The following is a 144,179-nucleotide window of genomic DNA, read 5'->3' on the forward strand; positions in this document are numbered from 1 at the left end:
TTTGTTTTTTTGCCAACATAGAACTTGATAATTTAACAAATAAAAATTCCTTTGAGTCTGATTTTTATCAATCAAATTTTCTTTAAATTTGACAATATTTTATTTATAAATTATTATTTAAATAAAATTTTAAAAATATTTTTCAAAACTTAAATAAAATAGCTTTAAGAATATATCAGTTTTAATAAATCAAATATGTTAAATGATTAAAATTAGAAGTGAAAAAAAAAACATAAAAATCATTCAATTTTAATTTTTTTAATTATCAATAAAATAAGTAATTTGTTTTTTTTTTTCCGTCAAACCCTCGTGGTGGCAAGGGAGGAGGAATGCATTCCATGCTCAAGACAGTAAGCAACTTTCGGTGAAGAGGTTCGATTTTTATTTGTTTATATTTGTATATTAAATTAAATAAATAATTAAAAATAATTTTTTTTAATTAATTAATTAAATTAATAGTTTATCAACATAATAAAATTTATTTATATTTAATTCTTTTGTGTTTGAAAGTGTGAACGAACAAAGCATTTGAGGAATAATTTATGAATAAACTCAATTTTTATTCATTGATATAATTTAATAAATGATCATAAATAATATTTTAAAATTTATTATTTAAATAAATAAATCACAAAATTTATTTATATTATATTTGTTTACTTTCTTACTCCTTTGGTTGACATCTAAGGATTGAAGATCTACTCGAAATTGTTGGGTTCTAATCCGACCTAATAATATTATTTTTTAAAATTAAGTTTTAGGTTAGGTTGATTTTTCTTTTTTCTTTTAAATTCAAATCAGGTTAAAATTATGTTTTAGGTAAATCCACTTCAACCCCACTGAATATATATAAATATAAAATATTTGTATTATTTACTCAATTTTATATTTATGTATATTATATTAATTTTAATATTTTAATTTAATATATTAATTTAATAAAAATATTATATTTATGTATAATTAAAATATAATTTATATTAAAAATAATATTTTTTGAATATTATGCTAAATTAAAATTATTAAATTAATTTCAAGTCAATTATAATTTTATATATATGCAAGTCATAATTAAATATAAAAATCAATATTTTAATATCAAATAAAACTGAAATTAAATATATATTTTATAAAATTAGATCGAAGTTGAAACGAGTAAAAATTAATCTGGATCTGATGATATCCCTTTAACGACATCTTTAGAAACTACAATATATATATATATATATATTATAGTATTTTCAGAAAAAAAATTGCAAAGGTAATAATTTCCCTCAATTCTTTTTTTAATAAATCTAATTCACATTTTTGTTATATTAAAATGCTTATGGCACTTATAATAAATAATAGAAATGGAGAAAATGATGGATAAGAAGAAAGTTGTGGCATGTAATTATATGTAGCAACTAGCAAGACAAACATTGCTATTGGTAATTAAGACAATCATGGATGGTAGTAGGATAAGAATGAACTTAATGATAATAGAAAATGTCATGTGAATTAGATTTATTAATTTGTTTAATATGATTGGGAAAAAAAACAAGCTGAGACAAGAACATAATTTTTTATTTCAATTCCTTCAAATTTAAAAAGATAATGATAAAAAGTTATAGATAAAACATTTGACATTAGTTTGTCTTTTTTTTTTTTTTTTACTTTTGTAATATGGATGTCCTAGATTTCTTGTTTTAGGAAGCAAAGGTCCTAAACCTTTTCTCTTTATTTTTATGCAAATTTTCATAATTAATTTAATTCAAAAAAAAATTATTTCACTTTAAAAATTTTTACCCCAAAAGGCTCTAAAGATTAGTTATTAATGATGAACATTTAATAGGCTAATTGATTTCTTATGTGGCATAAATAAATTTCATATCTTATTTTAAATATGCTTTCATTTTCTATTATTCAAACAACCAATCATATTAACAATATTCTTATTCTAAAAAATAAATATTTCTAATCCTATTCTCACTCAATTAATATTTATACAAATAGTTATTTCATATCCATCTCAATGCTTACCTATTTTCAAATTGCATTTGATATATTTCTCTTATTTTGATAAATAATTTATATAAATTTAGTATTTTCAACTCCTATTTTGAGTAAATAAGGGTAGTTTAAATATTTTTTTTGAAGTTAATTAAGTTATATTATATAGATATGAAGTATATAATAGTGGGTAGCCTTTAATCATTCTTTGGAATAGGGTAAATTATTTTTAATGAAATTGTTATAATCAATTTGATTATTATAAAAAAATCACCAAGTTAATTTGATTATTAGTGATTTTAGATTATTATATTTGATATAATATTATAAATCACTATATTTGGTATTTTATGAAAAAACAAATCATATAGTAAAAAAAAAATCCAAAATAACCTTACAAAAAAGTAAAATATTTAATTATTATTGAATCAATAATTTATAAAAATAATTAAACTTTATTCTATAGAAAACTATAAAATATAAATCAATTTTAATAAAAATGATTTCTAAAAATTTATTAAATAAATTCATATATTTTTTCTAATCATTATAAATTTATAACATAAAATCTTTTTAGAATAAGTAATTAAAAAAATCTGTTTTTTTAAGTTTTTAGTAGCTAGCTTCTTGGGATAATATTAATTATATTTTTCATAAGTGTAAATTGATCAAAAAATAATATTTAAAATTATTTTCTCGTGATGATAAAATTTTTCTATAATTTAATTAGGAATCAGATAACTTCCCAATACAATAATTTATCACTCTAGTAATTTAAAATAATTGCTACGTAGAATTTTTAAATTGTTATTTAAAAAGATGATTAATTATTAAATACAAATTATCATTATTTTTAAACAGATCATCCCATAATAAAATACACTCTAAATGTTACGTAAATGTCAAAAGTAATCCAAAACTTATGATTAAAATCCTTAATTAGCCCTAACAACATCAATTCTCCAACAACATCACCTAAATCAAAACATAGTGTTCAATTCTTGGATAACTCAAAAAAAAGTGTCAAATGTAGAATTTTTTTTTGAATTAATATATATGTAGATATAAATTGACAATATAATCGATTTTATGTTAATTAAAAAAATTATTAAATATATTTACAGTAAAAATTTTTAATTCTATTAGTAGAATTAATAATATAAACATACCTTATGGTATATATTTAAAAATATAAAATAATAGGACACGTGTCACTTTATTAGTTTTGTTTATAAAGTAAAAAAATTCTATTGATAATATATTAAATAATTTCTCTAACTAAAAACCCATTTTTCAAGGAGCAAATTCATTATCACTAATTTTCATACCTTACCATCCAAAAAATGAGAAATATTCTAATCAATAACTTAACTTTTCAAATACATTTTCAATCTTCCTTTCCAAACGAGAGAAGCCAATGGCCCCTCACCCCTTTGCACAATTCCTAAAAATTTCCCCATAAAATAATGGAGTTGGTAACTAAGATATAAATCGGAAAGGCCTTAATCATGGGAAGCTTTAACGAATGTTGAATTGAATGGGGACATGGTCAACACAGAAGGCGAAATTGTGGTCCAATATCAAACAATCTTTGAGTTTTAAAATGGGCCCCAAGTGTTTGTTCAATTGTCTCGTCGAAAGAGGACATAGCCATAAATTTCACATGCGCATAATCATATGGATAAAACTATTTGTAATTTAATATATTTGGACAGGGCAAGCTTCTTCTATTTTTTTTTTTTTAAATAATTGTTGGTAGGTGTTTTTGAGCAAAACACAACATTGTAGAAGCACGTGATTTGCATTGGATCCATGTGAGTTGGTTCCTCGGCTATTTTTGTTCTAGCATCTTGTTTTTGTCTTTTATTGAATCTTGAATTCCAATGTTTAAACAAAAATAGTCAACAAATTAGAAATACCAATGATATCATGTTAATAAATTTTATTTCGATAATTTTTGAAATATAAAATTTCTATTCGTTTTTTTTTTTTAAAGTAATCTACGGATATGAAAAGAGATTATAATATAGATGGATCCATGCTTTGAAGTAAGGTATCCATTATTGAAAAATAAAAAAATTTGATTTTTTTTTCTTAAACACTCAAAAATTTTCTATGGACACCTAAAAAATGTTTTATGGACATTATTTTCTTTGACAAAATTAATAAATTTATTGATAATTTTATATATTATAAACAAATATTTTTGAAAAAAAATCATGAATTCATCTATGAATTATAGGTATTAAAATTTAATATTTAGATATGTTAAATGTTACTTTTTAAAAAAGATTGTATAAATAAAAAAAACTAAATTTTGAATTCAATATTTATTAGAATTTGAACTATCCAAAGAAGTTTTCCTAATCCCACAAGCTTACATATAAGTTTTCTCCTAAGCATATTCTATCCATATGATAAAATAAACTTTACCATCATTTCCTAATACATTTCAATGTGAGATTCTTAAGTTGAAAACTATAAAGTTTTAAGCATTATATAAGGACATTTTGAGAACTATAGAGACTCAAATTCAATCTACGAGATATTATCCATTTTGATTTTAAGGTCTCATTGTTTTATTTCATAAAAAGTACCTCACAGATTTGAGTTTAGATTTCTCTATGTATATTATATCATATTCGCACATTACATTATTTCAACATGGAATTAGAGGTATTATAATCTCCTTACTTTTAAAATTTAACGTCCATGTCAAATCGAATTTAACAACAAAATTAAGATCACACCAAACGTTAAGATTCTAAAGGTGGTTTCTCATTGTGTGACACTTAGTAACTCTCACGGCTCTATCGTGTAGCACTTAGTGACTCCCATCATGTAGCACTTAATTCTCGTTGACTGGTGACCACTTTGATATCATTTGTGAATACACATACCCAACCTACGAGATACTGTCTATTTTGACTTGAAAGTTTTACGATTTTGTTTCACAAAAAAGCATTTTATAAATTTAGTTTAGATCTCTACATATATATCATATCATATCCACACATTCTTTCAATATGAGATTGAGAGTGTTATAATAATTTATGTAAAATATCAATGATTTAGAGACTTAAGATGTTAAGGTTATATTTGGTGTATAAGATAATTGACAAAATAAGATAATAATTATTTTATATTATATTTGATTTGTATATAAAAAAAATGATAGAATTATAAGGACGATTATTATTCTCTTGGTATAAGATTATTTAATAATTTCAAACTGGAGATAATTATTTTTAATCTATGAAATTAAATTTACATATCCTATGATATTATTAAAAATTATATCAATAATTTAAATTATATAAACTTTGAAAAAAATATTTTTGATTAATAGATAAACTATCTTATCCTAATCCCTTACACACATCAAATATATGATAAAATAATATTATTTAATTTAATTTTATTCATAATATTATTTTATCCTATCTTATTATAATATTCTATTCCAAACATAACATAAATACTTAAGTTGACCCTTTTTTTTATTTTTTTTTTAATTTGTGATATTCAATACCCAACAATTCCAACTCCATCTAACAAATATGATGATTAAAGTTACGATAAGCCTTTTTATTTAGTTCCCAATTTGTTACTATTTTTTTCCAAAAATCAACAACGGTAATACTACAAAATTGATTATTCAATTGAACTTAAAATTTATTTTAATTGATTTATATAATTATTTAAAAAAATATTATCTAATAAATTTAAAATTTAAATTTAAATACCTATAATTTTTTAATTTATTTTTAGATTATAACCTTATTTGTGTCAAATTTTAATATTCAATTTGAATCATCAGTTTTAATATATAGCGTACATTTAGTTAGGATTATGCAATAAAAAATATAAAATTAATCTTAACAACATAAAAATAAAGTTGATCATGATAATTTATAAATTTGGTGATTCGTATATTTATGTTAAATAAAATATTAAAATTTTTTATATTCATATTATGTTTTACATAAAAATTACATGTTATAATTAATATTAATTCTAAAATATAAAATATAAATTTTTTATTTTATTAAACATATATAAAATTATTATTATAATTTTAAGTCCTGTCACTTTTATATTTTATTTTTATATCATATTTATATATATTATATTTTAAATTATTAAATTTATAATTTAATCCATAAAAAATGTACTTTTTTTATTCTTAAGCTAAGATTTCGACAAACTGATATCTCAAAGTTACTTAAAATAGGTCAAAATTAGAAAATGATACACCAATGTCAATTCTTGATTATGATAAAATTGTTTATATGTTCGGAAAATGCAGAGTGTACTAGTAAAAATGATTTGATTAGTGATACGCAAATTTGACCACCTGATGAAGAATGGACGATGATGATATCATTGAAAATTGATTTGGAAAGTGGGACCCAACAAAATGGGACAAAAAAGTTCTAATTTAGTATAGTGTGAGTGAAGTGGATGGTAATTCTGTCACCTAACAAGTCTTTATGATGTAAACTGATAAAAGCTATGGAAAAGCTCATGACCTTGTCTCAACTTTTTCTTACTGTCTTAATCCAAAGTAGTTTGAACAATTCCACGCGCTGCTCTCAGCGAGTGAAAATATGCAAACTTTGTTATAACTAAAAACTATATTTGTATATTTATCTCAAATATATATAAAATATAAATATTATTATATTAAAATTTATGTTACAAATAATTTTTAAATTATAATAAGATATTTAATATAATATTTAAATTTTAAAAATTTTGATGTGATATTTAAAATATAAATTTATTAATTATATTCACCCTTATCACAATTAATTTTAAATGATAATATATGATAAATATAAATATTACTTAAGTTAATAAATTTATTATTCAAGTATCATATTAAAAATTTTTTAAATTTAAATATTATATTAATTATTTTATTATAATTCAAAAATTATTCATGATATTAATTTTTTTAAATTGATTGTACATGAAAATATATAATTTTTTGTCATCTATTTGCATTCAATTATATATAGCAATATTACATCCATTGCAAAAATTTTTTAAAATTTTTAATAAATGAAAAAGAAAAAATGTTGCTCTTTGATGTTTTTATCTTTAGGTTTTTTAAATGGTTTATTATTTTAAGAGTTATTTTATTTTTTTGGTTTGAAATTTTATAGTATCTGATAATCATTTTAAGTTTTGATTAATTCAAAATCAAATTGGATTGGACTCCATAAAAATAACAAGCTCTCTTAATTTTTTTTATTCACAAGATTCAAAATCAAAACTTTACTTAAGAGAAATCGAACTCTTTATCACTTGAATCAATAAGCATTGATAAAGTTATTTTATTTTTTTATTTATATAAAAGTTTTAGGTAAGCATTTAAAATTTAAAAATTTATTGCTTTTTTTATCATTAATTACTTAATTCAATGACAACCTTTTAAGCATTCATTAGGATACCGAAATATTAAAAATATTACTATTTTCTTTTCACAACTAATTATTAATTTATATCATTCATTTAAAACAATCATAAAATCCAAAAAGCAGATCATTATTAGATAGAAAAAGAAAATAAGTAAAAAGTTATCATTGCTTTTGGTTTGCTTCTTACCCTAAAAAAATTTATTCCCTCAATAATAAATAAATAAAATAAAAAAGGTTGCAAGTGTTTAATAATATCGGTTAAAGTGATATTTAAGAAAAAAATATAATTAATGCAGTAGCTTTTAAATTTCAATAATATATAATGTATTAAATATAAATATTTTTTTGATAAAAAATTTAAAAATAGATAAATTATTTAGTTTTTTAAATTAAAATAAGATATATAATATATAATAATTTAAGATAAGTATTACAAATCATATATTTAATATGATCTTAATATGTATATATCTTATTTGTCAACTTAAAATAAATGATTACAGATCGTATATTTGATATGATCTCAATAAATGATTATCAATAAAATTTAAATTTAATATTTTTTATTAAAAAAATAAATTTTAATTGATTGAATCAATTATTTGATAAATATAAATATTTTTTAAATAATATTTGAAGTATCTCCGACCAAAATTTATAAATAAAAATTGCCCATTAATAAGGTTCTGCATGATCAGAAACTCTTCCATTTATAAAGCGCGTGGGATAATCAAACACATGAAGAATGTCTTTTTTCACATTGGTTTTCACAAACCCTAAATCCAATATTAAATACACACCGTTAAATATTATTATCAATAAATTATTGCCTCCCACCCCCACCCCAAATATCATTAATTTCACACAACCTAAAAAATTCTCTGTGAAAAAAAGAAAAAAACCTCTCAAAATACCAAAATTTTTTTTTTTCTTGTTTTGCCTCTTTAGATCCATTCTCTTTCTCTTCCCATTTTGACCGTCAAACCCTAGATCACCTAATCCTCTCTAGGGTTGTCAGAGTTGCAGACTTTTTTTTTTACTGCAAAGGAACAAGCTTTTCCTTATACTTGAAAAAACAAAAGAAGATTTTCAGTGTTTTTTTTTTTTTTTCGTTTTTGAAGCTTTTAGGTTGTTTAAAATTGTGGGTCTTGAATAATTTGATTGGATAAGGAGAGTAGAAGAAAATTTGAGTGTATAAAGAACTATCATTTTCAAGGGTGGTATTGAATTTGAATTAGTTTGCTTATCTTGGAAGGTTGCTTTTGGAAGTGATTCTTTTTTAGTTTTTGTAAAGGTTGTAGTTTTGTTGAGTTTTCAGGAGCAATGGGCCCTTACATATGTTCATTTCGCTTAAATGTTGTTGAAGAAATGGGATTTTGAATAGATTGGTTAATTGCATTGAATATTTGGGTTTTAGTAAAGTCTGTAGCTTTATTGTGTGTGTGTGTGTGTGTGTGTTTTTTTTTTTTTTTAAGCAAAATGGGTTCTTGGTTATATTCGTTTGGTTGACGACTGGTGAGGAAATGGGATTTTTTATTATGTTTGAATTTGGATGGAATATTGGGATTTTAGTTTTTAGTTGAGTTTTTAAGCTTTTTGAGTATGATGGGAATGGATGAGGAGGATAATGTTGGAAAAATAGAATTTCTGAAGGAACGAAGGGTAGTTAGTCTCTTTAGAAGAACTTAAGAAGGTTTTGTTGAGGGGTAGTTTTGGTGTATGATGGGTTGCATTTGTTGTAAGCCTTCTGCTATTGAAGATAGTAAAGATAGTCCTAGAGAGAGGCCTTCGATTAAAGCCTCATCAGATGTGAGGGTATCAAGGGCTACTTCTTCGAGGAGGGAGGAAGCATATAGAGCAAAGGATCGGTATGATAAAAATGAAGGGAGGATAATGTTGATTGATAAACAAGTGAATGGTTCGGTTCAGTTGCATGATGAGAATTTGGATAGGAAGAGGGAGAAGATGGAGTATGTTGTTAGTCAACAACCAGGGATGGGTAGTGTTCCGAAAGCTGCGGAAGGAGAGCAGGTGGCTGCAGGATGGCCTGCTTGGTTAGCTGCAGTAGCAGGAGAAGCAATCAGGGGATGGGTACCACGGCGTGCAGACTCATTTGAGAAGCTGGATAAAGTAATTATGCTTGTACTTAATTTAGTTCTTTGGTTACAATGTTGCTTGTATATGCTTGATCCTCATGTTGCCAATAGCATTTGTAATTTCTTTATTTGACTTATCTGTTCATTTTTAGTAGTTCCCTGTTGGTTTCTGGATTGATCGTTGGGATTCACCTTTGTGCTACTATATTGGAATCTTAGTTCCTTGTAATCCATTTTGACATCTGTTAACAATTCTAAAATATGATGTCATAATTCATAATTCCTAAGCCACTAGCCAATAGTTTTAGTAGTTTACATTACAAAGTTATCTTCATTCTCAGGTGTGACAATGCTATACTGGGAGCTCTGTCGTTGGGTCTCTATTCTTGGACACAAAAGTTTCTCCACCTTGTCGAGTATTAATGCAGTGGTTTGATTGTAAAGTGTATCCATCTTGACTTTTCTATTTGTTTTCTACCTTAAATGACCCCGAACCATGCTCATCTAGCCCTAAATCTATCTCAATAAAATCAAAACAGTACCAAATTACAGTTAAAAAGTAAAATTCTCTCTAAATCCAGTGACATACCTTTATTCAACATTATGGCATCTTAACATTTTATTTTATTTATCCTCCAATCTCCTGCCTTGTTCCTTTGGTCCTTCACTCTCCTGCCCTGTTCGTTTTGGCCTTCAATCACCATACTTTTACTGACTTCTAGATGTCTAATTGTGATAGAAATTTAAGAGGGTAGACTTTTAGAATTCAATATGTTTTGTTGATTCTATACTACCGGCGTTTAATGTGGTTTCTCTTATATTATAACCCATCCCTATGCTTTAAATTGACAGTTTCTTGCAGCTAGTAATCACATCTGTTACCTGAACTTATATTTCTATGCAGATTGGCCAGGGAACTTATAGTAATGTCTATAGGGCTCGTGACATGGATCAGAAAAAAGTTGTTGCTCTGAAGAAAGTAAGATTTGATAACCTTGAGCCAGAGAGTGTTCGATTTATGGCAAGGGAAATTCACATTCTACGTAGACTTGATCATCCGAATGTTATAAAGCTGGAAGGTCTGGTTACCTCAAGGATGTCTTGCAGCTTGTACCTTGTGTTTGAGTACATGGAGCATGATTTGGCTGGTCTGGCTTCTCACCCTGGTCTGAAGTTTTCAGAATCGCAGGTGCTCCTGATTGTTTTGCCTTTTTCTTTTTTTTCTTAGCTGCAATTTAATCTTTCCAAAGTTTACTTGTTAGTGAGTAGTAGTCCAGAATGGTGTTTACCATAAAAGGTCTTCCAAACATGGGAATTACATGATGTTTCATTTTTTAAAAATTGCGATCTTAATAAGTTAAAAAAATTCTGCAAAAACAGAAATTTATGTTTTGCATTGAAGGGCTATCCTGAATTTATTGCACTTTTCGGCAGGTTAAGTGCTACATGCAGCAACTTTTGTGTGGTCTTGACCATTGTCACAGCCGTGGTGTCCTACATCGTGACATAAAGGGTTCCAACCTTCTAATTGACAATAATGGCATCTTGAAGATTGCTGACTTTGGTCTGGCTAGTTTTTATGATCCCCATCAAAGTCAGCCCTTGACAAGCCGTGTTGTAACTCTTTGGTATAGACCACCGGAGCTTTTACTTGGAGCCACTTACTATGGTACTGCTGTAGATTTATGGAGTACTGGTTGCATACTTGCTGAGTTATATGCTGGCAAGCCTATTATGCCTGGAAGAACTGAGGTGTGCTTTTTTTTTTTTTTTTTAATCAAATGAAAGGTTTCCTGCTACGCATTTAGAGTTCTAAGCAGAAACTTTATTGTGTAACGCGAGATTAGGGATGGGAATTCAACCTGACCCCGGCGGGTTCCGACCCGACCCGACCCTATGAGGTCGGGTTTTTTTTTTTTTTTGAATTTCGGGTTTGGGGTCGGGTCGGGTAATGTTAGGAAATAATCGGGGTCGGGTTTTAGGCATACCCGACCCGACCCGACCCGATATTATTTAAAAAATTATTTTTTAATTATTTATTTATATATATATATATTTATATAATAATATTTTTAAATATTTATATTTAAAAAATAATATTTTTATTAATTTCGGGTCAGGTCGGATCGGGTACGGATTATATAATATCGGGTTCGGGTCGGGGTCGGGTATGAAAAAATAAAAAAATTTCGGGTCGGGTCGGGGTCGGGTATGAAAAAATAAAAAAAATTCGGGTCGGGTCGGGGGGGTCGGGTTTATTGATGATAAAGTCGGGTCGGGTTCGGGGTGAGCAAAACCCGCCCCGAACCCAACCCGATGCCAACCCTATGCGAGATGCATAACATTATTTTATTGACATAATTGTAATATGTGGTTGTTAGAGCTTCAAATTGTATATCTGTCTAGCATTTATCATACAAATGAAACTAATTTTACCGAGGTACCGATTGAGGCCAAAACATCTGTCCCCCAATTGGGGTTTTTCACGAAGATTTAGGCTTAAATCAGCCCAAAGCAAGCTGTTGCTATTTAAATAGGCAAGAGTGTTCAGTGAGTATAGACTCTATTATCTTGAAAGCTAACTTAATTGAGCTGACTTATATGTTTGAAATTTATTTTGGGATCTTTTTGGGCAGGTCCAGGGTCAATGATGGGATAGCCAAAAGCAAATTGTTGGAATATGCAAAAATCTTTGGTGAAATATAACATCTGAATGAAATCTTGAGGGGCATGGTGAAGTATGTGTGTGTGTGTGAGAGGGAGAAGACTATTGCAGAAAGTGCAATTGATATGCGATACTTAATAGCGGAGGAACACTTTTTCCACTACCTTTTTGTACATTCTGACTGCTGACCAGAAGAGTGTGCTTAATAGTGAGAGGACTTTTTAATTTGCTTTTAGATCTGTCACCAGCACCACTGGTTAAAAGTTCTCAGAGATTTCTTGATTGGTTCAAAAATTTATGTTGGTCCCTCAAAGTGCCAAACTACTGCATATCTAATCCAGTTGTGCTACTAATGGGATTATTAGGGAGTTGAGGGTTCTTATAGGTGTAGTTTGTTTGACATGTCCCTAAAATAGCGTGTTTCTAAGCTGGGAAGCTGGTTTTGGAGATAGCTTTGGTGTGGCATTGACTTTTATTTTTTAGGCAGACCCTTTATTTATACTTCTTAGCACTTTAATTCCTTTTACTGTTTTTCGAGATTTTGTTTTGTTTTAATTCTTTTGAAGGTGCCTCTGATCTAATTGCTCATGAGAATTGATTTCAATGAGAGATATAATGTAACATATGATAGAATGCACTGAAGTGATTTTTTAAGCAGCTGTATTTGTTAATACACTGTGTGTTATATGCGCTTCTCTCTTCCTGTAATACTAATAACTTTTATGCATATTTGTTCCAATAAATTTGACTGCTGGTATACCCTGCCTGTATGACCATCAGACCATTAAAATACTGTTAATGTTAACTTTGAAAGCAAGACCCAGTTGATGGTTGTTGGATCTCAACTTTAGCATTATCTCATTTTTAATTTGGAATTTGTTTGTGGCTACCTGAGATAGTTATTAAGTTATATTGAATTACGCTTCTTATATTAAGTTATCTTGAATTATGCTTCGTCTATTAAGTTATCTTGAATTATGCTTTGTCTCCTTTGTCTTGTTTGTGGCAATCTGACATGGTTTGGTGACACTGTCAAAATAGAAAGGTTTGGTTGCGAAATTAAATGATTGAGGTCTGTGTCTTTCTGCTTTGCAGGTGGAACAGTTGCATAAAATTTTCAAACTTTGTGGCTCACCTTCTGAAGACTATTGGAGAAAATCGAAGTTGCCTCATGCAACCATTTTTAAGCCCCAACAGCCTTATAGACGCTGTGTTGCAGAAACATTTAAGGAATTCCCTGCGCCAGCTTTAGCACTCATGGAGACCTTACTTTCCATTAACCCTGCTGATCGTGGATCTGCAGCGTCTGCTCTCAATAGTGAGGTATGATGTTTTTAAGAAATTATGTTTTATTAAAATTTTAGGCTATTATAATCCATGCATGTCTGCAAGCATGTCTATTCTTTCTATATCCTTCAGAGGGGTGGTGCCCCTGGGTGAATGTTGGTAATGAAGGTTTTTTTGTTTTTTTTTTGCAAAATAACTTGGTTATTTTAGCAAGATGACATGAAACCAATGCTTATATTTAGCTCTTTTGCTTTTTCAATTATATTCTTTTTTAGGAATTTTGTCATTGTTGCTAAAAGTATTTTAAGGGAACATGAGTTTCATTCAGAGGGGACACATTCTAGTATCTAAAGACTAGTTGCAGATATAATTTGTATGACAATTGGATAGAACTTTGTTCTAGTATATTTCATTCATTCAAGATAAATTCCAATGGTATTTGTCAGCATTATTGCTGTGTGTTTAGCAGTCTGTTGTCATGGTTAAGCATCATGTACTAACATGAGCCTCCATGTCTGGCTGTTAGATTGTGTTTGGTATGGGGTTATCTTTCCAAAAACCATGGTGATCTGTACATGGTGATTAAATCATCATATTTGGTAAACACTTGGGGATTCTACGTGGCAGTGATCTTGGATATCATTGAGAGTGATTAGATCACTATCTTGAAGGATAATCTAATTCCCATCCAAAAAGGTGGGAAACTTTTATCACCGAGGTAAATTGATTTATAAAATTAGTAATAGTCAATATTTCCCATTTAATATGTGAATTAAAAATTTGATTCCTCTTAAAATTGTAATTATTTTATATTATAAAATTTTATTTTCAAACTAATATTCATTAATAACAAGTTCAAAAATAATTTGTATATTTTTTTACTTCTTCTAGTGTTTTATATATAATATAATGTCTTTATTTTTTTATTATGATTTTAATAGATTAGTTTTATTTTCTAATTCAATGTATTTTTACATAATTTATAGTTAAAAATTAGTTTACTTAATAAATAAATATATTTAATAAGTTAATTATATTTATTATAAAATAAATAAAATATTGCTATGTTTTATGAATTATTATTTTTAAACAACATTTAAATTATTAACTTGTGTAATTATTATAACAAGAATGTTATTCTTATACTTTTAAATAAAATAATATTTGATTTTTAGTAATATCAAACACAATGATCTTTAGTTCGTATTAATTAGTAATTGTTAACCAAACAAATTGATTTCATATCACGAGTGATAAGATCACCTTGGTGATTACATTACCATAGTAATGTTGAAAATGATACCAAACGCTACCTTAAAGAGTTTGTGCCAAAGTTTAAATATGAAACTTGAATGCCAAAACTCTTGGCTTGTGTTCAATCCCGTGGTATCTTGGGGTGCTAGAACAGCAGGGCTTTATTCCCATCTCATATAAGCCACTATGACTTCAGAATTAGTATGCTGTATGCAATTTTCTAAATTGTAGGATGTACTTCTTTAAGTCTTAAATCATTTCATTATACTTTTCTGTTGTAATTATTTATCAATATTGTCTAGTGTCCTTGACATATTTTTATGTGTTTTACAGTTCTTCACAACTAAACCTCTTCCCTGTGATCCATCAAGCTTGCCAAAGTATCCTCCAAGCAAAGAGTTTGATGCAAAAATAAGGGATGACGAAGCTCGAAGGTGCATATTGTATATTTAATCACAATCAAATATTAATCTTCTTTAGTTTGTTTTTTGGGGGTACTTATACTAAATGAAAAATCTCATGCTTCTTAAGGAATATCTTCTTTGGACTCTTCGGATACTTGTGAGGGATTTACTTCCAAAGAAAATTAATTGCTTCAAAAGGATCATCCAAAAACTTGTAATTTCATGTCAGTCCAGCAATCAAGCTATTTGATCTCTTTGGTCTTCAGCCTATGCTGGACTGCTGTAAATGTAGCGTTTGCTTTTACTAGATGAGCTATTATCATCTTCTTTTTATGTTCTGCCACTGCTTCCATAATGGCTTGAAATCTTGAGTGGTTGGTATAGGTGCTAATAAACTATGTTTGTTCGTATTGGCAGACAAGGAGGAGCAGGAACGAAAGGCCAGAGACCTGATCATGACAGGAGAGCAACAAGAGAGTCTCGAGCCATCCCTGTGCCTGATGCTAACGCTGAACTAGCATTGTCAATGCAGGTAACTTATGATTTGGTTAATAATTTCCCATTTCATTTCTTTTTGCTCTACATGTTTGGTGATGGGCATCCTTAACTAGCGAATGCATCATGATATTGGTTTGTTCACGAATGTCACAACCTGCTATATCATTAAGGTTAATGAGATACAAAAACAGAAAATTAAGCTTTCTTTGCTACATAGGATTGGTTTTTAAGCTTAATGATATGGTATTGTAGTTTGTTCTTAAGTGCTTAGTCCCATTCTAGACATGTTATTAAATTATCTCACTCTTTTTAAACATAACTGAGATGTATATTCTTTTCCCTTTTTCTTCTTTGATCAATGGCAGGCTGTTATAAACTTATAATAAACAAATTGAACCCTGAATCGTACCAAAAAAATTGAACCCTGAAAGGAATTGAAGATGACAATAACATAGGAAGCAGAATCTAACATCTGATTCTAAAAATATCATGAGTAAAATCAAGGTGGGAGGGGAGGGAGGAAATGATAACTAACTACTTGTAGGAACCTCAGTGATTGAAGTCAAAGATGAATTCCTTGTTCTCCTCTCAATTTGAGGGACTGCTAATGCTGCAGTAATGACCAATCGAGCTGATGCTTTGCCATATAATGCAATTAATATTGTTTGTCTTCTCTTTTTTTTTTATCATTTTTTCCTCTTTTAGAACAGTTACATTAATTCGACATTACTAACGTTGCTTTCACATTCCAGAAAAGGCAAGGTCAATCCAATTCAAAGAGCCGGAGTGAGAAGTTTAATCCTTATCCTGAAGAAGTTGCCTCAGGCTTTCCTATAGATCCACCTAGGCCATCGCAGGGAGTAGAATCAAATGCAGATGTACAGGGGAATCATCACAAGCGAGCATCCCATTCAGGGCCACTGGCTCACCGAGCTGCATGGGCAAAGTCTGGGAAAAACCTGGATGATGCTCCAAAACTTTCTACTGGGGCTGACTTGTCAATGATGTCAAGTTTAGTGGCAGCAAGGAGAAGTAATCTTATATCTGAAGATCGCAGAGAAAGATCTGGTTCTTCACAATCAGAAGCTCCAGGAATGACTGCAAGATTTCCGGGGTCAATTAAGGAGGCCTCAGAATCCTTCATCCAACAGGATCCGAAACATAATGTGCAGCAGAAAGAAGATGGAAGAAGTAGCAACAAAGATCCTGTTCTGGTAAGTATTGAACCTGTTTTTTTCTGCCTTGATGATTGGTTGTCCTGATCAAACTTGTGCAGAGGAAGGCGTTAGTGTATTAAACTGGGGTATTTGTGATAATTTGTTGATTCTTCTATTTTGTTTTTTTCTGGTTTTTTCCAGTTTAACATGCTTTTAGGTTTTTGGTTGCCTGCTATTAACCTTTATCCATTTCAAGTATCTGATACATGCTTCTCAATGATGGTTTCCAGCTTGGTTATGGGTCAAAGGGGCACAAAATTCACTATTCTGGTCCCTTAATAGTTCCATCAGGCAACATGGATCAGATTCTTAAGGATCATGATCGCCAAATCCAAGAAGCTGTTCGGCGAGCACGCCTTGATAAGGCAAAGATGAGAAAAGTTCAGTTAGAAGGGAACCAAATATCAACCAATTCATTATTTGTTTCTGGTCGTTGAGCTAAATTTTGTGAACAGCAAATCAAGATGAGCATTGTCAAGACTCAAGATGATCACTGCAAATAATTTGGCTGCTGATTCTCTTGCTAAATATGATCCAGAGTTGTTGGGTGGATTTTTTTTTTGTATAGATTGGTGTTTTTAGGAATATGGCTAGTGGGCATATTTGGCTTAGCTTATAGGTTATTGAGAAATCTCTCTGTGATTAATCATGTGTATTTCTTTCCACTCGGCAACTATAATTTGCTAAGATATGACCCATTCTTGTAGACCTTATTATTAGCCATAAGTTAAAAGCAGAGAGATCTGAGATTATTTAATGTGATGAATGAAGCAAAATCTAGCATGTTTATCATTGCCCCTTGACAAGTAAATAGCATTAATGTTAACCGAAGAAGAAATTTTGCTTCAAGAGTAACTAGAAGCTTAAATCGGTTTATAGTCAATTTTTAAAAGATGATATTTGATCTGTTTCTTTTTTTTTTTTTTTTTTTCAAGCTACGATTTCTTTTGAAAAGAAAAAAAATCAAGAATGGACTGATATTTGTACCACATGCGAACTCTTGTCAGCAGCCATGTATTAAGCATGATAACGTTCAAGCTCCATTGTCTATGTATTTATATGTGTATATTTCATATGATATGATAATTCACGGTAGTCAAACTTGAATGCAGTTCCTGCTTCCCCTTGATAGAAAATTATGTACTTTTATTTTTGTGTTCTAAAATCGTCAAGTCTTTAGCAGCATTGAAAATGAATTGTTCATGCAGTTGAATTCTAAGCTGTGGTTCGTGGCTAAGGCATATTGTTGGAGAGCTGCTTTCTCATCAAGATTGTCTTTTGGCCTCCTCCGCCTACCGGTTTTGACCATCCATTCCTTTGAACTCCCCATTGAACAGTTTCCCTAGCAACCATGTGCTTGGCATTGACTTTGTATTGTCAAAGATCAACAATCTGTCAGTTCTTTCATTTCCTACAATGCTGGACACTGGTTTGATTTGAAGTAGATAAAAAAAAAATCACTTGACTGGTTGGTTTTTTCCATTACTTGAAGTTGCATGGATGGAACAAAGTCATCAACAACTCTAAAAGTATATGAATTGTGGACACTCAGCTTACTGTCGCAATGGTTCCTTCAGACATGAAGAAGCCTAAAAGGGCTAAACTGATGAACTGTATCAGCCACCACTGCCCCATTTGCTGCAAATCATCCATGGCTTATTTGGTTCATTAATTTCCTATCATAATCCTAGGTCATCATCATGTGCCCATCTATGTGATTTTCAAGACAGCCATAATGGTCACATGTCCAGGGTCAAAATGCTAAAATGATAGTTCACCATTTATGTTGCTTCAGCATCAAGGACCATTGAATCTACTTTCATCATATACCTTGCATCAAAATCATTTGTGAATCTTGTAAAGTCTTAAAGAAAAATATGCTGGATCCTGACTCAAGCAAAGAAATTGCATGATTTTGATTGAATAAGAAGCTTTGAATATGTAAAAAATCTAAACATTAGAGCTTAATTTAAGGAGAAATTATTATATATATCTAAGAAAATCTTAAATGCAACTTCAACCACATCATTCATACATGTTATACATCAAAAACATGACATCTTCGGCTAAAATAATTCTTTCCATTTCTTAGGTCTAGTCAAGATTATTTAAAAATGTGACAAATTTTTACTTATCTTTGGTTTTAATACGAGCTACTTCGTCAAAATAGCAACTTGTATGTTAGCATTTAAAACCTATACTTGCTTTGAGAAAGTCACAAGAAAATAAAAGATGATCTCTAATCTCTTCCTCTACATCACAAAAGTAGTAAGTGATTTTTGGCAATTTGAGTACAGGATCTTCAAATATTAACTCGTGTGCTCAATCTATTAATAATTACGAAAAAAAAATTATATTTTAAGAGTGATGAAGAATTCCAGACGAATTTTTGCCGAGCCATGCCCGGTTTTCTATCCCTCAGCCAATCCCATGTATTTGAAATTATGAATTTATCAAACTTTCATGCTTAATAAGTTAAGAGTGTAATCGATTGAGTTCAAGTCGATACAATATTAAATTCGAGTTCGATCTCAACTTTAAATTCAAGATTTAAAATTTAACTCGAATTAAATTAAATTTTTTTTTTAATTCAAACTCAACTCAAGATAAAATTTGAATTACTCGAACTCGTTTGATTAAATTTAATTAATAAATAAAATAAATTTAATTTTATATTTAATAAAAATTTAACTTTTTATATTCGAATTTAAAATATTTTATTAATTAAAATAATTAAAATATAAATTTTGATTAGACTCACAAATAATTTAAATTAAATATAAAAATATTCAAACTCGATTCGATATAAATAAATTAAATTTAAATTTTATTTAAATTAAATCAAAAAATTTACGAATATTAATATATAATTAACACATTTATAACAAATAACAATAACATCCTAAGGTGAGGCCAGCCACCCTTGCTACTTTAGGGTTGTTTGTGTACACAATATTTTATGTACCTAGAACTACCAAATTAATGGTACATTGAATGTAGCCAATAATGAGAAAATGTACATTGCATTTGTTACTGGAAAGGCCTTGCTCAAATTGAAGAAATATTCGCGGTTGGATTTTCTTAATAATACTTGACAATTAAACTAAAAAAAGACAAAAAAAAAAACTCAAAATTAAATTAAAATTTAATTCAATTGATAAATTGTGATCCAAAGTTGATTGTTGACCAGACGAAGAAAACTATGGGGACAGGGCGTGGCAGAAGCCACACCTGAAAGTTTTCATCACCTGAAAGTTTTCATTATCCCTTTGGGCCGAAGTTAGATTGACGCATTAAATGCTAGGGCCGTCCTCATTACAATGTGTCCCATCCACCAAAGTTTTTGTCTTTTTCTTGAAATATCAAAATTTTTGTATTAAAAATTTTTTTTGTTTGAAATAAAATTTAAAATAAATAAATAATTTTATTTTTAAATTAAAATAATATATATTATATTTGATAATTTAAAATAAATAATTATTTATAAAATTTAAATTTAAATTTTTTTTATTAAAATAAATAAATTTTAATTAATTGAATCGATTAATTTATATTAAAAAAATTACAAATATATTTTTTAACATAGGACACTCTGATTTATGACAAATTTATTTCTTGTTTTTTATTTTTTATTTTTTTTGGGTTTTACCCATTTGGATAATTATGATATGAAACGTCACAGGGGCCAATGAACTTTGGGTAGGGTAAGAGTTTAGTAATATTGGTCTTGGGGTAGTTTTCTTTTTCCTCCAATTTGCAAATAACAAAAATTGAAGTTAATTATTTTGAACAATTTGGATTCAAATTGTGTATTTTGATAAAATGTTATTTCTTTTATAAAGAAAATCATTATTTAAAAATAAAAAATTTTAAATAAAAACATATTAAATGCGGTATTTTAATATTAATTATATAAATCAATTAAATTATTTTGAATAAGAAATGGGAATGCAACCAATGATTCATCTCTTTAAATTTATGATTCTATTTGTGCATGTTTGTTGTTTCAATTAGTTGAAAAATCATTCTTTGAAAAAAAAAAAGAAGAATAGGTACAATAACGATAAAATTGGAAACCAAGAGGAAAAAAACGATTAATCAGGAAACTATCTGGGTTGCCAAACAATTATTATATTTGCCTTTGGATTAGATATGAAATAACTATTCATTTACAGTTCAAAAGGCCCTCCTTGTTGGATTTTTTTTTTATAAAATCAACATGCTTTGTGAATAAAATGGCCAAAAGGGTATCTTAAATTTTCATCCTTTACAAACTATACCAAATTTCCTTGCTTTAAATCAGTCTCAGACTCTCAAGTTTTCAGGGGTTTAAAGAAAAACCAAAGCTTTGCTGTCACTAACTATCAACTCTTTTTATTCTTCTGCTCTTAGGGATTTTAAATTTAATCATTGGTTAGAATCAAAGCTTAATTCTTTAGCATGAGAAGTTTACATAATTTAGTTTTTTTAAGATTAAAAATTAACAAAAAATGAAAATTTTGGGTTAGTTGTATGTTTCAGTAATCTAAATAGGTTTCCTCTTTGGGAAACTAAGATAGCCGAGATTCTCTTTTTCAACATCAAGATAGTAGGTTTCTAAAAGCATGACCATTGGGGCATTCTTCACTTGGCCAAGGTCCCGGAGTGAGACACTAGGGGTAGTTTCTTTGTAAAATTTTTAATTTCAATTGGACCCACAAGATATTAAAATTTTACTTTCTGGCTTGCTGCATGAGGGAAAAAAGGCTTTGAGGTCATGGTAATGCCACGTAGTCGAAATGGAATAAAGCGGGAAGATAATGCAATTGCTCAAAAGAGTGGCCTATGTTTCGAAAAGGAGACATTAAATAAAGTTACAAGTTTGGTAGCTTACTATATTAAACAAAAAGAATTGTCTTTTTTAATGTTGATATTCAAATGGTCTGTGTTTTTTATTGAGAAAAATTGTTTTGTTTTGTTATTTCCTTTCTTTTTGCTTATGCGTAACTTGTGGGAATTTTATGAGGTAGGTCTAGCAGAACAGAAGATTTTTTTGTGATGTTAACTGGTACCTCTCTTTCTTTCTCTCTTAGAAACATGCAGTAAATATATATAGATATTGGTAGTTTTTGCTTTTTGTTTGGTATGATATAATGGTGATTATATGTTGAGTACTGGGTATTTTTTGTGTTTTGGCTGTGTGTTGAGGTTTTGTGAACTTTTTTCTTTTCTGATTGGTAGTGTTAATGATGGTGGGGTTTCTGATATCTTCTATGATGAGAATTTTGGTGTGTAAAGGTTATTGATTTTGGTTCCTTGTGTTTATAGGGAATTGAGTTTGCGGTTTTCTTGATGGGAAGCTCGGGTTCTTTTCATTTTGTGACAATGAAATGAGTTTATTATTCAAAATGATAATGGTAGAAGTCAGAGAGTGGATAAGAAGGCAGAGATTTTTTCCATTTCTTGAATATGTAAGTGGCGACCTTCATGCAATTCTTGGAGGATAACAATGGAGGGTTCATCTGAGTCTGCTTGGCAGAAGTCTGATAGTTCTAGGGCACTGAAGTCTTCTCGTGTCTCAGACAGGGATCGAAGTCTGTTTCCTGCTGAACGAATCGATATTTCAGGTGATGCTTCGCATGATTTTGGGTTTAGAAAGGAGGATGGTAGGGATGTGCTGGCTCACAATGATCACCTTAGAAGCCAGGTTGGTGCTTCTGGGGTTTGTGAGGATGAGACGGCTGTAAACCCTTTTGTCCATGCCATTGAATGGGGTGATGTTAGCTTGAGGGAGTGGTTGGATAAACCAGAACGGTCTGTAGATGTCTTTGAATGTTTGCACATATTTAAGCAAATAGTTGAGATTGTAAATATAGCACATGCACAAGGAATTGTTGTCCATAATGTTCGACCTTCATGCTTTGCCATGTCCTCGTTTAATCATGTTTCCTTCATCGAATCTGCATCTTCGGGTTCTGGATCTGATTCTGCTGAGGATGCATTAAATAGAAAAAATATGGAGGTTAAGGATTTATCCTCTACTTTGCCCCTTGACATGCATCAGCAGCGTAGACTGATGAATGAAGATGTGCAAATTCCAACAAATGCTTTATCAGAAGCTAGCTGCATGCAGTCAGGCTCAGTATGTGCAAGGAATGCACTTTTAGAAGAGAGTGAAGAAAATAAAATCTTGGACAGAAATCTTGAACAAGTAAAAGAGAGAAAGCAACCATTTCCTATGAAACAGAAATTGCTTTTGGAGACCAATTGGTACACTAGTCCTGAAGAGGTTGCTGGCTCTCCCAGTACCTGTGCTTCTGACATCTATAGATTGGGAGTTCTCCTTTTTGAGGTTAGTTTTGAAACTGCTTGATACTTTCCATTATTTTTAAACTTTTGAAATAGTTTGTTGTTGTTAGTTTATGGTCTCTGCTATTAGCTATGGCTAGATTAAACTCTTAGATGCCTTGTCTTGTTTTATTTGATTATTTGATTAATTATTATTCAATCATTGGATTGAATCTTAAAACTCTTTTTGTTATATTTTTATACTTAGTACTTTTATGTATCTCCAGTTATTCTGCCCCTTCAGCTCAAGAGAAGAAATGACTAGAACTATGTCTAGTTTAAAACATCGAGTTCTTCCTCCACAGTTGCTACAAAAGTGGCCAAAGGAAGCTTCATTTTGTTTACGGTTATTGCATCCTGAGCCAAGTAGTCGTCCAAAAATGGGGTAATTTCTCCTCGTTTTTTTATATATTCCACCATTATTTATATAATTTCTGTATCGCTGCCCGTTATACCTTTCTATTTGAATTTGTTTTTCATTTCATTAACATTATCAAGCATTTTTTTTATTAATATGATTGAACTATATAATCAGATTAATGTTGTTTTTATTGTGCCGGACAACATTGTGCTCATGCAGATCTTATGAATGGCCTGGCTTTACAGAATTAGGTGATCGCGTGCATATTAAAGTAGTCCATTATAATATTGATAGCGATCTCTATTAGTGCATAGAATGTCTAATATAAAGGTTTTAGGGCAAATGTGGGCTCAAATTCTTTCAATCTGTTATAGATCATCATATGGTTTCTTTTGGAGTTATTTCCTTAATGGGAAACATTTATGCTTTCAGCAATGTATTTTTTAGGAAAAGTGAATTGAGGTATAGTTATAAACGAACATGATGCCTTGAAGATTTAGTCGGTCACATGGACAATTTTGCATGGCATTTTCTCGATAAGTTTCATTTGATACTGGAATAAAGAATGCGGTCAAAGATCTTGCAGTAGATACACAATGTTAGAATCACTCATCTAATAGATCTAAGTGTTTATGTCTGTAGTATTGTGGTAGATTTCTTCATTGCATTTCCTGTTAGTGTTTATGATGGATAATGGTTTGTTCCTTTTTTGTTTCCCTCTGTGAAGTAATAGTAAAGACATATCTCATTCATACCACCTTCAATTACTTTTTTGTCATCATTGCTGTTCTGCATGTATTCCATGTGTGATCTGCTTCCATCACTGGCACATGATGCAATTATTGTTTTAGGTATGGAGTTCCAACATTTGTTCATAGTAGATTTGATGTATTAATCTTGTTTCATCTATGTAACAGTGACTTGTTACAGAGCGAGCTTCTTCAGGAACCAAGAGAAAATTTGGTAGAACGTGAAGCGGCCATAGAGCTCCGGGAGAGAATAGAGGAGCAGGAGTTATTGCTGGAATTTCTTTTGCTGATACAACAAAGGAAACAGGAAGTCGCTGATAGGTTGCAAGATAATGTTTCTTTTCTGTGTTCTGACATTGCGGAAGTCGCAAAGCAGCAAAAAATCTTACAGAAAAAGGGAAGCTCATATACAGACCTGGAGAAAGATGACAATTCAACATCGAATCTCCCCTTAGTAAATATTGTTGATACTGATGATTCTTCTAGCTTGGGGTCTAGAAAACGATTTAGACCGGTACTTCAGATTCAAAATGTAGAAGAGTGTGGTGATAATCCAGACACTCGTCAAAAGTCTGATACCCCTGAAAATCAAGAAAGTATTATTCAAAAAAGTTTGCAGTTGATGAAAAATTTTAAGAAACTTGAGTCAGCATATTTTTTGTCAAGATGCAGGCCTGTGAATCAATCAGGGAAGCCTTTGAGTAGACAAACACCATTGAATAGTGATGGTAGAGGATCTATTGTTCTGACAGAAAGAAGTAATGTCAATAATTTAACATCAAAAGAGAGGCATAGCCAGAGCTTGGAAAGTGGATGGATAAATCCATTCCTTGAGGGCTTGTGCAAGTATCTATCTTACACCAAGTTAAAAGTCAAGGCAGACTTGAAGCAAGGAGATTTGTTAAATTCTTCCAATCTGGTATGCTCTCTTGGTTTTGATCGTGATGCAGAATATTTTGCTACAGCTGGTGTAAATAAGAAGATTAAAGTATTTGAATGTGATGCAATCATAAATGAAAATCGTGACATCCACTATCCTGTGGTTGAAATGGTTAGTCGGTCAAAGTTAAGCAGTATATGTTGGAATAGTTATATTAAAAGCCAGATTGCATCAAGTAACTTTGAAGGAGTGGTGCAGGTAGGTAAAAGCATTCACTTAGCATTCAGCATGTAGTTGTCTATAGCTCTATTTAAATCAGTTTCTCGACCATTTCAGGTGTGGGATGTTACAAGAAGTCAAGTACTCACTGAAATGAGAGAACATGAGAAACGTGTATGGTCTGTCGACTTTTCATCAGCAGATCCAACAATTTTGGCTAGTGGGAGTGACGATGGCTCTGTAAAGCTATGGAGTATCAATCAGGCAATTCTATTTTTGCACTTGGTGGATGTCAGCTTTGAAACTAAACGTACTGCAGTCATCTAATTTTTTGATGTGTATATATAATTCTGAATGTATGATAAGTTTTTCTCTTAACTGGATTGCTACTGCAGGGAGTAAGTATTTGTACTATCAAAACAAAGGCCAATGTTTGCTGCGTCCAGTTTTCCTTGGATTCTGTTCGTTATCTTGCATTTGGATCAGCAGATCATAAAATTTATTATTATGATCTCCGAAACTCTAGGATTCCTCTATGCACGTTAGCTGGACACAATAAAACTGTGAGTTATACCAAGTTTGTTGATACAAGTACTCTTGTGTCTGCTTCCACGGATAATACTCTGAAGCTTTGGGATTTGTCAATGTGCACTTCTCGGGTTATTGATACTCCCCTTCAGTCCTTTACCGGCCACACAAATGTAAAGGTATATTAACTCATGCAACATATGAGCTTTTTTGCTTAAATTATGATTCAAATTTTGTTTGGACTTGCTTACTATACTAAATATATTTGTGCTTGTTACACTTGCATGGTTAATCTTCTTTTGTTTGAGAAATTCATAAATTTAAGGAAGGAATTGAAATAGATAATTGGTTTTAAGTTAGTTAAACGTTAATAACTAAAAATCTGCTTTATTGCATGGAGAAGAAAGCTCACTCTAACATTTTCCTAGGCACAACAGCTGGTGGAAAGGATTCCAGAATATGAACATTATTTGTCTATTTCTGAACATTTTTTGTTGAGTTTGGAATCTGTCCTAATAGTGTTAAGTCCAAACTATGAACCAAAATAACACCGAAATTCATTGTATGTATTTATTCAAAATAATTATGATAATATATTTTTGCCTCAAAGCTTCTATTGTTATGTGCTAAAAGGGAACCACTTTGCTAGTTGGCAATGTTAACAAAAGAGGCTGCCTTAAAGTCATATATCTTTCTTGCACATGCTTCCTTTTGGTAGCTGCATATGTTACAATTAACGTATGAAATAGTGACAAATTTACATGGCCAATGACTAGCCATCAACATAAATGCTCATGGAAAATTATTCCCTTTGGCTGATGTACTTCATATTGTGGATGCATATTCTACTTGCTGCAGAACTTTGTCGGCTTGTCAGTATCTGATGGTTACATTGCTACTGGCTCAGAAACTAATGAGGTAATCCATATATTCTCTCGTTATATAGTTAGACAAACATGCATTAGTAGCTGTAGTTTGTTGGGCTTCTCATTACCTCCATAATTTGGTGCATGATGGAATCATTTTCTTGTTTGAAAAATTAGCTTTGAAAAAGCTGTCATCCTGCACTTGCTACCTTTCACTGAAGTGACATAAAAAAGCTAAGGCTGTCCTTAGGCAAATTTTCGAACAAGAGCTTCCTGTAATTAATCTGCTTGAAGATTGTGCTATGACCTTGCTCTATTACACGAAAGAACATCAATCTCCTGATTTTTGGTGAAACTTGTGGTTTATAAGTGATGAACATGTAATAAACCGCAACTTCAAATTCAATGTCAATCTTCTGTAGTATGTTTTCCACCATGTGTTTTGAACGTGATATTGTACATATTTATTGTATTTAGCACTCACTAGATACTCTATTGTATAGGTATTCATATACCATAAGGCTTTTCCAATGCCGGCATTGACATTCAAGTTCAACATGGATCCACTTTCGGGACATGAAATGGATGATGCTATGCAGTCTATCTCTTCGGTTTGTTGGCGTGGCCAGTCCTCTACCCTAGTTGCTGCAAATTCTACTGGGAATATCAAAATTTTGGAGATGATTTAGTTTGGTCTCTTTTTTTGAAATCATCCATGATTTAAGCAAAGACACAAGCAAATCGGTGCTCCATGCAGACGTTGAAGGAATAAATGCCGGTATCTTTCATTGGAGAAGATTAAAGGATTTAACATTTGAGCAAAAAAATTTTGGCTGTAGATGATAGCGGATGCAATTGAATGGAGAGTGAGAATGATTTGAACAAATATATACGTAGATAAAATTCAGAGAACAAAGGGATAAAAATCAGTCCTGTTGTATATTTTGTAATGCTTATAGTTCATAGTCATTTTTTTAAAGTATAATTAATTTTCTGATGCGTCACAGTTTGCCATTTCTTGGTGGAGTCATTTATAAATGTTTTTGTGCTTCTGCAACTGTTTAGCAAAATGGCAGAACATTATTACCAAAGGTACTTTTATCTTTTTTTTTTCATGGCATCGAACATCTGTGGAGCAGCATGCAAAGATGGTAACTCAAGTTTGAACTCAACTCAATCTGATTCTGTTAAAAAAATAAAAAAGTTTGATCCATCGGAACCAAATCTGAACTGAAATGAATCAATGGAATTCGAATAATTCAAAGTGTTAAACTTGAAATGATCCGTATCCATAACCAAAATGATCTGACGCCACTCATCCAATTGCCACCTATAATGCGGAGAGATAATTAGCAGAATATCGAATCTCGGGATCAAACCATAATAAGAAGGAACTTCAACATCAAGAGTTTCCCAGTTTATGAACAACAATATATAAAAAAATTATTGCTCTGTGAAAGAAAAATATTGAATAATTCCAAGATATGGAGGTATATAGCTATTTTTTGGTTGAATTAGAATCTACCAAAGTAGGGTATTGAGTACCATTTTTTATCCTGAACATGGCTATAATTTTGAATTCCTGTGGCTGCAGCAAAACTAAGATTTACCTTCAATTATAATCCAGATTAGGCCGGATGAGCAATTCCATAGATACAATTTTTTCAGAATTTGTCTGCCTCATTGACTGAACTTCCTCGTCATGAAACCTATTTACACTGATCTTGACCAAGATTAGCTTTCATAATTAACCTGGCTATGAGTTAGCGAAACCTTTGAGCTCCTGAACCTGGCTTGATCTTGTTCAAGTCCCCAACTTCTGAACATTTTGGTTTGCCAGAGTACCAAGCACCAGGGGTGAGGCTTCCTTTTGCCCGGACAAGCAAATCCTTATCAATCTTATCCAAGACAGGATCGTTTTCCTTGAATTTCCTAGCAAAAGCAGCATTACTACTAATTATCTTGTTCGTGTCATTAAGGGTAAGGACGTGTGGGTGCTGTCTTGGGGAAGTGTCCCACGAAATATAATGCAAATCATGATTGACAACAGTCTTGGCAAATTCTGGAACTGTATATGACAGTCTGAAAGTAGAGATTATCCCTACCCCAAACACAGAACTCTACAAATGAAAGTGAGAAAACTGTTCATGCTGAATGTCACGGATTTAAGGGAAAGTTTTGAATTTCACATCGAACATAATAAAAGAGGCATTGAGATATAAAAGGGTTCACACTATCTCTGCCTTGTAAGATAATTTTTGCAAGATAAAATCATGAGATCAGATTGGCCAGAGCGGATAATACCTCACAAGGGTGTGAACTGTGGCAGGAAGGCTGATCTGGGACGACGGAAAGATGAATGCTCAGGTCCTGGAGCCGCGCGGGTTCGGAGCTTGAGTCTCGACCCGTGACAAGTGGTATCAGAGCCAGCGCTAAACCGTTCGATCCACGCCAAGCACCTCGAGGGAGGTAGACAGGGTGGCCAACCTCCGTGACGAGAGCGTCACGAGGTTGGGTGCGGAAAAATGTCACGGACCTAAGGAAGAGTCCTGAATCTCACATCGAACATAATAGAAGGGTCACTGGGGTATAAAAGGGTTCACACCACCTCTGCCTTGTGAGGTACTTTTTGTAAGATAAAACCGTGAGGCCAGAGGGATCAGAGCGGACAATACCTCACAAGGGTGTGAACCGTAACAAGAAAACTGATCTGAGATGCCGAAAAGATAAATGTCCAGGTCCTGAAATCACGCGAGTTCGGAGCTTAAGTCTCGACCTATGAAACTGAACTAGAACAAAAGATTATGTTATTAAACAGTTAACCACCAATTTTGTAAAGCAAAACAAATTTACCATTTCAATTTCTAACACACGAATAGGGCTGCAATATATGCTGTAGGTAATGTTCTTCTAGTTGTGGCCCAAAATACATCAGACTTGGTTAACATGTAGAGTCCAGGATCTATAATCAATGGCATTGCTCTTTTATCTCTGCACAAAAACAGGCAAAATATTATGGCATTTGACATATATAAAGATTTTAGATTGAGAGGGAAAGAGGGTGAGAGCTTACGCTTTCCAACCAAGCTGGCATGTGTGCTCAACAAAATTAAGGTTCCTGTTTAAAGCCGATAATGCATATAGAAGATCTGCAAATTACAAACCAATTGATCCATGGCGGTTTGTGCAGAATCGAATAACTGAATACCTGAAAAGATTTAGCACCCCAGAGAAGAAATAAAGCATATGACAGTGACAGACTAACCATCTTGAGTCACAAGAGGATAATCTGACGCACTGAGATTGATAAACCAATCCCAATCTTTATATCTCTTGAGAAGAATGGCACAAGCATGGACAGTATTAGCAACCATGGTGGGACCTTTATAAGTAACCATATTAGCCTTGGTGATCATATAAACATTCCCAACTTCGGAGAAAACTGTATGGTTTTTTATTCGGATAGCAAGTGCCAATCTTTCCTCAGCAGGTGCCTCAAGGTCCAAATGGACCACATGTTGGTTCCTGGGATGATACAGTACATGAAGCGTTCTCCAAAGCTTTTTCCAGGTCACCTTTTGATCCAGAAACCAAATAAGCAAAACGAGGTATCATCGGACCAGGAGGAGGTGATGGTGGTTGACCTTGGTCAATCTTCGATTAAGCATAGCCCGGCTTTCTTTAATTCATTGAAATATGAGCAGGTGAAATGGAGAAGATTAAATTTATTTTGCAGACTGACGGGGTCGTTTGTTTTTGTTTCACATTTTTGTTTTTTATTTTCGTTTTTAGTTTTTTTAAAAATGAAAATAAAAACATGTTTAGTAGGTTGTGTTTGTTTTCTGTTTTTGAAAAAAAAAAATAAAACTGATTTAATTTCATCTTTAAATATATTAAAATCAATAATTAAAAAAAATTATAATTTTATAATAATATAAAAAAGTCTTTTAATTTTTACTATTTTTGGCCTTGATCGAGGGTTTCATTGCTTTATTTTTGTTAAGCAATTAGGCCTTCACATTTTTTTAAAATTTAGTTAAGGTGCAAAACAACATCGATTGGATATGATATAAAATGTTAATAAAATATAATACTTTTTTAATTATTAAAAACATAATAATAAATTTTATTTAAAATATTAATAATTTCAAACGATTAAAAAAACTAAGAGAATATGGATATTTTACAAACAAGTTTAATTTTTATTAAAAAAATTTGAAAATGAGATAGACATATCCACTTAAAGATCATTTTAAATAATTTAATAATTAAATCTATTAATTGAAAATAAATTTTAAAAAATTTCTCTCCACTCAATTTTCGTAGCATAGGAAGGGATAACTTACAAGTGTGATTTAAAATAGATTCATGTGTTTTTAATAATTGGACTTAGTGTTGGAATCAATCAAGACATTTGGATTTGTTAAAAATTTTCTTATAGGCTTAAAAATGTTAAAGGTCAAAGATTGGGCATTTAAGCATTTGGATTTATTTGGTAAATAGATTTATATTTTTATTAATTTATTAATTATTTTTTGGAATATTATAAATTAATAATATTTATTTATATTTTCAATAAATTTTTTGAACAAAAATAATTATTATATTATAAATAGTTATAACCATTTGAATACAAAAAAATGATTATTTATATAAGTTATGATTATATAAATAATTATGACTATTTGAATAAAAATTTATATTTATTTATTTATTATAAATAGATTTTTCAATATAATAATTTTTTTAATTCTAATTTGAAAGTGAGTATTTATTGTATATTTAAAATATAATTACTTTTTTAAAAAATATTTTTACATCTAAAAGCCGGTCCTATAAATAAAGAGAATATTCAAGAAACAGTTTCATAAATAAGCTTAATTTTTATTTATTTATATTTGTTAATTAAACTTAACAAATGATTATAAATAATATTTTAAAATTTATTAATTAAATAAATAAATTATAAATATAACAAAATTTATTCATTTCGAACGATGAGCAATTTATTGCCACATCATCCAACCGGTTATTTCCATGGATTTACCTTAAAGATTTTGATAAGTTTGATAATGTGCCTTTACCTTGGTTTATCATTGATGATTTCAATCAAATATCATTGATCATATATTTTAGGAAATGAAAATTTTTTTATATATTGGGTTTGAAAGATTTAACCAGTTATTTGATAAGAAAAAGAAGCATAAATCAATTATTAAATTAAATGTATTGATGTTTTAAGAAATGAAACTTTAGAGAAAAGAAAAGCTTTGAAAATTGGAATTTAATCTATCTCTTCAAAAAATAGAAGTAATTAGATCTAACATGATTAGCTAATATCATTTTCTTTATATTAATTTTTCTATTTAGCTATATTGAAAGGATGTTATACAAGCTTATCATTAGTTATATGCATTATCTTTAATAAAACCTTAAAATAAATTGTAAATTTTTTTATTACATATGAAGGATTTAGAAAAAATGCGAGATTTAAACTTTGAACTTATAATGATTTGAATAAAAGATAACAACTATAAAGTTTTTAAACTAAATTTTGATTGTTAAATTAATAAATGATAAATTACATAAAATCATTTTATGGTTTGAGATGAATTTAAAGTAGCCTCTAAAATTTAAAATGTGATATTTAACTACTCTATAATTAGTTTTATTTATTTTTTGTCTAAAATCATGACTTTTTTCGTTATTTCCATTTTTTAAAATTTTTTTCTTTATTCTTCTCCAATAACTCACTCTTTTTTTGTTATCTAATTCTCTCCATTAGCCTTCAAGCCATTGATTCAAAGCATCCAAAAAATTTAAAAAGAACCCTTTTTATTTTTTATGTGTTGTCTATTTGATTAGGTGTTTGAATTATGGGTTTGTTGGATTTCGATTTTATAATTTTTTCTTATTTAGGCTTTGGTTCAATTTTTGGTTTTGGATTTATTAAGTATTGTGTATGAATTTTTTGACTGTGTAAAGGATTTGGGTTCATGTGTGCTAAATTGTTTATATGTTGGTTTGATTTGTTGAAAATTATTTGTTGTCTTTGTTGACTACTTGATTATAAAAATTAAGCTATTCGGATTTTAATTTTTGAGTTTGTATTTATTAAATATTGTGTATGAATTTTTTGATTATGGGCTAAAATTTGGGTTTGGATGTGCTAAATTTTCATTTGATTTTAAAATTTAAGAGTCACTTTTAATCCGTCTCAAATTTCAAAATAATTTTGTATAATTTACCCATTGAAAAAATCTTAGAAAGGATGGGAAAAGCAAATCCATCTACATAGCCCAGCGGTTTCATTGATTATACAACCATGATAAAGACGAATTCAGTTAAAGCTCATAAATTATGACGACACAAGCTCATTCAATGCGTTTGTACAAGCATCTACTTAAAGCAGTTCAAGCATTGATGACCCATAATGTATGGTTATTTTAAAGACTTATATTAAGGATTCCCAACTCATCAAATTGTTTCTCTTAATTACCTCATCAGAAAACCTAAATTTCAAAAAAAAATAAAATAAAATAAAAAATTAAAATGTATATATTGTATATGGTAAATGATATTTACTATGAAAAACAATTGGTTTTGAGGGTTAAACATTTATATCTCTATTTAGATTCATTTGGATTGTTTAACATTTTTGTGTGTATATTTACGTGATTTTTTTACTGTAAAATTTAAACTTATAATAACTCGAGACTTCACTTAATTAATTTATGAAATAATTTTTAAAAGATGATATTTAATAGATTTGTAGTTTAAATCTCATAGCTCATAATCTCTTTTTTTGTCCTTAAACTATAACCTCCTTTATAAAAAAAAAATTACATATTGGTAAATATTTCATGAATTTTATACAATTTTATAATAAAATCACAAAAAATTTTGGATAACAAAGTTAAATCACCAAAAGTTTGGTGTAACAAGAGAGATGGTAGAAGGTAAAATAAAAAAGATAGAACTTCAAGTGATAAAATATATATGTTTTTTTTTTTTTTTTATAAAAGAGATCATGAAGATAAAAATATAGATAGTATATAATTATTTAATGTCAACTTATAAGAATAATTGCATGAACCTATTAAACTAAATCCTAATTTCAAGATACATATGTGCATATAATATAATTTCACTTTTCATATGATGAATACATACACTATACAACAATTATTAACTACATTTTGTTTGATTTTTGGCCATCATTGACTAAATATTAATTTTAGTTAATCTTTTATTCATTAAATTTTATTAAATTTGATTTCTAATTTTAAGTTTTTTATCAAATTGTTTTCAATAAATAACTTTATGAATTTTCCAAAAAAAAAATTGATATATTTAAAAATTTATTTTCCAAATACTTTCCATAGAAATAAATTATTCTAATATAGTAAATATAGAATCTTACTTTTAACAACAAAAGAATAATAATCTTTGGCAATATTTGAGCTCAAAGAGCCCAAGCCTTCTTTTAGGGCAAGATAATTATAGAGAAATTATAATTAAATATATTCCTTAAAAAAACCTCCCAAATTTAGAAAGAAAGATTTCATTCCCAAAATAAAACTTACCACTTTTCAAGGGTGATTTTGCAGACAACGAACTTACCAAAAATTTCAGGGTTGATTTCGGAGACAAAATAGGGGTATTTTTGTACTTTAATTCCCCACGGGTTGACTTGGCTCTCGTAACCATTGACGCCACATGTGGTGAGATTTGGATTCATGGAAATAACACGTGTTCTGAAAAATTGATATTGCCATGGCAAAATCTACTAAAATGAAGGCTAACAAGAACAAGTCAAAGCCATCACTTATTCATTTTACGGATCCAAATTGTTATTTGTTTCTTTTTGTTTTTTATTTTATTTATTTTTTATTGATAAATTTGTCCTCATCAATACTTTAAAATATAATATAATGATATAATATAAACACAAATAAATATGAAATATAAAAATTATATAATTTATAATTTTATATTTTTATGTAAATACAAATTATAACACGTAATTTTTTTTATAAAATATGATTTAAGTACATAAATTTTAATATATTACATGATATGAATATACTAATTCTCAAATCTAGACGTAATCACAAAAATTTTTAATTTTTAGTGCCAATCATATATGAAGTACTTTTATTTTTTAAATATTAAATAAATTTTATATTAAATTAAAAAGTTTAAATAAATAATAAAATGAAATATATTATCTCATGCTTAAGATATAATCATACTTAAATTTATAAGTTAAATATATGTAATTTGGTTATCTTCTGCTTTTGAAAACAAAAATAAACATAAAAAATACTTTTGAATAAAAAGAAATTTAAAAAACAATCTTTATGATAATTAACACATAAAAATATATTAAAATAATTGAAATAATTATATTTAAATGTATGCCATAGGTTTCATTTTAAAGCTTATTAATGTATGACTATATTTATATTAACATTAATATAAAGATTTTTAAATATTTTTTTTACATATATACTACTCATTAAACATAGTTAAAAAAAATTATTTAACCTCTCATTTTAAGTTTTTGTTAGATTTTAATGGGATCAAATAAAAAAAATACAAAAATTTTACTACTATTTATACTTATAAACACGATTTTTTTAGATTCGAGTGGGATCATCTAGTAAATTGACTCCACTTGTATCAATGTGGCTAAGTCTTTGATAATATCATTTTATTAGAACTAACATATCATTTTTTTTGTTTAAAACTTTTCAATGTCTAATAATTACTTTTAGTTTCGATTAATCTAAAATCGAGTTGGATTGAATCTCATAAAGAGAATAAGCTCTCACAGTGTCTATCTTTTTCATTAATAATATTGACAATTAAAACTTTACTTAAAGAAAATCGAACTCCTCAACTATTTGGTTGAATAGACATTGGTGAACTACATATCATTTTTCAAAGGTAAAAGATGATAAATTTAAGTATCTCACACACATTTCTTAAACTTACGTAGTCAATAATATTTTTAAATTTTATAGTAGAATTAAAAAATTCTTACTTGATTTTATTTAAGGTGTATTTAAAAAAATAACAAATTAATATAAAAACAACAAGATATATGATAATATTTTGGTCAACTTATAGAATAATAATCCTATCATAAATTACATAATCTTATAATATATTTGGTACACAAATTATAATAGGATATAATAAAATAATATTATGAATAAAATAAAATAAAATAATATCATCTTATTTTGTATTTGATGCTTACAAAAATTAGGATATAATAATTTATTTATTGGTCAAAATTATTTTTTATCAAAATTTATACAATTTAAATTATTTATATAATTTTTAAAAAATATAATAGGACATGCAAGTTTAATCTCATAGATTAAAAATAATTTTTTTCACATTGAAAAGATTAAATCATTCTATGCCAAGATGATGATCAATACAATCATATCACTTCTTTTAAATATAAATCAAACATAGTATATGATGTTTTATCCATAATTTTATGTACCAAATATGATCTAATCATCTTTTTTTTTTTTTTTTTTATAAAACGGGATGACTATTTTCTATTAAATATATTTATTAGTAGAAAATAAAATTAAAATATTTAAAAGGAAATGAAATTATCATTTTTCCATTGATTTTAAAAATTTAACTTAAAATCAAAAGAAAAATAGTATCTTGTTTTCTTTCAAAATAATTATAAAAATTTTATTTTTTTAATATATATATATTTTGTTATGGTAGCAAAGGATAATAATTTTGAATCCATTACATGATCCTATTTTTTTAGTTTATTTTATTATATATTTTTTAAATATTTACAAATTTGATAAAAAAACTATAAAATTTAATCCAATTAAAAACAAAATTAGAAATTATTTTTAACAAAAAAGAAATAAATGAAACATACCTAAATAATTTCGACTCTTGATTGACTGGCATTTATTATTTAAAAAAAAAACTTGTATATACTAAAGGTCTTAATTAATAAAGTTTACATTATAGTTATAATTTTAAACTTAAATGGTAAGGGAATCATGCTCATTTGTTAAGTGATCTTAAATGAATTACCTATAATAAAATATTTTCTCAATAAATTATAGTAGTAAAATAAGTTTGTTGTGTTAGGTTGAAATAATTTTAGAGAGTTTTAAATTAAACAAATAATAATTTACAAAAGTACTTCTTAAAATTATTAATTATTATTAACTTCTGTTTAATTAAGTGTTAAAATATTATTTGGGTATGCTTTATTTCTTTTTTTTTTTAATTAAATTCTAGCTTTATTCATAATAATTTTTTTATCAAAATTTATAAATATAGAGAAAATAAATTTTGATAAAATAAGAATAAAGAAAGAAAATAAAATTATGATGGACTCAAAATTATTACTTTTTGCTCTCATACTAAAATATATTTATTAGAAAAAATAAAAATTTTAAAATTATTAAGAAGGAAACTAAAATACCATTTTTCTCTAAATTACAACTAAAATTTGAAAACCAAAGGAAAAATGATAGTTTTATTTCATTCTTAAAAATTTTATTTATTTTTTAATAAATATATTGTAGTATGATAATAAAAGTAATAATTTTAAATCTATTACCTTAAATTATAATTTTCTCTTATTTTTACATAAAATTTAATTAAAAGACCACATTAACATAATTAAAAAGGTTTGACATTGTCATGAAATAATTTAAAAATTAGAGGTCAAAGGAGAATCTAAATAAAAGATATGAAACTACAAAAGCACTTTTACTTATAAAAAAATATTAAATTAAAAATCCTAATTCTTTCTAAAATATGTATTAAATTAATAAAAAAAATACATTGGAATCCCTCCAAACATGAAAATATTTTCCATTTTAAATTTAAAAAAATTTTAAATTAAAGTTTCAAGTTTTAATAGCTTTGTCAAATTGAGACAAAATTTATTTTGTTGATGAATGTGAAAGAAAAATAAAATAAAATTCCTTGGATGATAAAAAGAAAATGACATTTTCCACTAAAAAAAAAAAAAAAGACATTTTAAGTTGAAAACTCCATTAACAGCAAAACAAACAGAAATGCTTTGTAAATTGTCTCTAGTTTCTCATTTCGTTTTATTTCTCTCTTCTAGACAAGCATTAATAATTCAATATATATAAAATAAAGCTACAATCGCTCTCTTTCCTTCCTTCCTTCACCCCTCTGTCTCTCTTGAAAAGGAGCAGCAGAGAAAGAGACTGAGATCTGACCCCATCTGTTTTTCCTTTACCAAAACTCTCTCTCAAAGAGCCTTCTCCTCTCTTAATCTCTCTAAAAGGGTAATCAGATAATCTTTCTTTCATTTCTTATGTTTTTCTTTCTGGGTTTTTGTTTTTCATTTCATCTGTTGACTTTTTCATTTCATGTTTTGAAAATTCTGCTTTTTTTTTTTTTTAATTTCATAATATTTTGCACGTTAGTTTTCCTGATAGATAAAGGCTTGATCTTGTGTTATAACATACTTTTATTGATCTGGATTTTGTCTTATTAATTTTTCGATTATAGTTAATCAATCATGTATTTTTGTTGTTCAATTTATCTAATTTTATCTTGGTTGTAAAGATCTCATGTAGAACACATAAAAAAGTTGAATCATTTGTGTGAAATTCTTCTGTTGTTTTATCTCTTTTGATTTGAGTAATACGAAAACTAGCTAAAGAAATCGGTTTTAGATTGGTCTATTTCAACTTTTATTGGTAGCCTGTTTTTAAAATTTTGTTGATTTAATGTGTTATTTTATTTATGTCAATCAGGTGTCTGGTTTTGCCAGTTTGTTAACTCCTTTAATCCAATTGGAAAAAGATCAAAAAACAAATTGCCTTGGATTGATTTTTTTTTTGTTTTATGTTTCATAAATGAAATGGTTTTTTTTTTTTTTTTGGCTTATAATGTGGTATCTTTGTTTTTGGATTTTGTAGGTTCATTTTTGTGATTAATGGGTGTTGAGGTTGTGGGATCAGACATGGCACAAGTAACTGTTGACAAAGTAACTGAAGTAGACAAATCAATGCCGCATGATAAGGAAGATGGGAAACTGGACAATGATCCAGTTCATAATGAGCCCATTAAAGTCGGTTCCCATGGTGAGGGACCAGATAAGGGAGAAGAGAATAATGCATCCGATGCCAACTTTCCAAAGGATGCGGTTGATGAGTGGCCTGCACCTAAGCAGATCCACTCTTTTTATTTTGTCAGGTATCGCCCTTATGACGATCCAAAGATAAAAGCCAAAATTGATCAGGCTGATAGAGAGATGCAAAAGTGGAATAAGGCCAGGTTTCAGCTTACTGATGAATTAAAAGCAAAGAGGGTGAGTGAAAACCTATTAATTTCGATTAGATGTATAGCATTATTGATGTTGTGTAACTAGCTCAATAAAGGCGTCATGTCATCTAGTACTTGTCATATATGATATCCTGTTTATTAACCATTAGTTCTCGTACTTTGAAGATGTTTGTTTGCCCTATTCTCTTTTGCTTTTCATTGGTTCCTATAGATTAAGTGACATTAATTTTGTGACAAGTCTTTAGAACTTGTTTGAATGCAATTGGACGTGCTTATGGTAATATGGTGAATGTAGAGGCATTAAACCTGGATGCATTTATCTTAATGTTGGAAAGTTAAGTCCTCCTGAGCATGTAATAACAATTACAAATATTTACATAAGGTGTAGAATATTATGGTATGTTGTTTCCTTATTGTTGTATATGCCTCAAAATGCTAAGCCAAATTGTGGAAGAAGTTTAAAAATTACTATGCTGCCAGCTAGCCCTAATCTCAATTAATTTTGAAGTATTATCTTTATGTTATTGCAGTCAGATCGATCAGAGTTGCTTTCTCAAGTGAAATCCCTTAACATTGATTTTGAGCAATTTAAGGCGATTTTAGATGAGAAAAAGAAGGAAATGGAACCACTGCAACAGGCTTTAGGCAAGCTTCGCAATAATAACACTGCTGGTGGTCGTGGTGGTATATGTTCATCTGAGGAAGAGCTTAATGATATTGTATGATACTACTGTAAACTTTGACTGCATTGAGATTTGTCAATTGTTTCTGCTGCAGTTAATCCTTTGCTTTTATCTTTTAGTCACTTCTTGGAAATTGATGAATTGTAGATCCGTAGCTTGCAATACCGCATTCAGCATGAAAGCATCCCATTGACTGAGGAGAAGCAACTCCTTAGAGAAATCAAACAATTAGAGGGAACCAGGGAAAAAGTTATTGCTAATGCTGCAATGAGAGCAAAGATTCAGGATTCATTGGGTCAGAAAGAAGCCATTCAAGATCAGGTTAAAGTAAGAAAATTCTATTTTGCTCCTTTTATCTATCAGAATTTGCGTTTCTCTTCCCTGTATTCATATAGATTGTCATCATACTACACTAATAAAGTTGCTATATTGGTTTTATTGTAGCTTATGGGTGTTGATTTGGATGGAGTAAGGAAGGAACAGCAAGCAGTCTGGTCCAATAAAAATCAAATTAAAGAGAAAGTGAAGGCAATAGAGAGTAAAATTGACTCTTTACAGGAGGAGCTGACAGCTGTGACCCAGAAAAGGGACAAAGCTTATGAAACCATTCAGGAACTGAGGAAGCAACGGGATGAGGGGGTGCGTCTTTTCTTTGCTTCAAACTTTAAGATTTCTGTTTCATATACATACATGACCACATCCAAACATTCATTTCTGCATGAAGATACTCTGACAAGATGTCTACTTTTTATTCAGTTTCCTTGCCACTTTTTTATACCATTTCTCTTTTTTTCTCTCTGCACGGATGTGCATATATAGATGCATGTATAAATGCATTTCTCTTGCATTGAGATTTGGTAGTTCTTCTTGGCCTTGCCTATGAATGTATTGACTAACTTTAATATTTCTTTTTTGTCTCCTTTTTGAGGCTGTTGTGATCATGATTGTGATAATATTTATTTTTTTTTATGCAAAATGCACCAGAAGAGATTGCAAGCATATGCACACTGACACGCATACACACATGCACATAAATGTCTTACAGTGTATATGAACATTTGTTGCCTTTATGTTTTGAAAACAGCTTGCTGGTGTCACTGGTGTAGATATTTTGCAGTGTACAAGTTACATAAGGAAAAGCAATGTGAATTTTTGTGTGATTGAGTTGGTTTTAACAAAGTTACAGTTTGTGATTTTGAGGCTTGAGTTTGAATATTTGGGGTAAGGTTATGAAGAGGGGATTTTAGTATCATAAATTTATTGGCACGTTATTCATCAGTGCAATAAGCTATTGTTTTATACTATGATGGAACTCTTAGGTTCATAAGGATATGAACCTATTCTATATCCATATTTGTGTTCGCTATGTGAATAAGTCAAAGATTACTATAAAACTCCATTTTTATGGGATTGCTACCCGTAATGAGTAATGACCCCTTATGTTGGTCCAATGCACAAGGACAAGGGAGGGCTCTGGGAAACAGTGGTTGAGGAAGCATAGTAACAAAATAACCTTATTATAATGCTTATGTATATAGAAGTAGAAATCCTTTTCAAATGCTTCTTTGATCTCATGTTTCATTGTAGATTGATGAAATTTTTTGAGCAAAATCCTTGGATTAGTTAGCTTTTATGTGGTTTTGCCATTGTACTTTTCATTGTGTTTAGGACCATTTCAACGTCAAGTAACACATGTTATCTCAGTTAATTTCTGAACTTTTAGCAGGCTAATACTAATGACTCATTTTAATTACTATTATTTTTCAAACTTTCAGAATGCTCACTTTTACCAGAGCCGTTCACTCATAAACAAAGCCAAAGAGCTTGCTGCAAAGAAAGATATAAAGGCTCTTGAGGAGCTTTCAGCTGCAGAGGTTTGTTGAAACTGCAGATTAATGTTACATCCAGTGTATCTCACGTCATGTGTTTTAGTATTTGGCTGCTTTCTCATCTTTTACATTGTTTTTAGGTTGAGAAGTTTATGGCTCTCTGGAGTGGCAAGAAAGCCTTCAGGGACGATTATGAGAAAAGAATTCTCTCATCCCTGGACAGCCGGCAATTGAGTAGGGATGGCCGGATAAGGAATCCTGATGAGAAACCACTGGTTGTACCAGAGGCACCGGTGCCTTCTGAAACTGAAACGATTCAGAAACCTAGTGTAAGACAGCCAAAGGAAGAAGCCAAATCCTCTCCCCAACCAGATATTAAACCAACCAAAAAGGTCCAGAAAGATGGTGAGACCAAAGTAGTGGAGTCAAAATCCTCTCCAGAGAATGGTGTTGTAGCAGAGAAAGAGATCTCTGGATTAAGCAAGTTGCAAAAGGACACTTCTGCAGACAAGGAAGTTGATGAAGCAAAACTGAAAGAAATGAAGAGGGAAGAGGAAATAGCAAAACAAAAGCAAGCCATGGAAAGGAAGAAGAAGTTGGCTGAGAAAGCAGCAGCCAAAGCAGCTATAAGAGCTCAAAAGGATGCCGAAAAGAAGCTCAAGGAAATTATTTCCTTCTTTATCTTGTTTTGCTTCTTGATAATTAGGTTTTGGGTTGAAACTGAAAATCTTTTGCTTTTTCATTTTTCAGGAGCGTGAAAAGAAAGCAAAGAAGAAGGCTGCTGCAAATCCTGACGAGCCAACTCAAGCTGAGGCAGATGCTTCTGAACCAGAAAAGGTTGATGTTAATGCTGATGAACCTGTTCCTGCTCCTGTTTCAGTGAAGGATAAGGTACAAAAGGAGAATACCGTTAGGTATAGAAATCGAACTAAAGGACCTGAGTCGCTTCCAAGGGCGATCCTGAAACGTAAGAAGTCGACCAACTACTGGATATGGGCTGCTCCTGCTGCATTGGTGCTGCTGATACTTCTAGCGTTGGGTTACTATTATCTTGTCTGAAGAAGTTAACCCGAGTGGAACTGAGAGTCATGGACAACTTTTTTGGTTGATCAACATGCGAGTAGCTAGTTCCATAGTTGGAAAATTTAGTTAATTTTGTTCTTTGCATCCCATGAGGCCAAACCTATGTACTTATTATTTGGTTGGTTGTATTTTTAAAATTTTGACTTCCATCAATTTCAGAATGTCATGAGAAGCCTTATACAGAATTAATGACCTTGTAGCATTTCAGTAATTGAGATAGATCCTAGATGAATAAAGTGGATGAAGCTGAACTTGGTTGGAGGGATTTTTTGGCCTGGGAGATTGCAGTAGATAGAAATCTAAGTGTTCAATGAGAAGGTTGTTAATTGTCTTCATTTGGTCTATCCTTAAGGTTGTTAAGAAGCCGAGTATCAGTATAGTGATCAAAGCTTTGCCACACTATGATTGAAGTGTTTGAACTATTTCTCAAAACAAGATTTCCACTATTCTCAAGAACTGCAACAGTGAAATTCGAGGAGTTTGATGATGATTCAATTGACCAAAGTGGGATTTTAGATTGATTGAAGAGAACACGGTTACCCATTTAGTCAGAAAGTTGAAGGATCAAGAAATGGCTCATCTCTGTTAGCCACCCAGACCACAGTTTGAACTGGTAGTTCCTGTACCAGCTGCCTACGCAGTGTTAGGTGGAGTTACCTGACCTAAAGAAACCAAGTTCAAACCTTCCATGTCCGGGGTCATCCTTAAGTTGCAACTCAAGAACAGTGCTTTTCTCCGAGAACTTTCCAACCTCTTTTTCAAAGCTCTAATAGAATTTGGATTGTGTGGACGTGTTAAACAGGATTATCCCGACAAAATTTTAATTTGGTTAAATTAATCGAGTTGAATTAAATTTTAATTGAGTTTTTGAATCGAATTAAATTTTAAATTAATAAAATTTTTTTTCATTGTATCATAATATCATTTTTGATTAAATATTTAAAAATTTAATCATAAAATGTAACTATGACATGACGTTAAAGATCCTTAAATCTTATATATTTATATGTATTTAATATAATTTCTGTCCAATGCATTGTTTAAAATATTGTTTTAATTAATTATATAATTTAAACAATTTAATTAGTATAATATAGTACTTTAATTTTTGGCCGAAAGTTACAGTTGTTTAGAGTTCAGACTAATATTTTATACTTCTTTTCTGAACGCAAAACGAGCAAATCGACTATGTCCGCCGCCAGCGTCACAGCACCATGGCTTCTCCGAAGAGCATTTCAAGCTTTGGCTTTCTCTCAGCCTCTTTACCCCATCAACAAAAGGCTTTCTTTCTATGGAAATCCTTGCTCTTTCCCCGTTCAAAATCCTCTGAGAAGTTTAGGTTTTCAAATGAATTCATATATATATATATTTGGCTCTAGTTTCCTCGCTGATTATGTTATGAGTTTGCTTCATTTGGATTGGTTTTGTTGTAATATTTGTATAAATAGAGATATCCATTGAGCTAAAGTAGAAGAAATTACTGCTTTTTGTTTATTTTGAAGTAATCTTGTTTAATTAGAGATGCCCTTTATGCAAAAGGAGAAGAATTTGAAAATTTTTTTGTTAGTTTTGAGGTAATAGAGATTCCCATTAAGCCAAAGTAGAAGACTTTGCCTTTTTTAGGGTTAGTTTTGAGGTAATAGGAATTCCCATTAAGCCAAAGTAAGCTTGTGTAATTTAAGATAACCGTTAAGCTAAAAGAGAAGAATTTGAAAAACCCTTTTTGTTAGTTTTGTAGTAATCTTGGTGTAATTAGAGATTCCCATTAAGCTGCATTAGAAGAATCTGATGAGCACATTTGTGAAAAGAAAAGTGGGGAAGTAACTGAAGCTAGGAAGGATAACAATATTCTTGTACAAATAAACTTATAAGTCAGTGATTTCAATCTTATCAGAAAATTTGTTTCTTTTTTCTTGATAGGTTTATTTAGAAATTTTATAGGTTTATGTTAAGGATTCAGTCTGGCAATGAAGTATGCGTTTCTATTTGTTCCTCTATGTACACATTGGCGTGAAATTTTCCAATTATTGCTGAAATACCATTCATAGTTTTGAAGTAAGAATACCTGGCTGTGAGCCTCATCCAAAGACCATAATATTTTGCCTCTTGTACCATCGAGCTTGGGGATTGCTAATGGAGGCACACCTATGTGGTTAGGAGTGCTTTGGTCAAAAGCCTTATTATTATTCCTAGAACTACATTGTATAGAAGGCAACTTATAGTAGTTGCTTGCTTAGAATTTACCACTTTATCAGGAAGTCATTGCATATTAATTTGCAATATCCAATATTGACGATGGCTGCTGCAACTTTTCCTTTAGCATTGGTAGTCAGCCATTGGATTAAATCGTGCAGGACCTGCCTTCATTACTTTTTCTGTTGTTTCTGCAGTTACTTTTTTCAATAAGTGGAATGAATAGCATACATGATGTGAAATTTGAATTTTTGTTATTTTAACATCCTATTTAAAATTTTAATGAACGCATATTCAGGGTTATGTCACATTGCCCAAGTTATAAAGGGGGATAATGATGTTTTACTTAGAGGAGTCGGAGATAAAAGTGCTATTGAAGAAGTGAAACATATTCTTGAAATGGTATTCTCATTACCCTTTCGTCAATCTTTCTATAGTACCCTACTCTTTTGTGTTTGGTCCTTGTCTTTAGTACCTAGTCAAATCCATTTCTCTAATCAATTTTCTTTGCTTAGGGAGGACAGAAGTTTAATAATTTTGTGGCAATTGAAATATAAGGTCTATCTATCTTTAACTAGTAAAAATGCTAATAATTTCTATCTGTTTAACCTCTCATCTATTTGGATTTCATTTATGTTCTTCTAGGCTAGACGAGCAGCAACAAGAAGAGAGGTCCTCCATACAGATTTTCTAACCCCACCAGTATTAAAGGAGTCAATGCAAGTTTTGGAAAAACTGTCAGATGTTAAAGTGGTTGCTCAGGGTGGATATGCTCAGGTTGAACTAAATGAGATTCAGTTTACATCTCCTTGGTTGATTTCTTTGGTTATACAAGTTGATGAATCTTTCTGATCCTTTAGGCTGAGCGTTGCCGTATTTCTATCGGACATTCAGAATCAGAAGTATTGACCAGTGATCCTGATGTAGTTGCAGCATTAAAGTAATATTCTTCCTTGTCAAAAGCTGGTCGATGCTGGACAGTATTTGAAACCTGAATGAAAATTTCTGAATATTTGCTTTTTTTCTTTCTCAGTATCACAGGAAACTTCAGCTTTCGACCTTGTTCTCATGGTGATTTCCTTGGTGCAATTCTTGGTAAGGGTATTGCTAGAGAGAAGCTTGGAGATATTATCTTGCAGGTATCTTCTTTTTTTATTTACATGTTCAGCTACTGACTGGGCCATTTGAAATTTGGTTTTACTATGAAGAACCACCAGTTTAGTTTCTTTCATTAAGATCCTTTATAACCTGATTTAAAAGACATGCTTGGCTACTTAACCACAATATTAAAAAGAAGCTTTCTCTGCATCTAATGTTGAACCAGGCTAACCTATGTGTTTTTTTTCTTTTCCATTTAAGTCAGGATAACCTATGTTAATTGTTATCTAGGGAGAAAACGGAGCTCATATTCTGATTGTTCCAGAACTTGTTGACTTTCTTATGTCGACACTGGACAAGGTGATTTTTTGCCCTCAAATACATTAAATGTCTGTTGATATGACCTTTGTCAATGATCACAATCATTTTACAGTCTTTTTGACTTTATAGGGTACCGGTAATGAGCAATATTTATGGCATTCTTTTATTACATTAGCTTTGTATTGGAATTTTTATTTCGGAACACTGATAGTATCACATTAAAAATAATAGACCTTCTGTCACCATGGTGTGATACTTTTGTGGTAACTAATTCTGTTATTCTCTTAACTGTTTTAATATCATGGTTATGAAGTCCCTAAAGGTATGAGAAAATCTTGCATGAAAAAATTCTGACAGTCTGATCTGTTTTATGGAAAGCTAAGTGGACAGGAAACTATATTACAATGAACGTGATTGATGTGCTGTCATTATCATTCTCCTTAACACTCTTGATATATTTCTATATCAGCACTTTTTCTAATGTATGTATCTTTTGCAGGTGGCTAATGTATCAGTATCATGCACACAGATACCTCTGCATGCGCTTGAATATGAGCCACCAAGGTTGCAATCACTCGTGGTGTTCATCCGTTTTCATTTCAATCTTGTGGCACTTATCATGAGGTATCTGTCAATGACTTCTTGTTGTTTTTGCAGGACACAGTCATTCAAAACCACAGAAGCATCGCTACGGGTTGATGCTCTAGCTAGTGCAGGGTTTAAGATTTCAAGATCTAAACTAGTTAATTTGATCAGGTATACTTTTGTGCTTCCCATACGAAAACTATCTACTGCTATGTTTGTTTTCTTCATTTCTTTGCTACATGTTCTAATGACCTCCTGCGCTTTCAATTCCCAATTCCATTGCATGGTGTTAAAATCCTTTTCGCATTCTCCTCTTGGTCCAATGGGTCTATCTTTGTGGAATCATCTTACCCATCTTCTATGGTTGCACCTATCCTTAAAATGCTTACTCCTTGTTGGAAAAATGACATTCTCTGTGGTTCGTATCACATGACTATAATACTTTCATAAGCCCTTCCCGGTGGTGACACCTGATAATCATCTTTGAGGTGAAATCTCTGCTGAGCTCTACTGGCTAATTTGGTTATATTGACTCAGCCACTGGTTGTAAATTTATTTTGTCCTTTTTTTTTTCGATTGACTACATTATTTTGAAGAGGCAAATTTTATCATCTATTGCCTCTAAAATACTGTACTTTGTAAATTATTCAAATAGGAATGGCCATTTGAATTGAATTGTGGCATTTTTGCACAATGAACAAAAGATTACTCGTGAGTTATCCGTTTTTCTGTTTTTTTTCTTCTTGTAGTAGTGGAGATCTACGCATAAATTGGAAAACTGTTACAAAAAGTGGAACAATTCTCAGGACTGGAGATATTGTCTCTGTTAGTGGGAAAGGAAGACTAAAGGTGAATTATCAGTTTAATGAAATCCTGCTGTCCAGTAAAAGTTCCTCTATTTTTTAGTTTAGCATTCTGATAATTATTGTTTTCTGACCAGATTGGAGAAATAAACACTACAAGGAAGGGAAGGTTTGCTGTTGAACTCATGCGGTATTTGTAGGCTTCGGCACAAGGAATTGTCTAATGATCGTTTGAGTTATACCAGTTGCCGACGTATTGTTCCCATTAAACCGGGGGAATTTTCAGATATCGGAAGCCAAACGAGGATATTTGTGTGATGATGGAAGAAGGAATCTTACTTGCAAGCTTCCATTTCAACATTCGGGGAATGAAAAAGGTCTGTTCAATCAATTCTTATACTGAATATTACATTAACTTTTGATTATTACATAGGGGAGTGCGGATTTGCATTTGAGACTTTGTGCTTTGTTTTTTGGTATTTGAGGTAAGATGTGGCTACCATTATTTGAATAGTGAAAAGGGGAAAAGACAACTAAATCATGGTTGATAATTAAGTTATGAGGAAAAGACAACATATAAGCAAATGCTTAGGGTTTTGGTCTGGGTTTGAGTCCAGCAATTTTTCTTTTGCAGAAGAAACATTGCCATAATAATCACCCGTGTAATTGTATTGCAATTATTTTTTGGGTACAAAGTAGGCAGTAACCTGGGTATAAGGAAAGTATGGGTGATAACGGTTTGGATCGGATTCGGTTTGGTGTTTTAGATAGTGTAATATTATGAAAATTTAAAATCTGATATGAATAACCGAATTTTATAGGTTCGATTCGGTTTAGTTTATCAATTTTTAATTTTTAATTTTTATATATTATTTTAATATATTTAAGTAGATTTAGATATAAAATTATTATTTTTATTTTATAAAAAATTAAAATATATATAAAAATTAAAAAAAAAATAATTCGATTCGATTTTTTTTTTATTTTTTACCTTTCGGTTCAAAATCTGATTTGAATTTAATTTATACATTTAATATCTGAATTTGATTTAAATCGAATGAGAAAAAAATTAATATGAACCGAATTGAACATTACGGTTTTGAATTGATTTTTAAATTTTTCGATATTTTTTTTCATCCTTGTGAAAGGGATTGCAGGTTTCCGAATGCATAATTGAATGCGTAAATCGATATGATGTGTGTTTGCATTTAGAAAAATCTCAAATGTAAACGAATGAAACTGGCAGGTTTTGAATCTTGATCTTTGAACTCAATCATTTATCACTTTACCAACAGATCATGTGATTCGTAGGCAACAATGCATGTATAGTTATTGTTTTAACAAAAACACGCATGGTTCTTTTTCCTCCTTTTTCCCACCTAAACAGTTCCTGAGCCAGTGGCTCACTGTTACTACACATGTAGAGTTCCTGCATAAGGGAAGGTACATAACCATGGATCATGGCCCAAGGAACATATTAACCGAATAAAATGAGGATTTATTACAGGAAAAATCCATGATCTGAAACAACTTTTCATAACTCTTTGGATTTATGTATCATAAAAAAGTGTAAAAAATAAAAGTTAGAAAATGAAACAGAAAAATATTGCAAAGTAGGGCCCGCTTAAATGGAAGTTTCAAACAGTGTGATGTCTTAGATGATACTCATGACGATTATGATTAGGTTTCTTGACTTTACAAGAAACACATAAGGAACATTAAAATAAATAAAGACAGCTATAATGTCTGCATTGTATGATACTATTCATGAACCTTGTAACATGAATTATGTGTGGTCCCCTTCCTCTTTTGTCTCCAATGTCCCTAATGGAAGAGACCTGTTCTAATTGGATTAAATTATATATTAGACCATCTTTTAAGGTTAGTCTTTTAAATTTTTGATATTTTATTATAATCAATCAAATTTTAAAAATTTATTTCGAATTAATTAAATTTTAAACATTTATTTTTATTCAATTGAATCTTTAAATATTTATTTTCACTTCAAAAACAATAACAATAAATTTAGTGTCTCTTTTGAACTTTTCTGAAAATATAGATTTTCATCTTGAAAGATGTTTATACTTGGCTTTCGAGGAGGAAAGTGTATATTTTGAAAAAAAAATGGTGAAACTAGAAATTTACTTTATTTCCATGGGCTTTTTGCATTTAACCCAAGATTTTTAGCATAAAGTTTCTTAGAACTAGCTGGATACCATTTAGGGTGTCTTTTTTTATACAAAAGAATTTTTATAAGGGTTGAAATTTAAATTTTAAATTTAATAAATGTTAATTTTTAAGGATAATTGTATCAATCAATTAAATTAATTTTAAATTCAAGAGTTGTCCTTTTCTTTTTTTTTTTTTTGCGGACTTTGTGCATTGATGCAGTCATCTAAACAAAAACATTTGGTTAGTGCTTCTATCAAGTGAATTTGTTTAACAATATTTTAAAAAGGAAGTTTGGTCCAAAATTTGACTTGAAAATTATATGATTGAAAACCAACCTTCCTATTTCATTAAACAAGAAAGAATAAAAACGAAAATTTCCCTTAATCTTGTTTCCTAAGTGAAAGTAACTCATGTCATTGTTGAAAGAAACTATCCAACAAAGATATTTCTGTGGCAAATATCATTGCTCTAACAACTCATTGATGATAAATAAATTTGATAATTCATGTATTATATTTGTTTTTTTTTCGTATTTAATATAAAAATTATTATATGATAATTTATGTTGACATAAAATAGATTTTTTTTTTATTTTTGTCAAATTCATTTATAATTTTAGTTAAAATTTTAAATTATATATATTTTATTATTTTTATATCACGTCACCTTATCGTGTTTAAGATTACAATTTGCATGAAATAAAACTATTCGATTAGAACAGAAAATGGAGTTGACGTCATAATAATACAATTGAAAATTTAATCTCTTGGTAACAACAGGTGGAAAATTATGAAATACGACATCATTGAGCAAGTGGAAATTTACTAGAAGAAAAAAAAAATGCTTTTTTGTTGGTTTTTTTTTTTTTTTTTTTGTTTCTCTTTCTCAAGAGCTATTGATGATAAACCTGTTATTGAGTGATTCAAAGAAAGCAAAAATGGTGTAGGGCCATGCAGCTTTGACTTACAACAATATAAGTCTTAAATGGACAAATTCTCTCAATTTTTTTATCCTTTTGTAATCAACCAATGGAAAGGACACAAAAGTCAAGGTCCCCCCACCTTCACTTTCTCAATCGAAATGTTTGTATTTTGTAGATCTAACCAAAGCACTCACCAACCACGAAATTTTCTTCCCTTTGTTCTCTTCAAAGTTCAAACCCTATTTTTTTTTTTTTTTTGCTATCAAAATTGAAATTGTCTTTCCTTTAATCTTGTATCATAATCATCAACATATTCTTTGTAATTTTCACATATGAATATTTAATATTATCCTCTATTTTTTTTTTTTTTTGCTATCAAAATTAAAATTGTCTTTCTTTTAATCTTATATCATCATCATCAACATGTTCTTTGTAATTTTCACATATGAATATTTAATATTATCATTTTGTTCAATGATTTGCATTGAACTCTAACCCTTTACTTAGATTATATAAATAGCATATCACTTTCTAGATTAAAAAAAAATGCTCAATTCAATAAGTGGTTTTGAGAGTGGTAATATACAAATTTCTACTTCAAAAATTTGAATGAATATTATATATGTGCCTTTAGTTTTATTTTTGAAATGCCTTCGTTCCTTCCATTAGCATTTCAAACACCTATATTGCTCCAACATATTTGAATTTTTTTTAAATAAAAGAAACCTAAATTCTAAGAGAGAATTATAAGTATTGAGATTTGAATATTAAATTTATTGAATATCATCTTTTAAGGATAGTTGCATAAAGTAATTAAACTAAGATTTAAAGGTTTTTTGGTCAATTAAGTTTCGGATTCAACATATTGAACTTTAACATAATTTTATATTAGTTTTTTAAAAAATAACATGTGTCAATCTCTTAAGTACTCCATACGTGTAATTAAAAAAATATATTGACAATGTATTAAATATTAAATCTTATTAAAAATCATTAAAACTTAATTATATATATTAAAGTCAAAATTTTTTTTTCATAAAACTACATTTAAATAAAATTAAAATATCTAATTTTGGACAAAACATAATAATATTTTTGTAATATTAAAAGTAGAATCATTGGACATTTTTCGCAAATCTAAAATAGTCATAATCTTTCATCACATGTGCGAGCATACACACACATATATATATATATATATACATATATATATATAAACTTTACCAGTATTTCTCTAAAATTGAAAATTATTTTTTTTTCTTTTTATTATTAAGATAAGAATGCAGCAAAACAAGACAAGAAAGTAAAACATTTTTCCCAAACTCACAAACATATAGTATTTAATTGCTAGGCAAAACCATTTCTTTATGTCATAATAATCAAGTCAATTGATTAATGAATCGGAATAGTTAATTTATATAATTATTTTAAAAAATGATATTTAATAAATTTAAAATTTAAAATTTCAATATCTATAATTTTTTTTTATTATTAGGTTGTAGATTATGAAAAAATCGATTAAATAATAAAATTATACTACGAAATACATTGTGATTTGTCATTTTTTTTTACTATTTTTTTTATAAAAAATTGGTTTGGAATTTAAATGGCCGGCTTCTTAGCTCAAAGATGAAGCTAAAAACATTGGCTTGACTTTGAGTCTGACGGTGAGAGACAAGAAGACAGAGTTTGGCGATCCCAACAAAGTTTAAGCCAAAAATTAAATCAAAAGTAGGATTCTCAATAAAAATAAAATAAAATAAAATAAAGTTGTCACTATTCCAACATGAGAAAGAACCACCAAACTCACACCTAATTCTTAACATTTTTTAAGGATTTAGTCAAGCCGGCCATACCCTAACATTTAAAAAATTTTTTTTTTTAAGTTTCCTATGCTTAATTTATGATCCACATATGATTTGTAATTGTCCATAATTAATAACCGATTTATGATAATCAATCTTTTAAATCAATTTGATACATAATTTTCGTGAAAATTTAAAAAAAAATTAATTCAACAACTTATTACGAATGTCGGTAATAAATTATTTTCTTTATATCTAATTAAATGTTATGATACGGATATATGATTTGACTCAAAAAAATTGTACATCGACCTGACTACGAAATAGGGTAAACAAGATTTAAATTTTGTTTGTACTTTTTTTTTTCTTCCTTTAGTTTGCTTCCTGTGTGAATATAATGGCTTATATTTGATGGTGGAGTCAACGATTTGGGACAGCTTAATAATTGCCAGCTTCTGAGAATTTTCTTTGTTTGAATGTTGGATGAGTTGTGCGTATAGAGATGTTTTGTAATTACCTTGGTTGTGCCTTAAAACAATGAATTAGACATATATATATTTTTGAAGTTGTTTTTGTCAGTTTGTGGTAATAACAAAGCAAGCTCATCATGAATTTGGATCCTCTTTGGATCAAGGCAACTATGTTATTGGAAAAATGAATAGTAATAAAAATGAAAATTTCTAAATTGGAAGTTAATGATTTACTTCACAAAAACTTAAGTGGAGGTTTTTTTGATAATATTTGTAAAAATTATAATTAAAATAATTAAATAAAAAATATCAAATTAAGAATAAAAACTAAAAACCGAGTTGATTGAGATTGTTTAAGCAACTAGCGTAAATAGAATTTGATAGATAAATCATTAATATAATCTAATCTATGGTACATTGAGATAATTGATACGATAATGTATAGTTTATAAACGAATTAAATGTCGTAAATAAATTTTTTTTTTGTGCCTACGTCAATTTAAACTTGCACGTTCTGTTAAATTACGATTTTATAATGTAGTCGCATTCTTTAATCTAATTGCTGTTTTTGTTTCTGTATTCTTGATTTATTTACAAGAGATCGGTTAATAATTAATAAATGTCGACCACTTTAAAATTTTTAAGAAAAACAATTAAAGAAAAAGAGAGATGAAGAAAAATGAAGTGTGGCTAACTGCCCAGAAGATGACAAGTATTTGTAACCCAACATATACTTCAACTGCATTGACAAGCATTGGACACTGAGAGAGACACTTTCTCAAGACTTGGAATAACCAAAAAAGAAAACCAATCAATCTCATGCAATAGTAACTTTGTGCTGAGATGAATGAAAGATCTCCCAACTTAAAACAATTTTGCTTGGTGCTCATTGAAATCCTTGTCCTTTCATAGACCTAATACGAAGAGGCCTTCGTTATCTCCCTTTTTAACTTATATTTCCTCTCTTGTTTATAAGAGAGGTTGCAATTGGCGGATCCATCTTTTGTAGGAGAGTGTTCATGGACATCCTTTAGAATTGACAAATAATAAAATTTAAAGAAAAAAGTTTCCTTAGACACCCTTAAATTTTTTTTAGACAACCTTAAAGATTGAAAAACAAAAAAAAAAAATTTTGAAGGAAAAATTTGTTCTGGACACCTTTTCCATTGATAATATTAATAAATTTATCGATAATTATATATATATATATATTATAAGTGAATACCTAAAAAATTCTTGAATCGGAATCATACTTAAAATTTTAAGAGTTGAAAATCTAACCCTAACCTTCGTGAATTTATCTTCTAAAAGAGAATTTGGTCTAAACTCCAAGTTCAATTATGAGATAATCATAATCATAATTAAAATTACATCATGTATAAAAAATCAATGAATTAAATCAAATAATAAATCAATTAACGAATCAAAATGTCGAGGATTATACGATTTTAAGCTAATTAATCCAATGCTTTCTTTGCATAATTGGAGGCTGTTCTGTTAGGCACTCCATAATCGCCAGACAATAATGATTTTGGTTGTGAAAGAAAGAAAAAAAGAAAGAATGTGATCCCATTTCAAGAAGAAGCACCGGTGTGTTGCATTGGAACTTTGGTCCCCCACCTTTACTTTCCCCCCTCCATATATATATATATATATATATAATTTTTTTTTTCATTATCTTTCTCATTATACATGAGAATTTGATTCTCTCTTTTTTTAAGGGTAATTGTTTACTAGGTATAACGTCAGAAATTATTCTTGAATTATAACGAAATATTTAAAATTGTATTTAAATTTTAAAAATTTTTAATGTGATACATCAATTATAAATTTATTAATTAATATAATAATTGAAACGTTGTTTATCAAACACATATTATCATTTGGATTTGACGATGTTAGGAGTAAATATTATAGTAGTTAATAAATTTATAATTTAAATATTATATTAACGATTTTTAAAATTCAAATACCAAATTAAATATTAATTATAACTCAAATGCCATTTATGATATTAATTTTTATTTTATACACCCATCATAAAAAATTTTAAATTTCAAGAATATATATAACAACATTTTTTTTTCTAATTCAACCAAGAAACTCAGGCTTTATATGAATGCAACAATTTGAAAATTAGGATTCCATCAAGAAAATGAGAGTCCGAACAGATTCATTTAGAAAAAGTTGAGTATTTTAAGCCAGAAAGTTCTAATTATTATTATTATTTTTGGTTTTATATATCAAAAGACAAGTGATAGAAGTCATGAAGTGATGTCATGAAGAATTTTTAGTTTTAGTCCAACTTGTTAGATGTCCCATCTGTTGGTTCTCTTCATAAATTATATATTTCATCTTCCAAAAAATAAAAATGGTAGGATGTTATATTAATTTGTGCTCAAGCCAATGATCAAGTGATACATCAAGCTAAAAATTTCTGTGCATTAATTCAAGAAAATTTTTTTGAGAATTGCTCATTGCATGTTGTTATGAAAAATTGTAATAAAAATTTATAACTAAATAGTATCAAAGAGGATTGTGATAGAAAGAATGAATCCTATTCCCTTTCCCACTATACAAAATTCATGTCTTTGTTTCCTATGATGTTGATTTGTAGCTCAATCTCTCTTTGACATTGTTTAATAAATTTTTTGTTTTGAAAAAAAAATCGAACTTGATTCCTTAAAAAAAATATGTATAAATCTTTAAGTCAAATGTTTGTATTAGAGGTGTTCGTTTGATTAATTTAGTTAATTTTAAACTATTTTGTTTAAAATCTAATTAATCAAATTATATATGTTATTTTATTTTTATTAACTTAACTGAATTTATTTGAAAATCTACCTGACCAAATTTTATTAAGTTAATTTTTAAATTAATCAAATAATAAAATATATTTAAGTTACTTTTAATTTTTTATACTTGAAACAAATTAAATAAAATCATTTAATAAAATATTTAAATAATAAAATATTAAATTAAAAACTTATAAAGTAAAATTATCCATTTTACATATTTTTAGTTTTATCTTTGAGTTTTTTATATTTTGATTAAAATTTTAGTTAATATAATTATTGAACTGAACTAATCAAAAATTAAAATTTTTCTAAAATAATTTTAAATAAATAATTAAAATTAATTTAATAATTGATTAATTAATCAAATTATATTAATTTAATCAATTAATTCAATTAAAGTAAAAATATAAACACTCCTAATTTGCATCTGTAATCTTAAATAATTTAAACCTTAAGCCTAAACTTACAACACAAAGGGTAAAGCTTTTACTTTGTGAAATACAAAATATCCTTCTTTTGCCCTCTTGTTTAACCTTCCCATGTTGAAATTTCATAGATTTTTTTTGTCTGAAATTTTTTGATATTCAGTAGTCATTTTAAATCTCGATTATTCTAGAATCGGGTCGAATCGAATTCCATAAGGGAACAAGTTCTCTTTAAGCTTATTTTCTCCATTCATAAGACTCGAAATAAAAACCTTAAGGGGAACCGAGTTCTTTGTCACTCGGACTAACAAGTATTGGTGAAATTTCATGGATTTGTTAAAGCTAGGGATGAAAAAAAATTGATAAATCTAAAAATTGATTCAAAATCATAATGTTTGATTTAATTCAAATCAATTTTTTTATTTGATTTAGATTAAATATTAAATATTAAATATATATATAAAGTTTAGATCGAATTTTCAATCGAAATATGAAAAAAAATAAATCGAATTGAATTATATATTTTTTAAATTTTTATATATATTTTTAAATTTTTATAAAATAAAATAATAGTTTTATATCAAAATTTACTTAAATATATTAAAATTTTATATCAAAATAATATATAAAAATTAAAAAAAATTTAAAATTTAAAATTAACAAATCAAATCGAATCAAATAAATAAATTTTAACTTGATTTAATTTAAATCAAATTACAATTTGATTTAAATTTAAATTAAATTTAAATTTTTATAATATTATATAATATTTAAAAAAATCGAATCAATATCATCCTATCTAGAGGGCACAAGCTTAGTAAACTAACTTGACGAAACTAATGAACCCTGCGCTAAATAAAAGATAACTTAATGAAAGAGCCACGTCCGCTAAATATGCATCTTTAATATGTATGGGAGAGTGTAATACACGACAGTCACAAATTTGTCGTTAGTTTTGGTGGTGGTGGTGTGGGTGCATTGTTGTATTAAAAAAATGTTCCCATCAGCACCAATCCCATCAACGTCTCTGAACACAAGAGTCTATGTAGTCAGGGCTCTGAAGTCAATGCCAAATGCCACATATATTTCATTATTTTTATATAAAAAATATTAATTATTTTTATCATTTCTAACACTTTGTAAATAAGTTAACATGAAAGTGATATAATATTAAAATGATAAAAAATAAAATTATAAAATTTAAAATTATAATAAAAATTAAAAAATATATTATATATATTTATTTATTATGTATTTTTTATATAAAATAAATATAATATACATGAATTACTTAATTTACTAATAGATGTCATGGTTGATAATGGCAAAAAAAAAAAAAAAAAATCCATAACCAAGACCATTTCATCTTTTTAATAGTCTCAAGCCAAATTAATTGTTTTATTATTTTTTCTTTAATAAACTAATCCTAAATTCTCTAACCCCCAAAAGAAGCATTGAAGTTCAACAGAGAGAGAAAGCAGTTAAAAAAAACCTTAAAAAAAAAAAAAAAGAGAGAGAGAGAGAGAACTCACTAACATTAATCCCTTGTTCTTGCTACAACACAAGAAAACAAAACAAATAAGCAACCTTCTTCTCCCCTCATCAAACAAGCCTTGTTTTTCATTCATCATCTCTTCTTTCTCCTCCAACCAAATTAACCACAAAATTTTTGCTATTTTCTCTCCTTTCTCTTTCTCTTAGAGGGTGGGGGTTTGCTAAAGAAATCAGTCACCCATCAATGGAGAATTCAACAAGGTTAGTACAAGAGAACAGGAGCTTCCCATCATCTCCTTTAAACTCCCCACATGGCAATGGAAACAATAGCAGCAGCAGCAGCAATGGGGTTGTCCAAATTCACACCCCACCTCCAACTCCAATTCCCATCTCCAGATCTGAAACCAACCCTTACCCAACAACCTTTGTCCAAGCTGACACAACTACTTTCAAACAGGTTGTCCAAATGCTCACTGGCTCATCAGAAACTGCTAAACAAGCTTCCTCAAAACCTCCAACACAACAACAAAACCAACTTCATCATCATCATCATCAGCAGCAGCAACAGCGGCAACAGCAGCAACAGGATCCACCATTACCATCAAAAACTTCCTTTCCTATACCTCCCATCAAAACCAACTCTCCAAAAAAACAGAGTTCCAAACTTTATGAGAGAAGAAACAGTAACCTCAAAAGCGGCTTCATGATCAACACTTTTCTTCCTTCTAGTGTTACAAACAACAACACTTCTTTTTCTTCACCAAGGAATACAGAGATCTTGTCTCCAAGCTTGCTTGCCTTCCCAAAGCTAGCTCTTAGCCCAGTTACACCATTAAATGAAGACCCCTTCAACAAATCTTCACCTTCTTTAGGAAATTCATTAGTGGAAGAGAAAGCTATAGCTGGGAAAGGTTTTTACTTGCATCCATCACCTATGTCAACTCCTAGAGACACTGAGCCTCAGCTTTTGCCACTGTTTCCAGTTACTTCACCAAGAGTTTCAGGTTCTTCTTAAGAAGAAGAAGAAGAAGAAGAAGAAGAAGGAGAAGGAGAAGGAGAAGGAGAAGAAGAAGAAGAAAGTGATTATGTAATTTGAGAGTGATTTGTCAAGAGGGTTAATGGGTTTTGGCTGAATTTGAGTGAAAAAAAAGGTAGAAGATCTTTCTTCAATTATGTGATTTGATCTCCTTTTAATTATGGTAAAACTCTTCTTTTCAGCATCTTCTTTCTTCATTTTTCTTGGATTATGGCTTGGCACTTAAATTAAAACTATAAAAACTAGATTAATTCTCCATAGATTATATGAGATAAATTACTACTAATTTTTCTTTAGTTCTTTTCTGTTTTGCAAAATGAACAAGTCAATTTCTTTTCTAGTTTTTTGTCAGGTTGTGTTGGCCAGGAAAGCAAGTCATTCACTTTTATCTTTCCTTTGCATAATTTGACTTTCATGAACTAATCTTTTACTTGTCATTCCTTTTGTTTTTGTGTAAATATAATTCTGATTCCGTTCTATGTACAATCAAAACTATGTCAGCTTGGTAGCTCTTTCTGCTAAAAGGGTATCAGAAATATAAAAAATTCTTGTCTCTTGGTACAACCATTACAGTTGTTGTAATAATGTTTATTTCCTCATAATTGAGTTTGTATATATAGCAAAAGAGAAAGGGGAAGACTTTTTTTTTCCCCCAGAAAAGTGAGGGAGAGGCAGTTGCACAATGAAGACTTTGTGGCTGCATTTAATAATGAACCACCATAGTGTGTTGGAAGGATATCCATTTGAGTCCAATTTACAGGAAATTTTTTGGTGCATTTTAATTTTTTAATAAAAATTTAGAAATTTTGGTTAGTTGTTTTACCATGTATAGAGTGTTTTGTCTTTGTAGCTTGATTCATTTCCTGTAGCCAAACTTAGCAGTTGTTAATAGTAGTTTGACAAACTAGCTTTTCTATCATAAAAATGGCCCATAAAAAAAAAAAAATCAAACAGGATGTGACAATATTGGATCTCCTAATATTTTCACTTTTCTATACCAAAATGTTAAGCATAAGGCAAGTTAAAGAAATATCTTAAAAGAATTAGCGAATTAATTCGAGTGGATCGTATAATTAATTTTAAAAAATAACATTAAGTAAGTTTAAATTTTATTAAAAGAATTAGCGGATTAATTCAAGTGGCTCATATATTGCTATTCAGCTTTATTTTTTGTTTCTTTTTCATGGTTTTTTATTAATTGCTGTCTTCTAAACTAATTTCCTTGACTGAAACCCTTTCTTCTTTCATTGCTTTTCATAACTACCTCCACCAGATTTAGTCTGGTTGATCTGTCTTAGCAATAGTGAAAGTGCGGTTGAGGTATACTATTGTTTTTAGTTATCAAAGGCTAGGCAAGGTTGGTAAGAAACTGTGCAGAAAAGAGATTAGTGACCCACATCTGTTCCTTCTTTCAAGATGGAAGAGCTGTCTTTTGTCATTTAAATTTGATTTAGTATGCAATCATGCAACTTTGGTTATTATTATTTTTTTCGATATTAAAATTTAAAATTTAAATTTGTTTTATATTTTTTTAAAGTTGATTGTGTGAATAATTTTTTTAATGCAGTGTTTTTCTTATTTTAGAGACATTGCTCATCAGAGTTCTTAAGAAATGGGAACACACAAAGCAGCTAAAGTGGAAAAGGAGGTCTTTTTGTTGTGATTGTTATTGAAAATGATGTCAAAAGAAAAACAAACTAAAAAAGATGCTGAGAAAATATGGACTTTTTTTTTCCTTCAAAAGTTTTTAACTTTGTCATTGCTTGAATCCCATCAGCTTTTGCATTACCCAAGTGTTAAGCATTCAATTTAAAGTTGACAATAAAGGAAGGGATCAAATTTGAATATAAAATTATAAAATATTAGATATTTATTAAATATAAAATAATTTATTTTAATAAACCTTCATCACATGTAACGGAGATGAAAAAAGCTTATTATGTGACATATAAAATCATAAGATATTGAATATTTATTAGATATGTGATTATCTATTTTAACAACAAGAAACAGTGATGCAAGTGGGAATAACTTTTGTTTAGCTGTTTCACTTGCTTGGCAAAGGCTAGGCTAGTTTCTGTATTTAGAACTTCTATGTTCTGAAGCTAATTTTTCTTTAAAAAGATACATACTTTTCTTATAAAGGAAGTCGTCGTTTAGAAATAAGAGAAAAAAATGATAGATATTAAAATTTAAATTTCGGATTTATTAAATAATAATTTTTAAAAATAATTACATGAATAAAATAAGTTAAATTTCGGATTTTCTTTAAAATAAACTTTGAATATGGGAAAAGTATGCAAAATCAAGCAAATTTTTATGGGATTAATACAGTTTGGAAACTAAGAAACTAAGTCCATCATTGCCAAAATAGAAAAAAATTAAGATCTTTCCTGTTTAAGTTTGTAATGAAAAGAACATTTGTATTGTAATTAAGTAATTAATCAAAAGCTGTTTATCCACTGTAGTTCTTTGTATATATAGTATCTGCATGCATGCAATTTCAACTTCCTCATTAGTCATTGGTAGCCCAGCATTTACTGCTTTTTATTTGCAAAGCTGAATCAAATGCTCATAGAAATTTATACCATTTAAAGCTGTATTAGATGTTAGTTGACCTATTGAAGATTTTGAAATTACTCCATCTTTCTAATCCTCTTTGACTCTCAAGATTTGTTATTGCACTTTTGGTAATTGTTAACAAATTGGTTGAAAGAGAAACAAGAAGGGATGAAATAGTTTCCTTTGATAGGGAGAAAATAAGAGAAAAGATATGGAACGTTTGGCTCAATTGGTTGGCGCATGATCTCTTGCTTAAAGAGCATAACTCGAATCTCTTGTTGAAAAAAAAAAGAAGGAAAATTCAGCAATTTTCGTACTTTCACTCTAGTTAAATCCCATCATTGCATAAATGAGGGATAAGTTTTTCATTTTCCTCTCGTTTTCCTCCCCAATGAACAATAGTTTTCCTCTTCCTAGCTCCCCATTTTCCTTTTTCCATTTCTCTCACTCGGTCACTCGTGCAAAACATGAGGTTTGGCATCAGACATCTAGGGTTCATCTTTTTTGCATATTAGCACCAACAACCATTATTCTTTGAGATGTTAAACATCAACTTCATCGCCCATTGCAAGGTTTAACTCGAATACAATGTTTGGTAGACATCAACCCAGATCCTTTATGGTGTGCCACAGGTGACCTGCACTTGGTTTTGGTTGCTACAGAATATGTATCCATACTTGTATCGATAATGGAATGTTTCAGAACTTTTCACGGCGGATATCTGGGATTCATTCTCCGGACCTCTGCAAGTGAACACCAGCCCTCATTCTTTGAAGCATTACACAACCACAGCCTTGTCCCCTGCAAGTTTTAAATGCTATACAATGTTTGGTAGACATCTCCTTAGATTCTTTATGGGGTAACAAATGTGCCCACACTTGAATGCCAATCTACCCGCAAGATAGAAACTAATCTCATTGCCTAATTACTCGAGCAAGCAATGAATTTGCTTAGAATGAAACATAAAACAAAATCGGCAACAACAGATTGATAAAAGGGTTGTAACAAAACCAAGATTTATTGCATCCAAAAGTGATTTATTTTGTGTATAAACTGTTACAGTTGATCTTATTACAGAAGCACAAAACATCTATTAGATATCCAAGAAGGAGTTGATAGTCTTGAATCCATGGTTCTCTGGAAGAGGACCATTTCCTGGCCGGACAGAGATTACCACCTCCAAACCTAAGACATGGATAAAGATGAAAGATATTAATAAACAAAGGATATTTATTTTTTCTAACAGACAGTATGTATCGCCTTAATTTTCTAGTTGGAGTAACACTGAAATCAGAAGCTGATCTACAACTCCACTGAACATTATAGGTACATAATCAATTTACTATTTTTCTTATGGTAACTTGTTGCACATGGAAATGGGGTGATTTTGATTTTCTTTTTTAATAGTATAGCATGTCTAAGGGAGGAAAACAAACAAACAAACCAACAGAAGAGAAAAAGGAAGAAAGAATATGGGAAACGGTATTCACTTATTTAACAAAATAAGTTTATGACACAAGCCAGGAATCAATGGGTTAGAATATGGACACAGGAGTAGTAAAAGGTAGAACCAATGATTTATGCTATCTTGCAGTCACCGTTAAAATAAAAACTGAGCAGTACAATACCTGCAGCTTTTGCAGCTGTGGCTTCTTGATACAAATCAGTCACAAACAGTATCTCAGATGGCTTATTAACTCCCAATGACTCAGTGATTTCAACATAACTGTGAGTTTCTCTTTTGTTCCTGCAAGCAATGAAGGAAAACATAGTGTCAACTTGAATTAAAGTGTCAAGTACAGAATCAATTGTGAAAGTAATAAACTTACCCCACTGTGGCGTCGAAAAATCCTGACAAATACTTTCTCAAATCGCCAAAGTTTGAATTTCCAAATAAAAGCCTCTGAGCCAACCTGCTACCACTAGAATATATGTATACCTGTGGTGATATGAGGAAGGCGGTGATTAACATTGAAAATTGACCTTTCTGTAAATAAAAATAAGAGAGTACTGATCCTTTTGGAATGGAAGGGTGAGGGAGATAGAGAGAGAGATTTAAAAGGTTAAACACTCTTTAAACGCAAGCCAATGATATGCTTCAGTTTTTCCTTGTGGATATGTATCTCCTCTGAGAAATAGGAGAAAATATCAAGTGCTATGCTAATAAATGATACAACTTTAAGACCATTCAGTAGGATATAAACAAACATGAACTTGAGCTTAGGTCTAGATCAGGTGCAAGTGGACACCTATCTACTAAGAAAATTGGCTTTAGTTTGGCAGGATGATTAAAATAGCTTATGACTATACAGCATTCTGGATCAAATGCATTAAAACATACTCAAAACATAGGCAAATGTAATATCCAGAACCACATTCAGAAAGAAAAAATGTAGAAGAATAAAGTGAAGAATAAAAGGAAAAATGAAAGATACCTTTATACACAAAGCATGCCACTTTTCAAGAGCTTCTGGTACATCATCAAAAACTACTCCTTCCAGCTCATTGTTCTCAAATCCAGTTCGCCATATATGACCCTATTTAGCTTCATATATTAGACCTACCCTCAAGGTAAGCTCCACAAATTTGTTTCTTTGAATTCATATTTGCTTACTTGCAATTGCTTTAAGGCAGTGATTTTTCGATCAGCTTTTATCATTGCTTCCACATTAGCAACCAAAGCTGCAATCACCTCCTCTTTTCCCGCATCCTTGGAGGGGATAGGTACAGTGCCAATAACTCCTTGCTTCAAGTCGTCTTGAACCTGCGGAAAACATGTTATGGATTCAATATAGACATATCATTTAGGAGTCAATTTGGACTTGGTTGCTAATTAGTAAGAACAATATCCCACTGCCTTAACTACAGAAAAAGAGGTGAAGTATTCTTTGATTGCCTATCTCTATTTTTACTGCTCTAATTTTAATCAAGAATATGTAAAGTAAGACAAAAGCAACTTTCGTTCTAACTTATTCTAACACATATGCTATATCAAGGACTTGAGTAAAGGTGCTAAGTGCACGTCCATCCACATGTTAGAGTTACCCATTATTGAACATTTTCTTAAGGTATCCAATATGCATGCCTCAATCCATGTCAAGTGAAAACAGATATTCCAGAAAAAGCCAAGGCTTCACAGTTCAAATATTATGAAAACAGTATGTGGATGTGCTCAAGAGCATCAGTACGAGGTTCACAAGTGCGGAGTAATCAATTACAGTTCAATCCTAGAGCTTAACCAAGCAAGCATATCAGTAAGAAGCATGTATCAAAAGTGGTGATTCCAGTGAATCATTCATGCAAGTCTCAATTCCCTAACTTCCAGTGCTCAACAAAAGGAGTAAATTTTCTCATTTGGCAATCAATTATGGCCTCACTCTTAAAATTAATTCTTTCCTCTAAAATATTTAAAAGTAATTGCCTCAAGAAAGCAAAGCAAAAAGTTTGTAATATGATGCCAGCAGAGCACGATAAAAGGTTCAAAGGTCCAAAAAAATCTTACTTGAGAACGTAACAACTTAATATCATCTTGGGTTTCAGCACTAGCATATGTTGCAGACAAATGCCTCCCAACATTGTTTCGGGTATAGGGAAAGAGTACATCTGCTACAAATGAAATAGGAGTTGTAGTCCCTTCAATGTCAAGCACAATGCAACGCTGCAACATAATAAATTGTAAAGTGAGAGTGAATTTCTTACAATGGAATGTACCAATCTTGTTTAGAAATAAAACAGTCAGAGCCTACCAAAATGTCATTTGCCTATTCATATTAAAGACACAGTACATGCATATGAAGATTGTTGTTCGAAGGGAAATGCTATCGTGTCCAAACCCTGAACTTATACAATTGAAGGGAAAACATGTAAATTTCTTACTGGAAATGGCTGGATTTTATAATTTGAATCCACTGTACTGGCCTTCGCAGACACATTGATCCTGCCATTGACACCTGAAACTCCTTTAACATTCTGAATGGGGCCATGATCTGGTGTAGACCAGTCTAAGCCCAGCTGCTGAAGTTTAATAGCAGCATCAAAGAGGTAATGGTAGCATTCAGCCTGAAATAGTATGTCACTGCCGATGTAAGAAACACAATATGAACACACAACATGTAAGAGCCTCTTATCATACTAGGGAGGTGCATCAACTTATAATAAAGTTTTTTATTATTATTCTTTTCATGTTCTGATTCACAACTATAAGAAATTTATACTGTACAATGAATCATGATAAGTTAACAATAGCAAACTTTTGGCATCTGCAAGCAACAGTAAAGCCATGAGATAGAGAAACTCGAGATACACATTCTGAAAATTTCACCAGTTTGAATTCAAAAATTTACTTAAGTTTCATAAACCTGAGTTTTAGCACTGATCCATGAGTCTCCCCATACATATATGCCATGATTCCGAACAAGCACAGCAGTTGTTTTCGGATAGGCTTCAATCTGAAAAACATTAAAGTGAAGTTCAATTGAGTGAAGGCAATACCATACATTGATAAATTCAACTGCAATGAATGGCTTAACAAAAACAGAATGAATTTCTACTGAACTTCAATGGAGTGAAGACAATATGTTCCCATCACCCAGAACATGGAGTGATTTGTTTAGCCTTTCAGAGTCATTTAGGGTTGTCTAACCATAGAAGGGGATTCTTAGTGATAGGTACTTGACATACTTCTGATCAATAATAGATATGCTCATATTTCCCCTCAATAGGTCTCATCAATAATAAAGTATCCTTTTTTTACCCCAGAAGGTCTTGTCAATAAGTAAAGTTACATAAGAATTTAAGAGTCAAGAAAGGTTGTGGGTAAAGGTCATAGCTACTTATTCATCAAGAGACTGGTTAAGCAAAGTGGCACCAGGAAATAGAGACATATACTCATTGTTGATATAGAATTAATATTCATTAATCTTATTCAGCTATATGAACATTTTATGATCATCATGAAAGCCAATCTCATAATCTCTATTGATGAGACGAACACAAAAGACACATACAGCTTTGGCAAGAGAATCTGTGAGCTCGCTTTCATAGGCAGTGTTCTCGATTATTGGGATCACAAGTTCATCATAGTAACCATGTCCTTGAATACCTTTTATCATTTCCATATGAGTTATCTGCAAATGTCCAAAAGAAAAAAAAGTAAATCAGTCACTGACAGACAGAGAACACAGATATGTAGCAGTGAAGAAAGAAATTAAAAGCGAGAGAAAGAGAGAGAAGCATACTTTAGAATGATATATCACAGTCAACAAGAACTTACCCGAAACTCTTTTGAAAGTGGATTGATCATTGTTACAAGACAACATTCCATTCCATGAGTGTGGATAACAGCTCCAGCATTACGCATATGATATGCCTGAATTACAAGAGAAAAAGAACATTTATAGATAAATACAGAACCCAAAACATATAAAGGGAAAAGGGGGCATTGTGGTAAGGACTGATTCAGTTACAACTTTCTTAGATAATTTATCAACAAAATCCTCACAGATTAAACATTTACAACAAGAAGGCAAATAGCAGTACTAATTTGATTGTTTAACTAAACCAAGTAATCTGCAACTAAACCTTTGGGTAAATGAATTAATAAGAGCCTAAGTAGTTAATAAGTTGTATTCCAGGTGGGTAAAACAAGATTATGCCACAAGTTTTAAGAATGTAATAGTTGAAGTAACAATTAGGATCTACTTTCACCAATGTAATTTTTGACAATTTAGCTGCAAACAATTGTAAGAATATACATCATTCTTGGGTTTCCATTTTGCATGCATAACTTAACTTCAAACCCTCCAATAATAGTGCAAGTTCAGATGGGATCAAGAGCACCTAAACCAGATGAGAACCAAATCTGCTGGTTATCGATTCATAACTGGGATCTTTAATCTACTTTTAAACCAAAGAAAACAACACTTGACTATGCTCTGATTCCAGTCAAATAGTCAGCAATCAGATATCCTAAGGGTGCATGCTTTACTCAGCATCAAATGTAGGAAAACACCATTAAAATCATAGTTTTTGATCTTACATTCACTACCTTTGGGAACTGTTAAGAAGTTTCTCAACTATTCTTTTTTGGTTTCTCTCTCTATCTGGCTTGATGGGTGGGAGAAGACGTGGTTTACAAGTCAAACCAATAATAGGAAACATTTTTAATTTGAGGTCGTCCTTCTTTCTTTTGCTTTGTTTTCTCAGCAATCAATGGAAGCAACTAAAGTTACAGTAGAAGAAGCACCAAGTTATCAACACCATAAGTGCTCATTTTCTCATAAAAACTTATTAGATAAAAGATCAAGCTAAAACCAAATATGATGCTTAAAAGTAAAACATATTGAAAAAGCCTGCTATCCTAACAAATATTACAATATCAACAAATAGGATCAAAATCAACCTCGTAAACTATATCATGGAATTACCAAAGTTTAATAAAAAACACTCAGTAAAATAAACTGTTAGATTGATTAAACAATGTGAAACAATAGTTATTTAAATGCAAATATAATAGTTACCTTCATGAAAAGAGGAGCACAATCAGAGCACTTTGGAGGCTTATGAGGGTATGGCTTTGGAGAAGGTGAAGATATTATAGACCCATCTCCTGATAATATATACATGTCTTCTGGTTCCATTCTCTCCTTTTGAACACCTATCAAAGTACCAAGTCACAAGCCCATAATTAAGCTATACCAGAAGAGATATAAACAGTAACTCTTAAACAATATCTTCGTGTAATCAGAACAATGCAAACAAATAAGCAAACATGCAATTGAAGATGAATGACAATATACAGAATGTAACAATAGGCAAGTTCTATCCATAGCCCACATATCAAACATCCTAGAATAATAAAAAAAGTAATTCATGCTTGAATAACTAAAACCCAAAAGCCAAAGTCTATAGGAAAACAAATATGTGATCTAAAACAGCAACAACTAAGATATCAAACACCCTAGATTAATACGAAAAAACACAAATTTGTACACAGCCTATACATCAAACATTCCGGATTACTACACAAAGACCGGCTTGAGACTGAATATGAAATGCTCATAAGCCAAAATAACCGTGAAAAAAACAAATATTTAGTTGAAACAATAAGAACCTATATTATCAAACATCCCAAATTAGTCATAAGAAAACACAACTTTGAGCATGAATAACAAAACCGAGAAACCAAAAAGTTAAAAATAAATAAATCAGATAAAATAACAGCAACCCAAGATCAACATCCTAAATTGATCATTAAAGAAAACAGAACTTTGATCTTCAATAAGAAATAGCCAGGAGACAAAAAGTAAAGGAAAACCAATAATTGAGCTATAATAACAATGATCCAGATATTCAATAACAAACACCCCAAATTAATCATAAAAAAGATTAAAAAGCATAGCTTTGAGCTTCAATACCAATATTCAAAAGCCAAACAAACCCCATAAGATGATTGATTGAGAAATAGTTACCAGAAGGGGACATGAGGATGAGCTGCTGAGGTTTAGGGATAGAACTATCATGGACCTTCACGGTGATGCTGCCACCTGTTCCAGAGACCCATCCAAGGTTATAGAACTGGCGGCAAAGCTCAGATATCAAAGACTTTGTCTCCTTCACTGCTTTGCTCTCTAAATAAGCTTGTGATACACTCCCCATGTTCAAGCCCTCGTTTACTGCCACTGCTGTTGGTACAGCCACTGCGAAAACAAAGGCTCTCTTTATATACAGCTAGAGCCTCGGAGAAAAAGGAGAATCTTTGGTAAAAAAAAGAAAAAAAGAAAAGCAGAGTTTTGCGAGAGCTTTACAGAGTAAAGCTTTGGTCATTTAGTTTTGTTTTATTATCTTCAATCTCTGTTCAGAGGTGGGACAAGACAATTTTCTGCTGAACATTGTTTTGATTTGATTTGTTTAAGGTAGCGTAAATGTACCAAGGGGCTAGGCCCAGAACCGTAGATCTGATTTTACTTTATCAAATTGGTTTGCTGCATGGACATTCGCTGTACTTTATACATACCAAACAAAATTTATTCCTTCGACCAAAAAAACAACTAAATTTATTTGTTTATATAGTAAAAATATATGTTTTTAATACAGTTAAGGGTGTTTTCTAATTCCGTTCATCGAAATCTTCGAGTTTTAAGAGTCTTGATTCTCTTTCCCGAAATTCTAAAGATGCAACTGATCGAACTATTTTACCTTATTTCATGATGCAAGCATTTCACTCCTTGACAGCAGGAACTTAAGACTCGGCTAACGTTTTACGTGATGATGCCTCTATTTAAGCATCAAAACAAGAGTTACAGGAGACGAAGTAAGAGAACAGATTGAATTAAAAATATTTATCAAGTTTCTTTTCTTATTTATACCTTCGAGGGTGACTAATGGCGGCCCTTGAGCTTTCACTTGACCAAATGGGGAAGTGAGTTAAGATTTGAGCATGTTTTCTTGGGAGAAAGGGGGATGTGGTTGGCTTGCAGGTCAAATTAAATGAATGTTTGAGTTGTATCGGGAATTAATGAGTACTTTGCAAAAGGCATGTTTCATGAGGATTAATTTTGTTGCCTTATTAAACAAATGAAAAACCCAACCCACACTCATTTGGTCCAAAAGTAGTAGCTATAGTGGGTTTTACTCCTAAAACCCAAATCAAATAGACATCTTTTTCTTATATCAAAACCTAAGATCTTTATTATTAATTTTACAAGAATTGCTAAGTTGTTTTATCCATGTTATTCAATCTTTTTTTTCTCGATTTATATTTCTACTTTGCGTTTTGGTCCACGTTATTCATCTTTTTATTTCTTTTCATTTTATTTCTCACTTTGACAGTTACCACGTCATTAGCTCTTTTTTTTTTTCGTTTTGTTTTTCACTAGTATGACAAATTATAATAGATTTAAGAGATTTTTATCTTTCTCTTACCTCATTTGAAAAAACCGAAAAGATTGAGCAAGTGAAACCCTGTAAAATAGGTAAGAAAGAACATTTGATTGAAGAAAATGTCAAAGGAAAAAGAGAAAGAAGGATCAAGAAGCAAGAAAAAAATTCATCCATAAAATAAATTTTTACAAATGTACAAACAATAAAACTTTTCATTAGGAGTGTCATAGTGGTTGTTTCATGATTTTTCTTTCTTTTTTGGTTTTAGGTTTTTTTTTTTTCTTTCTAAAAATATCTGAGAAAAAAAGAAGGGTAATTATTCATTGATTTAAGAATGAGAGAGGGATAAGTGAAAAGTTTCTGACATAAAAAATTAACAAAAAAAATCATGTTTTGACCTAAACAAAACATAGTTGAAAAACTAACAAAATTATAGTCTTTCTTTCGATACATAATTTTTGAATACAATCAAATGTATAAAAAACATGACTCTTCATTAGGTGTTACGTAACTATTCCATAGTTCTCCTTTCTTTGTTGGTTTTTTTTTTTTAATATCTGAGAAAAATAGAGGGTAGCTGTTCTTGATTTATGAGAGAGAGGTAGGTGAAAGCTTTTTGACATAAATAGTTAAAAAAACTATATTTTAACATAGAAAAACGTAATTGAAAAGCTAATAAAAAATATTATTTTTTTTTAATATGTAGTTTTTGAATACAATAAAAAAAATCCTAAAACCATGTAGTGATCTTTAAAAGTCAAAGCATATAGTCAGCCCCACTATAGTTTTTTTTTTATACGTAATTTTTGAATACAATACAAAAAATTCAAAAACCACATTTCTTATATAAAAACATGATTTTTGAAAAGTCAAAGCTTTTTTTTTGTCAGCTCCACTTTAAAATTTATGTTACGTAGGATACCTAGTTTTTGAATATAATCTAAAAAAATTCCAAAAACCATGTTTTTTATATTGAAACATAATTTTTGAAAAGTAAAAGCTAGTATTTGTCAGCCCCACTTTGAACATTATATTAATGTCATGAGCTTTGATATTACCTAAGTTCAAAACAAATAAAAAGTAAAAGAATTAAATACTAAAATAAGGAAAAAAATATTAAGCTAGGTAGCTGTTTCATGGTTATCCCTTCTGTTTTGCTTTTTGGTTTTTTTTTTTTTTTAAATTTGAGAAAAAGAGAGAGGTAGATATTACTTGATTTAACCAAGTTAAGAATGAAACAAGGGTAGGTGAAAGGTTTCTGACATGAAAAATTAACAAATATCACGTTTTGACATAAAAATAAAGTAGTTGAAAAGCTAACAAAGACTATAGTCTTTCTTTGGATACTTAGTTTTTGAATATAATCCACAAAATTAAAAAACCACGTTTCTTTAGAAATGTGATATTTTGAAAAGCCAAAACTGTATTTGTTAGGGCCCATTTTAAATGTTATATTGCTTCCATAAGTGAGATGACACAGGGTTCAAAACAAACCAAAAAAATAAGAAAATTAAATACCAAAATAAGGGAAAAAAGATTATGGGGCTCAAAAAAAAAAAGAAGAGAGAATTAAATTCCAAAATAAGGAAAAAAAGATTAAGCAATAATGTCATGGAAGAAAATCTTAATTTCTTGGAATTTTGGTCCATTTATTATTTTATGGTTCATTTATTATTATATTATAATTTAATACTAAATTTAACCTATTGTTTTTTTTATTAAATTTTTTTCTTTATATTTAATTTTGTTTATTTTTTAAAAAATAGTAAAATTTAAGTATTTTAGTAAAGTAACTGTTTTAAGTATGTGGGAAAGGTTTTTGAAATGAAAAGTTAACAAAAGCCATGTTTTGACCTAAAAAAAACTTAGTTGAAAAGCTAATAAAGACTATAATATTTCTTTGGATACTTAGTTTTTAAATATAGTTTAAAAAATTCAAAAACCATGTTTCTTATATAGAAAGGTAATTTTTGAAAAGTCAAATTATGTATTTGTTAGCCTTACTTTGAATGTTATATTATTCATATTATTAATTTTACTAATTATGATTTATCGTTGACTTCACCTTAGCCTATCCACTTGTCATCCAAAGTTTTTTTTTTTCCTTTTTTCCCTTTTCTTTTTTACTTGAATTTGCTTTTCTTCACCTCACCCATATCTTTACATAACATAGGACAAAATAAATCATATTTTCTTCATATAACAAAGGACAAAAGAAAAGCTAGGGAGAAAGGGCATGTGTGATTCATTTTTTTATTTGAAAAAAATTAATAAATCTTCTCTTGGTTTGAAAAAAAAAAAATAATGGGATGGGTATGTGAGAGCTCTTTTATTTTTCTTTGTTTTGATCCATCGCTGTTTTGCTTTTTGTTTCTATTTTATGTTCTTTGTTTTCTTTATGAATTTTTTCTAAAGTGCAACAATTTAGTTTTCTTTTAATTTTTTAAAGTTTTATTTGTTATTGGGTAATTTGTTTCCATATTTTCTTTCTTTAATATTCCTAATAATTTTCTTATTTTATAAGTGGATCGATCAAGGATTTGGAAAAGAATTTGGATCCTTTTTTAAGAACTGCTGCTTTGCCTATTCATTTCCTTTTTCGATGAATCCTTTAATGGTACAAACAATTCGCTTCTCACGTTAGGAATATTTTATTCGTTTCTTTTCCTTCACTTTCATGCTATTATTATTATATTAATTTGTCAATTTCAAAAGGTGATGAACTAAGCTTTTTCATATTGATATTCTCAGTTTTATTTGAAATGAAAAAAGTTTTTTTTTTTAAATTAAAAAATAAATTATGGTTTTTTTTATTCTATTTGCAAATTGCAATGCAAGTATAGTCTTAAAATGGAACAATGTTTTTTAAGCAATAAAAATTGACCCAAAATGAAATGAAAAATATTTTGGTTTGCAAATTTTAAAATAAGTTTGCATCTTGGATTTTGATTTTGATTTTGCAGTAATAGTAGTAAAATTAAGAATGTTATGTTATCATTTGGATCAACAAAAGTGAAAGTGGGAAATAGAGGCATTGATGATTCATTTTGTTTCATTGATGGAGGAAAGCATGACTATGACTGGCAGAAAATCATTACTGTTATAAGTAATTTTAATAATTATTACTATTTCAATATATAAAATTCTAAGTATTTTATTTTTTTACCTTAAATACAAGATATTAAACTCAATTTTTTTGTTTTAATTATTTTACTTCTTAAACAGCTTTTTAACTTTTTGTTAAAGGATTAAATGTGAAATTTTCTTATTAAATTAATAGGGTTAAGTAAAGATTTTACTTTAGTTCTATTTCAGTTTGAATTTGTTAATGTAAGCTTGATGGTAAAGTTTTAATTAGATTCATTTATGATTCATTTCATGTTTTTAATAGCATCCAAATAGATGTATTTCTTGATTGAAATATTAATTTTTTATTTTTGCTTGAATTTAAGTTTGTAGCCACTTCACTTGTTGATTATTTTTCTTGCGATATGTTATCCTTTCTTTGTTTTCTTTCTTTTAAATTCTTATATTTTGTTTATTACATTTATTTGATTGTTAATTTGAAGTTAAAAATTAATTTTTTTTGTGAACCCATGAAAATGGTGATAACGTTACTTGGTTGTTTGGTTTGATCTTTATATTTTTTTGATACAAGGAATTGATTTTTGTCTGTCATGTGTTTTTTCTTAAGTTATTTATTTAGTATTTTTTTTGTTTAGTAAACTAATTCTTTGTTTGTTTACTTTTTCAAGTTATTCTCAATTTGGTAAATTATTTTGGGTGTGGGTAATTTTTTTTTTCTTTATGTATATCTTGGAATTTTTTTATTAAGGTTTTATTGATTTTTCAAAACACTTTAAATGCACCTAAAGCTATTTTGGTTTTTAAAATTTTTTCTTTTACACTTTGAGGGTTGGATTTGTTTGAATTTATAGTGTTGCATTTTAAGATAGTTAAATTTTTTTTTACGTTATGAAAATTCAATCTATATTCATATGGTAGTTATGGATTAATCTTTTATTATATTGATAGTGAAAATTTTTTTACTAATATATATATATTGACTTTATTAAATTTTATTCTTTTTTTCACTAGCAAGTTTGCTATGCATTGTTGACTTTTAAAGCTCTTTAAATGTAGCTGAAGCTATTTTGATTTTTATATTTTCTTTATGCTTTGAAAGTTGGATTTGTTTAAATCTTACAGTGTTGCTTTTTTTTTTTTTAAATATTTAAAAATATTTTATCTTATGTAATTCAATCAATATTTATATGATAGGTATGATTAATCTTTTACGATGTTAATAGTGTAGAATTTGTTTCTAATATATATTGATTTCATTAAATTTTGTTTTCTTCTCATTAGCAGATCTGCTATACATATTGCAATTATTCTAATATAGGTAATTATAAGAAATTTATATTTTATTTTTGTTATTACTTAATTGATGTTTGTGGATGTTTATTCTAAACTATAAATTTATTAATGTTACTACTTTTAAGACATGGATAATCAAGTGGCCTTAATTAAATTTTTTAGTTTTAATTTTGTCGATTATTATCATGTAGCTTCTTTTGCAGGGATATTTGTTTGAGTTTGAAGATCCATTGAATTTTTTTTGTGAGCCATTTTTTTTGTGACAATTAGTTGTCTTCGAAATTGTTGATAATAATGGATTTCTAGTTTCATTTTGATCATTTACTTTAATCATGTTTAGGTTTATATTATTGTAGATCCAACACTTTTCTATCACCAGCTGTTTCTATTTTTATATTGATAATTGTTTATGTTTGATTTTGTTTAATTTTATTTTATATTTTCTATTGATGCTCAATTTCTATTATTACATTTGTTACAATTAATTTTAATTTTAAAGGTAAGGTATTGCCAAAGTTTCTTGTATATGTATCTATCAAATTATGTGGCTTTATTAGGAAATCAGTGATAGTAGTGGATTTTGTGTCATTTCCTAATTTTTAGAATTTTGGTTATGGGTATATACTAGTTGGGTAGTTTCCTATTTTGTAGAGATTTTGTTACTGTTTTTAGGCTATGATATTGTGTATATAATTATCTGTTGTAACCTATTGATTAACTAAGAAAATATTCTTTCTCCCAATTACGTTTCTCAACTTGGAATAAGAGCTTTTGGTTATTTCTTGAGAATTCCTGAAATTTCTTTTTCTTCTCTTCTATTTTATTTTGGCCAAATTCCTTTATTTTTGTTCATCCCAATATTTTTTGTTTCTTCATTCATATTCTCATGTTCCGTGGTTTTCTTTTTCTTTTCAAGCAAATATGTCAGAGTCTACCAAAACTAACCTTATCTCGGATGGCCCTATGACTGAGAATACTATTATTGTATCAACCAAGGATTTACAAAACATTCAAGTGGCATATCGATTGAACGAAAAAAATTATTTGAAGTGGTTATAACTGGTCCTCACATTCTTGAAAGGTAGAGGAAAATTGAGCCATTTAGTGGGCATGGGTCATTCAAATGATGATTCTAAATTTACAACATGGAACAACAAGATTCAATGGTGATGTCGTGGTTATGAAATTCGATGCTACTAGACATTAGTGATACATGTATGTTTCTTGGAACTGCCAAAGAGATTTGGGATGCTATTCGATAAACATACTCCAAGGTTTATGACGTTGCCCAAATCTATGAAATTAAGATAAAAATTTTAGCAACCAAATAAGAGACTTGAACTATCATGGAATATTTGAGTTTTTTTACGAGGATTGTGGCAGGAGATGGACCATTATCAATGTATTCAAATGCGCTGTAGTGAGGATGTCGTTATTTTGAAACCATTTATGGAGAATGATCGTATTTATGACTTTCTTACCGATTTAAATGCCAAGTTCAATGTCATTAGAGTGTAAATTTTAGGAAAAGAAAACTTGCCTTCCTTAAATGAGACAATTTCAATCGTATGAGCAGAAGAAGGACAACAAAATGTTATGCTTAAGACCCACAAAAGAGATAGTTATGCTTTTATGACCAAAACAATTGGTTTGAAAGAATCTAGGTCGTTGTAATCTGTCATATAAATAAATCAATCTAAGCCCATTAATTGGGAGTTTTTATTTTGCACGTACTACAAGAAGCATCACCACACCAAGGAACAATGTTGGAAACTCCATGGTAGGTCCAATCGAAATGCAAATGACAAAGGTTAAGCATATGTGGCAAGCACTTAATCGAGTAATGAAAGAAGTTTCCAAAGTTTGATCTTTGATTTCAATAAGAAAGAGATTGAAATACTAAAAAAATTTTTGGGATCCTTGAGAAACCTTTCTTGGTAAGTATATGTTTTCTGGCATTTTCAGGTATCTTTTATTCTTATTGTGTTGCTAATGTCTAAGAAAAATTTTTTTCCAAAGATGTAGGTGATAGATTCTAAAGCCACTGATCATATGACCTATTCTTTCAAGCTTTTTTTCTTCTTATACTCTTTATTCTAGTCATAGGAAAATAACTATAGCTGATGGATCCATTGCCACTATAGCCAGTTAAAGGGATATTTATATAAGTGATTATCTCAAGCTAAAATAATATTTTTCATTTTCCAAAATTGTTTGCGAATTTGTTTCCATTCAAAAGCTTACCAAAGATTTAAATTGCAGTGTAATGTTTTTTCCTTCACATTATGTGTTTTAGGAGCAAGACACGAAAAAGACGATTGGACATGCTAGTGACAGGGATGGTCTTTAATGCCTAGAAGATCAAAATGAAAGAATAGAGTTAAGAATCTTCTATTTATATAATTTCTTTTTGAGTCTGTCATGTTAAATAAAAATTAAATTTGGCTTTATTATTGTTGTTTAGGTCATCCATCATTAAATGTCCTTAAGTTGATGTTTCCTTCATTATTTAAAGGGTCTACTTTTGAGTCATTTCATTGTAATAATTATGAACTTGCCAAGCGTAAATGTGCTTCATTTTCAATAAGCAATACAAAACCCTTAATCTTTTTTCTCTCATTCATAGTGATATTTAGGGACCCTCTAAGGTTTCAAATATTTTTGGTGCTAAGTGGTTTGTTTTGTTTATTGATGATTGTATATGAGTAACATGGATTTATCTTTTGAAAAATAAATATGATGTTGGCATTGTTTTTCCTAATTTTTACAACATGATCAAAGTATAGTTTGATGTGTAAATTAAGTGGTTTCATTTTGATAATGTTAGAGACTATTTCAATCAAAATTTTTTTCTTTTTTTTTTTAAAAAAAAGAATCATTCATGAGTCATCTTATGTTAATACCCCATAACAAAATGGAGTAGTTGAACGTAAAAATGGTGATCTTTTAGATATCATAAGAGCTTTATTGTTGCATAAAAATGTTTCTAAAACATATTGGCACTGTTTTTTCTAATTTTTATAACATGATCAAAGCACAGTGTGATGTGAGAATTAAGCGGTTTTGTTTTGATAACGCTAGGGACTATTTTAGTCAAAATTTTTTTCTTTTTTTTAAAAGAAAAAATTACTCATAAGTCCTCTTGTGTTAGTATCCCACAACAAAATGGAGTGGCTAAGTGTAAAAATGGCCATTTTTTATATTTCACAAGAGCTTTATTGTTTCACAAAAATGCTCTTAAAACATATTGGGGAGAAGCCATTTTAACTATTGCCCATCTAATTAAAAGACTTCCAACTTAGGTCCTTGCCTTCAAAAGTCCAATTGAATTTCTCACATAATTTTTTTTCAATTTCAATGTTTCAAACAATTTTATGCCTTGAATTTTTGGAAGTGTTACCTTTGTTCATGCCCATTCTCAAAATAGGAGAAAACTCGATCCACGTGCTTTTTGGTATATTTTCATTGGGTATTCTTTTACATAAAATGAGTACACGTGTTACCATCTACCTACTAAAGAACTTTTTGTCTCTTCTAATATTACTTTTGTCGAAAATGAGTCATTTTTCCAACATTCCTACCTTAAGAGAGAGAAGTTGAATGAAGATAGAGTGAATGACCTATATTTCCTTGATTTTTCTAATTTGCTTGTTGAGTCTCCATTTGAATCCATTTCAAAGCCTGTTTGGTCTGCATCTATTGAGTCATCTATTAAGTCACTTGTTCAACCAACTATTCCATTTGTTAAGTCACCTATTGAGTTCGTACTATTTGTTAAGTCATCTAAGTCATATAAGGTGATGAAAGATAAGAGGAAAACAAGACAATATTCAACTACTATAGGTCTATTCTAGGAAGAAAATTCTAGTATTTCGATCGATATATGTATAATTTTTTATTAGTGCTACTGTTTAGATTTTCGAAACCATTTTTATACTTATCGAAAATATCATACCATCAGCTGAGCCCATTGAACCAGTAGATAAACCAAAAAAATCAAGTGATGTCGATCTACCAATTGCACTTAGAAAAGGAACCATAACTTATACTAAACATCTTTTGTACCTATTATTGACCTAGCAAAACCTATCCCAAAATCATAAAGCATTCTTAAGCAACCTTCATACAATACACATTCCAAGAAATCTATCTGAGGCATTAGGGGATAAAAAGTGGAAGGATGATAAGAAAGTGGAGATGAAAGCTCTTACAAAGAATAAGACATGTGAGTTAGGCAAATTCTCGAGAGGAAAGAAATCGATTAGATATAGATGGGTTTTCATCATAAAGTACAAGTCTTATGGTTTCATAAAAAGATATAAAGTGAGGTTGGTTGCCAAAGGGTACATTTAAACCTATGGCATTGATTATCTTGAGACATTTGCCCTATTATGAAGAGGAATACAGTGTGGGTTCTTTTGTCATTGCTTGCCAATTTCAAGTGAAATCTATAATAGTTTGATGTTAAAATGTGTTTATCTACAGTGACCTAAAGAAAAAGATTTACATGGAAGTTTTTCCTGGATTTGAATCTAAAGAGAAAACAGTGTGCAAGTTGAAGAAAGCTTTTTTCAGACTTAAACAATCATTGAGAGCTTGGTTTGGAAGATTCACTAAGGCGATGACTAACTTGGGATATAAACAGAGCCAATGTGATCATTCTTTATTTGTGAGACACTCTATTTCAAGAGGAGTGACAACCTTATTGGTATATTTAGACAATATTATCATAACAGCCAATGATGCATGAGAGATGGATAATTTAAAATGATGCATTTTGAAAGAATTTGACATCAAGGTACTTGGGAAATTGAAATACTTCCTAGGAATTGAAATGGTATATTTAAATCAAGGGATTTTTATTTTTTAGTAGAAGTACGTGCTTGATTTACTAAAAAAGACGAGAAAATTGGGTTGTAAGCCAGTTGACATACCCATTGAGTTGAATCATGGACTATGTGATTCTTCAGAGGTTTCCGTGGTTGATAAAGGCTCTTATCAGAGGTTACTTGAGAGGTTGATTTATTTGGCACATACGAGACCAGATATTACATTTTTTATGAGTGTTGTTAGTAGATTTATGCCTAATCTTAAAGAAATGCATCTCAAGGTAGTTCATAAAATATTGCAATACTTGAAGGGCAACCTCGAAAGAGGTATTTTATTTATGAAATGAGAAAGCAAGACGTTAGGGGCCTATGCCGATGTTGATTATGCAAGGTCTTTGGTGGACAGGAGGTCAACCTCATGTTATTGTACCCTCTTGAGAGGGAATCTTATAATGTGAAGGAGTGAGAACAAAACGTGGTGGCAAGATCAAGTGCAGATTTTGAGTTTAGGTTAATGGCAATAGGAATATGCGAACTAATGTGGTTGAAAATAATTCTTAATGATTTGAAGATAAAATGGGAATAACTAATGAGATTTTACTATGACAATAAATTTGCCATTAGTATTGCTCATAATCCCTTACAACACAATCGAATGAAACATATAGAGGTTGGCAGACATTTTATTGAGGAGAAACTTGATAGCGGCCTAAGATGTACTCCATTTGTTTCGCCAAAAGATCAATTAGCAGATGTACTTATAAAAGGGCTACCAAGCACTGTGTTTCAAGATATTGTTAGCAAGCTTGGAATAGAAGATATCTTTTCACCAGCTTAAAGGGGAATGTCAAATTATGTGGCTTTATTAGGAAAGTCGTGTGATTGTATAAGATTTTGTGTGATTTCTTAATTTTTAGGATTTTGGTTAGGTGTATATACCGGTTGGGTGGTTTCTTATTTTGTAGAGATTTTGTTACTATTTTTAGGCTACGATATTATGTATATAATTATATGTTGTAATCTATTCGATTAATTAAGAAAACATTCTTTCTCCCAGTGACGTTTCTCAACAATATCTATTCTTTAGAGTTTTTAGACTATTGATTTCAAAATCATGATTAAATTTTATATTTAAATTGATAATTTGTGTTCATTTTAGGCAACTACTAGAACTATTAAAGATAGTCTTACAAGAATAAGTATTAAAACTCATATAACAATCTTGTTAGCTCTTCTATTGAGCTGTTAGTTCTAATCTAGAATTTGTTGGTCAGTTTTTTAAGTAATTTTCTTAATTCTTCAAAACTTATTCATTAAATGAATGTTTTCTAGAGATAGAATTATAACAAAAATAAAACCTCAGTTATTTTTTTAATTCTTCAAAACCAAATACTCCTATGCATATTTTTGGAAGTTATAGAGTTTCTTATGCTAATAAGTTCCTTTTATTAATGTTTATGGGATATTTTTTAATTTGAGTGTTGATATTTTTTTGTTGTTGCAAATAACTTTTTTATTATGTGACTTCCAATTAAAGACTTATAATTTTTATTATCATTGCTAAGGAAATGAAAATGAAATTCCTTTAGTATCCCTATATTAACCCTTTTATGTGGTAGACATTATGAAGCTATAAAGATTGAGAAATGAATCTAAATTATTATATTTGATCTTTTCATATGCTAAACATTGTTTATACATGACACCTCGAAAAGGTATCAAAACAAAATAGTTAAGTGCTTTGCATTTTTTAAATTTGAAAATTGAGTGTACAAAATATAATGATATGTAGATTTATGTTTTGAATTTCATGTTATAACCAGCCTTTGCAGTTGTTTGTGTATATGGGTAGTTGTTGCCTTTTTTTTATGATTATTTTATTAGTTTCTGTTTTCCCTTTCAAATGTTGAGAAAATTACTGTGACAATAAAATAATGCATAACAAGGTCTTAAATTTATGAAACAATGTGACTGTCAAATTAAAATAAGTTAATTTTGGTAAAGAGAAATATTTTGGTTTGCAAGATGCATATGATTTACTATTATTAAAAATGATTATTAAGGATATTAAAATAAAAATTATATGTAATAAAAAATTTATATGATTTAACATTTATAAAATTAATAAATAATTAAAAAATTATTTTTATGTTTATTGATAAATAATTAAAAATTAATAAAAAATAATCTATCAAATAATATTTTTGTTATATTAAGTTAATAAAATTATTTATTATTTCTAAATAAAAAATGAAATTGGAAAAACAATGAAAAAGGAAAAATTATTAATAAAAGATATTTTAGTAATAATAATATTACTTAAAGGGTAAAAATGGAATAAAAAAAGTGATCGGTTGGCCACCGGAGGTTTACTCATCAGTGGCTAAAAGTCACAAAACACACTAGATGTTTGACATTCAGACGTGTGCGTGGCTCAGTTGACAATAATTTTTATAGCAATTGGCCTCGGACTGAAGGTTTAGTTGATTCCAAACGAAGCCCAAGTTGGCAATAAATATAAATGTTGAATCTTGTTATGTTTTTATTTTTGTTTTTCATTTGTTTAGGATAATCACGATTTATAATAATGAAAAATATACTTTTTTTTTTTTGGTATTTATGTGTTTGAATGTTACGTAGGGTATGCATGTTAAATGTTATGTTATTTCGTTCTTATGAATTGCTTTCATTAATTTTTTTTTTTGTAGATTATATTTTTTTTATAAAATTATTATTGTAGAGTCGATAAAAAGATATATTTTTAATTAATTAGTTTAAATATAGTTTTATGATTTACATTATGATATTATTGAAAATATTGATTGTAATTGGTAGTATTGATTTTTTTTTTATTTTTATTAAAAAACGTGAATTATAGAATGTTATTGATGGTGTTAAAAAGAAAAAACAAATTGTATGAATGAGATCCATAGATTAGCAAATATATTCTATTGAAAGTAGTAGATAGAATGATCCATAGAGTAGCATTTATGTTGAAAATTTTGATGTCTTTCTTTTAGTAGCTTACTTTCTCAATTGATGTTTTATTCTGATTTTTTTTTTTAATTTAAAAGTAAATTGTATTTTCCGTTGAGCTTAGGTTCGAATCCAGCTATCCCTCTCTATTTTCATGTAATACAACGTTGCTTTTTTTTTTTTTAAAATAGAGTTTGAGTTATGACCAATTATGTGATTGAAGATAAATTTCTGATTCTCTTTTTCTATTAAAGAATTTTATGATTTGTAAAAGCGAATTAAATTGAAAGATATAACATAAAAACATCTTTGTGTATATTATTGGTGGACTTTTTTTTTTATATTAAATTTAAATGCAATTCAAATTGTTTGTCTCCTCTAATTGGTTTGAGAGTTTTTTTGTTAAATTATCTATTTTATTTAATTTTGCATATTTTTATTGATCAATATGTGATTGTTTTAATTACATTCTATTCGTTTTATGAGCCGCAGTGAAGCGCTGGAACCCATTATCCAACCCCTCTTTCCCGCTTAGCTTTCTCTTTGACAGCCATGTATGTCCAGAGGAAGAGAGAAGCTGATAAAGAGTGTGAAAAAATTTGCAGATAACCAATACAAGTTCTTCACAACTAGATATGGGCAAAAAGTAACTGACATTTTGGAGTTGCCAATCAAGTAGTGCTCTCTCCTTTCACTCTTGCCTTTGACATTGCTGGCTCTGCTCCTCGTGGCTTTGGCATCCCTGAGTTTATCTCCAAGCTCTCCCACGCTTCTGTCTTTGTAAGTTATCCTTTCCCAGGTTTAAGTCTTTTGGTCCAATGGGTTGCAATCTTTTCTTCCTTTTCTTGGTTGGTTTGTTCTTGTTTGTTAAAATTATAATTTGCTGTAATGGGTAATTTGTAATCTGTTAAAGTTTTGAGCTTTTGTTGAAAGTTGGGTTTTTTTTTTTGTGCTCATAACTCGATGAGTAATTGGATGTTTGCTACTTTGTTTGTTGGTTCATTGTTGACTGATATTCTATTGAAACTTGCATTTGAGATAAAATTGGTGCTTACAAATTTCATTTTATTATTGGTTTTGAGTGGTATTAATCACTTGATGAATGAGTGGCTTGGTCGTGTATATCTGCTTGTTCATTTAGCTTTGAAGTTTTTGACATTATATTAGTTAAACTTTTGTACGCCTAAAGAACTTTTCAGTTTTTACATTTCAAAGATTAAGCATTTCACTTTTACAATTAAAAGTATAAGTCTCTATTTGCCTTATGTTCCTTACAAGTGCCAAATTCCGAAAGGAGATAGAAACAATTGCTGCTTGCTCCATTTACTGTGTACATCTATCATACTGAATATGATTTTGTCCCTCAAAGTGCCAAATATCAGTTGTTCTTTTAATGTTTTACCCTTCTAAAAGTTAGAGAAGGGTAGACTGAATTCATTGGTTTTAGTTCTTTTTCTCATGGGTTGATCGCAGGCTATTGCTGCTTTGGAAACCTATGATATTGTATTAGAGCTGGGAAAGAAGGTGATATGTCAAAGGTGCTTTTGAATATCCCTTCAAAGTTTTGTTCTTGATTCTGCTCATCACTAATTAAATTCTGATTTTGTAGAACTTGTGACATTATAACATGCTGCCCTGATTTTACTGTTATGTAAGTTCGATTATGCTTCAGCTTCTAATTTCTTCTAAAAAGGAAAGGAAGAAAGTAAATGTTTTACGCTTAAGATTCATTATCTTGTGTAGAGAATATGATGCTGATATTTTGGTTAAACCAAAGACTCATTCAACTTTTTGGCGTATGTTTAATGGTGACTGTTACTAAAGAAACACTAAACTTTTGGCACACACATCAACTGTATCATTTATCAGTTTGATGAAGTAGATCTGAAAGAAAAAGGTAAGCCAACTTTTGTTGAAAGGATTAGCATCCCATGATCTATATCTTTACCATTTTTTAGCCAACTCCCTTGAAGTTTCATAAATGATTGTTACTAGCTTGTTTTGTTATCAATAACTTGAAATTTAAAATGCAACTTTTATACGAAATGCCTTCTTACACGAGATTGGTCTGTCAAGTTCAGGAACTGTCATACCTGCAATGGATGGCAGGCTTTGCGGTGTACTATGTGCAAAGGATCAGGGAAGGTGCGCTATCAAGTGAAAACTTACTCCTTGAGAAGGTAGATCAAGCTCTGGTCATTATTTTCTAACCTTTAAGTATTAACTATATAGTCTACTTATTTCTTCCCCATTTCCTACATGACATAGGCCAAACAAAAGAAAAGCTTAATGGGCTTGGGTACAAAAGTGATTCTTAAAGATGGTCAGGCTGCAAGATAATAATGACTTAGGCTTGTCTGGTTGTATCATGTGTGATTAATGTTTAGAGTTTGAAATTTGAATTGCTTTATGATCTTTTAACCAACTTTGTTGAGGTATCCAATTCTCAGTCCAGCACAATCTATGTGAATGATGATTGTTTTAATGTTTAATTTTGAATGTCTGCTCTGAATCTCCTACTTGAGAAAAATTAGGGGTACCCCGAATTGAAGAGAAGATGCGAGAGGGCTGTTTGCAATGGTTTGGACGTGAAATGTAGGCCTAGCTGTGCACTAGTTAGGAGAATTGACTCTCTAGATCTAGAAAAGATCAAAACATCCAGAGGTTGATCATGAAAGATATGAATGCAAGTAATAAAAAATGATATGATGGTTAAGGAATTGGATGAAAAGGTGGTTGTTGATAGAAATGAGCGGTGCAAGAAGATTCAAACTATAACCTAACTTGATTCTCTTATTTGGTTTTTCATATGGCCGACCCCAGAGTATGGGATATAAGGCTTAGTGTGTTGTTGTTGTTGCTCTGAATCTCCTGCAGTGGGGAGAAGGCAACTGCAGAATGTGTTGCAGATGCTATTGCTGATAATTGAGCATAGTTGGTGCACCTCCCATCCATCATTGATATTAATACACCACTGCCATCTAAGGAATGCCCAACTTGTGATGGAACAGTGAGTCTTACTGTTCTTGGCATATTGCATTTACTTGCCCAAAGCTTTTCCTGTTCAATTCTACTATCATCCTTTGTTAGAGAATTTTCTTAACTGGACAATTTTCTGTTTTGATCCTTGGGTGAAACACGTGTTGTTTTCAGGGCGTAATGCACTGCCCTGAATGCAAGCACAAATTACAAAGTCAGGATCTCTGCGGATAATGTGAGTTGCTCTGTCACTCTTTAGTGTAGGGGGCATTGGTGTTTTAGATTATGTTCTATAAAAAGCTTTTATAAATTTGATTGTGATCAGAAGAAGGCTGTTAATGCTGTAATGAACTTTATGTTATAGTCTTATTATAGACATTAGATTTGTGCTTGGGATGCCATAAAATGCATATTTAGATGTGATACTTTTTTAAATAGTTTAAAGGTATAAATTAATCAATAAATAAATTAAAATACATCAGAAATACAAAATATCTAAATGAAGGGTGTAGCTCAACGTATATCAGAAATATTCTAAAAAATAGCAGCCGCTTAGGGCCAAGTGTTTTTTCCTTTTGGCCAGTTTATAGCAAAGAGTTTAAACCATGGAAAAACTGTATTACAGAGATGGATGAAGAAAGTACGGAGGATACAGAGCTTATGCAATGGACTATAAACTTTAGTTTCTTTCTTCTCTTTCTCTCTCTCTCTCTCTCTCTCTCTCTCTCTCTTTTTCTTTTTTTTTTTTTTTTGCTTTTGCCCCTTCTACTTTTGTAATTGATTGTATATATTCGAAACATTCAACGACACTTGTTTTAATTGTGCTTCCCTTCTGCTAGTGTTGTATTGTTTTCTTGTTTGTTTCACGCTAAAGTTGCCCATCCTTAAATTATGCATTCTTTCTGTAGATAATGGAACCTCCATGGAAAGCCTACATCTTAAGGAAGATGGACCATCCATATGAGGCAAGTATCATAACTTATCCCTCCCTATATGTTCTTTTCAAGTTAAACCTTTTGGAGAACATTTCCGTATCATTAAATAACTGAATTGCTGAGGGAAGAAAATGGATTTATCATATCTATATTCACTACAATTCCTACAGGTTAATTTCTGTGTTTCCACTCTTGCCATATCTTTGATCTATCGAAAGGCTCAAGATCCTAGAATTAGTGTCCATAGATGATTACTTGTCATATAGTTTACTTCTTTTTCTTATTTAATTTGATATTTGTCAATTTACTGTTTCAGCACATAGTTTGCAGCATGAAAGACCCTGGCATTGCTGCATTTTGGTTACTTACCCTGCCTCAGATTGTGGGTGGGTTTGACTATGATGATGATGTGAAGCAGAAAATTTTGTGGCAATACAAGGTATAGATGTTTATGATCTCACTACTTTTATCTTCATATTAAATTTATGGAGATCCTAAGAATCTGTGATAATGAATGGATAGCATTTAGGAGATTAATAGTGAATAAAATTTGTTAGAAGTAAAGTTTAAATAATAAATTAGAGATATAGATATGTATGATCTCATTACTCATCTTATTACATGACATTTACTATTAGCTAATCCAAGCATTCCTGTAATTGCTTGATTTTCTTTTGGATTTAGGAATCTATGTGGTATGATCAACTTCGAGATGTGGTGGCAAACCAAAATCCTGGCTGGGAAAACTTGCAGGAAGTAAGATTATGTTCCTGTTCAATGTAGGCATTGAATTTTTAGGTAACATGTCTGTGGTAACTTTTATGTGCTAGACATGTGCTCTATTTACATGCATGATATAGTTTATTAGGTAAATAACGCATAAGCAAACAGAAAATCTTTGATTCTTTCTGTTTTTCAAAGGGCTTTTTTGGGTGTGAAAATGCTTTTGTATGTTAAATTTCCATGAAAAGGTGGGCTGATATTTTTGTTTTCACTTCTAGCGTCTTTGCCACGTCATCCTGTGAAAGATGTTCTAAGTTAATCATGTTTTATTTTTGTTTTCCATTTTCACTAGAATTGGAGCAGAACAGTATTGAATTATTCAATGACCTCTGACCTTAGACGTTGTGGTTATTTAGAAATAGAATAAACATGTGCTATTTTTTGCATTTATTTTAATGTATAACCTAGATTGTTGGTTTACTGATGAATTGGTTGTATTTGGGGGATCATACCTAGTGGAATTCTTATCTTATCTCTCCACCAGGTTGATGCTCTATGTAATGCAGTATGATTCATACTTATGAAGCACATATGATTACTTTTGCCTGGAAAGTTCATGATATGATCTAATTTAACATTCACAGGCCATGACTACCCTAGATCCTGTTCGTGCAAGGGATGACCCTGCTGTAGCGAAGAATATTCCTTATTACAAGGCCAAGAAGGCATTGGAGGCAGAAGTCATGAAACTCGATCCTCCTCCACAGCCACATAATTGCGGTGTTTGTATCCTCTGCTGTCGTATTATATAATTTGTATATTTCATAGAAATAAATCGCAATGGCAATAATAGGACTAACTGCTGAGGTGTTTGCAGAACCTGGAACTTCCCCTAAATGCATCTTCGTGCAGTGAAGACGACCTTAAAGATCCAGCAAAACCATATGAAATGACTGTTCTTCTTAATGCTCAAAGAGAAATTGCTGATAAACTTTTAGATGCTCGCTGGGAAACCAAATGGCGTCAAGAGAAGGTTGGTAACTTCTTATTCATGCATTTCAGGGGGAAAACACAACTGTGGTATTTCAGCAATCCATTAAAACCATTTATGACTTTAAGGTTGTTAATATTTCTAAGATAATGGTTCTTCACGGCCTCTTTACCACTTAAGGACTTGAAACGATAAAAAGAACCCTTACAGTTTTAGTGATTTGTTCATTGAAAAGTGGGATGTAGGATTTAAATTGCTTCAGTTGTGACCTTTAAGGCTTTTACCCAAGGGTAAGATGTTCTCCGGCACTGCACTTCTGCACCCCTCCATTTGTAATCTTGCAAACATCCTTGTGCCTTTGCACACAACACAAACATATACACACACACACACACACACACACAGGAATGTTGCATGCTCAAATGTGAAATTTTCTGCAAGTGGACACGGGAATTAATATATATGTTACCCCGGTGTCATTTGTGTCTACTTTTCCTTCATAATTTTGGTTGAACTCTACTCATATATGGATGTCATTTTCTGCTTTTATCTTCAACCAACCTATAAGAGAATATTTTCGGCTTATGTTATATGCCCATTTGCCAGACCAGTTGTAGTGATGAAGAATTATTCCAGCCATTTTGTTTTCTACAGTAGTAATAGTCTAAAGGAATTAATATTTTGTGCTACTACATTTAGACTTGATGTTGATACTTGAATGCTGGGTGATACAAATGTCAAGATATGGCATTCTTAACCCTTTCAAGTATGTAAAAGGACCATGAATCCGGAAGAAAGAAATAGGCAGTGAGAGGTAAGAATCCATAAAGTTGGCAGAAGCGTGTTATGTAAAATATGCATCTTCAAGGAGCATGTGGTTAATGGAAAAAACAAATACATTTAACTTGTGTTTCTCAAATGCTTTTCCTCATTTTCTCTTAAAACTGCTTTCCCTATTTCTATAATTGATTCAATCTATCTTATTTATGGGCATGTTTACTGTCATAACCAATATTTGATTTTTTTTGTTCATGGACTTTTAAATATTTGGTTTTCAGTTAAATGAGATGTTGGAGGATAAGATGCGCCCATACATTCAGAACATTGATAATGGTGTCGCTCCTCAGCCAATTGTAATGCAATCACAAAATGGAAATCAAAAGGTTTGAACTTATTTTCTTTCTTCACTTACAAATGCTGGAAACAGTGCTAGATTGAATAAAATTATAATCTGCTATTTATTGACATCAGGACCTCATTTTTATGCTCCTTAATGGCCTGTTTTACATTCTTTTACAATTATATTATATATATAGCTCTGTTTGTTGGTCCTCAAAATATGATATATTAGTCTGGTTCTGTTCTGTTAGTAATTAAAAGCTGCAATGCATTGCTACTTGCACCATAGCACTGTTTATGTTCTTTAATTTTTCCATGTCTATTTTTTTTTCATTGAACTGCATGGTAGTTCTAAATGTTGCTTTCTGTATTAGTGGTTTTATTTTTATGTTGATTTGTTCTCTTCAAGGATGAAGCTTTCTGAAATAAGACATCTCCATGGAGCCATGTAACCTACATGATCTGATCTTTATTATGGCAAATATTATATATATATATATATATATATATATATATTCTATGTCATGCTGTAACTGCTAATTAATATGCTAGAAGACCATGAAGCCTGTGGACCAATAATGAAGGCCTCCTTCTTTTTAGACATACCATATGAAAGCAACGAGGATATATTTTTGGTACAAAGGAGGCCATAGTCTGGGGATAGGAGAAGGGATTGCAGGTGCTGAGATTTGATCTCCAGACCTGTACGAACTAATTGAGCTAAGTTCTTGGATCAAAGCAAGGAGGATATTAATGATTTAATTGGTTTATGTTTTGACTAGCCCCAAAATTTGGACCTCCGTGATCTCAGATTCTTTGTTTATGTTGGATATTGACCTAAAACCATTTTTCTGTAAGCTGTTGAATATGGGCCTAGGAACAATTTTGTCTTAAGCTATGGATATATATTCAATGGTAGTGCATCATGATTCAAGAATAGTTCACTCTTTGTTGCTTATTATTGAACATGGCTTCTTTGAAGTTTTGCACAGCCTATCAAGCCTGTAAAAGATAGGATCGTTGAAACCTTATTTCGGTGATAGTAAGCCAGTTTGATAGAGACTGTTTTGCTTCATTGCGGTGTCATTTCAATTGCAAGGTATTAATGTTGGTAACTTTTGTTTATGCTGTAGAGGGCTAGAAGAAGGAGATGGCTGTTTTTCTAAATCATTTCATCCATTTTTGTATCTGGTCACAGAGAGCAATTGCTATACTTCTCCATTTATACACCCTATTATTGCCTTCTCAATCTCCCTGGATTCTCCAATTTCTTGCATTTTCTTTTGGGTAAACTATGGATGATTGATTTTTATATAAATATTTTCTTGCCCCTTTGGAATATGTAGAGTAAAAACATTATTGCAGGAAAATGGCCCTCATGGTAACATTATTTATCTGTGCAAGTTATTGATGCATAAGAAGGGACATTGTGACGTTAAGGGTGCATTTTGGATGAAGAATTTGGAAATAAAAAAAATTAAAATGTATCAATTTAAAATGCTTAGTAATTATAATTGTATTGTTTTGATAAATAATTTTTAGAAAGAAATGTTTAATGTTAGAATTTGTTGAGATAAAAAATTAAATTATAATTGAGAAATAATGATATTAGAGATGTAATAAGAAGAATATCGAAAAAATTTGTAATATTATTATCATTAGATTGATAAAAATGAATAAATATTACTAATTACATGAAAAAAAATGAATTTTGAAATAAATTTTTTAGTTAGAGTAGTAAAAAAATAAAAGTTGCCTAAAAATTAAACATAATAAATATTGTTATTAAAAATCAAGGAATTTTGCGAATTTCATCTCATTAAATGAAATTTGGAAAGAAAATTTGAGCATTTTAAATATTTTATCTTAAATTTCGAAAAATTTAAAATTTATTTTGCTAAATAAAGTAATTTTATTTAAAAATTTTAAAAGATTTTTTTAATATAAGCAGGAATATCCTAAGTTTTATTTGGATATAATCCCTTATTCGATCAATTTGATATATTTAAGATTTTATTTTTTGAGTGTTTTTTACGAGATTGATAAGGAAAGAAAATTTTTTCTGAGCTAACTTTTATGAATAATTTTAAAAATTTTTCTACAAATAAATATTTTTCTTGAAATGTCTCGTACGCATCCTAAACATATTTTCCGTGGAGCTAACGTACGGATTGGTTTGTTTTGAATGCAAATTACCTTCATTTTGGTTTATCGAAGTTTGAATCCTTACTAAGAAAATTTTTTTCAATAGGGGTCAGTGGAGACATATAGGTCAAGTCTTTCGTTAGTTTTTTGGGACTTGACTCAACCTTCAACAACACCCATTCTTGAGTCAGAGTTGAGTGATTCATGGGTCAGTTGGGCGACTTGATTTTGGAGATGCAACAAGAAGTTCAATTTGAAAATTATTGATATTGAAAGGCCATGTAGAAGTGATCAAATTATATGGAAGTTCCAAGAAATGATCATCTATTGGCTATAAAAACTTTGAGCTTTTGGCCTAATAGTGCACCCATCTCCTGGTTTCCTAAAAAATTAAGGTTTCTTACATTACTTGAAGTCTTTTTGTAGAAACCCTTTATGCTGTCGAAATGCCATTTTAAGTCGATTCTAAAACGAAAGCAAACGTCATGGGAAAAAGCCACCATCAAAGAATTTTCATATTAGGGCTTAATGGCATATTTGCTTTGTCTTCTACGAAAATTTTTCAACATGATATCACAATTTTAAAAATATATAATACGATACAAATATTATTCTTTTATATATATATATATATATATACATGATATTTACTGATCAAAATTTCGTTGAAAAAAATTTTTAGCGAACATTGATATAGCATATATTATTATTTTATATATAGATAGATGAAGGTTTTGGTATATGAATTTTGCTAATTAGTATTTTAAAAACACCTTTTAAGATTACAAAGTATTCTTTATCCAATGCATTGAAACAATCATATTATATAATTATCAATTACTACATTTAATACAAAGAGTTGCTATATATATATTAAGTAAAACTTAAAGAGTGGTCGAAAAGTACTTGTTACCAAAACTCTTCATATGTAACAAGTTTATATGATAAGTACGTGTATGTTCATTTAATTAATTAGATTAACTTAATATTTTAAGTAATATTCACTTTTCTAGTAATAAACTGCTTAATAAAATTTTAATTCCATTAATTATTATTATTGATGTACACAATAGAAATCCTTCTTAGGTTCATTATTTGATCTTCGAGTTTAAAAATAAAACAGTAAAATTTTTTTTTCAAAGTAATCTATGATGTTCTATGTCACTTGTAATACAATGGAAATTGCTAGGCTTACTAATGGCCGAGGGGCAAGCCACCATGTTAATAGACACTCGGTCCCTTACAAATTAAGCCATCAAGCAATCATCACATTCGATGAATAACATGTTTCTCTTATTGTCATATCTTTTCATGATCTATAACAAAAAAGTAGACCTGTTTTGGTGTAAAAGGTTCATGAAAGTAGTAAACAAACAAATCAATCCAAGCTCACTTGTTGAGGCGATTTTTTGTCTTCCCATTTCCCAAATCATTGCTTTCAGTCAAATTCTATAAGGTCTAGGTTGTCAGGGAACACAAGTTCAGATATGGCTGCGGTACTCTTGGCAGAGGCTAACCATGATGAAGAAGAAGAAGAAGAAAGTTGCTGTTGGAGTAAAGTTTTGGACATGGAAGAAAGCAAGAACCAAATTTACTTTTCGCTTCCTATGATCTTAACTAATGTTTTCTACTTCTCCATCACTTTGGTTTCTGTCATGTTTGCTGGTCACCTTGGAGACCTTGAGCTTGCCGGCGCCACCCTTGCTAATTCTTGGGCCACCGTTACCGGCTTCGCTTTCATGGTAACTTGATTAATTTTTCCTCTTCTTTATCTCTTTGTGGCTATTATTATTCAATCCAGGATTAGATTTTGTTTCAATGTGTGTTCATTTTCAATAAGGTGTGCCGTTCTAATCTTGTCTTCGTTTTTGTTTCCTTTTAACTTTTTATCTTTATTAGCTATACATCACTGTTTCACTGTACGTCTAAATTTTTAATAATATGCAAGATAAATTTAATAAATTAGTAAGTATAATTTAATTTTTAATTTTTAATAGAATTATTAAAAATTTATCAACTAATTTATGGATAATATATTCATTTCATTGGCATAACTTGTATAAGAAATCAAATACAAATTTATTCTTTTAAATTTATTTTTTCAAACATAGCTAAAAATATTAAAACAGGCATAAAGGAAAAAAAAACTAAAAAAAAAAAAAAAACTGAAAGGTCCAAAAAAAAAAAGAAAAAACAAATGAAGATGCCATGTAAACACCTTTATTTAGGGGTGGTAATGGGTTGAGTAAAGACGGGTTTTAATTTACTCTTCTCAATTTTAACACAACATTAGATTATTTTTTTTATACTAGACCCAACATATATATATATATATATGTATGTATGTATGTATGTATGTATAACTTGCATCTAACCTAACTTGACCCAAAATCAATCACATAGCATAATATTCATAAAAATATTATTTTTATTATAAATGACATTTTAATTATATATAATATAGATAAGGTATGTTATTAAATTAAAATATTAAATAATAATTTTATTAATATAATAAATATATACATATAAAATTAAATAAATAATAAAAAATATATTCTTATATATATCTTAGGAGAGGGTGGGTGGAGCATCCTTAACCTAGCTCCGATTCAATTTCGAATTTTGAAGAAGAAAACCATCCTGCCCCGACATGATATCAATTAAAAAAATCCTCTTTATTAAAAAAAAAATGCTAACATGTTGATCGAAACTTATAAGATATGAATTGTTTTATCATTTTTATCTTTATTAACTTTTCTTTACAAAACTTATTTAATATAAAATAATAAAAAATAAAAAATAAAAGAAATGAAAAAAAGCCAAATGACATGCTACATGTTTTTATTAAATTAAGATATTAAATAATAATTTTATTAATAAAATAAATATATAAATATAATAAATAGTAAAATATATTTTTATATATACTAGAGGCAAGGCGGAATATTTTAAATCCACTTTTGACATGATCCCGATTTAAAAAAAAAAAAATTGACTTGATATTGAATTAAAAAATACACCTATTAGATTGAGACAAATTAAAACCCATCAAGCACTGGTTGTTTTATTATCCCTACCTTTATTTATATATTTTTTTACAAAATTTATCAAATAAAAAAATTAAAATATAAAAAAAAAGAAAAAAATTAAATAAAAAAATAAAAACTTAAATTTCTCTAAAAAATTTAAAACTTTTATTGCATGTTCATTGTTATCATTATATTTGCATTCAAATATATATTTTCATCATTGATTGTAATTTAACTATTACATTATTCAATTTTGTTGTTATGATAACTAATTTCATTGTTATTTGTTGTTTTAAATCTTACCATCAATCTAAATTAACACTAAATAAAAAATATAAAATTTTTGTCTTTCAAGTTTGTACTTTGTTTTGCTTTTATTTTATTTCAGTCCATTTAGAACCACCATTGATTAAAGTGTACTAGTACTATTATTCTTTTTTTGCTTTATCAATTCAAGGCTCGATTCAACGCTAGAGGTAGCTGAATCGTTTAAAGTAAATAATATACATTCATACATATATGAAGTAATGCAATGTGATTAATATGAATGACTTATACCAAATAAAAACATTTTTAATTTAGATGATCCATCTTGTCTCATCCTATTTTTGTCTTCATAATTGGAATCACTTTCAAGATTATAAGGGGAAACCATTAGTGCATGTTGGCAATAAATTCTGAATATATATGATCTTTATTCATGAGTCTTTACCAATATATATAGATGATATAAAATAATTTCCATATGACACTTCCTTTTTGTTCCAAGTGAAGACAGAAAGTCTTTCACTTACCTCAAGTACTTCCAAAACACTTTAATTTCCTAACAAATGCTCATAAAAAAATGTAAATCTCTAAGTTGTTGGTTCAAAAGTTCATTACCCATAATTTGTTTTAACCTTTTGGTTGAGAAAATGTATTGGATAAAGTTCAAAAAACATTTTACCACTAAAAAAAAGTTCGCAACCGTTTCATAAGTTTTTAGGCTACTGACTACAATTTCGTTGATATAATTTCAGTAGCTTGACACTTTGCGTTAATAAGATTTGCCTTTTGGCCCAATTGGTCGATTGACCTTCATTTTGACAATTAGAGTGTGCAATGGGTTAGTCATTTTGGTTTCCTTGACAATTAGAGTGTGCAATGGGACAAAAAATTATAAAATGTAATGAACAACCATTCATATCCGGTGGAAAGAGTGTAGGATTTCAAACTACAATAATGGAAAGTAGTTTGAACGTAGAGGTTGGTGATGGCTGTAGAGAAGGAACCAAGGGAAGGTGGTGGGGAAATGTTTTGGATTTTGGAGAGGCTAAGAAGCAAGTATCGTTTGCAGTGCCAATGGTGTTATCTTATGTTTTCTACTTATCCATTACTATGGTTTCTGTCATGTTTGCTGGCCACCTTGGTGAGCTTGAGCTTGCTGGTTCAACTCTTGCCAATTCATGGGCCACTGTGACTGGTTTTGCTTTCATGGTAACTCCCAATATTATCTCTTAATTTCTCACTTTTATGTTATTATTAAATTAATCTAAGAAGCATCTAAGATATATATAATAACTTCAAGGTGATTTTGAGTTTTAAAGTCCAAAAAAATATGTTGATTCTTGTCTTTTACTCCTCGAAAATCGAGAGGAATGAGATAAAAGAAATGTTTTGGATAGCAGCAATTCATCAATCTAGGTAAAATTTTTTTTACTTGAGGCTATTATGACTTGAAAATGATTTGAATCTTAATCATTACAACTAAGATTTATCAACAGGTTATGCGGCTGTCAGCATCCTTTTGTTTGAATCTTGCAATATTCATTTATCTAATCTGTTTCCAATTCATCTTTCCTGAATTAATTTATTTTTTTCTTGCAGACGGGAATTTTGCCATCTGATTTTGTAGTCTTTCTTCTCTGTTGTTTTAGACAGGACTAAGTGGAGCACTGGAGACCCTCTGTGGTCAAGGATTTGGTGCAAAAATGTACAGAATGTTGGGGATTTATCTACAAGCATCCTGCATCATTTCTTTCATATTTTCTGTCATCATATCAATCTTATGGTTCTATACCGAGCCGATCCTTGTCTTACTTCATCAAGATCCTGAAATTTCAAGAACTGCTGCCCTTTACATGAAGTATCTCATTCCAGGTTTATTTGCATATGGCTTTGTGCAAAACATTTTGAGGTTTCTTCAAACACAAAGTGTTGTTATACCCTTGGTCCTGTTCTCTGTCATTCCATTGGCCATTCATTTTGGGATTGTGTACTCTTTGGTAAATCGGACAAGTCTTGGTTTCAAAGGAGCTCCCTTGGCGGCTTCAATCTCAATATGGATATCATTTCTTCTCTTAGCAATCTATGTCATTTTCGCGAAGAAATTTGAGAACACATGGAAAGGATTGTCTTTTGAATCATTTCACTACATCCTCAAAAACTTGAAATTAGCCCTTCCCTCTGCGGCAATGGTTTGGTGAGTTTCCATTTTTGATTTGTTGTTTCCTTTAGCCTGAAGAGCAAGGCTTATCATCATCTTTCTTAAGCTCAATTAATGTGCTGCTAGTTTGGAATTCTGGGCTTTTGAGATTCTGGTGTTCTTGGCTGGATTGATGCCAAATTCAGAAATAACTACTTCATTGATTGCAATATGGTAGGCTGCTCTCTTTTCCTTTTTTTCCATCATAAAATTCCCTATACATTTTTTTGGTGTTTGAGGTTACCAAAGATTGAACTCTGATTGCTGGAACTAAAAGTTTAGCACTCAGACCACACTATTGTTGACAAATTTTTTACCAAGTCTGATTGTGGTGGATTTTGTTTTAACCCTGGTATGATCTTCAGTGTCAATACAGAAAACATTGCCTACATGATCACATATGGCCTAAGTGCTGCAGCAAGGTTAGTTTTCTTGTATGGGGTATCAACCTCTTAATTCCCCTGCCTTCAATATTGTTCTAAAATATATTGAGATAAGAGAGAAAACAAAACTTTTTCCACAGCACAAGAGTGTCAAATGAATTGGGAGCTGGAAATCCAAACCGCGCTAAGCATGCCATGGGAGTGACTCTCAAGCTCTCTATCCTTCTTGCTCTTCCAGTTGTCCTAACTTTAGCCTTCGGACATGATGTTTGGGCTGGTTTCTTCAGTGATAGCCCTTCAATAATCAAGAAATTTTCAGAAATGACACCCTTGCTCGCAGTCTCAATAGCGATTGATGCCATACAAGGCGTCTTATCAGGTTTCAAAACCATCAGAATTTTTTGTTTTGATTCTGTTGTGATAGCAATATTGATGAATATGTAGAGGTGGCAAATAAGCTTTTGGTTATTTTGAGTTTTAAATCATTTTAAATTTGTATTTTTTATATTTGAACTTTTGACTTTAACTTTTAAGTCAAATAAGGAACTTTTTTACAGCGGATTTTTGAGTTCGGGGTTCATTTTGTCACATCTATAACAATATATAAGAATACAATATTTAGAGATTAGTGAATTTGATGTTGCAGCGGTGGCCAGGGGATGTGGTTGGCAACACTTGGCTGTGTGGGCTAATTTGGTGACTTTCTACTTCATTGGCATGCCAATTGCAGGTGTTCTTGGATTCAAGTTTAAACTATATGCTAAGGTGAGGAAAATAGCTGAATCAGTAGAATATACATATCCGCAAGTTTTATTTTATTTTTTTATTTTAAATTTTGTCAACGTTTCGTCCCACTAATTATCCCTTATTACCATATTTTCAGGGTTTATGGATAGGCTTAATATGTGGTCTTTCCTGTCAAGCCGCCACCCTTACGTTCATTACATTGCACCGAAAATGGATCAAAATTGATCTTTCAGGAGAAAACAAGAATACCCCAATTTCTGTTTAACTTAATATAGTTATTTAAGCAGAGAAAAAAACCAAAGCGAGCAGAGGAATATTTTTTTTATTTGGGGAAGTTGAGTTTCGAACTCATTTAAAAAAATATAAGATCATATATTAATCATTAAATCAAATATTCGAATGTAATTATAATTTTAGTTTATGATATATAATCATAAGGTTTATCATTTTTTTTCATTTTTTTGTTTAATTTAGAGACATTGATGCAATTATACAATATCAAAGATAATGTTTTTTTTTAATGGTTATTAAGATTTGAATTTGATAATAATATTATCTGAATGATCTTTTTACTTTTTTTTTGGTATGAAAGGTATCTTGGACAATCTGGCATAAACGCAATAGTGAAAAATGAAAAATGGCAATTGGAATTTTACTGAATTATTTTGCTTGCAAGGTAATAGAATATTTTTCAGATTTTTAAAATGAGAAATGAATTTTTTTTTGATTACATCAAGAGGATAAAATCTTAGTATAAGTAAAAAGGAAAGAAGAGGCCTCGTTCGAAACCAGGTCTTTGATGTCCTTTTAAACGCCTTTAACTACTATACTAAAAGCTTGAGAATATAAAAAAAAGTTACTTCCAATTAAATAATTCAATATCACGTGTCAAAAAAAATTTTGATAGTTAGAAATAATGAGCTGATTTTTTTTTAATTGAAATGAGCTGGTAATTATTAAAAAAAAAAAAAAAGAGCTAGTGTTAAAATGATGGTCAAATAAAAGATATGAAATTATGTCAATTTAATGGCATAAAATAAAAATAATCTTTCATTTAACCTTGAATCTCTTATTTTATTCATGAAATCATGAATTAAATATCTGATTTTTCAATTGAGTCCATAAAAGGAGAGAAAATCAGGCTGGACATTATTCATCTTTAATAAGTCACTTAATAGTTGTTAGTTGTTACCATATTTAGAGTCAAACAATAAAACTCAATAGTACATGACTGTCATTAATCCTTTAAATTTTGGAAGGCCAAGCTGAGCATTTCATATTACCCATTAGGAATGCTAACCAATAATTTGCTTTAAAAACAGGGTTAATAGAAGGATGCAGAAATTAAGCATACTTATATTAAACATTTATTAGCTAATTGAAACCTATTTTTCCTTAACAATTTTGTCTGATTTGGTGTCAAAATACCAAAAAATCTAAATAATAATAAAATTTTATTATCCCTTACAAACTCTTAAATGTGTTCAATAATTTAAATAATTTTAAATATGTCATTTATTGATAGAATGCTAAATTTTTAGTTTCAATGATCATTGTTTAAATTTTGGTTATTTTTAAGTATAAAAAATTAATTTATTTATAATAATAGCTACCAATTAATGATAATTTTTTTGTAAACCCAAAATAAGTAAGACAAAAAGAAGTATTTTGCCAATGAAAAAATAATGAACCGAGAGTGGCAAATATGATGGATATAAGTTTTTCAACAAGAAATGTAGAGAATTTAATTCTTTTTTTTTTCAAAAGAGAAATGAATGATGAGTATGAACTAATTAATTGCATTTCCATTTACCAATCACAACCCCCTTAACCAATGCTATAGTTTTTTATTTAAAAAAAAAATATTCATATATCAAGTCAAATGTCAATGGTATGATTAATTTTATAAGTCACAAATTATGAAAAAGTAAAAGAAAAAAAATCATAGAACTTTTTAAGAATAAACCAAAACTATAAAAGGACAAGCAAAATTATAACATAATAAAAGGCAAATATAAAACTTCAATCTCAAATATATTCATTAAACATAAAAAATAGAAAAAAAAAAAAAACAAAGTGAATAATCTAAATATAATGCAATAATATAAATAATTAAAATTTTTAAAAAAATCAAGTTGAAAAATTCTCATATCAAAAGATAAATTTCTAAACCTCCACTAAATTATTCAATATTTCTAAAAACCACCCAAAAAAAAGTTTCTTATTTATCCAAAAAAAAAAAAAAATCCTCCCACAAAGCTATCAATTACCATGTACCAAACAACACCATACTCAACAAGACGCTAGCTGCTAACACCATTACACTTGAATAAGTTGCAGTGTTAGATGACTTGGAAGGCGCCGGAGCAGGCGAGTACTCGTCGGCCGGAGTGCCTGTTTGGCTTCCAGATGGTGTCTGAGAACCTGTTGGTGATGGAGAACCAGATGGAGAAGAAGTAGACTGTGGTGGAGCTAGTGGGGTTGAAGTTGGTACCTGAACAGGGACATTGGCAGGAAATGGAGTTGAAGCTTGGGGTGATGTCGAATATGGAGATGGAGAAATGTGTGGGGATGAAGATGGTGTTGTGGAATTGGGACACAAAGCTGGAGATGGAGATGACGTTTTAGGAGGATGTGCAATGGGGTTATGAGCCATTGGAGAGTGTGATGGTCCTGAAGATGGAGAATGATGTGTAGATGGTGCTGGTGCTTGTTTCGGAGTTGATACTTGAGGAGGATTTGCAACAGGGCCATGAGGCGTGGGTGAGAGTGTTGGCCCTGAAGATGGTGCTGGCGATTGAGATGATTCTTTAGGAGGTTCAACAATAGGGATTGGAGATGTAGGAGCCAGAACTGGCACTGGAGATGATGCTTTGGGAGGATTTACAACAGGGCCATGATGCCTGGGAGAGTTTGCTGGCCCTGGAGATGAGGCTTTGGGAGGATTTGCAACAGGACCATGATGCTTGGGAGACTGTGCTGGCCCTGGAGATGACGCTTTGGGAGGATTTGCAACAGGGCCGTGATGCTTGGGAGAGTGAGCTGGCCCTGGAGAAGATGCCTTGGGCGGTTCTGCAACGGGGCCGTGATGCTTGGGAGAGTATGCTGGCCCTGGCCCTGGAGACGATGCTTTGGGTGGTTCTGCAACGGGGCCATGATGCTTGGGAGAGTGTGCTGGCCCTGGCCCTGGAGACGATGGAGACGATACTTTGGGTGGTTCTGCAACAGGGCCATGATGCTTGTGTGAGTGTGCTGGCCCTGGAGACGATACTTTGGGTGGTTCAGCAACAGGGCCATGATATTTGGGAGAGTGTGCTGGCCTTGGAGATGGAAATGGTGATTTTGCTGGAGGCTCGATTACTGGAAAATGGGACTGAGGAGGAGCTGCTTTGGGGGGATGAGTTGATGGGGACCATGGGGTTCCATTCCTCTCAGCCATAACAACAGCGATCAGTTTCTGCCCCTTTTGGCAATGACCCTCGTTGCCACTGATGAAAAAGAAGGGACCAGAGTGATGAAAATGAAGCATAGAACTTCCACTTGTCATTTTCTTTATAGGGTTCTTTATGTTGCAATTGAAGTAATCATATTTATGTACCAACAAAACCGAGTCTGATCCTTTCTCATATTTGAAAACTGCCCATACCAGAAACATAATCCATATACCAAAATCAAATCAAGAAACAATTGAACATAAAAATAGTTATGAAAACTACATTGTCAAAATATTGAATCAAAGCAATCAGAAAACGAAAGACTTACAAAGGGTGTCATTGACTTGAAACCTTTGTCTACCAGCCCATTCATTGTAAGTGACTTCAGGCTGCAAAACCCAGCCATCTTTACCACCAACAAAGAAGATTCTGACCGCATCAGAGAAAGAAAGAAGACAAGCAAGGAAGACTAAGAAAAGGCAGAGAGATTTCTGAGGTTTCATATTGAGAGATTACAGACAAATATGATTTGTGTTATGAATATGCCTTCATATATAGGCAAAGAAACAATATGCGAAGAAGCTCCCAAGACAGCTCTCTCAAACAAAAAATTCTCGATTATGGAAGTAAAAGATTCTCGGGATTTCGATTGATGCGAAAAAGTAGTGAAAAACTAAGACTAAATTGCTAATAATCTGCTGAAGAAAGGAAGAGTAATTTAGGTAGGAATAGTATATGGTACGTGTTTTTATGAACTCTGTTAAAATCAAAGTTTAAAATTTTGTCGTTGCAAAACAATAGTTGGAATCGAACTGTACTTTTAGAATTTAATGCAGGAGGGCGAAGTATGGTATGATTTGGAATCTAACAAAATTAAGGTGTTATATTTCAATTTAGAACTAGAATTTGATATATTATCAATACAATTTTTTAATTTTATCAAAAAAATTAAGAAATTAACACGTGTTTTATTTTTTAATTAATTTTTTAAACATACATGGAGAATATATGTAACCCTAGTAATCCATAAAATATAAAGACTACAATATAGTATATGAAATAATTTTCCTTTAATTTAATTATTTTTTATCATCCAAAATCAATTTATGAGCCTTACCAGTGGCCAACTCAGCAGTCGCAAGTTTAGCTTGACTGCACGCAGATGATGCATGAGTGGGCCACGGATACACTGGGATGGATTAATTGTTACTGAAGCATGAGCAGGCTTTGGCCCCTCTAAAAGTTTTGACAACACTCAGCATATATATAAATATATATTAAATAAGTTTAATTTGAATTGTTGATCTTTTCTAAATTAAAATTATTAATTTTATTTATTAATTTTTATTTTATAATTTAATTTCATATAAATTTTTATTAAGTAATAAAGAATTTCATAATTTAATTTTATACATTGCAACTTAGGAGAGGTTAAAATCATATTGTTATTTCTTTATTTGTTATACTCACTAATTATTATTTATAAATCTTCAAATTAAGAGATTTATTAGAAATTTTAAATCATAAATATGTGAACTTAACAAAACTTAAATTAATTTTTTAACTTTTTAATCAAGAATTCAAATTTTCAACAAAGTGCCAAAAATGTTTTTTTTTCTCCTTTCTTTATAAATTACTACAATTTCTCCTCTTTATTTCTTGTTGTTCTACAATTTTTGTCAACAAAAAAAATTAATACCACTTAATAGAAGATTTGATTGTAACTTTGAAACTCAAAGTTTCCACTTTATTATTTAAAAAGTACATTTATTTTTCTTGTTTTGATAAAAAATATTATTTAATAATTGATTTATTTATATTTTTAATTTTACTTTTAAATTATCAAAAGTATAAAAAATTTTAATAATTCATTGAAAGATTGTGTAATTAGCAATTCTACTATTAATTTGAAAGTATTTATACTCTTTAAAATTGACATAATAATATTGTTATTTTATAATTTTATGAGCTTGTTTTTTTTTTTTTTATTATTAGTATATTGCTTATCTCTCTCTCTCTCTCTCTCTCTCTATATATATATATATATATATATATATGATATGTCTTATGAAAAATAAAATAAAATATAGTATTAATTGATCCCAAAATCAAATATTTAGATATGCTACTCCCTAAAAAAAGGACTGGGTCAATAAAAGAAAAGTTAAGAGTCCGACAGGCTTTAATGCTGAAATCAACCCTTAAAATTATATTATTTTGCTCTAAAATCGGAATTGAGGAGCATTGCTATAGAAAGTAGGATGTTCATAATTTAATTTTAATAAAATTAATTAATTGAATTTATTTAATTCAATTAATCGATCTATTATTGAATCAGTTTTGATTTATTATCAAAAATAATTTTGAAACAATTTTAATTTTTGATTAATTCAATTATTAAATTGAATTAATCAAGATTTTAATAAAAATATAAAAAATTTAAGCATAAAATCAAAATATTAAAAAAACAAATCATTTCATTTTATAAGTTATTAGAATTTTAACTTAAAACTTTGATATTTGAATATTTTGTTAGATAATTTTATTTAGTTTGTTTCAAATATGAAAAATTAGGAATTTAAAATATAATATAACTTAAATATATTTTATTATTTAGTTAATTTGAAATTAACTGAAATAAATTTAGTTGATTAAATTTTTAAAATTGATAAATTTAATTCGATTAATTAAAATAAAATAACATAATTTAATTAATTTAATTTGAAATTAACGAATGAATATCTCTAGTAAGAACTGGTTCCATAATAATATCTTCTACTTCTTGTGGATATAAGCCTGAAAATAGAAAACGAAAACCCTTTTACATGCTTTGTGTATAGAAATGTTCATCACATAATTATCTCTTACATCGTTCGTCACATAATATGTCTTTTATTGATTTTTAGGATCATACAAAAGGAATTATTTTTAATTATGTGAAATTAGAGCCTACAAAAAAGACTGTTGTTTAATTTCTTTCTTTTCTTTTCACATTTGTTTTCTGAAATTTCCTTTTAAATTTTTTTATTTCTCAATGTTTGTTTTCTGCCCTCTTGAATATTTTTTTAATACGAAAATCAAACTCCAAAAGGAAATCTCTTTATACAAAAACCAAACTGCAAGACTCTCCTAGGTCTCTACGAGTTTCTCTCTAGGGGTCTGGTGAGAGTGTCAATCTCGTCGGAAGTTTGGTACAAGGTTGTCTGTTCTAGATTTGCGCAGAGAGCTTAGGGGTGAGTCTCGTTATCGTTTCTGTAGGGAAAGGGTGTAGTGTTACTGATAGCTGATGGCGGAGGAACTAGAGGACTTATGGGCAACGTTTTCATTGACGGAAGGGAGAGAAAAGCGAAGTTGTAATGAGATAGGGTGGATTGAGTCCACTGAAGCTGAGGAGAAGGCTTGCCCCATGGGGAAGATTATGACCGGAAAAGGGGTGAACATGGAGGCTATGAAAATAGTTCTTCATAGAGTGTGGAAACTGTCTAAAGGATTGCAGATAAGGGAGGCTGGGGACAAACTGTTCCTTTTTCATTTCGTAGATAAGTTAGAGAAAAATAGGGTGTTGATGACGCAGCCTTGGACGTTTAACAAATCGTTACTTGTGATATAAGAGTTTGAAGGTTCAGTGCCAGCCGAGGCTATAGACATGAAATGGTGCCCCTTTTGGATCCAAGTGTACGGATTGCCCCTGAATATGATGAATAAACAGGTTGGTATGGTTTTAGGTGAATCAATGGGAGATGTAGAAGAAGTGGAGGCAGGCAGAAGGGGATGATATTGCATGGGGAAAATTTTTGAGGATTAGGGTTAATTTAAATGTTAATACTCCTTTGAAGAGAGGGACACGGGTTGCAGTGACAGATGATGGAAAGGATCTAGTTATGTTCAAATATGAACAACTACCAAATTTTTGCTTTGTGTGTGGTAAATTTGACCATCAAGAAAAGGAATGCAACACTGCGGGATGATGAAAAGCAGGAGGGGGCCAGTGAGGAAAGAATATGGAAGGTGGTTATGTGCAGAGACTCCGAGGATATGAAAGGATCAGAAACAAGTGATGGCAGTGCAAATTCTTCTTCTGGTTCACAAAGGCATGATCATGCCCATGAAACTGCTAAGCCAACAGTAGAAGCAGTCAAGGGTGGTACAACTGGAAACAGCCCCTGTCGGGTTAGGGTTCCTGCATAAAAAAAAAAAAAACACGTGGCAGAAATGAGAGAAGTGAACCGAATGTTGGAGAGAGGAACCAGTGTCCTGCCGAGATTGAAGCCACTAATGGGGTATTGGATTGTGACGGAACAGTGAATGGGGAAGCTAAATTTTCGCCAAAATTAAATTTGTCAGCGGGGTAGAAAACGGTGGAGAATATTGGAGGACCATAGTGCTTATTCAAGGGGTGAACAATGATGGGCTAAATGGGAGCAGAGATAGCAGTGGGCTAGAGGGAAAGCCAAACCTCACGAGAGTCCATAAAAAATGGAAAAGGGCCGCAAGGGACATTAGAAAGGGAACTAACACATAGTCTATGCTGGAAACTATATGTCTAAATGGAAATAGGAAACGGGGTTCTACCAGCTATGTTAGAGAGGGCGATGAGACTAAAACAGCCACAAAGAAGATTTTCTGTAATATGGAGATCGAGGGAAGTAGTGACATTGAAGAAACAACGGCGGAGGATGGCTTGGGTGACCAGTCTTATCGACAATAATGAATCTCTTAGTATGGAACTGCCGAGGGTTGGGGGTTCAAAAAAAAAAATGAAAGTTGGATATGGTACAGAAGATTAAGACATGCAAACATGCATGTGATTTCAAAATTTTCTCAAAATGATTTAGTAGTTAGTTTACCAAAATTGAAATTTGAAAATGTTAATGTTTGTGATGCATGTGCTCAAGGACAATATAAAAAAAAAGTTTCTTTTAAACCTAAAAATTATGTTTCAACTACTAGATTAGTTCAATTGCTTTGCATTAACCTTTTTGATCCTATTAAGACAATAAGCCTTGCAGGTAAACAATATGAGTTTGTTATTATTAATAATTTCACTAGATATACATGAGTTTTTTTTCTTGCATTTTAAGAATGAAACTTTAGAAAAATTCATCACTTTTGACAAATAAATACAAAATGAAAAAGAATATTCAAATTTTAGTATTAGAAGTAATCATGGAAGAGAGTTTGAAAATCTTCGTTTTAATGAATTTTGTAGTAAAAATGGTATTAACCATAATTTTTTCGCTTTTAGAAATCTTTAACAAAATGGGATAGTAAAAAGGAAAAATAAAACTTTAGAAGAAATGGCTACAACCATTGTTTTGTGAAAATAATTTATCTAAATATTTTTTAGCAGAAGTCATAAATACTTCTAGTTATATCATAAATAGAATTATGATTAGACCAATTTTGAAAAAAATCCCATATGAACCTTTTAAAGGCAAAAGGCCTAATATAAGTTATTTTCACCTGTTTGGTTGTAAATACTTGTTTTGAAAAATGAAAAAGACAATATTGGAAAATTTAATGTGAAAAGTGATGAAGGCATTTCTTACAGTATTATCTAAATTCAAAAGTTTTTAGGATTTTTAATAAAAGAACATTGATTGTTGAAGGATCTATACATGTCATATTTAATGAATCTAACCCTTATTCAAGAAAGGTTTCTCTTGATGATAATGATGCAGATATATTTCAAGAAAATATTGATGATACATCTCATGACATTAAGAAGAATAATCGAAAGAAAGATGATGAGTTCCTAGAGAAACAACAAATTGAATAAAAACCCAATCTCCTTAGAGAAAAGAAGTATGTAAAAAATAATAAGATTATCGGTGATCTATCTCAAAGGATGAGAACTAGATTTTCTTATAATGTATGTAATTGTATAGTTTTTCTCTCACAAATTGAACCCAAAAACATAGATATAGTCTTAGGAGATGATCATTAGATATTGACTATGCAAGAGAAATTGAATCAATTTGAAAAAAACAAAGTATGAAACCTAATACCTAGATCTAGTGATCATCCCACTATAGTTGCTAAATGGGTTTTTAGGAACAAAATGGATGAAAATGGCAATGTTGTTAGAAATAAAGCTAGATTAGTAGATCAAGGATACAACAAAGATAAAGGAATAGATTATGATGAGATTTATGCTCCGATTACAAGATTAGAAGCCATTACGATGCTATTGACATTTGCATGTTTCAAAATTTTCAAACTTTTTCAAATAAATGTCAAAGATGCCTTTCTAAATGGTTTCATAAATGAAAATGTATATGTAGAACAACCTTTCGATTTTGAAAATCTACATTTTCCAAATCATGTGTTTAAATTGACAAAAGTTTTATATGATATAAAACAAGCTCTTAGAGCTTGGTTTGAAAAATTGTCAAAATTTTTTATTAAGAATGGTTTCAATAGGGGGAAAGTTGATATTATTATCTTTTTTAAAATAAAAGATAAAAATATTCTCATAGTACAAATGTATGTTGATGATATCACTTTGAGTGCAAATAATGAATTTTTTTGTCAAGAATTTGCTAAGATCATGTAAGGTGATATTGAAATGAGCATGATAGGAGAACTCACATTTTTTTTTTGGGTTACAAGTGAAACAAACAAAAGATTGCACCTTCATCAATCAAATCAAATATATAAAAAACTTGTTCAAAAGGTTTGGAGTGGAAAACTCAAAGCCATATTTAACTCCTATGAGCACTTCAACAAAGCTTGACAATGATGAGTGAGGTAAATGTATTGATTCTAAATTATATAGTTCTGTGATAAGTTCATTACTTTATATTACTACAAGTAAACCCGATATAATGTTTAGTGTGTGTTTGTACGCTAGATTTCAATCATTTCTTAAAGAATCACACTTGTCGTTAAACGTATATTTAGATACTTTAAGGACACCTCTAATTTAGGTTTATGGTATCCAAGAGATTTATCTTTTGTTTTGCATGCTTATTCCAATGCATATTTTGGTGGTTATAAAATATATAGAAAAAGCACTTCTGGTACTTGTCAATTATTTAGGAATACACTCAAATCATAGTTTTTTAAAAAATAAAATAGTGTTAATCTACAATCGAAGCTGATTATGTAATCACTGGTAGTTGTTGTGCTCAGGTATTATGGATTAAACAACAATTTGAGGATTTTGGAATGACTATAGATCAGATTCCCATTAAATGTGATAATATTGATGCCATAAATCTAATCAAAATTCAATTGAACACTTTAGAACCAAACATATTGAAATAAGGCATCATTTTATTATAGATCATGTTAAAAAAGGTGACATTGTGTTTGAATATGTTGATATCTTGAATCAATTAGTTGTTATTTTTACCAAGCTTCTTGATAGAGATAGATTTTGCACAATAAGAGGTGAATTAAGCTTGATAATTGCTCCTTAAAATGCATGTATGATGATTTTCTTGATTGTTGATGGTATGCTTGTGACTTGAACAAGTTTGTTTATACTTGAATATACTTATTAGCTTGTTTAAATAACGATAGAATGAAAATAAATTCATAAGTATTTGATGAAGTCATGCATTGTGATCATATTTGTGTAGTCATATGAAACTTATTGGAAGTGGTCATATTGCATATATTTGTTAGAAAAAAATGTTCAAAAGTTGTTTCTCTCTCTTTCTATATAAATATATATGGTTTTATTTAAAATATATATGATTCTATTTATTTTAAAAAATTATGGTTTCAATGAAAAGTAGCTAAATTGATCAATTTGTTGCCTTATTCAATTGATCGGTTTTGTAACTAAAACCAAAAAAAAAAAAAAAATCCAAAACCGATCGATCCCTTAAGGGACCTAATCTTGGTTCTTATTGGGCAATAGATCATGAGCCCTTTTAATTGTGAAAGCTCCTATTCCTCTTCTTCAACCTTAGTCAAGCCTCTTATTCTTCTTTTTTCTTTCTCAAACCCTAAAAATTCAACCCTTCAATTCTTTTAAAATTCATCCTCTTTTAACTCAAAAATTTCTTGCAAATTTCCTCTTACCTATTTGATTTCTTGCAATTTCATTTTTAAATTTCTACAAAACACCATAAAATCTATCATTTTCTCTTCTCATTTAACAAATTGATCCTTTTTGTGCCATCACTTAAATATCTTATTTTAATCATTAGTTTTGGCTTTTTCAATATATATTCTCCATTATTACTTATTTCAATCAATTTTCTCATCAATTTCACAAAATCCTACATCTATCTATTTACCCATATTCTTAAAGGTTATCTAATGAAACCTAAAACTAGACCACTCACTATTTTATTAGCTATACATGAACATCCTCATAGGAAATGTTTTAGTATGCCTTCAAAACCCTCATTCAATTAAAATTTTAAAAACCCTATGATTAAATATAAATATGAGGTGAATTTTACTCATTGAGATATTAAGACAGAAAGGGTAACCAATGTTGACTTTTTACGTTCAATTGGATTTCCATATATCATTGCTTTTGAAGAATTTGGCCGGATTGATTATTTGAGCATGGAAGGAAGTGTTTTTAATAACCTAGTTAAGAATTTTATAGTAATGCTACGTTTATTGAGATTGATGATTAGGGAAGTCGATATTATGCTAATAGATTTAGAACCTATAGAATGGGTAAAGAAATTATTGTGAGCAAACAACTTTTGGCTAAAGCTTTTGTGCTAGAGGATAAGGGAGATACAAACACTAGATGCAATGCAGTTGGTGTAGCATAAGATATCTTTGAAGATGATTTTATGATGGCTACCCCCATTCAAGCCTTTAGGTTATCTATGCAAAATAGGTTGTTACACTTTATTGTTACTCATGTGTTAGCACCCTATGGAACCCAATACTCCATCATTAGAAAATAAGATTATTGGTGGATCGATAAAATCAAACATAGAAAATTACCTAAACTTGTGCATTTTATATTCAATGATATGATAAAGGTTGTTTAAAATAGAAAATACACATTGGTTTATAGGATAACAATTAGAAACCTACTTAAAAACTTGGATATCAATACTAAAAATGATCGCAAGATTGTATTTAATGATCCTTGTAATGTTCTAAAGATATATACACTTTATTCTATGGGTTACATACAAAATACAAATGATGTATGGATTAGAAAATATGAAGTTACACTTGAGTAAGAGAAAGAACAAGATGATAATGTTGAACATCAAAAAGGTCTCTTTAGTTCACCCTACAAGTTTTTATAGCACAAATGAATAGTTTACATTCAATGGTCAACAGTTCAATTTGGTACAAAATAACTTAGTCCGGTTCAATTCAATAATGGTTCAAAGAAGTAGTTGGGCGGTTCAATGGTTTGGCTTCCTTAAAGGTAAAACGACGTAGTTTTACTTTATAAATAGCCTAATAAATTAAAATTTTTATTATTTCTTTTTCCTCATCTCTTCAGACTCTCTATTTCTCCCTTATGATTCCCAGTTGCCATTGAGTCATTAACGTCGTCGTTGGCTGCCACACTTTGTTGTCATTTGACCACCATTCAAGCTTAAATTTTACTTTGAGGCTTGTTTTAGTTTCCTCTCTTACATAATCTAGTTGGTTTCTTTAGAAACTCATAGGATCTATGTAGATCTAAAATCAAAGTTGTGATTTTCTCATTTTTCTTTTTTGCTCTAATAGTTGTTACTTCAAGGTATGTTCTTATTTTTGCCCTTGGCTACCTCATCACCGAATTTAAAGACTCGAAACTGCTTGGAAAAGGAACAAACCAAAACCCAAGGAAAAAATTTTGTTTTTTTGTTTCTAGTTTTCTTCTCATATTTGATTTTGCCTTGCTATTTCCTTAGCTTTATGTTGGTAAAGATTATTGATAGTGAACAACTAATGATGGCAGTGAAAAAGAGAAAGATCTAGTTATTGAAAGTGGTGGCAGTATTTGTTCGAGGGCAGTTTAATTGGTCTCAGTTGTGGCAGTAAATAGTGGTGAATAGTTTCTTGAAATTTTATTTGTTTTAGGATCTAATTGTGAATTATTGATTAAGGCTAAGACTTTGATTGTGCTTGTTTTTTTCTATTATGGTGCTTTCTAAGTTTTGCACATTTTTTGTCTATAGGTTCTCTTCTCATTGCTGTTAGGAATTATTGTATTGCTCTAATTGATTATTGCCCTAATTTTGCTTTTTTTTTTATTCTTATGTATATCTTTTGATTTTCCTCTAATTGTATTGTCAAGCTCTGAATTGCTGACTGTATTCATTGGTTGATTCTTTGATGTTTTAGGTTGGTCTAGGTATGCGTTTATGTTGTGGTTATGTATTTGTGGTTTTTGCTAAGTGAATTAGGGCTGAACGAATTGATAAGGAAGCTTTTCGATGGGTAGTTTGCTGCTGTGTGTGTTTTTGAAAATTATTATAGTAGTTTATATTCGGTGAAAGGTTTAGATATGGGTTGTAGATAATGGTGGTAGTAGAGGGAAATAGTAAGCTAAGATGAGTAGTGGTGTTTTAGCTCTCTGGTTAGTGATGGTATTGGCATAAGGAGCTTTGTGTTGAATAATGGTGGAGTGAGGTGGAAAATGGAGTGAAAGAGTGATTTCAAGTTGAGCTACTAGCCTCTGTTGGTTGTCGATGGCTATTTAAATAGGGAGATTAACCCTAACTGATATAAGGCTAGATGAAACCAAACTTCAAAATTTTATGTTATCTTCGAAATGATAATCCCATAGTTTTATCTTCCAAAGGAAATTAATCTAATCCCAATTTCTTTCAAAAACATGATTTATCTCTCTAATTATTTGAATTTTTTTATTTTTTTATTCTTTTTTGTGATTTTTATCTTTTCAAAAATAAATACTAAAAAGTAAGTAAAAGAACATGAAAAGAAAAGAGGAAAATGGATTCTTACTTTCAAATAAAGTCCAATAAGATAATCAATAGCCCAATAGAATAATTAACACCAAAAGATCAAAATAAATATTAACTTAAACTAAAATAGGCTAATTTGAAACCCAACTAAAGTTAAAACTAAAATTATATTAATGAGTCGAGATAAATGTTTTAGGGCTTAAAAGTAAAAATTTGGACAAAATTCTGTGTCTACGCTTCCAATAACAAGAAAAAAATATATATTATATTTGAGATCTTTTAATATAGTATAATTACATTAAAAAGTGGTTTATTTTGCAAAATAATTGGATATAATTTGTAAACATAAACTAAACTAAACTTATAAATGATCTTTCATTGATATGAAATCAATTACCCATTGTGTTTTGAAAACTAATAAAAAAGTTAAAGATATTTCCTTTAAAGATACCAAAAACAACATTTATAAACATGGGAAATCAAAATGTTATTTTTTTAAAAATTTTAATAATTACAACAATAAAAATTAATTTCAAAAACTTGGATCGATGACCAAATATTTACTAATTTACTCTTTGGTGATTAGTATTATTTTTCCTATTCCTTTTAAAACAAAAATGTTAGTAAGAAAAATAACAACCAAATTATCTATAAATAAAGGGTTTAAAAGCAAATGGTTAAAAAATGAATATAAAGAATTAAAAAGATTATTGCCATATAAGATGGGATAAAAAAGGGGTAACATTTGAAGGACATGGTACTTTTTAGAACAATAAACAAGAAAATTAGAAAGCATTATCTAATAACATAACCATAGGAGTTTTAAGCATTGGAATAACTTAATTGGTGTTTGGTAGAAAACATAAATAAGAGACTAGAAATAATAGAAAAAATTTTGATTTTAAGACGTAAAGAATACTTTCTTAAGCACAATTATGTTTTTAGGACACAATAGAGTCTCAAACTCTTCAATTAGTAATAGTAAAATATTGTTATACTAAAAGATTTATTTCTAATGAATGAGTAGACATAGATTTCTATTCAAATAGTTATAATCATTTGTACAATTATGACTTATATGAACAATCATCCATTTATATTTAAATAGTTAAGACCATTTGTTATATAATAATTATTTTTGTTCAAATATAACTATTCGAAATATGAATTAAATTAATACAAAAATTAAGCCTATTCACCAATAACTAAGTCTTTTTATCTAACGTGGGATACACCATATTCTAAGTTATCAACAATCTTCTACTAGTTTGGATATTGGTTCTTAATTTTTAACTTTTATACAAATAAATATTATGAATATAAGAAGGTACATTTCAATTTAATACTTTAATTAGCATATATACCTTTAAATTCTAGTAAAGTTAATGGTGTCCCACAAATTAAATCTCAACTCTTAGTATTAAATTGAAGATATAACACACATAATACTCACGTATTCTTCTGTTAAAGGTTTATAATCGCTTTAATATTATTATGGCCATATGCTTATCCTATTAATAAACATTTATAAAAGAGATCCCAATTCTTGTTGTTGAAACGATGTCACTTTTATGTTTATATAGGTAGAGTTTCCATGATGTTTTCATTACTTTAGACATTTAAATAATTAACTTCAATAAGAGTATAAAAACTCGTCATCATCATGAAATAGACCACACTAGTTTCTAAAATTTGAATGGTTTTTATTGGTGTTTAACAAACACCCAACTATAACTTATTTTTACCTATTAAACTTTGTAATTAGTGGTTACTAATTCAAAGTTGAGTTCTCATTATTGGTGTTTAATAATAAAGGTTTCAACCCATTCTACTTATAGTACTACTAACCAAATGTCTTAGAATTCAATTTTTTTTTTATGGTAATTACCCCCACTTGAGATTAAATCTCTTATATAATCAATTTATAGGCTAACATGTCTAAATTTTTTATTTTGCGTATCATTTATATGCTCTAGATATTGTTGTCTCATTCTTATCATTTTACGAAACAATTGGTATTGGTTGTCACAACAACTCTATACTCATTAGTATAAAATTTTTAACTATTCTATTTCTACACTTTTATCCATCTTTAATATAATTATTCTTTCAATAGAATTAGATAAACTAAATAGATAGACCAAACCATTTTTGTCGTTTTAAAATATTTAAGGACTCTTTTTTTAATGATTTTCCATTAATAAATTCTACTAAACTTATTATCTTGTATAATTTACATATAGTAAAATTATACTCAAATCTTACAATACTATGGTGGTAATTTTATTTCTTTTATTTAAAATTTATAAGAAACCATCACCCTCACCATGTGCAAATGTACATTCTTTTATTAAAGAATATCTCATTTAATTATCAAGATATATATATTTTAATCAATTTACTATTTTATTTATCTTTTTACTATTTAGTGATTGTTATTATAATAGGAGGCCAATCAAACCGACCTTTAGTGAAAAATAACTAGCAAGTATTTTATATCTTAATATTTTCTTTTCATAAAAGTTTCAAAACTTTTATATTTTAAAATAATATGAGAGTATACATCAATACGTATGATATCAAATATAATCACTCTCAAAGTTATTTTCTTTTAGTATACTTGTGCTTTATATAGTCTCATTTTGAGACTTTCATATCAACTCATGGATACCTATAAAATTATTTTATCATGAACACTAAAGACATATCCACCATGGTTCATGTCATTAAGAACAACTATAATTTCATGTATAACAACATAATACTCTATATAAAATTTGTGTCTAAATTATCAAATACATGAAACTTTCCATCCAACAAATAGAAAGCATTTTAACTAGTTACAAATAATTATATAACTTCTCCAATTGGATTGAAGTTATCTTCAACAATATGTTTATTTCTTGTTGAAACAATATTATATAAATTAAATAACTTGAATCATGCATTATTCTCTTGTCAATAAAATGTAATCATATAATATGGATCATAAAATATGATTTTATGATAAGAACAAATGTACTTGCTTCTTTTTCGAAAAGATTTATAAAATTCACAATTTTCTTTTATGCCTTCAAAGAATTTTTGAGAATTTTATCATTTTGATTTTGATAACCATGGTCTTACCAAAATATAATAAGGCTATAAAAGATTTATAATCAAAGCTAGCAAATAGAGTCTGCCCATTTTACACTTATCACCATTCAATGACATGATCAAGAAAATCCACATAAGACATATCATAAAATCATGAATCATAAATTAAATAATTTAATTTAGAATAAAAAAATTCAAAAAGTATAGTCACTACAAAAGCCAAATTCAATAAAACTCAAAGTTTTTTATGGATTGTTAACGTAAATTCTTTTAATAAAATATAAAAACTAAAAAGATGAAAACAATAAACTTATCTGATTTATTTCACGAATAAACCATTTGGATATTTGAGATTTTTCATGCATATTTCAAAAGTCAATTTTACCAATTTCTTTTTCTTGTATTTTTTTTAAGCGAATATAAATTTCACATAATTGTCTTTACATTGTTAGTAAAATAATAAGCAAATAGAAATAATAGAAAATAATTTTGATTTTAAGGCGTAAAATTAACACTTATGTCTTTATGATATAATAAAGTCTCAAATTCTTCGATCAAAAGTAGTAAAAATGATTATACTGAAAGATTTATTTATAATGAATGAATAAATATAAATTTCTATTCACATGGTTATAATAATTTTTATAATCACGACTTATATGAACAATCATTTATTTATATTTAAATAGCTATAATTATTTGTCATATAATAATTGTTTCTGTTCAAATATAATTATTTAGAATATGAATAAAATTAATATAAAAATTAAATTTATTCACCAATAATTAAATCTTTCTATCCAATGTAAATACACCACATTTTAAACTAATGTCAGTATTTTAAAACACTTAAATAGGAAAAGATTCAACTAATTACATAGGAGTTTTTGGGCTGAAGAACTTTCCTATCACTCTTGAATCTAGTATCTTTAAGGCTTCCGTAGATTTGGTGCAACTAGGTGCCTTGTATTGGCTCAGAGAAGCTCCTTTGGACACATAGTAATCCATTAGTGCATCAAAAGTTCCTTGTTTTACCACCCTAATCTCCAAAGCTGCAATTGCATTTTCTTTCCTATAGATTTTATAAATATAATTCAACGACTCTTCCATTCTAGAGCAGCATTCTACCATTATCTTTGGATCAACCTCTTTGATATTGTTGCCTTCTTTTCCCTTCAGCTCCCAAAATAAGACATAGTGACCTGGTGTTGAAGAAGTATCACCATAGCTAGTAAACCCTGTCAGGATGAATCCGAGCGGATCAAGAAGAGTCTTTGCTTCGGTCACTGCCTTCAAGAGGTCTGCTTCGCTTGTTTTATCCGCATCAATACTTAGAATAACATTTTGCCTCTCCACAAATCGGAATTGAGGTGTATTATTGTGGAAACCACTCACCATAAGAATGTCTCCAACTCTATATCGATATAATCCTGAAAACAAAAAAATACAAGGAATATCATTGACTAGATTAGATCATTATCTGACCCATTTATGTAGGAAATATAATATAGAATTAGGACATGGAATTATATTAAATGGTTGGGGTGTTTTTATGATTTAAACTCGAAGGTGGAAATTTTACCTGCAGAAGTTGTGACAAGTAGTTCATAAAACTGACCAGGCTTCACATTTAGAAGATCAACAGGTTCGGTATCTTCATTGTGGGTCTTCATTTCTACAGATTCATGGTGAGACACACCATCAAACTGAGCTTGATCTTGAGAAATTGTTACACAGTCTTTCTTCATTGGAAGAAATTCAAAGTAAGCCATGTTGGGGAGAAATGTGTAAGAGACATCTGAAGGCTTGCTTAGAGGTTCTAAATTGATCCCAAAAGTAGCTTCTGAGCTACCATAAAGGCCTGACACTAAAGGGAGCCCTCCGCCATAGAACTCAAGTTCTGTAGTATATTGACTCATAACGCCTGTAGTAACTGCACTGATATACTTTGCTTTAGGCCATAGCTTTCTGATTATTCCTTCCCATGATTTACAACTGCATATTTTTTCTATCGAATGAGCCATTTCTGGATTAGGGTTCATGATCAATGATGCTGCATTTCTGCATCCTGAGTCAATGATCCAATCGCTTATTTGACCTGTTTTTATGTTAGAGCATAGCTCTTGCCAGTAATCTTCTAAAAACTTGACAGCTCTTAGCACCGTAGATGCAAAGATTGAGCCAAACGTGACAACCTCATTTCGTTGTATTAAACCAGCAAGCAATTGACAGTACATGCTCTGTTTGGTGTCTGAGCAAAAGATTGTCTCAATAGGGCTTGTGTAAAGCTCGGACAAATTGTTTCTGAAGCCGCTTTCCTTGAATCTACTAGTTGAGACAGATGTTGCCCTGAGGCCAGAAGGAGTTTCAATCTCTGGTTTGGTAAACATAAGTTCCATTATTTTACCGGCTTGGTCTAATTCACCAAAGTGCCTGTAAATGGATAAACTGAAGTAGTTAGTTTTCGGATTCTACTCTTGTAAATGCTCTTCAAAGCGGTTTTGAAGCCAGTATGGAAGAAAAGCAAAGGAGGGCTTAATTTCACAACAGTGTTTCAGGAGGATCTAATAGAATGGATACCAAAAATGATTGAATCAATTGTGATGGGGAGATTCATATTTGAGTATGATTATTTCATGTTAAAAGAGAAGGATATGTGCCTGAATATGATAGCAAACAACTAAAACCAATGATAATTTACAATTTTCTTTGAATGAAATTAATTAATTTTTATTCAAAAATCCAAATTAATTAGAAATAGTTCTTGTATCAGTATGCACTCTAGAAACCAATTTCTTAAGCCCTAAACCTAAGTCCACTGGAAAGTCTAACATGCCCACTATATCACCAGACCCATTACTTGGAACCAAGTTGTTAATATCGTGTTAGACAATATTTTGATTTTCTTTAAAAATATGATATATGTTGATCCCAATTGTTTTAGCATATTATTTTAAAATTTTTGATTTAATATAAATATATTTATAAATATGCATGAATTTGTGTATTATAATACTATTAATAATTTACAAAACAAATATATAATATCTTTAAAAATTAAATAAATAAAATTTAAAATATAATAAATAATATCATAAATTTTTTATAATATTTTTAAACGTTACATTTGATCATATGATGTTTAAATAAATATTTTTTCATACAAATATTAAGATAAAAACAAAAAGATGAAAAAAATTAATCTTGACTTCATGATTATTAAACTTTAGAAAGGAAAAATAATTGTTTTCTTGAAAGAGATTGAAATACTTATGAACTTTAGTTTGAAAAAATAAAGTATAAAAGAAAACAAGTGGTAATAAAAAAATAAAAAAATTAATTTTTAAGAGTTATTTTATCATTTAATTTTTATTAAATTAAAAATAATTAAATAACAAAAGATAAATTAAAAATTATAAAATATATTTTATATTTACGCATTGATCGAAATAAGTTAAACTATCGAAATTTATTGAAATCAACCAAAATCAACAAAAACAATTAATATTATCTAAAACTAAATTCAATACAAAAAATAATTTTTAAGTGTATCATATTTAAATATAATTGAAATGTATCGATCAATATTACCTATATTGAAACAAAATTAACAATTGAAACTCCAAACTTACAAATAATTATATTATCATATATAGACACTAAACAATCTTTTTTTTTTCCCTGTTGAAACCACGAGACAAAGTCACCAATATTTCCGGCCACTAACATAATCGGACACTGTAGTGTAACGGGATTTTTTTTTCCCATTTAGAATCAAGGAATATAGATGATTTTCTTCATGTCTGTTTATGGGGACCACACTAATTTATGATATATTATCCATTTTCACTTAAATATTTAATGATTTTATTTTATTAAAATTATCTTATAAATATAAATTTATATCTCTACATATATATTATAATGTATTTTCAAAATATTTTGATATAAAAGTGAGATGTTACAAAATTATTAATCAATTAATAAAAAATGATTTTTTCATGCAGCAGAAAGAATGTGGCTCTGTGGCATTTTAATCTACTGATCTATCAGTGTATAAAATTGGCATTCACACGTACACACACACACACACACACATATATATATATATAATTATAAACTGTAACAAGATTGGGGCTCAGTTTCTTACTTTGTTATCACAGACCGTGCCAAGGTAAGAGATATTGCCCATTTGTTAGCAAGTTCATTCGTGGCAGGTATCAACTTTGGCTGCCCTCCTGAAGTCCCACTGCTGCTTATGATCAAACAGGATTGAATTAGGAGGAAGCATGAAAAAAAAAAAAAAACAGTGGAAAACAGAAACAAAAAATTTATACCTTCGATAGAACTGAGTGACAGGTTCAGCTAAAAGGGTATCTGATGGCCCCCCATTAGCAATCCGATCAATGTAAGGCTTCATATCTTCATAAGTAACAATGGGTACTTTTTTTTTGAAGAGTGTCTTGTCAGTTTGGCCATGGAGGAATCCCCTTAAATATTCTGTTCCTGCATTTCTCCTTAGTATTTCCCCCAGTACCTGTTCTTGAATTTGCTCAGCATTTGTTGTCAGTTCCTCCATCATTACGATCATCTTTAGCCCTGCTTCGTACTCACTTCTTGCCATCAAACCTAACAGTAATTTCAAGGCTGAAGGGTGTTTATATTTTACTAGCTAATTGCAATAGATCAAACAACTGGTGATATTGAAAATTGAAAGCTGGCAACATGAAGCAAGTAGCAATGGCCTATTTATAAACGTCAATTGGACATATTTGGAAAATTGCAATAACAATGCCCAAACGTCAATATTGAATAAGCTTTATTAACTTAATTTTCTTGCTTTTCTCATTTGACACGTTTCAAAGAATAAAATCTTAACATATGCTTTATAAGGTGATAAGGGACATTCTTTATTAAAAATTATTCAAACGAAGTTCATATTGCACATCAATAAAAATAATAATCAAAATGGCTCAAGGTTCATCGTCAACGAAAATAAAAGCACCATGGCCAACACTCATGGCTACAAAGTACGACTCCTGCACATGTGACCAAAGTTAGTATATCAATGAGGTTAAGGGGGGAAATAAAAGAAAAAAAAAATAGAGAAGAAAGAAAGGTTGACCCGGTCCTACTAGCACACATGAATTTTACACGACGGAAAAATGTCACATCATTATCTGAATATATTTCAAAATTCCATGAGCATGCCATGTTATCGAAGACACATTCAACTGACGTAAATCCCTTCATGCGTAGGACAACGGATCTACGACAGTATGAAATTCACGTATAGTGATAATGACCTATGGAGGGGGGCCAAAGAAAGAGAGAAACTCTAATGTTATGTTAAAATTTAGGTGCAAATGTAAATTAAAATCAATTAATAATAAGTGAAGTGTCATTAGTTATATTTATATATCCAAAATATCCTAATTTAATTAATGCGAAGTTTTCTTTATATCCACTCGAATGAATTCAAATCACAATCCAATAGTTCAAAGACATAAAAAATACCAAAAGAAAGAATAATAGGCCAAGCTAAAGCGTGGAATTAGATTTTATTACTTTTTTTTTTTAGTTTATTACACTTTTTGTATTTAAATTTTCAAAAAAAAAATTGTATAAATTGATATATAAAAAAATAAAATGTATAATTTCTACTTTAAACTTTTAAATAATATATCATTTTAATGTAATTTTTAATATTATTAATTTAACTTGTTTATATGATATCTAATCATTATAATTTTGTTATACACATGTGATTTGTTAAATAAAAATATTAAATATTTTATAAAATCTTTTATGTGGATGTCATGTGATAAAAAAAATGATTGATCGATATTAGACAATTTTTATGGTTTAGGTAAAAATTATATTTTTTAATTTATATTAAAAAAGATATTGACAGTATATGTGGTGAAAACGTAATTTGATTATATTAGTCAAATGCTACATAATCATAGATATAAGCTAATATGATTAATGGAATTAAAGTTTATATTAATATGGTAAATAATTTAAAAGTTTAAGGTGTAAATTGTATATTATTTGAAAGTTCATTATGTAAATTATAATGTTTATTTTTTATTTATCAATTTATATTTTTTTTCAAAGTGTAATTAATTTTTTTTTTCTTTTCATTTTATACGTTTTCTTTATTAAGGTGGGAAACGATAAAGACAATTAGGTAAGGTACTTGGAGAAAATGGTTTTCGCAACCAAAAGTATGGATAACTATTTGAAAAGTAAAGTAATATTATCAAGGTTGCTAATAATTATTCTAAAAGATAAATATGTATAAGTACTTTCAAAAGTGGTTTATTTTACAAAATTGTTGGATACAATTTCCGCCCATTCATTAAACCCTCAACAAGATTTAGAAATGATTTTTTATTGATTAAGTTTTGAAAACCCAAAAGTTAAAGACATTTAAGCACCAAAAAGAACACCCTAGATGAAAGTACACTCCCCTCCTAAACCGTTTAAATCTTTTAATTTCTGGACTAGGAACCAAGAATTTATGAAAATAGTTCAGAACTCTTGGAAAGTTCCTGTCATAGGCAATCCTCTATCCAAACTGCATAAGAAATTAAAAAACTTGAAGCTGGAGCTATAGAAGTTCAATGTATTATGCTATGCGAATATAGAAGGGAAGGTGAACGAAAAAATAAAGGAGTTGAAAGAACTGTAGATGGCTATACTGACTAAGTCACCTAATTTTGAGATTATTTCTAAGGAAAACAGTTGGTACTAGAGCTAAGGCAGTTAATGGAAGATGAGGAGAGCTACTATAGGCAAAAATCTAGGGTGGGATGGATTCGAGAAGAAGACCAAAACACTAAATTTTTTCATAGTATGATGGTTGCAAAGCAAAATTGGAGCACAATATGAGTTCTCATAGATGAAGACGGTAATAGATTGGAAGGCCTCTCTCAAATTTCTAGAGAAGCAGTCGGACATTTCCAAAGGATAATGGGAAAATCCGATCGAAGTGACAGGTTGCTTTCAAGAGTTCCTAGCTGAGCTATTGGTAGCTTCAATACAGGCAAAAGAGGAGGAGTCTCTCATCAAGCCAATAATAAGGGAAGAGGTAAAGGCCACCATGTTCTCACTTAACAATGAAAAGGCACCTGGACGTGATGGATACACATACCATTTCTTCAAGTAAGCCTGGGCCATAGTTGGGGGGGGGGGAGGATGTGATAGAAGCCATCATTTATTTTTCCAAACGTGAAAAACACTACCAGCATTTAACTCAAGAATCGTGGCATTGGTCCCAAAGTGCATAAATCCCAACAACATAAAAGATTACAGGCCAATATTGTTTGTTTTATAATCTATAAGTGTATTACAAGGATCCTGGCAAATCGGCTGAAGAAGCTACTTTTTCATGTCATAAGTGCAAGTCAAAGTGCTTTCGAAACATTACAAACAATGTGCTTATGGCACAGGAGATGGTTAGGGGATAAGGCAGGACCACACTTTCATCTCGCTATGCTATTAAAATTGATTTGCAGAAGGCATTTGACACAATGGATGGAAGTTTATAATTAACATATTGGAGGCCACTGGATTGTCTTCAAAATTTATTGGATGGATCAAGGGCTGCATCACCACCTCAATGTTTTCAATATCCCTAAATGGAGGTTTAGTTGGTTACTTTCAGAGAGCAAGAGGTGTAAGACAAAGAGATCCACTATCTCCTTATTTGTTTGCAATGGCAATGAATGTGCTGTCAAGGGTGTTAGATGTTACTGTAAAATATAAAGTGTTTGATTATCACCTTAAGTGCAAAAAGATCTGGTTGACACATTTGTGTTTTGCGGATGATTTACTATTTTTGCTAGAGGTAACAAAGACTCTTTTGTGGGGCTCAAAGAGTTACTGCAAGTCTTTTATTCGTACTTTGGATTGCAACTCAACTGTGAGAAGAGGAAATGTTTGAATCGGGGATTAGAAGAGAGAAGATGCATGAAATACAGCAAGCTACCGAGTTCAAGAGGGGCCTACTGTTGCGCCTGAAGCAATAATCACAACAATACAGAAGCAATAGACAACAATCAATAATCAAATACGCAGGAAAAATAAAGCACACCAAGATTTACGTGGAAAACCCTCCAGTGTAGAGGGAAAAAAACCACGGGCCGCCAGAAAAATCTTCACTATCAAATAATAGTTATACAAAGTTCTTCTCTAGCTAAAACTAGAGCTAATCAACCACTAGAGAAACAATTGGAGAAATCTCACCAAATAAGTGACTCAACAAATACACCCTGGATTTGTTCCTAGAGAGCTTCAAACCCGATCTTCACCGTTCAGAATGTAGAACTCTGAATCATAAACCTCCTGACAAGGTTCCAACTCAATCGGACCACAGATTGACTTCCGTTCAACCAACTCTCCCTTCTCCTTTTTCTCTCTCTGCTTTTCCTGGCTTTTCTTCTTTCTCTGCTTGGTTGTCGACACACACCTTAAACAACCCCACCTCTTTTTTTATTAAGTAGCTAGGGCTCTGTGTAAAATAAAAGATCAAGGCCCATGGCCTTTACTTGGTCCAAAACCACTTACATGGGACTGGACCCCATTTTCCTAACAATCTCCCCCTCCAGCCCCATTAGGAGGAGATTCATCACCATAGCAGTTTCATTTGGAACTTACCTTGGCCAGGGAACTCATTCCGGCCAAGTTACTACAAAGCTCAAGCTTTTCCCTGGGAAGTATCTTAGTCAACATATCTGCCACATTTTTATCAGTATGGACTTTCTTCAATAGCATCTGCTGTTCTTCAATCACTGAACGTAACCAATGATATCTAACATCAATGTGCTTTGTTCTAGCATGGTACATGGTATTCTTACTCAAATCTAAAGCACTCTGGCTATCACAAAATACCACATACTCTTTCTGATTCAACCCCAATTCAAAAAGAAAACGTTTCATCCAAAGCATTTCTTTACATGCTTCAGTTGCTGCAATATACTCAGCTTCTGTAGTTGACAAAGCAACACACTTCTGCAACTTAGACTGCCAAGATACAGCTCCTCCTGCAAAAGTGAACAAATACCCTAAAGTAGATTTCCTACCATCAAGATCGCCTGCCATGTCAGCATCAGTAAACCCTTCTAGAATTGGTTGTGAAACTCCATAAATCAAACACATTTTTGAGGTACCCCTCAAATATCTAAAAATCCATTTTACTGCTTCCCAGTGAACCTTCCCTGGATTAGAAAGAAATCTGCTCACTACACCAACTGCATGAGCAATGTCAGGCCTTGTACAAACCATAAGATACATTAAAGAACCGACTGCAGAAGAATAAGGAATACTAGACATAGCTAGTTGCTCTTCCTTAGACACTGGACAAGATTTCTTACTTAGATGAAAATGGTTGGCAAGTGAACTGCTAACTGATTTAGCATGTTGCATGTTGAATCTACCAAGCACTCGTTCAACATACTTTTTCTGTGACAACCACAGCTTTCCAGCTCTCCTATCTCGGATAATGTCCATACCAAGAATCTGCTTTGCTGGACCTAAATCCTTCATATCAAAGGACTTAGACAATTGTTCTTTCAACCTGCAAACCATACTAGCATCTTGTCCTACAATCAACATATCATCAACATATAATAATAGGATAATGAAGTTACCATTAGGGAATTGTTTAATATACACACAAGAATCTGCTGCTGTTCTTTTATAGCTATGACTCATCATAAAAGAATCAAACTTCTTGTACCACTGTCGCGGAGCTTGTTTCAAGCCATACAAGCTTTTCTTCAATTTGCAAACTAAGTGCTCTTTCCCTTTCACTTCAAAACCCTCAGGCTGATTCATATAAATGTCCTCCTGCAAATCACCATGCAAAAATGCAGTTTTAACATCAAGTTGCTCAAGCTCAAGATTCAAACTAGCTGCCAATCCCAGTACCACTCGAATAGAACTCATTTTTACAACTGGAGCAAAAATCTCATCAAAATCGATGCCTGGTTTCTGAGAAAAACCTTTTACTACCAATCGAGCTTTGTACCTCACTAGTTTGTCACCATCCTTTTTCAACTTGAACACCCATTTATTCTTTAATGGCCTCTTCCCTGTTGGAAGTTTAACAAGATCATAAGTACCATTCTTTCGCAATGACTCCATCTCTTCTTTCATTACTTTTAACCAGTGCTCTCTATCCGGAGTAGCCTGCACATCTTGAAAGCTTTCTGGCTCCCCTTCACTGGTAACTAAAATAAAATCTGAACTTGGATACCTGGTAGATGGCCTGCGCTTTCTAGTAGATCTCTTGAGCTGAGACTCTACATCACTTGATGCTGAAGGTAGCTCCCCCTGCTCAACACTCTCAGGTAGAGAGGATTGCTCCCCCTGCTCAAAACTAATAGCATCTGGCTCATCACCAACTATGGCTGGCTCATTCATATCCCCAAGTTCTGTTTCTGGCTCATTTTCACCATCTGTGGCTCTTTCCTGTGAAATCCCTGTCGGTGTTGAAACATCACACTCAACAGTAACTCGTGTAGTCTTCTCATTTTTCTCAAGGTCTGCTATGGTTTCTTTTTCATGAAAGACCACATCTCTGCTTCTGACTGTCTTTCTCTTTACTGGATCCCATACCCTGTAGCCAAATTCCTCATCACCATATCCTACAAACACACACTGTGTAGCTTTACTATCAAGCTTTGACCTCTGCTCTTTTGGTACATGCATGAATGCTTTACACCCAAAAACTTTTAAGTGAGAGTATGAAGCATCTTTTCCTGTCCACACTCTTTCTGGAATGTCAAAGCCCAAAGGAACTGATGGTGACCTGTTAAGTAAATAACAAGCTGTGTTGACTGCTTCACCCCAGAATGGCTTTGGTAATTTTGCCATCCTCAACATACATCTGACTTTTTCCACAATGGTGCGATTCATTCTTTCAGCTATACCATTATGCTGCGGTGTTCCAGGTTCTGTCCTCTCATGCCTGATCCCATGCTTTGAGCAATACTCTTCAAAGCTTTTAGATGTGTATTCCCCACCATTATCAGTTCGAATACACTTTAAGGGTAACCCTGTCATCCTTTCAACCATGGCATGAAATTTTTGAAAATACTGCAGTACCTGACTTTTATATTTCAACATATACACCCAAGTTTTACGTGAAGCATCATCAATAAAAGTAACAAAATATCTGCTACCACCTAATGACTCAACCTCAATGGGACCACATACATCAGAATAAATTAATTCCAATCTATTTTCTTTTCTCTGAGAACTTTTACGAAAAGAAACTCTATGATGCTTACCAAACAAACAATAATCACATGAATCGAGAGACATACCTTTGGTCAAGGGAATGAGAGAGTGCCTTGCCAAAACCTGTAACCCTTTTTCACTCATGTGTGCCAGCCTCCTGTGCCACAAGTTTGCTGAAGCATCATTTTCAACGGTATTTACCTGGTTACCGTTCAATTGCATCCATGTCTTATACATTGTGCAGCATAGTTTTCCCTTTGCAACTACCATAGATCCTTTGAGAAGCTTCCACTGTCCATTCTTTTGTCGGCTTTCATATCCCTCCTTATCAAGGACATTAATAGCAAGCAAGTTCATTCTCATATCTGGAATGTGTCTGACATCCCTTAAAGTCAACATGCAGCCTGTACTAGTTTGTACACCAATATCACCAATCCCAACAATCTGCGACACACTCTTGTTTCCCATCTTGGTACAACCAAAGTCTCCTGCTTTGTAAGTTGTAAACAACTCTCTCTTAGGAACACAATGATATGCCGCTCCTGTGTCAACTATCCACTCAATGCCGGGATCACTAACATGATTACAATCACCATGTGTACAAATCAAAGTAACTGAATCACTATCTGAATTCACTGCTGCAACATTGCCATCATCTGAACTCTTGCCTTTCTCATCTTTTCGCTCTTGCTTCAAGATTCTACAATTTCGTTTTATATGACCCGCCTTACCACAATGGAAACACTTCACTTTACCTCTAGACTTGGATCTATGTTTAGACTTACCACGGCCTTTTGAGTCCTGACTTCTGTCGATGTTTCTACCCCTGTTCTCTGTGACCAGAGCTTGATTCCCAGGGTCTACATCTTTTCGCCTCGCTTCTTCATTAAGCATACTGTCCTTTACCATCTCTAATGTCACCTTATAATCAGGAGCTGAATTAAGAACAGTCACAACTAGAGTATTCCAGCTGTCTGGCAATGAACCCAAAAGAAATAATGCCTTCATTTCATCATCCATCTTAAGTTCCATAGTAGTCATCCGATTAAATATATCTTGAAAATCACTCAAGTGCTCTGTAACAGATCGTCCATCCCTGTACTGTAAAGTTGCAATTTTTTTTAACAAGCATAACTTTATTCATACCTGTTTTTCTCTCATACAATGCTGCCAATTTTTCCCAAACAATGTGAGCATCTGACTCCTGCGCTACATGATGGAACACGCTGATATCAACCCATTTTCTGATTGTAGCCAGCGTCTTTCTACCTAGCTTCTTCCAGCTTTCATCTTTCATATCTGCTGGTTTAGCCGAATCACCCAATACTGGCTCATACAAATCTTTGCAGTATAGATGATCCTCCATCATAGGCTTCCAAATTGAATAATTTGATGCTGTCAATTTTATCATGGAACCTGTATCACCTTCCATGATCTCAAACAGAATTTACTTCTATCCTGGGTTGCTTCTGTATCGATGTCTCAAAATAACCCTCGCTCTGATACCACTTGTTGCGCCTGAAGCAATAATCACAACAATACAGAAGCAATAGACAACAATCAATAATCAAATGCGCAGGAAAAATAAAGCACACCAAGATTTACGTGGAAAACCCTCCAGTGTAGAGGGAAAAAAACCACGGGCCGCCAGAAAAATCTTCACTATCAAATAATAGTTATACAAAGTTCTTCTCTAGCTAAAACTAGAGCTAATCAACCACTAGAGAAACAATTGGAGAAATCTCACCAAATAAGTGACTCAACAAATACACCCTGGATTTGTTCCTAGAGAGCTTCAAACCCGATCTTCACCGTTCAGAATGTAGAACTCTGAATCATAAACCTCCTGACAAGGTTCCAACTCAATCGGACCACAGATTGACTTCCGTTCAACCAACTCTCCCTTCTCCTTTTTCTCTCTCTGCTTTTCCTGGCTTTTCTTCTTTCTCTGCTTGGTTGTCGACACACACCTTAAACAACCCCACCTCTTTTTTTATTAAGTAGCTAGGGCTCTGTGTAAAATAAAAGATCAAGGCCCATGGCCTTTACTTGGTCCAAAACCACTTACATGGGACTGGACCCCATTTTCCTAACACCTACTGCCAGTGAGGCACTTGGGAGTGCCATTGGTTACTAGGAGACTTAACGAAAGGGATTGCGCTCCATTGCTGGAAAAGATCACAACAAAAATAAGGGGATGGGCTACCAGAAAATTGTCCTATTTTGGAAGGCTACAACTGATTCAATCTATTTTATTTAGCATGCAAAATTACTGGTGCAGACATTTTGTGCTACCAAAATGCGTGATTAAAAAGATCAATCAGCTATATGTTCACGCTTCTTCTGGAAACGAAAGGAGGGCAATGAAAAAGGAGTTAGGGTCAGCAGGCAAGCAATGTGCTATCTTAAATCTGAAAGGGGGTTGGGATTGAACAACTCTATGGCTTGGAATAGAGCTTATTTATTGAAGAACATACGGTCTATACTGACAAAAGTTGGTTCAATATGGATCATCTGGATTGAGGCGTATGTGCTGAAAAGAAGTAATTGGTAGGTTTCGCCATAGCAAGGGAATAGTTGGAGTTGGAGAAAACAGCTTCAACTACGGCACACAGCCCAACATTTATGAGACAGGACAATGGTGTTGAGGTATGGTTTGTTCCTGAGAACTTTTATTCAACTAAGGTAGTCCAAAGCAAAGGACAGTGGAATGACATAAGTTGATATGGTTCCAACATCATATACCAAAGCACTCATCGATTGCATAAATAGCAATCCTAAACTGGCTCCCAACCAAGGATAGACTAAGATCATGGGGAATGGAGGTGGATAAGCAATGTTGTTTATGTAGGAATGGCAGAGAATCCAAGGATCATTTGTATTTTGAATGTGAGTTCACAAAAGCAATATGGCAAAAAGTATTATAGCAGTGTAGGATGGGAAGAAGGATAGGTGAATGGGCTACAAAGCTCAGGTGGGTAGAGAGCAAGATGAAAGGGAAAGCATTGATCTCAATCATCTTGCGAGTTGCTTAGAGTGCTTATATATATATATATATGTATGTATTTATCAGGCATGGAGAGAAAGGAACCATAGGTTATATAGGGATGGGGAAGAGACAACTGAATAGGTGTTTAATTGAGTACGGGATGCTGTCAAGAATCGATTAGAAGGTCTGTGCTGCGGACTGAATGAATAAGAATTTGTGCTGCTTGGAATACTAACAGCAATATATTGACTGCTACCTAAATAGTGAATGTTAGTATATACTAGTTGTAGTTGTATTGTAGCAGACTTCTGCTTTTCTTCAGATAAATAAAGCACAACTTATAAAAAGAAAAAAATTTATAAACATGGTAATCAAAAAGTTAATTTTTGAAAATTAGGTGTCCAAAACAAAAAATTTACAAAAATTAAATGATAAAATAAATAATTTGCTCATTTGCTCTTTAGTGTTCATTTACCTTTTCAGCAATAAAAATAACAATCAAATCGTTCTTTAAACATGGATTTAAAACAAATGGTCATAAAATGAAAAAAAAAAAATTAAATTCTTTTTGTCATATAAGATGGGATAACATTGTAAAGACTTCGAATTTTTTAGATCAGAAAAAAGTGAAGGTAATATTGAATTTGAAACTTTGATTTGGATGGTTCATGAATCACTTTTAAGAAATAGTATTTAACAAATTTTGGATTCAAATCTTAAATACTCTTTCTTTTATTCTAAAACAGCGATCTTATTTGTAAAAAAAAAGAAAAAAAAAAGGGTAATATTAAACAAGAAAATCAAAAGTCATTGTCTAAATTAATAACATAGGAGTTTGTAAACATTGGAAGGATTTGGAATTTTTAAACACTAACGTACAGGAAAAGATACAGCTAACTATATAGGAGTTTTGGGGCTGAAAAACTTTCCTATCACTCTTGAATCTAATATCTTTAAGGCTTCCTTAGATTTGGTGCAACTAGGTGCCTTGTATTGGCTCAATGAAGCTCCTTCGGACACATAATAATCCATTAATGCATCAAAAGTTCCTTGTTTCACCACCCTAATCTCCAAAGCTGCAATTGCATTTTCTTTCCTATAGATTTTATATATATAATTCAATGATTCTTCGATTTTAGAGCAACATTCTACCATTATCTTTGGATCAAGCTCTTTGACATCGCTGCCTTGGTTTCCCTTCAGCTCCCAAAATAAGACATAGTGACCTGGTGTTGAAGAAATATCACCATAGCTAGTGTACCCTGTCAAGATGAATCCAAGCGGATCAAGAAGAGTCTTGGCTTCTGTCACTGCCTTTAAGAGGTCTGCTTCGCTTGTTTTATCCGCATCAATACTTAGAATAACATTTTGCCTCTCCATAAATTGGAATTGAGGTGTATTATTGTGGAAACCACTCACCATAAGAATATCTCCAACTCTATATCGATATAACCCTGAAAAAACAAAGGAATATCATGGCAAGATTAGATCATTATCGGACCCTTTTATGTATGAAGTACAATATAGAACTAGGACATGTCATTCCATTAAATGAAAGGGGTATCTTTATGATTTAAATTGAAGATGGAAATTTTACCTGCAGAAGTTGTGACAAGTAGTTCATAACATTGACCAGGCTTCACATTTACAAGATCAACAGGTTCAGTATCTTCATTGTTGGTCTTCATTTCTATAGATTCATGGTGAGACAAACCATCAAACTGAGCCTGATCTTGAGAAATTGTTACACTGTCTTTCTTCATAGGAAGGAATTCAAAGTAAGCCATATTGGGGAGAAATGTGTAAGAGACATCTGAAGGTTTTCTTAGAGGTTCTAAATTGATACCACATATAGCTTCTGAGCAAGCATAAGAGCCTGACACTAAAGGGAGCCCTCCGCCATAGAACTCAAGTTCAGCAGTATATTGACTCATAACACCGGTATTAATGGCACTGATATACTTTGCTTTAGGCCACAGCTTTCTGATTATTCCTTCCCATGATTTACAACTACAAATGTTTTCTATCGAACAAGCCAAATCTGGATTAGGGTTCATGATCAATGATGCTGCATTTCTGCATCCTGAGTCAATGATCCAATCGCTTATTTGACCTGTTTTTATGTTAGAGCATAGCTCTTGCCAGTAATCTTCTAAAAACTTGATAGATCTTAGCACCGTAGATGCAAAGGTTGAGCCAAACGTGACAACCTCATCTCGTTGTATTAAACCAGCAAGTAATTGGCAGTACATGCTCTGTTTGGTGTCTGAGCAAAAGATTGTCTCAACAGGGCTTGTGTAAAGCTGGGACAAAATGGTTCTAAAGCCACTCTCCTTGAATATGCTTGTTGATACAGATGTTGCCTTGAGGCCAGAAGGAGTTTCAATCGCTGGTTTGGTAAACATAAGTGCCATTCTTTTTCCGGCTTGGTCTAATTCACCAAAGTGCCTTTAAATGGATAAACTGAAGTAGTTAGTTTTCGGGCTCAGCTGTTGTAATTTGTAAAAGCTGTTCTGAAGCCAATAAGGAAGAAAAGCAAGGAGGGCTTTCTGCAACAGTTTTTCAGGAGGATATCTAATAGAATGGAAGCCAAAAATAATTGAATGAATTGTAATGTGGAGATTCATATTTGAGTATGATTATTTCACATTAAGAAAAAAAGCAGTAAACATATATAATCGTATATATATATATATACACACATATGGGTGTGTCCACTAGCAAGTCTAATATGCCCACTATAGCACTTGACCCATTTCTTGGAACTCCACTATGGTAAACAATAAATTTTAGATGCAGCTGAAAGAACTTGGCAATGTGGCATATCTTAATCTAATGGTCTGTCAGTGTATAAAATTGAAATATATATCAAAGTAAAATTGGGGCTCCGTTCCTTACTTTGTCATCACAGACTGTAACAAGGTACCAAATATTGCCCATTTGTTAGCAAGTTCAGCCGTGGTAGGTATCAACTTGGGCTGCCCTCCTGAAGTTCCACTGCTGCATTTGATCAAACAGGATTGAATAAGGAGGAAGAATGGAAAAAAACAATGGAAAACAGAAGCGAGAAATTTATACCTTCGGTAGAACTGAATGACAGGTTCAGCTAAAAGGATATCTGATGGCTCCCCATTAGCAATCCTATCAATGTAAGGCTTGATATCTTCATAAGTAACAATGGGAACATTGTTTTTGAAGAGTTTCTTGTCAATTTGGCCATGGAGAAATCCACTTAAATATTCTGTTCCTGCATTTTTCCGTAGTATTTCCCCCAATACCTGTTCTTGAATTTGCTGAGCATTTGTAGTCAGTTCCTCCATCATCTTCATCCCAGCTTCACACTCACTTCTTGCCATCAAACCGAGCAGTAATTTCTAGGCTGAAAATGAAAAGACCCAGAAAGCTCTAGTTCTTTTGGCGTGTTTATATTTTACTAGCTAATTGCAATATTTTATAGAAACGCCAGGTATTATATACTAATTGAAACTAGAAAGCTGGCAAGAGGAAATTGTAAAGTAAGCATGTGAAGAATAAAATACATGAAGCATGTTTGGCAGGGGCTAAAATAAATTCTGAAATAATGTTTGTCTTGTATAAAATCTAAAAAGTTACCGTTCTATTTGTTGTCGGTGAAACTCATTTTGATTTTATTAATTGCTAATGTAACAATAAAAGGGAGTATCTTCAATCAACATCTTAAGGACTTGTTTGCATCATCAAACGAAAAATCAAAATCCTGTAAAGAATAATTGTAAAATTTTTATTACTTATAATCGGATACAAAAGTTCAATTTTTTTCCGGTAATCTTTAGTGTTATTATTGTTGTTTTTTTTTTTTATAATTATATATAATGTATAATATTATATTATAATGTATATAAACACTTGATAAGATTTGTCATATGAACGTAAACAATTTCTTTAGATGACATATAAGATAATTTTTTTAAAAAGCTTAATTTCTTTTAATTACAAATGAAATAATCTTGAATTGATTCAAATATCAAAATTATTCAAGTTATAATTGCAAATCAAATTCATGTAGAGATGTCTTATATAAATATATGAAAGCCATGCGTTGGTTAAAAAAAGAAATTTTTTTATTGTAGACGGCCTATATTATTGACATGTGAACAAATTTGAAAATTGTCATATGTTTTGTACTTTATTTTATTTAAATTATTTAAAAAAATTTATTATATTTATTTTTTTTATTATTTATCTTAAATCACTTTCAATTAAATTCATATTAAAAATAATAAAACTTTAATTGCTATCATCATAAAATAATTTTATATCCTCTTTTTTCAATTATAATAATCAACTCTTAAATTATATGTCATATAATCTTATATCATATAGAAATATATAAAAGTCTATTTTTGACATGTAAGTATAAAAAATATAAAAAACCACCATGTGTTTTTCAATAAATGCATTTTATTTATTTAAAAATATTTTTATTTTTTATAATAACACTTTTGTTACTGAAAAAATAATTAGTTAGACTAAATTAATAACATTTATTACCTTTTAAATTTATAATATTATTACTTTACATGAATAAGTTACAATTAATTTGGTCAATAATACAAACAAAAATAGAAACTAAATAAAAAGTTAATTACTCATAAATATATTTCCATATCTTTTAATTACTCAAAAAATTAAATGAAATTTAATTTAGTAAATCATTTAATGGGTTGACAATAATGATACCATTAAATTAGGAAAGATTTTGTTTTCTTTTATAGAAATATAGATTAGGCAAGAATTCTATAATTTTAAAAGAAAATTGCATTAATTTCATATCTTGTATTACTTACTATATTATACAATTAGCAATAGTAATTTTTTAATACATTTACGATAATGTCTCTTGATAACAATATAAATACAAATGTTCTTCCAAAAAGAATATTAAGTAAATCAAATTTGACTTTTCTTTAATTTTGTTTTATTGTAATTTTGTCTTTATTATCTTATAAGAAATTTATTTTATAGTTTTGCTTGTTATTCTTTTGCAAGTTTATTATAAGGAGGAAGCATGGAAAAAAAACAATGGAAAACAGAAGCGAGAAATTTATACCTTCGGTAGAACTGAATGACAGGTTCAGCTAAAAGGATATCTGATGGCTCCCCATTGGCAATCCTATCAATGTAAGGCTTGATATCTTCATAAGTAACAATGGGAACATTGTTTTTGAAGAGTTTCTTGTCAATTTGGCCATGGAGAAATCCACTTAAATATTCTGTTCCTGCATTTCTCCGTAGTATTTCCCCCAATACCTGTTCTTGAATTTGCTGAGCATTTGTAGTCAGTTCCTCCATCATCTTCATCCCAGCTTCACACTCACTTCTTGCCATCAAACCGAGCAGTAATTTCTAGGCTGAAAATGAAAAGACCCAGAAAGCTCTAATTCTTTTGGCGTGTTTATATTTTACTAGCTAATTGCAATATTTTATAGAAACGCCTGGTATTATATACTAATTGAAACTAGAAAGCTGGCAAGAGGAAATTGTAAAGTAAGCATGTGAAGAATAAAATATATGAAGCATGTTTGGCAGGGGCTAAAAAAAATTCTGAAATAATGTTTGTCTTGTATAAAATCTAAAAAGTTACCGGTCTATTTGTTGTCGGTGAGACTAATTTTGATTTTATTAATTGCTAATGTAACAATAAAAGGGAGTATTTTCAATCAACATCTTAAGGACTTGTTTGCATCATCAAACGAAAAATCAAAATCCTATAAAGAATAATTGTAAAATTTTTATTACTTATAATCGGATACAAAAGTTCAATTTTTTTCCGGTAATCTTTAGTGTTATTATTATTGTTTTTTTTTTATAATTATATATAATGTATAATATTATATTATAATGTATATAAACACTTGATAAGATTTGTCATATGAACGTAAATAATTTCTTTAGATGACATATAAGATAATTTTTTTAAAAAGTTTAATTTCTTTTAATTACAAATGGAATAATCTTGAATTGATTCAAATATCAAAATTATTCAAGTTATAATTGCAAATCAAATTCATGTAGAGATGTCTTATATAAATATATGAAAGCCATGCTGTTGGTTAAAAAAGGAAAATTTTTATTGTAGACGGTCTATATTATTGACATGTGAACAAATTTGAAAATTGTCATATGTTTTGTACTTTATTTTATTTAAATTATTTAAAAAATGTATTATATTTATTTTTTATTATTATTTATCTTAAATCACTCTCAATTAAATTCATATTAAAAATAATAAAATTTTAATTGCCATCATCATAAAATAATTTTATATCCTCTTTTTTCAATTATAATAATCAACTCTTAAATTATATGGCATATAATCTTATATCATATAGAAATATATAAAAGTCAAAACCTATTACCAAAAAAAAAAAAAAGTTCAATATGGATAGTTTATGTTTTTGACATGTAAGTATAAAAAATCACCATGTGTTTTCCAATAAATGCATTTTATTTATTTAAAAATATTTTTATTTTTTATAAGAACATTTTTGTTACTTAAAAAATAATTAGTTAGACTAAATTAATAACATTTATTACCTTTTAAATTTATAATATTATTACTTTACATGAATAAGTTACAATTAATTTGGTCAATAATACAAAAAAAAAAAAATAGAAACTAAATAAAAAGGTTAATTACTCATAAATATATTTCCATATCTTTTAATTACTCAAAAAATTAAATGAAATTTAATTTAGTAAATCATTTAATGGGTTGACAATAATGATACCATTAAATTAGGAAAGATTTTGTTTTCTTTTATAGAAATATAGATTAGGCAAGAATTCTATAATTTTGAAAGAAAAATCGCATTAATTTCATATCTTTTATTACTTATTATATTATACAATTAACAATAATAATTTTTTAATACATTTACGATAATGTCTCTTGATAACAATATAAATGCAAATGTTCTTCCAAAAAGAATATTCAGTAAATCAAATTTGATTATTCTTTAATTTTGTTTTATTGTAATTTTGTCTCTATTATCTTATAAGAAATTTATTTTATAGTTTTGCTTGCTATTCTTTTACAAGTTTATTAAGGTTTTACTCATATTTTTTATTTGTGCAATTGTTAGGTTTTATTTTTAGAATAGTGATTTTATCAACTATATATTTTAGTATTATTGTTTCTTTTATAATTTATAATTTAAAGACAAATCTTTAATTTTTATATATATGTTGAATGTGATGTTATTAGAGAATTCTTTTATTTTGCGAGTTATTAGTTAGCAGAGACTTAACAATTTTGTTTTATTTTTACTTGATAAGATTATTTTGATTTGTAAGGCTTTACAATTAGATGCCAAGAAAGATTGATTAATTTGGATGCTATCTTACTTGGTGATTATGCATTGGTTGGGAGTCAAATCATAAAGATTCTCAGATATTGTATTTTAAGCTAAGTCGACTTAAAATGATATAGTTAATTATAACATGATTAAATATGTCTTGATTTCAATTCAAAATGAAAAAATTGTTTTATAAGTTCTTAGTGAATGAAGCTTTAGATGACATAAAGGATGTTAGTTTGTAATTTTAACTAATCTAATAAAAATATAACAAATTCCTAAATTTTGTGAAATTTACCACTTATTTCATTTAACAAGTCCTAAAATTTTGGAAATACTCAAATCATAATTGAAACTCTTATACTCAATTTTTCATATTTTTCTATATTTTCTTTTTCAGATAGACATTATTGATTCAATTCTTTTTTTAGATAGATAAACATTTCAAAATTCCATATTGATATAACACAAATTCATAACAAAAACACACACAATATTGAAATAAAAATGCCAATAGTTTTGTTTTAGTATAAGTTCATCTCCTTTAGAATATAATAAATATATATATATATATATATTAATACAATTCCTTCATCAATTCAAAGAAAATACATGTACAATTAAATTTTAAATTTAATATATTAATATTACAAAAAAAATTTCACAATTAATATAAAAAATTTTTCCATATTAATTTTTTTAAAACATGTATCTTTATCTAATTAATTATTTTTATGTTCCTTTAAAATTAGGTAAATATATATGATTTTTGATTTGAAAAGGCAATTATATCTTAGATTTTCAATATAGATTCACAACCTCGGAAAAGGTAAAGAGTTTTCAATTGTTATAAACAAAAATGGAATTATTGATTTTGCCTATTATTTTAGAGAAGAAAAGTAGCAAACTATATTATTGAATTCTTTAACAAAGATGGGAGTTGAAAAAACAAATTTATTTTATGTCTATTAGTGGCAGACTATAAGAGGGTTAGATTAAGTGAATTGTCTTTTTTTTTTTTTTTTGGAGAAATTAGATTATATATATTACTAGATGTTGTTACAATTGTTTTTTTGTTTATGCATTAGACCCTTCTTTGGTGAGATTTTTAAGTTTTGTAATCTTTTGGTTTTATTAATGAAATTATCTTTTTGATTGAGAAAAAAAATCTATATCACACTTTTTTACTTTGTTCTTTTATAATTTTATTTTTAATAATCAAATCAAGATAATTTATTATATTGTAAATAAAATGATGATAAAAAATTATTTAAGGTAACTTAAGTTTTTTATGAACCATTATCAATATATTTGTAATCATGAAAATGAAATTTAAATTATTATGTAAAATTGTAATTATATTAAATTTTGAAATAATATTATATTAAAAATTATTATAGATACAATTGTTATGTGCATAACACAAATATAAAAACTTTAAAATTTTAAGTAAATAATATTTGACAATTAATTTTTTGAATTAGAAAATAGTAATTTTCTTTACCCAAAATTTTTAAAATTACATAATATTCTTAAATATTTAATAGAAATTAAAAGTTAACTTTTCAACGTTTTAAAAAAAAAAAGTAGGCATGTTAAATATAGCCATGTATTTATTTTGCCAATATAATCCTTCTAATATTTTATTCAAGTGATTCTTTTAACATTAATAATATTATATAAAATGAAAATTATAATTGTTTGCTTACCCATGCATGGCACAAGTTTAAAACTAGTGTTTTTTAAAATTAAAAATAAAAAAATATAAATTTTATCTAAATAATTTTATTTTTTACTAGATAACCTTATTTTGTAAATTATTTAAGTATGAAAATATTTCATTATGTTCTATAATTATAAAGATTAATTATCCAAATCTTTCAAAAACTCACTATATTTTTTTATCTTAATTTATATAAAAAAAATTGTCTTTACAAAAATTTGAGTAAAATATTGAAAATGCAAATAGTTTTTTCCATATTAAATCTTGAAATGATAGGAATTATATCCATCTTAATTCTAACTATCAATTTTATATTTAAAAAATAAGCAAGATATTTGATTTAATTTTTATCACTTATTAATTATATCCTTTTAATTTTTTAAATATCAATTTGAAAATTACCTATTCAATCGTAAATATCATTAAGAGTTATTCTAAAATTAAAGATTATAAATTTAATATGTTATCATTTTTTTTATTTTTTGGTTTGTAGTTTTTTAAAATTCTATTTCTATTGTAGTTTATTTTTTCGGTTTGCATATTTTTTATTTCTTAGGTATATTCTATTATTATTGTAAGTTTATTCTTATGAAATTAATTTTTTTTTATTTTTTTCCACAAATCTCTTAACATTTTTCATATTTTGTATAGTAATTGAAACAGAATTATAAAAGTGAAAATAAGTCTATACTTTTTTTATTATTTAATTCATCATTAGATAATATTTATGTTTTTTATCTTTTAAGACAAACACGTACTTTGTTTTTATTTGATATAAAATTTAGGTTTATAAATATTATTGCAAATAAAAATGATGTAAAGTGAAGACATATCATTTTCTTCTTTTCTTTTATAAATAATTTATTATTTTATGACAAGTTAGATATAAAATTTTATGTATGTTATAAATTTTAAAAATTTAAATATAATTTTTAAAAACAACTAATTTATATGTATATATATATATATATATATATATATGAAATAAGTAAAATTATTTCTTAAACTTAATTCATAACTATTGTTGATACACTTTGACGATTAAGTCAAATTCTTTAGCAACGCAAATGAATAAATATTTACAAATATGAAATTAATTCCTATGCTATCAATTTAAGATCTATGATTTAAAAAAAAAAAACAAAGAGCTATTCTTTCTATAGAATAATTCTCATTTTAATCAATTTCATTCAATTCAACAATTAATCAAAATGAATTTTTAATAAATAATAAAATAAAATTGCATGAACTTTGCTCAATCAAATATTGATATTGATATTTTATTTTTGTGCAATGATTTGATCAATTTGTCCATTTATTTAGATTGTATTTGAGTGAGATAATGATGAGTAAAAAGAAGTAATTAACTTAGGATTAAGATGAAAGTAAATCAATACTTATGAGATTTAATAAGTTCTTATTTATGAGGTAATTAAATCTCATTTATTATCCAATTCATTGAAAATAAACTATATTAGTAAATTCATAAATGATCAAGACAAATCAATAATTGAATTTAATTACTACAGTTTAAACCAAAATAAAAGAGTTTTTTCCCAAGATGGTGTCCTTCGAAATCTTTATTCTTTAACCAAAGTTATTTTAAACTTATTTCTCTAAATAAAGTTGTCTAAGCCATATCATTTCCATGTCATTTTTTATTAAACAAAAAAATTTCCATGTAAAAAAAAAATATGTAAAAAATAAACAAATTAAAACAAAACCTTAAACCCCAACCTCTCAATTCTTCGACCTTTCAAGAAGCTAATGCCAAGAACGAACCCTCTGTGTCTCCTTACTAGTCTTTTCCTTGGGGTTGAATCATATGAAAACCCACTACAGCTTTCTGTTGCAAGTGAGTTTTTTTTAATTTTTGAAGGGAGAAAAGTGCGACTTGTCTAGGTTTAGAGGTTCAAATTACAGTGGTGGCAGTGGCAATAGTGGTCGAGTTTGGAGAAATTGAGTTATGAAAAGAAAGATGGGTGGCACTTAAGAGAGCATAGTCCTAATGGGCAAGGCAAATCCAGACTATAGAATGGGGCTACCTGTATACGAGTAGAATAAGTAGGCTTTTTTTCGATTGAAGTTGTCCTTAAGCCATTTTTTATGATTGAGCCTTTCCTGAGTCATGAGAAAGATCTGCTTTAAGCCTTTCTTCAGAGTTCTAGCAAGCCCTTCTTTGATCGGGCATTTTTGTGAGTTAATTATACACCTATTTCTGGGTATTTTCTACCAGATCTCATACCTAATCTTATTTCTAGACTCTGGCAAAATATGCCCCAATTGTAGTAGTTTCTGTGTAATCAAGCGAAACATCGGAAGTGTCTTCCAAGTGGGTTCAAACCGAATGGGGAATCATCCTTCATAATTGGTACTGCTCTTACTTTAACTCTGACTCATTACTATATCTTGTTTTTTCTTTGGTGTATTTGCTTTTATTTCCATTGTGCCATTTAAAAAAAATCAATTAATTTGTAAGAATTTCCAATGCATACTCAAGCATATGTTGTTTGAGGCTAGACTTTATTATTAAAACATGGGATTGAAAAAGGTTTGCTTTAGGGGATGATTTGACAGGGTAGCCTTTCTTTTTATAAAAAAAAAGTCATTATAATTGATGTTATTTTAAATGTTGTTTGTGTGAACCGATATTTCATTACTCGAAAGCAATGCACAACTTTGAATACAGCTTCACATTCATGAAATTATGTACACATGCTAAAAGTTGAATGAGAATTTCACTTGATTTGCTTTGTGACTATATGAAAATTTTGTGATTAAGTGGGTTCTACCGGCATTGTGTTAGGCAATTTTAACGTCTGGGGTTGTGAAGTTGTTCTGACAGAGTGACAGTATTGTTGCAGGTAGGCAGTTTAAGAGAACTTCAAAGACTTTATGATGGGATTGTTGAGTCGGTTGGATCGCTATGTAGTTCTTAAGAAGACTATCAGGTAGACGTTTTGCTTTATTACTTTCATGTTTAAACCATTGTTTTCAAATTTTGCTTATATATGGATAGATTACATTCATGTTATTCGTTTTAAATAAAATTTAGTTTTAACATTTTTTTATTGTATTATTGTATCAAATATTTTTTTAATATTTTGTACCCTTATTTGCTCTATTGTTCAACTCCAAATATAACCCCATCAAAATTTGTAGAGCTTCTTTTAAGTTTGTTTTCTAAATAGAAAATGAGTTTATTCTTAATGAATGAATTAACACTGTTAAAAAAGATATGAGTTTTAAAGTTTTTTTTTTTAATTTCCCTTTTTTTATAAAAGATTTTCATTTTTGTTATAGAAAGATATAAGCAACAGTGACAATGAAAAAGAAAAAAAAATAAAAATGGTTATGTGTCATAAAATACCTTTATTAAGGAAATAAGATTAAAAATGTTTTTATTAAGGAATAAAGATTCTATTATATCTTAGTGTAGGAAAAAGCTCCATTGCTTTGTGCTTGGTAGGTAGGATAGTGTTGCTTCATGATTAACATTACTGCTGAAGTGATGATATCTGGCCAAAACCTCTCTGTTATACATTGTTTTATATCTGTCATATACTATTTTTGTTGAATTTATATGGAATACTATCTCTGTTCACCAACTGCTTTAGATTCAAACTTTTCAGATCATAGCCATAGCTTCAAAGCTTGCATAACTAAACCCATTTCCTGGTGTAACATGAATGGTAAAAATTATAGCCCTTTCAATTGCATTCATTGAATAACCACATAGATCAAACTCAAAATCACATATTTTAGAATCTGAAAGGATCTTCCTTATGCCAGATTTAATGGTCATCAAAACTACCATGCCTGATTGGTCTTTATAGAAAACTGAAGCCATTTCCCTATCCAAACCAGTCAAGCACATCTCTACAGTGTAAATAGGGCCACTGGTGATAACTGATTTTGCAGATTCAAAGTACACATGCCATTTCTATTTATCGAGTCCACCCATTATATAAGTATTGCTGCTAGCGCCAAGCTTCCCAAAATAGTTATCAAAGATAGCAACTTCTTCAGAGAAGTTACAATGAGGATAGGGCTAAGCACAAGGGAAGATAAAACTCCCACAAGTATAACTTACAGAATTTATGGCAAAATCAGTTCTACAGATGCTACTCCATCAAGATCAGTTGCAAAGAATATTAGGTAGAGGTTTGCAAATGTCATTGGAATTTTTTGTGACTTAGTCAATAGGGATCTATAAATGAGAACTTTGTGAAAGACTATTCAAAATGTAATTTTTTTTCTCTTTTGTATTCATTTGTTTGTTGATATTACAGCTACTAACTTTGTATTAAAGCTTCCCTGTTCTATTTTGGGTAATAAAAATATTCAATTTTCTTTGAATCAAGCACATATTTTCTGTTGAATAATGGGAAGTTGATAATTATTTAGGCTAAAAGATTTTAAATATTTTATGCTCCTTACTCTAAAAAAAATTATGTTGAAACCAATCAAATTAGAAAGTAACCAACATTTTCATAATATAATTAAAAGATTAAACTAGTAAATTGAAAACAAAATCATAAAACCTTTATGAAACTATGAAATGAACAAGTTCATGTCTTAAAAATGAAAACAGTATGCCTGCTCAACAAAACTACTTGGATATGTCATCTGCAATCACTCCTCCATAATTTTTCTTAGAATTCTTGGTAACCCTGCATATATTTGAAAAAAATATGTATTAAATAATTTTTAACTTAAGAAGAAAAAGAATATTACTCATGAATATCCATTATTTCCCAGCATTAGACAAATAAATTCCTTTTATCAATCTATGAAATTGGAGTAAAAAATAGAAAGTCTGGTCTCAAAGATCCATTGCTAAAAAATTTAGCATTGAAAATGGAAAAAAAATATAATATGGAGAAAATGCAAGCATAAATACAAGCACAAATAGAAAAAATTGATAATTTATAAATGAGGTGTAAAAAATATAAGATGCTGGTAGATTCCTTGGAGAAACAAGTTATCAAATTACATCTTCAATAAACTTAAATGAAAAAGAATAAGAATTACCTTACATTTCATATTAAACTGCAGCTGCATTTGAATTTTTATGTCTTTTCATTTGGCATGTCCTACGATCATGGCCTGGTTGTTTACAAAGTCTGCAACGAATCTCAGTTCTAATTCGTGTAGACTGTGGTCGACCTTTTTTTGAGCATCTAAAATCAAGATCTGGTAATAATTACAAGATATTAGGCTTTGGCCAATAAGCTTCATAAGGGATTGGATTAAACTGAGGTGCCTAAGTTTAAGAATATTGTTCAATGGAATAATACTTTTCTATATATTACCAACTATCAAGTGCCAACCTTCCACATACAGCCATCACATGTGAATAGGGAAACTTATAAATTTGCCATTTTCCACATGTACATGTTCTTTTATCAAGTTGAACAACTTGTTTGTTATGACCTCGTTGCATTCTCTCACCATAAAATGCAGTTGTTACTTCAAACACTCCCTTTTATATATCAAATGGAACAAGATCATGTGTGTTGGCTTTTGG

At 30.0% G+C, this 144,179-nt stretch overlaps 9 protein-coding genes and 4 pseudogenes across 20 annotated transcripts; 7 read left to right on the plus strand and 6 right to left on the minus strand.

The window, feature by feature from the left end:
* The first annotated feature begins 8,253 nt into the window (after nt 1–8,253).
* On the plus strand, nt 8,254–17,596 carry LOC111301684 (Protein kinase superfamily protein). Its single transcript, XM_022897526.2, has 8 exons — nt 8,254–9,548; nt 10,419–10,703; nt 10,949–11,266; nt 13,275–13,502; nt 15,054–15,154; nt 15,542–15,656; nt 16,375–16,836; nt 17,070–17,596. The coding sequence occupies exons 1-8, from the start codon at nt 9,138–9,140 to the stop codon at nt 17,274–17,276; spliced, it is 2,127 nt and encodes a 708-aa protein (XP_022753261.2). The 5' UTR covers nt 8,254–9,137; the 3' UTR covers nt 17,277–17,596.
* A 4,125-nt stretch (nt 17,597–21,721) lies between these two features.
* Nucleotides 21,722–27,769, plus strand: LOC111301685 (protein SPA1-RELATED 3-like). Of its 3 annotated transcripts, none has more exons than XR_016328086.1 (8): nt 21,722–21,886; nt 22,147–23,170; nt 23,394–23,551; nt 24,445–25,414; nt 25,493–25,685; nt 25,771–26,082; nt 26,762–26,821; nt 27,273–27,769. XR_016328086.1 is itself a non-coding variant. In XM_089744451.1 (8 exons), exons 2-8 carry the CDS (start codon nt 22,328–22,330, stop codon nt 27,456–27,458), a joined length of 2,676 nt encoding a protein of 891 aa, XP_089600577.1. In that variant the 5' UTR covers nt 21,729–21,844; nt 22,147–22,327; the 3' UTR covers nt 27,459–27,769. The 3 variants fall into 3 exon arrangements, 2 of the variants coding, with proteins under 2 accessions (XP_089600577.1, XP_022753263.2); XM_089744451.1 differs by having other exon boundaries at nt 21,729–21,844; nt 25,493–25,639; XM_022897528.2 differs by having other exon boundaries at nt 21,736–21,886; nt 25,493–25,639.
* Nucleotides 27,770–28,358: 589 nt separating this feature from the next.
* LOC111301945 (beta-glucuronosyltransferase GlcAT14A-like) lies at nt 28,359–30,446 on the minus strand (annotated as a pseudogene). Its single transcript, XR_016327941.1, has 5 exons — nt 30,035–30,446; nt 29,843–29,918; nt 29,643–29,760; nt 29,450–29,553; nt 28,359–28,870 (listed from the first exon to the last, which is right to left on the minus strand). The product of XR_016327941.1 is annotated as a beta-glucuronosyltransferase GlcAT14A-like (transcript).
* Nucleotides 30,447–37,881: 7,435 nt separating this feature from the next.
* Nucleotides 37,882–42,882, plus strand: LOC111301686 (proton pump-interactor 1-like). Its single transcript, XM_089744453.1, has 8 exons — nt 37,882–38,096; nt 38,736–39,127; nt 39,633–39,821; nt 39,933–40,112; nt 40,230–40,424; nt 41,561–41,659; nt 41,755–42,274; nt 42,363–42,882. Exons 2-8 carry the CDS (start codon nt 38,753–38,755, stop codon nt 42,671–42,673), a joined length of 1,869 nt encoding a protein of 622 aa, XP_089600579.1. The 5' UTR covers nt 37,882–38,096; nt 38,736–38,752; the 3' UTR covers nt 42,674–42,882.
* Nucleotides 42,883–43,803: 921 nt separating this feature from the next.
* LOC111301688 (RNA-binding S4 domain-containing protein) lies at nt 43,804–48,970 on the plus strand. Of its 4 annotated transcripts, none has more exons than XR_002691548.2 (11): nt 43,807–44,036; nt 45,189–45,292; nt 45,536–45,667; nt 45,751–45,830; nt 45,924–46,029; nt 46,280–46,348; nt 46,809–46,873; nt 46,967–47,065; nt 47,644–47,743; nt 47,835–48,074; nt 48,846–48,970. XR_002691548.2 is itself a non-coding variant. In XM_022897531.2 (10 exons), the coding sequence occupies exons 1-10, from the start codon at nt 43,886–43,888 to the stop codon at nt 47,895–47,897; spliced, it is 969 nt and encodes a 322-aa protein (XP_022753266.2). In that variant the 5' UTR covers nt 43,807–43,885; the 3' UTR covers nt 47,898–48,280. The 4 variants fall into 4 exon arrangements, 2 of the variants coding, with proteins under 2 accessions (XP_022753267.2, XP_022753266.2); XR_002691547.2 differs by having other exon boundaries at nt 48,855–48,970; XM_022897531.2 differs by lacking the exon at nt 48,846–48,970 and having other exon boundaries at nt 47,835–48,280.
* An 8,761-nt stretch (nt 48,971–57,731) lies between these two features.
* Nucleotides 57,732–60,548, plus strand: LOC111302316 (VQ motif-containing protein 19 pseudogene; annotated as a pseudogene). Of its 2 annotated transcripts, XR_016328088.1 has the most exons (2): nt 57,782–58,934; nt 60,404–60,548. The product of XR_016328088.1 is annotated as a VQ motif-containing protein 19 pseudogene, transcript variant X2 (transcript). The 2 variants fall into 2 exon arrangements; XR_016328087.1 differs by lacking the exon at nt 60,404–60,548 and having other exon boundaries at nt 57,732–59,003.
* Nucleotides 60,549–62,368: 1,820 nt separating this feature from the next.
* On the minus strand, nt 62,369–69,073 carry LOC111301689 (putative bifunctional methylthioribulose-1-phosphate dehydratase/enolase-phosphatase E1). The gene is made up of 12 exons (XM_022897535.2): nt 68,851–69,073; nt 67,900–68,036; nt 66,654–66,749; nt 66,388–66,507; nt 65,740–65,829; nt 65,258–65,440; nt 64,884–65,039; nt 63,996–64,145; nt 63,817–63,918; nt 63,211–63,320; nt 63,010–63,128; nt 62,369–62,566 (listed from the first exon to the last, which is right to left on the minus strand). Exons 1-12 carry the CDS (start codon nt 69,035–69,037, stop codon nt 62,475–62,477), a joined length of 1,542 nt encoding a protein of 513 aa, XP_022753270.2. The 5' UTR covers nt 69,038–69,073; the 3' UTR covers nt 62,369–62,474.
* Nucleotides 69,074–82,357: 13,284 nt separating this feature from the next.
* LOC149514562 (uncharacterized) lies at nt 82,358–90,532 on the plus strand (annotated as a pseudogene). The gene is made up of 12 exons (XR_016328089.1): nt 82,358–83,226; nt 83,920–83,984; nt 84,528–84,626; nt 85,324–85,456; nt 85,600–85,660; nt 86,334–86,390; nt 86,677–86,799; nt 87,045–87,116; nt 87,728–87,865; nt 87,961–88,116; nt 89,133–89,237; nt 90,327–90,532. The product of XR_016328089.1 is annotated as an uncharacterized LOC149514562 (transcript).
* Nucleotides 90,533–92,508: 1,976 nt separating this feature from the next.
* Nucleotides 92,509–98,468, plus strand: LOC111302320 (protein DETOXIFICATION 18-like). Of its 2 annotated transcripts, none has more exons than XM_022898250.2 (7): nt 92,509–93,080; nt 96,287–96,831; nt 96,922–97,008; nt 97,200–97,256; nt 97,358–97,596; nt 97,864–97,982; nt 98,101–98,468. In XM_022898250.2, the coding sequence occupies exons 1-7, from the start codon at nt 92,826–92,828 to the stop codon at nt 98,227–98,229; spliced, it is 1,431 nt and encodes a 476-aa protein (XP_022753985.1). In that variant the 5' UTR covers nt 92,509–92,825; the 3' UTR covers nt 98,230–98,468. The 2 variants fall into 2 exon arrangements, with proteins under 2 accessions (XP_022753985.1, XP_089600404.1); XM_089744278.1 differs by lacking the exon at nt 92,509–93,080 and adding an exon at nt 95,362–95,846.
* A 1,762-nt stretch (nt 98,469–100,230) lies between these two features.
* On the minus strand, nt 100,231–101,941 carry LOC111301947 (uncharacterized). The gene is made up of 2 exons (XM_089744210.1): nt 101,727–101,941; nt 100,231–101,627 (listed from the first exon to the last, which is right to left on the minus strand). The coding sequence occupies exons 1-2, from the start codon at nt 101,899–101,901 to the stop codon at nt 100,231–100,233; spliced, it is 1,572 nt and encodes a 523-aa protein (XP_089600336.1). The 5' UTR covers nt 101,902–101,941.
* A 14,163-nt stretch (nt 101,942–116,104) lies between these two features.
* LOC111302321 (indole-3-acetic acid-amido synthetase GH3.17-like) lies at nt 116,105–120,407 on the minus strand. The gene is made up of 4 exons (XM_089744454.1): nt 119,688–120,407; nt 119,501–119,602; nt 116,933–117,783; nt 116,105–116,780 (listed from the first exon to the last, which is right to left on the minus strand). Exons 1-4 carry the CDS (start codon nt 119,972–119,974, stop codon nt 116,224–116,226), a joined length of 1,797 nt encoding a protein of 598 aa, XP_089600580.1. The 5' UTR covers nt 119,975–120,407; the 3' UTR covers nt 116,105–116,223.
* Nucleotides 120,408–130,305: 9,898 nt separating this feature from the next.
* Nucleotides 130,306–135,134, minus strand: LOC111302322 (indole-3-acetic acid-amido synthetase GH3.17-like). Of its 2 annotated transcripts, none has more exons than XM_022898251.2 (4): nt 134,679–135,134; nt 132,488–132,589; nt 131,187–132,037; nt 130,306–131,043 (listed from the first exon to the last, which is right to left on the minus strand). In XM_022898251.2, the coding sequence occupies exons 1-4, from the start codon at nt 134,954–134,956 to the stop codon at nt 130,487–130,489; spliced, it is 1,788 nt and encodes a 595-aa protein (XP_022753986.2). In that variant the 5' UTR covers nt 134,957–135,134; the 3' UTR covers nt 130,306–130,486. The 2 variants fall into 2 exon arrangements, with proteins under 2 accessions (XP_022753986.2, XP_022753987.2); XM_022898252.2 differs by lacking the exon at nt 134,679–135,134 and adding an exon at nt 132,668–133,134.
* A 7,072-nt stretch (nt 135,135–142,206) lies between these two features.
* The window catches only part of LOC149514563 (S-adenosylmethionine decarboxylase proenzyme pseudogene), a 9,128-nt pseudogene continuing 7,155 nt past the window's right edge, over nt 142,207–144,179 (minus strand).

Source organism: Durio zibethinus, chromosome 15, assembly GCF_047325235.1.
Source record: "Durio zibethinus cultivar Kanyao isolate XHJ-2024 chromosome 15, ASM4732523v1, whole genome shotgun sequence".
Taxonomy (NCBI): domain Eukaryota; kingdom Viridiplantae; phylum Streptophyta; class Magnoliopsida; order Malvales; family Malvaceae; genus Durio; species Durio zibethinus.

Bases quoted from the DNA above. Each gene is read 5' to 3' on its own strand.
- LOC111302321 (XM_089744454.1), bottom strand. From the start codon at position 119,974: ATGGCAAGAAGTGAGTACGAAGCAGGGCTAAAGATGATCGTAATGATG. The intron at 119,603-119,687 runs GTATAAATTTTT...GATCATAAGCAG, and splicing joins GTCACTCAGTTCTATCGAAG to CAGTGGGACTTCAGGAGGGC. The intron at 116,781-116,932 runs GTAAAATTTCCA...TTTTGTTTTCAG, and splicing joins ACTTGTCACAACTTCTGCAG to GATTATATCGATATAGAGTT.
- LOC111302320 (XM_089744278.1), top strand. From the start codon at position 95,514: ATGGGACAAAAAATTATAAAATGTAATGAACAACCATTCATATCCGGT. The intron at 97,257-97,357 runs GTTAGTTTTCTT...CTTTTTCCACAG, and splicing joins GGCCTAAGTGCTGCAGCAAG to CACAAGAGTGTCAAATGAAT. The intron at 97,983-98,100 runs GTGAGGAAAATA...CCATATTTTCAG, and splicing joins AGTTTAAACTATATGCTAAG to GGTTTATGGATAGGCTTAAT.
- LOC111301688 (XM_022897531.2), top strand. From the start codon at position 43,886: ATGTCCGCCGCCAGCGTCACAGCACCATGGCTTCTCCGAAGAGCATTT. The intron at 45,293-45,535 runs GTATTCTCATTA...ATGTTCTTCTAG, and splicing joins TGAAACATATTCTTGAAATG to GCTAGACGAGCAGCAACAAG. The intron at 47,066-47,643 runs GTATACTTTTGT...TTCTTCTTGTAG, and splicing joins AAACTAGTTAATTTGATCAG to TAGTGGAGATCTACGCATAA.
- LOC111302322 (XM_022898251.2), bottom strand. From the start codon at position 134,956: ATGGCAAGAAGTGAGTGTGAAGCTGGGATGAAGATGATGGAGGAACTG. The intron at 132,590-134,678 runs GTATAAATTTCT...GATCAAATGCAG, and splicing joins GTCATTCAGTTCTACCGAAG to CAGTGGAACTTCAGGAGGGC. The intron at 132,038-132,487 runs GTAAGGAACGGA...ATCCATTTAAAG, and splicing joins TTACAGTCTGTGATGACAAA to GCACTTTGGTGAATTAGACC.
- LOC111301947 (XM_089744210.1), bottom strand. From the start codon at position 101,901: ATGAAACCTCAGAAATCTCTCTGCCTTTTCTTAGTCTTCCTTGCTTGT. The intron at 101,628-101,726 runs GTAAGTCTTTCG...TTGATTTTGGTA, and splicing joins TCAAGTCAATGACACCCTTT to TATGGATTATGTTTCTGGTA.
- LOC111301685 (XM_089744451.1), top strand. From the start codon at position 22,328: ATGGAGGGTTCATCTGAGTCTGCTTGGCAGAAGTCTGATAGTTCTAGG. The intron at 23,171-23,393 runs GTTAGTTTTGAA...ATGTATCTCCAG, and splicing joins TGGGAGTTCTCCTTTTTGAG to TTATTCTGCCCCTTCAGCTC. The intron at 26,083-26,761 runs GTATATTAACTC...TACTTGCTGCAG, and splicing joins CCGGCCACACAAATGTAAAG to AACTTTGTCGGCTTGTCAGT.
- LOC111301689 (XM_022897535.2), bottom strand. From the start codon at position 69,037: ATGGGGAGTGTATCACAAGCTTATTTAGAGAGCAAAGCAGTGAAGGAG. The intron at 68,037-68,850 runs GTAACTATTTCT...GTACTTTGATAG, and splicing joins CATCCTCATGTCCCCTTCTG to GTGTTCAAAAGGAGAGAATG. The intron at 63,129-63,210 runs GTAAGTTTATTA...CATTGCTTGCAG, and splicing joins TTTTTCGACGCCACAGTGGG to GAACAAAAGAGAAACTCACA.
- LOC111301686 (XM_089744453.1), top strand. From the start codon at position 38,753: ATGGGTGTTGAGGTTGTGGGATCAGACATGGCACAAGTAACTGTTGAC. The intron at 39,822-39,932 runs GTATGATACTAC...GATGAATTGTAG, and splicing joins AGGAAGAGCTTAATGATATT to ATCCGTAGCTTGCAATACCG. The intron at 42,275-42,362 runs AGGAAATTATTT...TTTTCATTTTTC, and splicing joins GGATGCCGAAAAGAAGCTCA to AGGAGCGTGAAAAGAAAGCA.
- LOC111301684 (XM_022897526.2), top strand. From the start codon at position 9,138: ATGATGGGTTGCATTTGTTGTAAGCCTTCTGCTATTGAAGATAGTAAA. The intron at 9,549-10,418 runs GTAATTATGCTT...ATTTCTATGCAG, and splicing joins CATTTGAGAAGCTGGATAAA to ATTGGCCAGGGAACTTATAG. The intron at 16,837-17,069 runs GTAAGTATTGAA...GATGGTTTCCAG, and splicing joins GCAACAAAGATCCTGTTCTG to CTTGGTTATGGGTCAAAGGG.